Source organism: Eleutherodactylus coqui, chromosome 10, assembly GCF_035609145.1.
Source record: "Eleutherodactylus coqui strain aEleCoq1 chromosome 10, aEleCoq1.hap1, whole genome shotgun sequence".
Lineage (NCBI taxonomy): Eukaryota > Metazoa > Chordata > Amphibia > Anura > Eleutherodactylidae > Eleutherodactylus > Eleutherodactylus coqui.
In genome coordinates this window covers 77,529,288-77,673,466 of record NC_089846.1, presented here as the reverse complement: position 1 = coordinate 77,673,466, position 144,179 = coordinate 77,529,288, and the positions used below count along the sequence as shown (strand labels likewise).

General features: G+C 45.3%; 3 protein-coding genes across 9 annotated transcripts; 1 reads left to right on the top strand and 2 right to left on the bottom strand.

Annotated features, from left to right (window-relative positions):
- Nucleotides 1-14,208: 14,208 nt before the first annotated feature.
- Nucleotides 14,209-19,056, bottom strand: LOC136580645 (uncharacterized). Of its 2 annotated transcripts, none has more exons than XR_010786993.1 (2): nucleotides 18,439-19,056; nucleotides 14,209-15,044 (listed from the first exon to the last, which is right to left on the bottom strand). XR_010786993.1 is itself a non-coding variant. In XM_066581376.1 (2 exons), the coding sequence occupies exons 1-2, from the start codon at nucleotides 19,004-19,006 to the stop codon at nucleotides 15,140-15,142; spliced, it is 1,533 nt and encodes a 510-aa protein (XP_066437473.1). In that variant the 5' UTR covers nucleotides 19,007-19,056; the 3' UTR covers nucleotides 14,209-15,139. The 2 variants fall into 2 exon arrangements, 1 of the variants encoding a protein (XP_066437473.1); XM_066581376.1 differs by having other exon boundaries at nucleotides 14,209-16,104.
- Nucleotides 19,057-68,364: 49,308 nt separating this feature from the next.
- On the bottom strand, nucleotides 68,365-140,848 carry LOC136580643 (class I histocompatibility antigen, F10 alpha chain-like). Of its 6 annotated transcripts, none has more exons than XM_066581371.1 (7): nucleotides 140,723-140,848; nucleotides 139,428-139,486; nucleotides 98,727-98,984; nucleotides 90,579-90,857; nucleotides 76,549-76,821; nucleotides 75,221-75,319; nucleotides 68,365-68,877 (listed from the first exon to the last, which is right to left on the bottom strand). In XM_066581371.1, the coding sequence occupies exons 2-7, from the start codon at nucleotides 139,477-139,479 to the stop codon at nucleotides 68,822-68,824; spliced, it is 1,017 nt and encodes a 338-aa protein (XP_066437468.1). In that variant the 5' UTR covers nucleotides 139,480-139,486; nucleotides 140,723-140,848; the 3' UTR covers nucleotides 68,365-68,821. The 6 variants fall into 6 exon arrangements, with proteins under 6 accessions (XP_066437468.1, XP_066437469.1, XP_066437471.1 ...); XM_066581372.1 differs by lacking the exon at nucleotides 140,723-140,848 and adding an exon at nucleotides 140,507-140,525; XM_066581374.1 differs by lacking the exon at nucleotides 140,723-140,848 and adding an exon at nucleotides 140,328-140,333.
- Nucleotides 109,832-110,665, top strand: LOC136579897 (myosin-9-like). Its single transcript, XM_066579979.1, has 2 exons — nucleotides 109,832-110,311; nucleotides 110,477-110,665. Exons 1-2 carry the CDS (start codon nucleotides 109,832-109,834, stop codon nucleotides 110,663-110,665), a joined length of 669 nt encoding a protein of 222 aa, XP_066436076.1.
- Nucleotides 140,849-144,179: the final 3,331 nt, after the last annotated feature.

Below are 144,179 nucleotides of genomic sequence, written 5' to 3'. Positions count from 1 at the left end.
GAACGCTGTAATTAAATGTGCCGATTATTGGCCTGTGGTTGGAGGCTGACTTTGCTTACGGAACGCACAGCAGAGCCAGGAAAGAATTTTGCGCAAGCCTGCTTTAACACTTAGCTGGCTGCGTATGAATTAGGACAACTACCCCCAGCACAGACCCAGTACACTGAGGACGGTCACAGGCAGCCCAAATAGATTTTTTTCCCAAATGTTTTTGGAAAGGCCCACTGCCTATATACACTGTATATGTCTTCTCTCTCTGCGTCACCACTACTGGCCCAGGAGTATGTAAAATAACTGCAGACTGTTGCACTGTGGACTGGAATACAGCGGTGATGTAACAGCCAACACAGAGCCAGGAAAGAATTTTGCGCAAGCCTGCTGTAACACTTAGCTGGCTGCGTATGAATTAGGACAACTACCCCCAGCACAGACCAAGTACACTGAGGACGGTCACAGGCAGCCCAAATAGATTTTTTTTCCCAAATGTTTTTGGAAAGGCCCACTGCCTATATACACTGTATATGTCTTCTCTCTCTGCGTCACCACTACTGGCCCTGGAGTATGTAAAATAACTGCAGACTGTTGCACTGTGGACTGGAATACAGCGGTGATGTAACAGCCAACACAGAGCCAGAAAAGAATTTTGCGCAAGCCTGCTGTAACACTTAGCTGGCTGCGTATGAATTAGGACAACTACCCCCAGCACAGACCCAGTACACTGAGGACGGTCACAGGCAGCCCAAATAGATTTTTTTTCCCAAATGTTTTTGCAAAGGCCCACTGCCTATATTCAATAAATATATGTCTTCTGTCCCTGCCTCACAATATATGTCTTCTGTCCCTGCCTCACCACCACTACTGGCCCTGGACTATGTATAATTACTGCAGGGCGCAATGCTCTGCACGGCCGATATACCAAAAAAAAAAAAAGTGCAACACTGCAAAAAGCAGCCTCCACACTACTGCACACGGTTAGATGTGGCCCTAAGAAGGGCCGTTGGGGTTCTTGAAGCCTAAAATAACTCCTAACACTCTCCCTATAGCAACTCCAGCAAGACAGCACTTTCCCTGATCTCTGTCAGAACGCATCTGTGGCGAGCCGCGGGAGGGGCCGATTTATATACTCGGGTGACACCTGATCTCGCCAGCCACTCACTGCAGGGGGTGGTATAGGGCTTGAACGTCGCAGGGGGAAGTTGTAATGCCTTCCGTCTTTCTATTGGCCAGAAAAGCGCGCTAACGTCTCAGAGATGAAAGTGAAAGTAACTCGAACATCGCGTGGTGTTCGTTTCGAATAACGAGCATCTCGAACACGCTAATACTTGAACGAGTATCAAGCTCGGACGAGTACGTTCGCTCATCTCTAGTGATAACTTGAAAATCTGGTACTTTACAGCAGCCTCATTGGCCACTCACACAGTGGACAGGAGCTGACCCAGTAACTTGTATGAGACAGTGTGCTATGCATGTTATTGACTGTTATTAGTCTTTGTTGTCAGTGTAAAAAATGCTGGATTTTAGGACTTTTTAAAAACAAAATTACTAAAAAAAAATAAAAAAAAATAAAAAAAACATATATATACATATATATATATATATATATATATATATATATATATATATATACTAGCTGATATACCCGGCTTCGCCCGAGTTAATTTGGTACTGGTGTTTATCTGGTGTTCACATGGAAAATCTTATGAAGTCGAGGTTACTTTAGAGATACAGAGGAAAAACATATGTTCACCATTTTGCATAGTTCTCCGCGTTACCCAGGAAACACCACGTGGAGGTAACCATGCAACGTTTCCTTCATATAAAATGACATCAGGAAGTGAGAGAATTAGATTACGTACATAAAATTTGGACACTAATTCTTTTGCGCTTAGAATTGAATAATGGAGTTGGGACCTATTAACTTTTCATATTTATGACACAATCAATGCTTGTGCCAAATTTCATGTTTCTATGATATTGGGAAGTGAGAGATTTGGATTATGTACGTGAAATTTGGACGCTAATTCTTTTGCGCATAGACTTGAATAATGAAGTTGGGACCCATTAGCTTTTCCTATTTATGACATAATCAATGCTCGTGCCAAATTTCCCGTTTCTATGACACCGGAAAGTGAGAAAGTTACATACCGCACGTAAAATTTGGACGCTAATTCTTTTGCGCATAGAATTGAATAATGGAGTTGGGACCCATTCGCTTTTCCTATTTATGACATAATCAATGCTCGTGCCAAATTTCCCATTTCTATGACACCGAAAAGTGAGAAAATTAGCTTCCGCACGTATAATTTGGACGCTAATTCTTTTATGCATAGAATTGAATAATGGAGTTAGGACCCATTAGCTTTTACTATTTATGACATAATCAATGCTCGTGCCAAATTTCCTGTTTCTATGACACCGGAAAGTGAGAAAATGACATTCCGCACGTAAAATTTCGACGCCAATTCTTTTGCGCTAGAAATGAATAATCGAGTTGGGAACCAATAGCTTTTCGTATTTATGACATAAGCAATGCTCGTGCCAAATTTCCCGTTTCTTTGACACCGGAAAGTGAGAAAATTACATTCCGCACGTAAAATTTGGACGCTAATTCTTTTGCGCATATAATTGAATAATCGAGTTGGGACCCATTAGCTTTTCCTATTTATGACATAATCAATGCTCCTGCCAAATTTCCCGTTTCTATGACACCGGAAAGTGAGAAAATTACATTCCGCACGTAAAATTTGGACGCCAATTCTTTTGCGCACAGAATTGAATAATCGAGTTGGGACCCATTAGCTTTTCCTATTTATGACATAATCAATGTTCGTGCCAAATTTCCCGTTTCTATGACACCAGAATGTGAGAAAATTAGATTCCGTACGTAAAATTTGGACGCCAATTCTTTTGCACATATAATTGAATAATCGAGTTGGGACCCATTAGCTTTTACTATTTATGATATAATCAATGCTCGTGCCAAATTTCCCGTTTCTATGACACCGGAAAGTGAGAAAATTACATTCCGCACGTAAAATTTGGACGCTAATTCTTTTGCGCACAGAATTGAATAATCAAGTTGGGACCCATTAGCTTTTCCTATTTATGACATAATCAATGCTCGTGCCAAATCTCCCGTTTCTATGACACCAGAATGTGAGAAAATTAGATTCCGTACGTAAAATTTGGACGCTAATTCTTTTGCACATATAATTGAATAATCGAGTTGGGACCCATTAGCTTTTACTATTTATGACATAATCAATGCTCGTGCCAAATTTCCTGTTTCTATGACACTGGAAAGTAAAGAAATTACATTCCGCACGTAAAATTTCGACGCCAATTCTTTTGCGCATAGAATTGAATAACGGAGTTGGGACCCATTAGCATTTCCTATTTATGACATAATCCATGCTCGTGCCAATTTTCCCGATTCTATGACACCGGAAAGTGAGAAAATTACATTCCGCACGTAAAATTTGGACGCTAATTCTTTTGCACATAGAATTGAATAATGGAGTTGGGACCCATTAGCGTTTCCTATTTATGACATAATCAATGCTCGTACCAATTTTCCCGTTTCTATGACACCGGAAAGTGAGAAAATGACATTCCGCACGTAAAATTTCGACGCCAATTCTTTTGCGCTAGAAATGAATAATCGAGTTGGGACCCATTAGCTTTTCGTATTTATGACATAATCAATGCTCGTGCCAAATTTCCCGTTTCTATGACACCGGAAAGTGAGAAAATTACATTCCGCACGTTAAATTTGGACGCTAATTCTTTTGCGCATAGAATTGAATAATCGAGTTGGGACCCATTAGCTTTTCCTATTTATGACATAATCAATGCTCGTGCCAAATTTCATGTTTCTATGACACCAGTAAGTGAGAAAATTAGATTCCGTACGTAAAATTTGGACGCTAATTCTTTTGCACATAGAATTGAATAATCAAGTTGGGACCTATTAGCTTTTCCTACTTATGATATAACCAATGCTCGTGCCAAATTTCCCGTTTCTATGACACCGGAAAGTGAGAAAATTACATTCCGCACGTAAAATTTGGACGCTAATTCTTTTGCGCATAGAATTGAATAATGGAGTTGGGACCCATTAGCTTTTCCTATTTATGACATAATCAATGCTCGTGCCAAATTTCCCGTTTCTATGACACCGGAATGTGAGAAAATTAGATTCCGTACGAAAAATTTGGATGCTAATTCTTTTGCGCATATTATTGAATAATCGAGTTGGGACCCATTAGCTTTTACTAGTTATGATATAATCAATGCTTGTGCCAAATTTCCTGTTTCTATGACACTGGAAAGTAATTACATTCCGCACGTAAAATTTTGACGCCAATTCTTTTGCGCATAGAATTGAATAACGGAGTTGGGACCCATTAGCATTTCCTATTTATGACATAATCCATGCTCGTGCCAATTTTCCCGTTTCTATGACACCGGAAAGTGAGAAAATGACATTCCGCACGTAAAATTTGGACGCTAATTCTTTTGCGCATAGAATTGAATAATCGAGTTGGGACCCATTAGCTTTTCCTATTTATGACATAATCAATGCTCGTGCCAAATTTCCTGTTTCTATGACACCGGAATGTGAGAAAATTAGATTCCGTACGTAAAATTTGGACGCCAATTCTTTTGCGCTAGAATTGAATAATGGAGTTGGGACCCATTAGCGTTTCCTATTTATGACATAATCAATACTCGTGCCAATTTTCCCGTTTCTATGACACCGGAAAGTGAGAAAATGACATTCCGCACGTAAAATTTGGACGCTAATTCTTTTGCGCATAGAATTGAATAATCGAGTTGGGACTCATTAGCTTTTACTATTTATGACATAATCAATGCTTGTGCCAAATTTCCTGTTTCTATGACACCGGAAAGTGAAAAAATTACATTCCGCACGTAAAATTTGGACGCCAATTCTTTTGCGCTAGAATTGAATAATGGAGTTGGGACCCATTAGCGTTTCCTACTTATGACATAATCAATGCTCGTGCCAATTTTCCCGTTTCTATGACACTGGGAAGTGAGAAAATTACATTCCGCACGTAAAATTTGGACGCTAATTCTTTTGCGCATAGAATTGAATAATGGAGTTGGGACCCATTAGCGTTTCCTATTTATGACATAATCAATGCTCGTACCAATTTTCCCGTTTCTATGACACCGGAAAGTGAGAAAATGACATTCCGCACGTAAAATTTCGACGCCAATTCTTTTGCGCTAGAAATGAATAATCGAGTTGGGACCCATTAGCTTTTCGTATTTATGACATAATCAATGCTCGTGCCAAATTTCCCGTTTCTATGACACCGGAAAGTGAGAAAATTAGATTCCGTACGTAAAATTTGGATGCTAACTCTTTTGCGCATAGAATTGAATAATGGAGTTGGGACCCATTCGCTTTTCCTATTTATGACATAATCAATGCTCGTGCCAAATTTCTCGTTTCTATGACACCGGAAAGTGAGAAAATTAGATTCCGTACGTAAAATTTGGACGCTAATTGTTTTGCGCATAGAATTGAATAATGGAGTTGGGACCCATTAGCTTTTCCTATTTATGACATAATCAATGCTCGTGCCAAATTTCATGTTTCTATGACACCAGTAAGTGAGAAAATTACATTCCGTACGTAAAATTTGGACGCTAATTCTTTTGCACATAGAATTGAATAATCGAGTTGGGACCCATTAGCTTTTCCTACTTATGATATAACCAATGCTCGTGCCAAATTTCCCGTTTCTATGACACCGGAAAGTGAGAAAATTACATTCCGCACGTAAAATTTGGACGCTAATTCTTTTGCGCATAGAATTGAATAATGGAGTTGGGACCCATTAGCTTTTCCTATTTATGACATAATCAATGCTCGTGCCAAATTTCCCGTTTCTATGACACCGGAATGTGAGAAAATTAGATTCCGTACGAAAAATTTGGATGCTAATTCTTTTGCGCATATTATTGAATAATCGAGTTGGGACCCATTAGCTTTTACTATTTATGATATAATCAATGCTTGTGCCAAATTTCCTGTTTCTATGACACTGGAAAGTAATTACATTCCGCACGTAAAATTTTGACGCCAATTCTTTTGCGCATAGAATTGAATAACGGAGTTGGGACCCATTAGCATTTCCTATTTATGACATAATCCATGCTCGTGCCAATTTTCCCGTTTCTATGACACCGGAAAGTGAGAAAATGACATTCCGCACGTAAAATTTGGACGCTAATTCTTTTGCGCATAGAATTGAATAATCGAGTTGGGACCCATTAGCTTTTCCTATTTATGACATAATCAATGCTCGTGCCAAATTTCCCGTTTCTATGACACCGGAATGTGAGAAAATTACATTCCGCGCGTAAAATTTCGACGCCAATTCTATTGCGCATATAATTGAATAATCGAGTTGGGACCCATTAGCTTTTCCTATTTATGACATAATCAATGCTCGTGCCAAATTTCCTGTTTCTATGACACCGGAATGTGAGAAAATTAGATTCCGTACGTAAAATTTGGACGCCAATTCTTTTGCGCTAGAATTGAATAATGGAGTTGGGACCCATTAGCGTTTCCTATTTATGACATAATCAATACTCGTGCCAATTTTCCCGTTTCTATGACACCGGAAAGTGAGAAAATGACATTCCGCACGTAAAATTTGGACGCTAATTCTTTTGCGCATAGAATTGAATAATCGAGTTGGGACTCATTAGCTTTTACTATTTATGACATAATCAATGCTTGTGCCAAATTTCCTGTTTCTATGACACCGGAAAGTGAAAAAATTACATTCCGCACGTAAAATTTGGACGCCAATTCTTTTGCGCTAGAATTGAATAATGGAGTTGGGACCCATTAGCGTTTCCTACTTATGACATAATCAATGCTCGTGCCAATTTTCCCGTTTCTATGACACTGGGAAGTGAGAAAATTACATTCCGCACGTAAAATTTGGACGCTAATTCTTTTGCGCATAGAATTGAATAATGGAGTTGGGACCCATTAGCGTTTCCTATTTATGACATAATCAATGCTCGTACCAATTTTCCCGTTTCTATGACACCGGAAAGTGAGAAAATGACATTCCGCACGTAAAATTTCGACGCCAATTCTTTTGCGCTAGAAATGAATAATCGAGTTGGGACCCATTAGCTTTTCGTATTTATGACATAATCAATGCTCGTGCCAAATTTCCCGTTTCTATGACACCGGAAAGTGAGAAAATTAGATTCCGTACGTAAAATTTGGATGCTAACTCTTTTGCGCATAGAATTGAATAATGGAGTTGGGACCCATTCGCTTTTCCTATTTATGACATAATCAATGCTCGTGCCAAATTTCTCGTTTCTATGACACCGGAAAGTGAGAAAATTAGATTCCGTACGTAAAATTTGGACGCTAATTGTTTTGCGCATAGAATTGAATAATGGAGTTGGGACCCATTAGCTTTTCCTATTTATGACATAATCAATGCTCCTGCCAAATTTCACGTTTCTATGACACCGGAAAGTGAGAAAATTACATTCCGCACGTAAAATTTGGATGCTAATTCTTTTGCGCATAGAATTGAATAATCGAGTTGGGACCCATTAGCTTTTCCTATTTATGACATAATCAATGCTCGTGCCAAATTTCATGTTTCTATGACACCAGTAAGTGAGAAAATTACATTCCGTACGTAAAATTTGGACGCTAATTCTTTTGCACATAGAATTGAATAATCGAGTTGGGACCCATTAGCTTTTCCTACTTATGATATAACCAATGCTCGTGCCAAATTTCCCGTTTCTATGACACCGGAAAGTGAGAAAATTACATTCCGCACGTAAAATTTGGACGCTAATTCTTTTGCGCATAGAATTGAATAATGGAGTTGGGACCCATTAGCTTTTCCTATTTATGACATAATCAATGCTCGTGCCAAATTTCCCGTTTCTATGACACCGGAATGTGAGAAAATTAGATTCCGTACGAAAAATTTGGATGCTAATTCTTTTGCGCATATTATTGAATAATCGAGTTGGGACCCATTAGCTTTTACTATTTATGATATAATCAATGCTTGTGCCAAATTTCCTGTTTCTATGACACTGGAAAGTAATTACATTCCGCACGTAAAATTTTGACGCCAATTCTTTTGCGCATAGAATTGAATAACGGAGTTGGGACCCATTAGCATTTCCTATTTATGACATAATCCATGCTCGTGCCAATTTTCCCGTTTCTATGACACCGGAAAGTGAGAAAATGACATTCCGCACGTAAAATTTGGACGCTAATTCTTTTGCGCATAGAATTGAATAATCGAGTTGGGACCCATTAGCTTTTCCTATTTATGACATAATCAATGCTCGTGCCAAATTTCCCGTTTCTATGACACCGGAATGTGAGAAAATTACATTCCGCGCGTAAAATTTCGACGCCAATTCTATTGCGCATATAATTGAATAATCGAGTTGGGACCCATTAGCTTTTACTATTTATGATATAATCAATGCTTGTGCCAAATTTCATGTTTCTATGACACCAGTAAGTGAGAAAATTAGATTACATACATAAAATTTGGTCACTAATTCTTTTGCGCTTAGAATTGAATAATCGAGTTGGGACCCATTAACTTTTCATATTTATGACACAATCAATGCTTGTGCCAAATTTCATGTTTCTATGACATTGGGAAGTGAGAGATTTAGATTATGTACGTAAAATTTGGACGCTAATTCTTTTGCGCATAGAATTGAATAATGGAGTTGGGACCCAATAGCTTTTCCTATTTATGACATAATCAATGCTCGTGCCAAAATTCCCGTTTCTATGACACTGGAAAGTGAGAAAATTACATTCCGCACTTAAAATTTGGACGCTAATTCTTTTGCGCATAGAATTGAATAATGGAGTTGGCACCTATTAGCTTTTCCTATTTATGACATAATCAATGTTCATGCCAAATTTCCCGTTTCTATGACACCGGAAAGTGAGGAAATTACATTCCGCACGTAAAATTTGGACGCTAATTCTTTTGCGCATAGAATTGAATAATGGAGTTGGGACCCATTAGCTTTTCCTATTTATGACATAATCAATGCTCGTGCCAAATTTCACGTTTCTATGACACCGGAAAGTGAAAAAATTACATTCCGCACGTAAAATTTCGATGCCAATTCTTTTGCGCTAGAATTGAATAATCGAGTTGGGACCCATTAGCTTTTCCTATTTATGACATAATCAATGCTCGTGCCAAATTTCCCGTATCTATGACACCGGAAAGTGAGAAAATTACATACCGCACGTAAAATTTGGACGCTAATTCTTTTGCGCATAGAATTGAATAATGGAGTTGGGACCCATTAGCTTTTCCTATTTATGACATAATCAATGCTCCTGCCAAATTTCACGTTTCTATGACACCGGAAAGTGAAAAAATTACATTCCGCACGTAAAATTTGGACGCTAATTCTTTTGCGCATAGAATTGAATAATGGAGTTGGGACCCATAAGCTTTTCCTATTTATGACATAATCAATGCTCGTGCCAAATTTCCCGTTTCTATGACACCGGAAAGTGAGAAAATTACATTCCGCACGTAAAATTTGGACGCTAATTCTTTTGCGCATAGAATTGAATAATGGAGTTGGGATCCATAAGCTTTTCCTATTTATGACATAATCAATGCTCGTGCCAAATTTCCCGTTTCTATGACACCGGAAAGTGAGAAAATTACATTCCGCACGTAAAATTTGGACGCTAATTCTTTTGCGCATAGAATTGAATAATGGAGTTGGGACCCATTAACGTTTCCTATTTATGACATAACCAATGCTCCTGCCAAATTTCCCGTTTCTATGACACCGGAAAGTGAGAAAATTACATTCCGCACGTAAAATTTCGACGCCAATTCTTTTGCGCTAGAATTGAATAATCGAGTTGGGACCCATTTGCTTTTCCTATTTATGACATAATCAATGCTCGTGCCAAATTTCACGTTTCTATGACACCGGAAAGTGAGAAAATTACATTCCGCACGTAAAATTTGGACGCTAATCCTTTTGTGCATAGAATTGAATAATCGAGTTGGGACCCATTAGCTTTTCCTTTTTATTACATAATCAATGCTCGTGCCAAATTTCCTGTTTCTATGACATTGGGAAGTGAGTGATTTAGATTATGTACGTTAAATTTCGACGCCAATTCTTTTGCGCTAGAATTGAATAATCGAGTTGGGACCCAACTTCTTTTCCTATTTTGGAGATAATCTATGCTTGCGCCAAATTTCATGTTTCTACGACATCGGGAAGTTGGAGAACTTTTGGCGAGTCAGTCAGTCAGTCAATGACTGAGTGAGTGAGTGAGTCAGTGAGTGAGTCAGTGAGGGCTTTCAGCTTTATATATATACAAGCCCCTGCACTCTTTTCTGCAGGCTATCGTGCTTTAAGCAGGCCCCTCATCACAGACACAGCTTCCCTGAGCTCTGTCAACCTGATGGCATTGGAAGCACCAGTAACTTTCAGAACCTGTTTGAGGGAAGGCATCCTTCTGTGGGCTGTCCGGCAACAGGGAGTGGGGCTTAGCGCTACCACCAGGCCACTTGCATCACTGACTGTGCCACATCCATCTGTAATGGGCAGAGCATCACCTTTATATAGATACTGACTTATATATGAATATTGAGCTCCTAACTGAAGGGTCACTTTAAAGTCATAGATATTGGTGAGGTGACAATAATAAATGGATTTCAGTTAATACACCCAAGTAAATGTAATATTGTGCAGTCCATTAAATATTGTAAACAAATAGTTAAGTATAGTTCCCAACCAGATTCTTCTTTCTAGTGTCTGTACAAAAAAGCAGAATAAGAGAATATATATATATATATATATATTAGTTAAATACTTTAGTCTTTTGTAATAAAAAAATATCTACCATATGTCTCACATTTAGTTTCATAAATTACTAATGAGCGCATGGATATTGTGGTGAATGCTGCACAAATTAAATTAAGAATTATAATCATGTAATCTCAATCCCCCAGAACAAATTAAGACAAAATGCTTCACTTTGGCTTCCTTGGTGAGTCTTTGGAATAATCCTTTGCCTCAGTTTAAATCAGATAACACAAAAGAAACATATGGAAGCTAATTTGTAAGCAATTCATTTTAATATTTATAACTTAACTAGCTGATATACCCGGCTTCGCCCGAGTTAATTTGGTACTGGTGTTTATGTGGTGTTCACATGGAAAATCTTATGAGGAAAAAGATATGTTCACCATTTTGCATAGTTCTCTGCGTTACCCAGAAAACACCACGTGGAGGTAACCATGCAACGCTTCCTTTATATAAAATGACATCAGGAAGTGAGAGAATTAGATTACATACATAAAATTTGGTCACTAATTCTTTTGCGCTTAGAATTGAATAATCGAGTTGGGACCCATTAACTTTTCATATTTATGACATAATCAATGCTCGTGCCAAATTTCCCGTTTCTATGACACCGGAAAGTGAAAAAATTACATACCGCACGTAAAATTTGGACGCTAATTCTTTTGCGCTAGAATTGAATAATCGAGTTGGGACCCATTAGCTTTTCCTATTTATGACATAATCAATGCTCGTGCCAAATTTCCCGTATCTATGACACCGGAAAGTGAGAAAATTACATACCGCACGTAAAATTTGGACGCTAATTCTTTTGCGCATAGAATTGAATAATGGAGTTGGGACCCATAAGCTTTTCCTATTTATGACATAATCAATGCTCGTGCCAAATTTCCCGTTTCTATGACACCGGAAAGTGAGAAAATTACATGTGTGTGTGTGTGTGTGTGTGTGTGTGTGTGTGTGTGTGTGTGTGTGTATCACAAAAGATTAGAATTATTCTAATTCCTTTTCCACGAGTCCATCATGACCGCAAACATGGAGGTTGCCCCACCTGAGCTCGTTGGGACAGGAAGAGGAGGGTTGGAGGGTTCTTAAGGCCACCTCCCACCATCCATCTCCAGTGACTTCAAATCACCACAATGGATATGTGGCCTAGTCTTTTAATGTTGCTGAAAATACCAACACACTGTTATGTTTACATACACAATATATAGTATTTTACATGGATGGGAAATGTACGTGCTGTCATGATGGACTCATGGAAAAGGAATTATCGGTAAGAATAACTCTAGTCCTTCCATAGCGTCCATCCTGACAGCACACATGGAGGTATACCAAATCACCAAGCTTTTGGGGGGGGGGGACTACTGCCCGGAGAACCTTCCACCCAAAAGCCAGCTCCCTATCAGTATGGAGACCCAAGCGATAATGCTTAGACAGTGTGTGGATGTTACATCACGTTGCAGCTTTACGAATGCTCTGTAGCTTCAGTACGTTCAGCCCATGAGGAAGCGAGAGCCTTTGTAGTGTGGGCTCTCAACCCCTCAGGGGAAGGCAGATCTCTGGCTTAAGAAGCTCCCTGAAATGATGTTTTAATCCATTCAGCGAAGATATCTCCAGGCACTGGTTTTCCCTCATTCTGACATTTAAAGAATAAGTTATCTGATTTTTTTTAAAAGGTTTTTGAGACCTGTGAATAGGTCAGGACTGCACCTCTGACATCTAAACTGCACAAGCGCCGCTCTTTGTCATTTTAAAAAACCTGACAGAAGGAAGACAGAATTATTCCCTGCTCCATGTGGAACTTTGACACTAGAGATGAGCGAGTGTACTCGTCCGAGCTTGATACTCCTTCGAGTATTAGGGTGTTCGAGATGCTCGTTACTCGAGACGAGCACCATGCGGCACTCGACTCAATTACATTTCCTTCCCTGAGAAATTTGCGCCCTTTTCTGGCCAATAGAAACACAGGAAAGGCATTACAACTCCCTCCTGTGACTTTCCAGCCCTATCCCAACCCCCTGCAGTGAGTGGTTGGTGGGATCAAGTGACCCCCGAGTATTTAAATCAGCCCCGCCCGCGGCTCGCCACAGACACATGCTAAGAGAGATCAGGGAAAGTGCTGCTGCTGCTATAGGGACAGTGTTAGCGACTTCAAGAACCACAACGGTCCTTCTTAGGGCCACAGCTCACCTAGTGCATTACTGTTTTGGCTGCTGTGAGTAGTTTTGCACTTTTTTTTTTATGTATATCGGGCGTGCAGGCTATAGCGTTCTCTGGCTGCAGGCTGTACTTCAGTATAGGGGCAGTATTGGTCAGGCAGGGACAGTGGTAGTGTAGAATCCTGTATACAAGAACCCCAACGGTTCTTCTTAGGGCAACCTGTGACCGTGTGCATTTAACTCCGTGGTTGCTAGGAGTTGTAGTACTTGTAGTGGCTGCTGTGAGCACTTTTGCACTATTTTTTTTTTATGTATATCGGGCGGGCAGGCTATAGCGTTCTCAGGCTGCAGTCTGTACTTGAGTATAGGGGCAGTATTGGTCAGGCAGGGACAGTGGTAGTGTAGAATCCTGTCTACAAGAACCCCAACGGTTCTTCTTAGGGCAACCTGTGACCGTGTGCATTTAACTCCGTGGTTGCTATGAGTTGTAGTACCTCTGTATTGCACAGCAGAGCCTGCGTGCAGCCTTCATTTAAACATTTTTCTGTCCGCACTTTGCGTTGCGTCAGTTCAGTCTGCCTCCAAGTGTACGCCAAGAAACCACACATTTTCTACAATGCTCTGTGTTATACGTGTGCTGTCTCACAAGTGCACGGTCTGCCCGACGCCCATAGATTGAAAGTGCAATACACACTGCATAGCCTCAGCCTGCATTGCAGAGAAAAATAAGGAGATTTTTAAAAAAAATCTTTTTTACGGCTACCGGTGACCCAGTGCATTTACCTTCGTGGCCTGTGGGACTTCACGTCCATCTAAACTGCATAGTTCACAGCTAGGCCTAAGTGCAGCCTTAATTTAAATATTTTTCTGTCCGCACTTTGCGTTGCCTCAGTTCAGTCTGCCTCTAAGTGTACGCCAAGAAACCACACATTTTTTACAACGCTCTGTGTTATACGTGTGCTGTCTCACAAGTGCATGGTCTGCCCGACGCCCATAGATTGAAAGTGCAATACACACTGCATAGCCTCAGCCTGCATTGCATAGAAAAATAAGACCAGCGACAAATAACCTTAACTCTATGCTCGCTTACTTAACTAACATAACTAAAATAACCATTAGACCTTCTGTTGGGTAAAAATTGTGGGGTAGGCCACAGCTTTTATTAAACCAACGCTTATCAAAACTTTATTCAATTAAGAAAACCTTTTATGAGAAAAAACCTTTTCCATGCCGTAAACGTCCAACTTTGAGTCCACAATAGTCCCGAGGAAATTCGTGAGCCCAGGTCCTTGGCTGCTAACCTTCCTCGACTCTCCTTCTCCAGCATGGAAAAAACTCCAGGCCACGCGGAATGCGTCGTTTACTCCTACGCATGCCGCCCCACCCCACCAACTCGTGCCAAAGCCATCTCCACCCCATCTTGCAAACCCGAAAGAAAAGTGTCCATACCGACATCGCTCAGGTGGACTCCATCATCTCTGAGTGCTCCTCTCTCCTTTTCTTCCAACTCCCAATGTCTGATAGCGATGCCACCCAGTGACTGTACAAACTTTGAAATTTTTAAGTTGATTAATCTCCTGACCCTGTCTATCGCTTCCGGATCGCGTACTCCTCGCCAACTCCTTCTGGCCACTATATCTGACCAAACCAAAATTCCTTCTTGGAAGCAATCCCGGAACCTTAGCAAGTCTTGCTTCATAATAACCAGTAAGTCTCTCATTTTCATCCTTCCTAGGTCATTCCCCCCGGCATGAACCACTAGTACGACTCTTCGGGGGGTCCACCTGCTGATGTCCATAACGATCCGTAACAAACTAGGCCATTGAAGCCCTCGGACTCCGTGCCAATTTACGGCAGCTCCGGTTAAATTCAGACTCCGACCAGCCGGCCGTACGGCTGCTCTCTTTTCAGCCCAGTAAATGTAGGAATGTCCTATGATCCACACCTTCCACGGCTCCGCAGCTGGAAGTAAGCACAGAAAAAACACAAGAAAAACCTCGAAATGGCTAGGAAAAAACCCTAACGAGCAAAAGAAAAATTTCACGGCCGACGAAAATTCATATAACCATCAGATCTGGCCTCACATATGATTTATATGCCTGAGACCTCCATCTTCCCAACCTTTTTACTTCTACTTCGTTCATCCCGCCTAACTCGGCCGTCGTTGCCGCACCTATTCTGAAAGAATGAGTGCCAAACTCCGAAGCCTCTAGGCCTACCTCGCGCAAAGACGCGCGTAACACCGACGAAAATTGGAAGCGAGTAAGCGGAAGACCTGACGCATGAACCAAAAATTGCCCGCTTGTGACTCTTGAAGCCAAATAACGCCTAACCGTGTCCACCGGACACCAACGCGCACCCAGGCTGCCAATTGACAGCCATTCGCCTCTGCCATAGATGTCCGTTTTTGACCGACTGACGCGCACGCGTAACGTATCATTTAAAAGTAGCACGTCGTTAAAAAGGAGGCCTCCCACTTTTTTCTTACTTGCGGGAACTAACTCGCTGATCCTTAATGCTGCGAAAAAGGCTAACATAAATGCCGCTCTAAATAACAACGCCTCCTCTGCATTGACGCACGTGGCTTCCAAAACGTCCAGCAGCTTGCATAATAAATTGTACGTAATGGGCCGGCGGGCATCCACCCGCCGCTTGTCCTTCTTCCACCCGCGCAATATTTGCCGTATGGCAAAGTCCTTTGTCACGTCCTCTATCCCGTGCAACTTCAACAAAAAGGCGACACCTGCCAAATGTTTTTTGGCGACATCAAATGACGCTCGACGAGATCGTAGCGTGGATAACATATCCATTATTGCCCCGCGCGCAGCGGAGCCCCCCGCAACGCGGCCACCTGTGAATGCCAACCATGCAGACCAGACCGTATTGTAACTTCTCCATGTTCCCTTTGAAACCGACGCTTCCACAAGCTTCAACAACTCCTCTCGACTAGGCTCCATAAGAAAAGCGGGCAACGTAACCCCACGGTCTCCGCCCGCGGGTGCCGTTCCCTGAACAACTCCATCTGCAAACGAGAGAGTGCGTCAGCTGCTCCGTTCAAAAACCCCGGCACGTGCTTCGCGCGTAAATATATATTCCATTGCAAACAAATCAGCACGACGTGTCTCAATAAAGCCAACACCGGCTGAGACCCCGAAGACTGTTTGTTGATAATTCGTACAACTGCCGCGTTGTCAGACCAAAAACAAATCTTGCTGTCCTGGAGCTCCGCTCCCCAGAGCTCCAGGGCCACCACCACCGGGAAGAATTCCAGTAACGTAATATTTTTTACCAGCTGATGCTGTATCCACGACCTTGGCCAGGACTCCCTGCACCATTGGTCTTTAAATATCACTCCGAAACCGTCCGATCCGGCCGCATCAGCAAACAGGTTGACGTCGGCCCCGGACCATTCCTCCTTTTGACACAACACTTGCCCGTTGAAAGTCTCCAAAAAAATCCTCCACATATGCAAGTCATCCCTAATCCCGCGCGTGACCCGAATAAAATGGTGGGGCTCACTGACCCCCGCCGTGGCTAAAGACAACCTTCTAGAAAACGCGCGGCCCATGGGGATGACCTTGCATGCAAAATTGAGCAGCCCCATGAGTACCTGAAACTGGCGCAGCGTGGCTTTTTTACACCGTTCCACGTCCGCTACTGCTTGTCGAAGCCGTGCAATTTTTTCCGTTGGTAACCGAAAAACCATTACAGCCGTATCAATTTCAATGCCCAAAAAGGTTAAACAAGTAACGGGGCCCATTGTCTTTTCCGCCGACAACGGGACCCCCAACCGCTGCATGAGATCCTGGAAAGTATTCAACAAAAACCCGCAAACACCGGACGCTTCTGTACCGATAAACAAAAAATCGTCCAAATAATGCGTCACCGACGTGATGCCCGTTTCATACCTGAGGATCCATTCCAGGAAGGAACTAAACAGCTCGAAAAAATAACACGAAATCGAGCAACCCATGGGCAGGCACATGTCATAAAAGAAAAAATTATCGATCATGCAACCCAAAAGGTGAAAACAATCCGGGTGAACCGGCAATAAGCGGAAAGCGGATTCGATATCCGTTTTCGCCAATTGCGCCCGCTTGCCCGCCTTGGTGACCAAACGAACCGCATGATCAAAAGAGGTATAAACCACTGAGGCTTGCTCTTTTGAAATACCATCATTCACCGACTCCCCTTTCGGGAAGGACAAATGATGGATCAGGCGGAACTTGCCCGACTCCTTTTTGGGTACCAAGCCCAGCGGAGATACCCGTAAATTGGGAAAAGGCGGTTCAGGGAAAGGGCCCGCCATGCGCCCCATTTCTACCTCTTTAAACAATTTTTCAATTACGAGCTCTCGATTTTCAACCGCGGACTTTAAATTGCGAGATAACGTGACGGCTGACTGCTCAACAAAAGGAATAACAAAACCAGTAGAAAAACCTTGCTCAAGGATTTTTGCTTCCTGCCTCCTGTGGTATTTGTCTAACCACGGAAGCAGGCGCTTGCTTCTCACCGGTGTTCGTTGTGCCGCTGGCACCCGCCACTGCTGGCGTTCTCTGCTTTCGGAAACAGCGAATCGCCGCGTGTTGCCCTCCGCAGACAGAGCACTCGTGCCTGTACCTGCAGGAGGCATGAAATCTGCAGTGGCCCTCGTTGAAGAGCCAACAAGAACCGTTAGGTCGGGTTGCGGCCGCAGCGGGCTGTTGATTTCCCCCCGCGGCTCCCCCTTGAAAAGGCGCTTTTTGCGGACGCTGCGACAAGATCAACTGGATCCACACGTCAGTCGCTTTTGACGCCCAACTAACATGACTCACACCTGATACACGGCGCCGAAAATCCTCATCATACCGCCACCACGCGGTCCCGCCGTGTAATTTGTAAGCACTGAAAATCGTATTCAAATAAACCATCAATTCAGGGCCTTTTTTCGGCTGATGTTGACAAACAACATAAGCCAACACGGAAAAGGCCTGTAACCAATTACCGAACGTTTTAGCAACCTTTTGTTTCTTTTCCGTGTTGCGTTCGGCTAATCGTTCTTTATCAACAGTAACATGATCCGCGGATAACAACGACCAAATATCAATGTATACACCTTTGCGGATTTTCTCCAACACATCATCCGTTAAACCGACCCCTAATGGGGCAACACCACAGAATAACGAATCCGCATATCTCAAACCTTCCAACGGATCTGTCTCAGAAACCATCTCAACCGCAGCTGGGCCCTCGCCCCCCGCTGCGCTTGAGTCAACCTTGGTCAATAATGACTTTAAAACCGTAACCAGATCATTTTTGTCCGCTGCTCTCGCGGGATCCATCACATTACACCAAGCTTTTTTATAGTCACACTCACCGGCTCGACCGACCTCCGGCATCGCCAAGGGCGTGGTCCCCGCCAGTCGACTCCCGGTCCTGCTGTCCTGTCTGTTTGATGGCTGCCGATCCCTCGAACGTGTAGCCCTCTGCGCCGCTCCTGCTTGTGTAGCTCCGGGATAGCCCCCATATGGCCGCTCCTGCTCGTTCTCGTGCCTCCTGCGGCGTATGTAATCCCCGCTCGGGATGGTTGATGACGCCGCCACCGGCTGACGTTGGCTCTCTTGCTGGTAAAACGCCTGACGCGCCCTACGCCTATCGCCTCTGCGCGCCTCACGCTCTCTAAAAGCTTCCCTACCGCGCTCTGGGCCTACCCTACCTAGCTCGCTGTCACTGTCGCGCGCGAAGCCCTCTCTACCACTCCTTTCCTTCTGCCTGCGCCTAGCATTTTGCCCCTGGCGTCTGTCACTGGTGTGGCTTGCGGGGCTATGGGAAGAGTAACCAGAAGGGTCAGCGGCCGTGAACACATACTTGGGGTTCACATAACAAAATCTATGGGACCTACTGGAGGCGGGCTCACCTCTCGATGGCCGGAGGTCACCTGGCATATGGCGCTGTGAAACCTCGTGGGTACGATCGTGGGATGCTGGCCGTGGGCGGGTTTGCTGCTGGTAAACTGACCCCTCAGAACTAGAGGCATACAAAGGGTTAATTACCCTATGGCCCGATACCTGAACGGGGCTGCGGCGGTACCGCGGGCTCTCACTGCACACCCGCGGGCTGACCCCCCCTCTACGTGCCGCTAACGCGCTGCGTGCTGTGCTGCTTGCGCTGCTACACTCGCTATGCGATGGGCTATTTGGCTCCCTCCCCCCTATGCCCCCCCTGGCAACTAACCCCCTACGCCTTTTCTCCCTCCAAGCTGAGGTGGCCCCTCCCCCTTGCGCTCCTACCTGCTCTGCTCTACACGCGGCGCCGCCATCTTGCCTGAGCCTGCGGCCATACCGCGCGCTCCCCGACGCTTCCTCCGCTCTGCTCCGCTCCTCACCTCCTCCGGTCCGTGTCGTCCTGCGCCCGACAGCGCGCTGCTCATTCGCTCCGGATCCCGCTGCCGCTGACAGACCCATCCTCCGCTCCATGCTCCCGACCGTTGGTGACCGCTGGCTCCTTGCACGCGCTGCTTCCAGTGCACGGTTTGAATTTGGCGCCTTCTTCCTGCCGACCGCTCCAGACTCCTTCGCTCTCTCGTCGCCCCTGCTTGTTCTGTCGCTGCGCCGTTTTGCCGCCGGGCTCGGGCTGAGCCTCGCTGGGGGATTTCTTCGCCTCTTCGGACGGCCACGCTCCTCTTCGCGCTCTTGGGCTGCGCTCCTCTCCGCTTCCTTCTCCGGTGCCTCTGACGCCTCCGGGATTCCAGCCTCCGACTCGGCTCTGCAGGATCGCAGTAAGTCCTCCAGCCATGCTGTGCCGTCTTCCCGCACCGCCTGCTTTATTTGTGTTCTTAGCTCCTCCATCTTCTGTTCTTCTCCCGCTGCCGCTCACGCTGTCTCCGACTCCCGATCTTCTTTTCTTCCTCCACTCGACTGGACTTCTGTCCCCGGTCTCTTCTTCTGCTTGCTTGTAGAAAACCGTCTTCTGTGCTTGTGACAAAATTCTTTCTTCCTTCTTTTCTCAAACTGGCTGCTTGTTCCTTCTGCTTCTCTTCTTAGCTCCTTCTTCCACGCTGTTCACCGCTGCACTGAGCTCCACTTCCTTCTTCTCCCCTTTTCCCTTTCCTGTCCTAGCTCCGCCCACCTTCGCTCGCTTCTCCTTTAACCCGTTCCTATCCCCCTTGTCGCTCGTCCCATGCCGCATCCTTAATTCAGTTCACGGCATCAGAGGAGATTTTAAAAAAAAAATCCTTTTTACAGTTACCGGTGACCCAGTGCATTAGCCTGCGTGGCCTGTGGGACTTCACATCCATCCAAACTGCATAGTTCACAGCTAGGCCTAAGTGCAGCCTTCATTTAAATATTTTTCTGTCCGCACTTTGCGTTCCCTCAGTTCAATCTGCCTCTAAGTGTACGCCAAGAAACCACACATATTCTACAACGCTCTGTTATACGTGTGCTGTCTCAGAAGTTCACGGTCTGCCTGACGCCCATAGATTGAAAGTGCAATACACACTGCATAGCCTCAGCTTGCATTGCATAGAAAAATAAGGTGATTTCAAAAAGGAACCCTTTTTACGGCTACCGGTGACCCAGTGCATTAGCCTGCGTGGCCTGTGGGACTTCACGTCCATCTAAACTGCATAGTTCACAGCTAGGCCTAAGTGCAGCCTTCATTTAAATATTTTTCTGTCCGCACTTTGCGTTGCCTCTGTTCAGTCTGCCTCTAAGTGTACGCCAAGAAACCACACATTTTCTACAATGCTCTGTGTTATACGTGTGCTGTCTCACAAGTTCACGGTCTGCCCGACGCCCATAGATTGAAAGTGCAATACACACTGCATAGCCTCAGCCTGCATTGCATTGAAAAATAAGGAGATTTAAACAAAAAAATCCTTTTTACAGCTACCGGTGACCCAGTGCATTAGCCTGCATGGCCTGTGGGACTTCATATCCATCCAAACTGCATAGTTCACAGCTAGGCCTAAGTGCAGCCTTCATTTAAATATTTTTCTGTCCGCACTTTGCGTTGCGTCAGTTCAGTCTGCCTCTAAGTGTACGCCAAGAAACCACAAATTTTCTACGCCGCTCTGTGTTATACGCGTGCTGTCTCACAAGTGCACGGTCTGCCCGACGCCCATAGATTGAAAGTGCAATACACACTGCATAGCCTCAGCCTGCATTGCATAGAAAAATAAGGAGATTTTTAAAAAAAAATCCTTTTTACAGTTACCGGTGACCCAGTGCATTAGCCTGCGTGGCCTGTGGGACTTCAAGTCCATCCAAACTGCAAAGTTCACAGCTAGGCCTAAGTGCAGCCTTCATTTAAATATTTTTCTGTCCGCACTTTGCGTTGCCTCAGTTCAGTCTGCCTCTAAGTGTACGCCAAGAAACCACACATTTTCTACAACAACTCTGTGTTATACGTGTGCTGTCTCACAAGTGCACGGTCTGCCCGACGCCCATAGATTGAAAGTGCAATACACACTGCATAGCCTCAGCCTGCATTGCATAGAAAAATAAGGTGATTTCAAAAAGGAATCCTTTTTATGGCTACCGGTGACCCAGTGCATTAGCCTGCGTGGCCTGTTGGACTTCACGTCCATCCAAACTGCATAGTTCACAGCAAGGCCTAAGTGCAGCCTTCCTTATAATTTATCTCTGGCTTCATTTTGCGTTATATTACCGCTGGCAGCCACCAACTGCGCTGCAATAATTCACAAACATTTTTACACCGCTCTGTCTCTGCTCGATTCTTAATTCAGCATGCTGAGGGGTAGGGGTAGGGGCAGGGGACGTGGACGCGGTCGAGGACGCGGAGTCCCAAGTGAGGGTGTGGGCATAGGACGAGTACTGGGCATCTGACTATACTGCTACTACTGAAATGTTACAAATACTTTGCTCTCCCTACACTGCTGCCAGGGAAATGTTTATCTGCTGCTTTGCCCATGCTGCTTCAACGTTACTGTTACTGGGGTCTGTCTGCACTGCTGGAACTGAAATGTGACTGGGGCATGTTGCAACTGATACAACTGAAATGTTACTGGGGTTTGTCAATACTGCTGGAACTGAAATGTTACTGGGGTCTGTCTAAACTTATACAACTGAACTGTTACTGGGGTCTGTCTATACAGATACTACTGAAATGTTACTGGGGTCTGTGTATACTGCTGCAAATGAAATGTTAGTGGGGTCTGTCGTCACTGCTGCCAATGAAATGTTACAGGGGTTTGTGCATAATCTTACCACTGAAATGTTACTAATTCTCGGCTCTGCCTATACTGCTGCTACTGCAATGTTACAGGGTAGTGGAAACGGAGGCTTCCCAAAGACATGATGGTGGCGAGGCCGCGCTACTAGGTTCCCCAGGTGCGACAACTTTTCAGGGACACGGTCACTGGGAAGGTGCATATAACCACGGACACGGGGACAGGACACGTACTGCCTCAAAAACTTCCCTGTCCTCCTCCTCCAACAATGAAAACATTCTTGGCAAATGCTTTCGCAGTGGTCCGTCTGGGGGCAGTGCAAGAATTTCACCTTAAATGACACAATAAGAAGCCCCCCACCACGGCCCACTTAATCCTGGCCACATTCCGAAAACCAACAGAATAAAACCGTGCTAATAGGTCCACAGTCGCGACCACTATCCCACCAACGCAGTTACTGGTAAGGTGCATATAACCACGGACACGGGGACAGGTAATGTACTGCCTCAAAAACATCCCCATCCTCCTCCTCCAACAATGAAAACATTCTTGGCCGAAGCCCACCTGTATTTAATCTGACGTTAGCTCTGCTGTCCAGGGCACTGCAATGGGATCTATTTATGTACCGCCGGTGGGTTCCAGGGAGCCACCCATGCTATTGGTCCACACGGACTTCACATTATTTAGTTGTACCTGCCTCTGTCTATGTATTAAAAACCCCGGTCAGACTGGGGCATGCAGTGTGGGCCGAAGCCCACCTGAATTTAATCTGACATTACTTCAGCTGTGCTGGGCAATGCAATGGGATTTATTTATGTACCGCTGGTGGCTTCCTGGGACCCACCCATGCTGTCAGTCCACACGGAGTTGTAACTGCATGTGTCTACTTATAAAGAACCCCAGTCTGACTGGGGCATGCAGTGTGGGCCGAAAACCACCTGCATTTAATCTGACGTTACCTCAACTGTGCTGGGCAATGCAATGGGATTTATTTATGTACCGCCGGTGGCTTCCTGGGACCCACCCATGCTGCGGGACCACACGGACTTCACATTAATGGAGTTGCACCTGCCTGTGTATACTTATAAAAAAAAAACAGTCTGACTGGGGCATGCAGTGTTAGCCGAAGCCCACCTGTATTTCATCTGACGTTAGCTCTACTATCCGGGGCACTGCATTGGGACAAACTACAGGAGCAATACAGCGCTAATGAGACGTGCACAGCTACGCTAGCATTGGAGTCCGCTGTAGGCCCGCGATTGCTGAGGGTTTGTGCAGAGGCCTATGTCCTGGGTGCAGTGAAAGTCCGCTTCCTGCCTAAGATTGCTGAATCTGTGAGCCGAGGGCTATGCCGTGGGCGCGGTGCAAGTCTGCCATGTTTGGCCGCTCAGATCAATTTTTTGTTCATTTCTTGGGTTTTTTAGGACCCACCTATGCTGTTGGTGCAAACTTAATTCCCATCGCGGTGTTTGACCTGTCTGGCACAAAGACACTGACTGACTTGGGTAGGGGGCAGAGCGCAGACGGCTTTCCCCTTGCAGTGTCGATTGAGCTATGCGACACCTTGACAGAATGAATACTGTGTGACACATGGATTCCCCATTGCTATGCCCACGTTTGCAGCTCCTGACGGAGGTGGCACAGGATTGGATTTCTCATTGCTTCTGTACAGCATTGTGGGCTATCGCCCCGCCCCTTTTAAAGAGGGTCGCTGCCTGGCCCTGCCAACCCTCTGCAGTGTGTGCCTCCGGTTCCTCCTCATGGTAGATGCACTTATAAATAGACATGAGGGTGGTGTGGCTATGGGGCCAGCGTGTGGCATGAGGGCAGTTGAAGGCTGCGCAGGGACATTTTGGTGTGCGCTGTGGACACTGGGTCGTGCGGGGGGGGGCAGCATGTAACCCAGGAGAAGAGGCAGCGGTGTGTCCCGCAGGCAGTGCTTGTGCTTAGTTGGAGGTAGTGTGGTGCTTAGCTAAGGTATGGCTTACTAATGAGGGTTTGTCCGAAGTAAAAATTGTTAGGGGGGGGGCCACTCTTGCCGCTATTGTGGCTTAATAGTGGGACCTGGGAACCTCAAATGCAGCCCAGCATGTTGCACCTCGCCTGCCCTATCCGTTTCTGTGTCGTTTCCATCACTTTCTTGGGTTTTGCAGATTTTCACCAATGAAAACCTTAGCGGAGCATGGGTGATATACAAAAATGCTCGAGTCGCCCATTGACTTCAATGGGGTTCGTTACTCGAAACGAACCCTCGAGCATCGCAGAAAGTTCGACTCAAGCAACGAGCACCCGAGCATTTTGGTGCTCGCTCATCTCTAGATCTACGGAATCATTTTGGGGAGGCTCGCACAGGGTCTTCCACAGTACATCAGGGGTTGGGAGAGGGACTGGGCCTTGGAGTTGCAGGACTCTGATTGGGACAGAGCTTTCACGTTTGCACACAAACTATCCTTGGCCTGTGTTGCACAAGAGAAAAAGTTTAACTCTTGTCTAGCTGGTACAGATGCCCAGACCTGATTCACTGCATATTTCCCTCAGTTTCAAATGTATATTGGAGATGTAGGTCCGAGCTAGGTACCATGCTACATATATGGTGAGAATGTTCACTCATTCAATCTTTCTGGGAAAAGAATTATATCAAAGTTAGTCCGCAGCTCTTTTGTGGTCTTTTACATGTCAGACGATTAATCGTTCAAATCCTTAATGCCCATCACTCTAGGAGTCTCTAGCCAAAAGACTCATACATATAGTCCACTATCAATATGCTTGACAAAGACCCCAAGAGGGTCGAAACGTCGCAAATGGAGGAATAAATTATACTTAAATTAGAAGCCTAGCATGCTGTCACTCACTCTATTGATAGTGGTCTTTCTGGGAAAAGGTCTTCGAGCTATATGGGGGGCGTCCCGTAGCACGGTGGAGGTCATACTGCAGCTGACACTGCTTTCGATCATTCTTGGCCCTTACGCCACGATTAAAAAAAGGTCTGCTACACCATTTCTTCACTGTGGCCAGGGCTGTAATCCTATGCCATTGGAGGAGTAGTATCAGCCCTCGATCCTGGAATTCATCCAGGAGCTGAATTAATTAATGTATATGGAGGAGTTAGTTGACCAGGGCTTTGAGGCTGCATGCTCAAGTGGACATGCCTGGGTATTATGGAATGCATTCTGTGACTCACCCAAGATCCAAAATATAAAGGGATGGTAGGGAGATGGGTCTCGAAGGGTTCATGAGGAGGCCTAGATTGGGGTTCTTATCTTGATGACACATATCGAAATTTAAGGAATAAACATATACTTGGCAGCATAAATTGGTGCAAAGCAATGAATCAGGCTTTATTCTCCCATAACAAAGAAAAAACAGACAGCTATGTTTCGACCTCCACGGTCTTTTCAAGCTTGGAAGCGACCTCCAGAGTCATCTGGTCCAACCCCCTGCTCAGTGCAGGATCACTAAATCATCCCAGACAAATAAGAGGACACTCTTAGGCCTAGCCCCAAGGAATGTAGGCCATCACCCTTAGACACTTTGAGGTATATGAGTGTTTTTATATTGCAGTACTAGCAGAAGGACCGTCGCCCACATCAAAACATAAGATTATTACTGGGTGGACACCCTACTTGATCCCTGTTACAAGGCCAAAATGACAAGTCTCATTCTAATGGTGGAGAGGGACCTCAAACAGTATCAGGAAAGACTGTTAAGCAGCTTGAGTAGAGCATTTCCCCATGGCCGCTGGTACGCATCCGCAATTGATCACAGCTCTGCAGATCATGGTGGATGAGCAGGAAGCCACTGGTGCAGCACCACTAACCTTTGGCAAGGGAAGTCTAACAGAGGTGTGGCATAGTTTAAAAAGAAAGCACAGAGTAGGACTCACAGTCACAGGCAGCACTTATCTATATCTATGACTAGCTGATATACCCGGCTTCGCCCGAGTTAATTTGGTACTGGTGTTTATCTGGTGTTCACACGGAAAATCTTATGAAGTCGTGGTTACTTTAGAGATACTGAGGAAAAACATATGTTCACCATTTTGCATAGTTCTCTGCGTTACCCAGGAAACACCACGTGGAGGTAACCATGCGACGTTTCCTTCATATAAAATGACATCAGGAAGTGAGAGAATTAGATTACGTACATAAAATTTGGACACTAATTCTTTTGCGCTTAGAATTGAATAATCGAGTTGGGACCTATTAACTTTTCATATTTATGACACAATCAATGCTTGTGCCAAATTTCATGTTTCTATGACAATGGGAAGTGAGAGATTTGGATTATGTACATAAAATTTGGACGCTAATTCTTTTGCGCTTAGAATTGAATAATGGAGTTGGGACCCATTAGCTTTTACTATTTATGACATAATCAATGCTCGTGCAAAATTTCCTGTTTCTATGACACCGGAAAGTGAAAAAAATTACATTCCGCACGTAAATTTGGACGCCAATTCTTTTGCGCTAGAATTGAATAATGGAATTGGGACCTATTAACTTTTCCTATTTATGACATAATCAATGCTCGTGCCAATTTTCCCGTTTCTATGACACCGGAAAGTGAGAACATTAGATTCCGTACGTAAAATTTGGATGCTACTTCTTTTGCGCATAGAATTGAATAATGGAGTTGGGACCCAATAGCTTTTCCTATTTATGACATAATCAATGCTCGTGCCAAATTTCCCGTTTGTATGACACCAGAAAGTGAGAAAATTACATACCGCACGTAAAATTTGGACGCTAATTCTTTTGCGCATATAATTGAATAATCGAGTTGGGACCCATTAGCTTTTACTATTTATGACATAATCAATGCTCGTGCCAAATTTCCTGTTTCTATGACACCGGAAAGTGAAAAAATTACATTCCGCACGTAAAATTTGGACACTAATTCTTTAGCGCATAGAATTGAATAATCGAGTTGGGACCTATTAGCTTTTCCTATTTATGACATAATCAATGCTCGTGCCAAATTTCCTGTTTCTATGACACCGGAAAGTGAGAAAATTAGATCCAGTACGTAAAATTTGGACGCTAATTCTTTTGCGCATAGAATTGAATAATGGAGTTGGGACCCATTAGCTTTTACTATTTATGACATAATCAATGCTCGTGCAAAATTTCCTGTTTCTATGACACCGGAAAGTGAAAAAATTACATTCCGCACGTAAAATTTCGACGCCAATTCTTTTGCGCTAGAATTGAATAATGGAATTGGGACCTATTAACTTTTCCTATTTATGACATAATCAATGCTCGTGCCAAATTTCCCCTTTCTATGACACCGGAAAGTGAGAAAATGAGATTCCGTACGTAAAATTTGGACGCTAATTCTTTTGCGCATAGAATTGAATAATGGAGTTGGGACCCATTAGCGTTTCCTATTTATGACATAATCAATGCTCGTGCCAATTTTCCCGTTTCTATGACACCGGAAAGTGAGAAAATTACATTCCGCACGTAAAATTTGGACGCTAATTCTTTTGCGCATAGAATTGAATAATCGAGTTGGGACCCATTCGCTTTTCCTATTTATGACATAATCAATGCTCGTGCCAAATTTCCTGTTTCTATGACACCGGAAAGTGAGAAAATTAGATTCCGTACGTAAAATTTGGACGCTAATTCTTTTGCGCATAGAATTGAATAATGGAGTTGGGACCCATTAGCTTTTACTATTTATGACATAATCAATGCTCGTGCAAAATTTCCTGTTTCTATGACACCGGAAAGTGAAAAAATTACATTCCGCACGTAAAATTTCGACGCCAATTCTTTTGCACTAGAATTGAATAATGGAATTGGGACCTATTAACTTTTCCTATTTATGACATAATCAATGCTCGTGCCAAATTTCCCCTTTCTATGAAACCGGAAAGTGAGAAAATTACATTCCGCACGTAAAATTTGGACGCTAATTCTTTTGCGCATAGAATTGAATAATGAAGTTGGGACCCATTAGCGTTTCCTATTTATGACATAATCAATGCTCGTGCCAAATTTCCCGTTTCTATGACACCGGAAAGTGATAAAATTACATTCCGCACGTAAAATTTGGACGCTAATTCTTTTGCGCATAGAATTGAATAATCGAGTTGGGACCCATTAGCTTTTACTATTTATGACATAATCAATGCTTGTGCCAAATTTCCTGTTTCTATGACACCGGAAAGTGAAAAAATTACATTCCGCACGTAAAATTTGGATGCTAATTCTTTTGCGCATAGAATTGAATAATCGAGTTGGGACCAATTAGCTTTTCCTATTTATGACATAATCAATGCTCGTGCCAAATTTCCCGTTTCTATGACACCGGAAAGTGAGAAAATTAGATTCCGTACGTAAAATTTGGACGCTAATTCTTTTGCGCATAGAATTGAATAATGGAGTTGGGACCCATTAGCTTTTCCTATTTATGACATAATCAATGCTCGTGCAAAATTTCCTGTTTCTATGACACCGGAAAGTGAAAAAATTACATTCCGCACGTAAAATTTCGACGCCAATTCTTTTGCGCTAGAATTGAATAATGGAATTGGGACCTATTAACTTTTCCTATTTATGACATAATCAATGCTCGTGCCAATTTTCCCGTTTCTATGACACCGGAAAGTGAGAACATTAGATTCCGTACGTAAAATTTGGATGCTAATTCTTTTGCGCATAGAAATTAATAATGGAGTTGGGACCCATTAGCTTTTTCTATTCATGACATAATCAATGCTCGTGCCAAATTTCCCGTTTCTATGACACCGGAAAGTGAGAAAATTACATACCGCACGTAAAATTTGGACGCTAATTCTTTTGCGCATATAATTGGATAATCGAGTTGGGACCCATTAGCTTTTACTATTTATGACATAATCAATGCTCGTGCCAAATTTCCCGTTTCTATGACACCGGAAAGTGAGAAAATTAGATTCCGTACGTAAAATTTGGACGCTAATTCTTTTGCGCAAAGAATTGAATAATGGAGTTGGGACCCATTAGCTTTTACTATTTATGACATTATCAATGCTCGTGCAAAATTTCCTGTTTCTATGACACCGGAAAGTGAAAAAATTACATTCCGCACGTAAAATTTCGACGCCAATTCTTTTGCGCTAGAATTGAATAATGGAATTGGGACCTATTAACTTTTCCTATTTATGACATAATCAATGCTCGTGCCAATTTTCCCGTTTCTATGACACCGGAAAGTGAGAACATTAGATTCCGTACGTAAAATTTGGACGCCAATTCTTTTGCGCTAGAATTGAATAATGGAATTGGGACCTATTAACTTTTCCTATTTATGACATAATCAATGCTCGTGCCAAATTTCCCGTTTCTATGACACCGGAAAGTGAGAAAATTACATTCCGCACGTAAAATTTGGACGCTAATTCTTTTGCGCATAGAATTGAATAATGGAGTTGGGACCCATTAGCTTTTACAATTTATGACATAATCAATGCTCGTGCCAATTTTCCCGTTTCTATGACACCGGAAAGTGAGAAAATTACATTCCGCACGTAAAATTTGGACGCTAATTCTTTTGCGCATAGAATTGAATAATCGAGTTGGGACCCATTCGCTTTTCCTATTTATGACATAATTAGAGATGAGCGAACGTGTTCGTCCGAGCTTGATATTCGTGCAAATATTAGGGTGTTCGGAATGTTCGTTATTCGTAACGAACACCATGCGGTGTTCGGGTTACTTTCACTTCCTTCCCTGAGACGTTAGCGCTCTTTTCTGGCCAATTGAAAGACAGGGAAGGCATTACAACTTCCCCCTGTGTTGTTCCAGCCCTATACCACCCCCCTGCTGTGAGTGGCTGGGGTGATCAGGTGTCCGCCGAATATAAAAGTCGGCCCCTCCCGCGGCTCGCCTCAGATGCCGTGTGAGTTAGATGAGGGACAGTGCTGTTTGTACCGGAGCTGCTGTAGGGAAAGAATTGGTAGTTAGTGTAGGCTTCAAGACCCCCAAAGGTCCTTATTAGGGCCACTGATAGCTGTGTGTTGGCTGCTGTTAGCAGTGGCAATTATTTTGTTTCTCAAAATCGCCTCTGCAGAGCGTTGCACGCGGCATTAGGGACAGAAGTGCTGCATAGGCAGGGAGAGTGTTAGGAGTGAGTGTAGCCTTCAAGAACCTCAACGGTCCTTTCTAGGGCCATATTTAACCGTGTGCAGTACTGTGCTGGCTGCTGTTAGCTGTGCTGCATTTTTTTTTTCTTCTCAAAATCGCCTCTGCAGAGCATTGCACCCTCCATTGATACTGCAGGGAAAGAATTGTGTAGGCAGGGCCACAACACAGTTATTATTCATTGAATATACGCAGTGCTGCCTTTTGGTGGAAAAAAACTGAAAATAATTCTATTTGTCCTGCCTCTGTCCGTCCTAAGGGCGGTGGACACGTGTCGGCTGCGTGTGCAACGTTTAAAAATCATACGCACCCAGCTACGTTTTACTCCTGGCTTCGCCATTTGCTTTCCTTAATTGGGAAAAAAAATACCTGCTCTGCCAGAGTTAATAACTCTGCTACCCTCACGTTCTGTGACACATTAGCAGGGACACAGCACAGTTATTAAACTTCTCATGTTCATTGAATATACGCAGTGCTGCCTTTTGGTGGAAAAAAACTGAAAATAATTGTATTTGTCCTGCCTCTGTCCGTCCTAAGGGCGGTGGACACGTGTCGGCTGCGCGTGCAACGTTTAAAAATCAGACGCACCCAGCTACGTTTTACTCCTGGCTTCGCCATTTGCTTTCCTTAATTGGGAAAAAAAATACCTGCTCTGCCAGAGTTAATAACTCTGCTACCCTCACGTTCTGTGACACATTAGCAGGGACACAGCACAGTTATTAAACTTCTCATGTTCATTGAATATACGCAGTGCTGCCTTTTGGTGGAAAAAAACTGAAAATAATTGTATTTGTCCTGCCTCTGTCCGTCCTAAGGGCGGTGGACACGTGTCGGCTGCGTGTGCAACGTTTAAAAATCAGACGCACCCAGCTACGTTTTACTCCTGGCTTCGCCATTTGCTTTCCTTAATTGGGAAAAAAAATACCTGCTCTGCCAGAGTTAATAACTCTGCTACCCTCACGTTCTGTGACACATTAGCAGGGACACAGCACAGTTATTAAACTTCTCATGTTCATTGAATATACGCAGTGCTGCCTTTTGGTGGAAAAAAACTGAAAATAATTGTATTTGTCCTGCCTCTGTCCGTCCTAAGGGCGGTGGACACGTGTCGGCTGCGTGTGCAACGTTTAAAAATCAGACGCACCCAGCTACGTTTTACTCCTGGCTTCGCCATTTGCTTTCCTTAATTGGGAAAAAAAATACCTGCTCTGCCAGAGTTAATAACTCTGCTACCCTCACGTTCTGTGACACATTAGCAGGGACACAGCACAGTTATTAAACTTAGATTATTCATTCACTAGAGGCAGTGGGGCCTTTCGTTTTCAAAAAAGGGAAAAAATTATATTTGGCTGCAGTCTTGCGCCAATTTATTTCCTGCCTGTGAAATCAAATCACTGGTAATACAGCATGCTGAGGGGTAGGGGTAGGCCTAGAGGACGTGGACGCGGCCGAGGACGCGGAGGGCCAAGTCAGGGTGTGGGCACAGGCAGAGCTCCTGATCCAGGTGTGTCACAGCCGACTGCTGCGCGATTAGGAGAGAGGCACGTTTCTGGCGTCCCCACATTCATCGCCCAATTAATGGGTCCACGCGGGAGACGGTTATTAGAAAATGAGCAGTGTGAGCAGGTCCTGTCCTGGATGGCAGAAAGTGCTTCGAGCAACCTATCGTCAACACGCAGTTCTGCGCCGTCCACTGCTGCAAATCCGAATCCTCTGTCTGCTGCTCCTATTCCTCCCAGCCTCCTCACTCCACTACAATGACTACTGCTCAGGAGCGGGAACACTTCCAGGAACTGTTCTCGGGCCCCTGCTTAGATTGGGCAGCAGCGGTTCCTCTCCCACCAGAGGAGTTTATCGTCACTGATGCCCAACCATTCGAAAGTTCCTGGGGTCCGGGGGAAGAGGCTGGGGACTTACGCCAACTGTCTCAACAACTTTCTGTGGGTGAGGAGGACGATGACGATCAGACACAGTTGTCTTGCAGTGAGGTAGTAGTAAGGGCAGTAAGTCCGAGGGAGCAGCGCACAGAGGATTCGGAGGAAGAGCAGCAGGACGATGAGGTGACTGACCCCACCTGGTGTGCAACGCTTACTCAGGAGGACAGGTCTTCAGAGGGGGAGTCAAGGGCATCAGCAGGGCAGGTTGCAAGAGGCAGTGCGGTGGCCAGGGGTAGAGGCAGGGCCAGACCGAATAATCCACCAACTGTTTCCCAAAGCGCCCCCTCGCGCCATGCCACCCTGCAGAGGCCGAGGTGCTCTAAGGTCTGGCAGTTTTTCACAGAGACGCCTGACGACCGACGAACAGTGGTGTGCAACCTTTGTCGCGCAAAGCTCAGCCGGGGAGCCAACACCAACAGCCTCACCACCACCACCATGCGCAGACATATGATGGCCAAGCACCCCACAAGGTGGGACAAAGGCCGTTCAGCGCCTCCGGTTTGCACCCCTGCCTCTCCCCCTGTGCCCCAACCTGCCACTGAGATGCAACCCCCCTCTCAGGACACAGGCACTACCGCCTCATGGCCTGCACCCACACCCTCATCTCCGCTGTCCTCGGCCCCATCCAGCAGTGTAGTTCAGCGCACCGTCCAGCCGTCGCTTGCGCAACTGTTGGAGCGCAAGCGCAAGTACGCCGCCACGCACCCGCACGCTCAAACGTTAACCGTCCGCATAGCAAAATTCATCAGCCTTGAGATGCTGCCGTATAGGGTTGTGGAAACGGAGTCCTTCAAAAGTATCATGGAGGCGGCGGCCCCGCGCTACTCAGTTCCCAGTCGCCACTACTTTTCCCGATGTGCCGTCCCAGCCCTGCACGACCACGTCTCCCGCAACATTGTACGCGCCCTCACCAACGCGGTTACTGCCACGGTCCACTTAACAATGGACACGTGGACAAGCACAGGCGGGCAGGGCCACTACATCTCCCTGACGGCACATTGGGTGAATTTAGTGGAGGCTGGGACAGAGTCAGAGCCTGGGACCGCTCACGTCCTACCCACCCCCAGAATTGCGGGCCCCAGCTCGGTGGTGGTATCTGCGGAGGTGTATGCTTCCTCCACTAATGCACCCTCCTCCTCCTCTGTCTCGCAATCAAGATGTGTTAGCAGCAGCACGGAGGCGGGGGAAGACAGTATGCCACTGGATAGTCAGGGCACCCTCCTGTCTATTTCTCAGCGCGTACAGGAGGAGGAGGAGGAGCATGAGGAGGATGAGGAGGAGGGGGAAGAGACAGCTTGGCCCGCTGCTGACGGTACACCGGCTGATTGCCTGTCATCCTTTCAGCGTGTATGGCCTGAGGAGGAGGAGGAGGATCCTGAAAGTGATCTTCCTAGTGAAGACAGCCATGTGTTGCGTACTGGTACCCTGGCACACATGGCTGACTTCATGTTAGGATGCCTTTCTCGTGACCCTCGCGTTGCATGCATTCTGGCCACAACGGATTACTGGGTGTACACACTGCTCGACCCACGCTATAAGGAGAACCTGCCCACTCTCATTCCCGAAGAGGAAAGGGGTTCGAGAGTGTTGCTATACCACAGGACCCTTGCGGACAAGCTGATGGTAAAATTCCCAGCCGACAGCGCTAGTGGCAGAAGGCGCAGTCTCGAGGGCAAGGTAGCAGGGGAGGTGCGGAGATCGAGCAGCATGTACATCCCAGGCAGTGCAACAGTCTTTAAGGGCCTGGACAGCTTTATGGCTCCCCACCAAGACTGTGTCACCGCTCCCCAGTCAAGGCTGAGTCGGCGGGAGCACTGTAAAAGGATGGTGAGGGAGTACGTAGCCGATCGCACGACCATCCTCGGTGACGCCTCTGCCCCCTACAACTACTGGGTGTCGAAGCTGGACACGTGGCCTGAACTAGCGCTGTATGCCCTGGAGGTGCTTGCTTGTCCTGTGGCTAGCGTCTTGTCGGAGAGGGTGTTTAGTGCGGCTGGGGGAATCATCACAGATAAGCGTAGCCGCTTGTCAACCGACAGTGCCGACAGGCTAACACTCATCAAGATGAACAAAGGCTGGATTTCCCCAGACTTCTGTTCTCCACCAGCGGACAGCAGCGATACGTAAGCAATACGTAGGCTGCACCCGCGGATGGAAGCTACGTTCTCTCTCACCATCCAAAACGGGGACATTTCTGCTTCATCAATCTGTGTCTAATATTCCTCCTGCTCCTCCTGCTCCTCCTCCTGAAACCTCACGTAATCACGCTGAACGGGCAATTTTTCTTAGGGCCACAAGGCTCACTCAAATAGTTTTTCTGAACAATTTTTATAAGTTTCAATGCGCTTAAAAGCGTTGGAACTTTAACTTGAACCAATTTTTCGTTACACTGGGCTGCCTCTAGGCCTAGTTACCACTTAAGCCACATTAACCAAAGCGATTCACCTGCCATCTTGGTAGGGCATGGCCAATTTTTACTGAGGTACATTAGTACTGTTGGTACACCAATTTTTTGGGGCCCTCACCTACAGTGTAATCATAGCAATTTGTATGTTCTTCGCCTGCACTCATGGTACAGAAAGGTGTGTGGGGTTGGCCTACACTTTAGCTACATAAATGTAACTTGGGCCTTGGCTATACTAAGGCTACTGAAATGGAACTAAGACTGCGCTCCCACTATACTGCTGCTTCAGAATTGTTACTGGGGCCTGTCTTGAGTGCTACTATTGCTGACATGGAACGAAGACTGCGCTCCCGCTATACTGCTGCTTCGGAATTGTTACTGGGGCCTGTCTTGAGTGCTACTATTGCTGACATGGAACGAAGACTGCGCTCCCGCTATACTGCTGCTTCGGAATTGTTACTGGGGCCTGTCTTAAGTGCTACTATTGCTGACATGGAACGAAGACTGCGCTCCCGCTATACTGCTGCTTCGGAATTGTTACTGGGGCCTGTCTTGAGTGCTACTATTGCTGACATGGAACGAAGACTGCGCTCCTCCTATAATGCTGCTACTGATATGTTAGTGGGGCCTGTCCTAATGCTACAGCTGAAATGTTACGAATTCTGGGCTCTGCCTATACCGCTGCTAATGGTATGTCTCTGGGGTGTGGAAACAGAGGCTTCCCAAATACATGATGGCGGCGAGGACATTTCCCACCAACGCGGTTACTGTTAAGGTGCATATAACCACGGACACGTGGAGAGGACACGTAGTGCCTCAAAAACATCCCCCTCCTCCTCCAACAGGGAAAACATTCTTGGCAAATGCCTTTGCATTGGTTCGTCTGGTGGCAGTCCAAGAATTTCACCTTTACCGACACAACAAGAGAGCCCCCACACCATCCCCCCACCACGGCCCACTTAATCCTGGCCGCATTCCGAAAACCAACAAAATACAACCGTGCTACTAGGTCCGCAGTCACCACCAGACTCCCACCAACGCGGTTACTGTTAAGGTGCATATAACCATGGACACGTGGAGAGGACACGTAGTGCCTCAAAAACATCCCCCTCCTCCTCCAACAGGGAAAACATTCTTGGCAAATGCCTTTGCATTGGTTCGTCTGGTGGCAGTCCAAGAATTTCACCTTTACCGACACAACAAGAGAGCCCCCACACCATCCCCCCGCCACGGCCCACTTAATCCTGGCCGCATTCCGAAAACCAACAAAATACAACCGTGCTACTAGGTCCGCAGTCACCACCACATTACCACCAACGCGGTTACTGTTAAGGTACATATTACCAGTCTGACTGGGGCATGCAGACACCTTGACAGAATGAATAGTGTGTGGCACATAGGTTCCCCATTGCTATGCCCGCGTGTGCAGCTCCTGATGGCGGTGGCACAGGATTATATTTCTCATTGCTTCTGTACAGCATTGTGGGCTATCGCCCCGCCCCTTTTAAAGAGGGTCGCTGCCTAGCCGTGCCAACCCTCTGCAGTGTGTGCCTGCGGTTCCTCCTCATGGCAGACGCACTTCTAAATAGACATGAGTGTGGCGTGGCATGAGGGCAGCTGAAGGCTGCGCAGGGACACTTTGGTGTGCGCTGTGGGGGGGAGGGGGGGCGGTTGGGCAGCATGTAACCCAGGAGAAGTGGAAGCGGAGTGTCATCCAGGCAGTGATTGTGCTTTGTTGTAGCTAGTGTGGTGCTTAGCAAAGGTATACCATGCTAATGAGGGCTTTTCAGAAGTAAAAGTTGTTGGGAGGGGGGGGGGCCCACTCTTGCCGGTATTGTGGCTCAATAGTGGGACCTGTGAACTTGAGATGCAGCCCAACATGTAGCCCCTCGCCTGCCCTATCCGTTTCTGTGTCATTCCCATCACTTTCTTGAATTGCCCAGATTTTCACACATGAAAACCTTAGCGAGCATCGGCGAAATACAAAAATGCTCTGGTCGCCCATTGACTTCAATGGGGTTCGTTATTCGAAACGAACCCTCGAACATCGCGGGAAGTTCGTTTCGAATAACGAACACCCGAACATTTTGGTGTTCACTCATCTCTAGACATAATCAATGCTCATGCCAAATTTCCTGTTTCTATGACACCGGAAAGTGAAAAAATTACATTCCGCACGTAAAATTTCGACGCCAATTCTTTTGCGCTAGAATTGAATAATGGAATTGGGACCTATTAACTTTTCCTATTTATGACATAATCAATGCTCGTGCCAAATTTCCCCATTCTATGAAACCGGAAAGTGAGAAAATTACATTCCGCACGTAAAATTTGGACGCTAATTCTTTTGCGCATAGAATTGAATAATGAAGCTGGGACCCATTAGCGTTTCCTATTTATGACATAATCAATGCTCGTGCCAATTTTCCCGTTTCTATGACACCGGAAAGTGAGAACATTAAATTCCGTACGTAAAATTTGGATGCTAATTCTTTTGCGCATAGAATTGAATAATGGAGTTGGGACCCATTAGCTTTTCCTATTCATGACATAATCAATGCTCGTGCCAAATTTCCCGTTTCTATGACACCGGAAAGTGAGAAAATTACATACCGCACGTAAAATTTGGACGCTAATTCTTTTGCGCATATAATTGGATAATCGAGTTGGGACCCATTAGCTTTTACTATTTATGACATAATCAATGCTCGTGCCAAATTTCCTGTTTCTATGACACCGGAAAGTGAAAAAATTACATTCCGCACGTAAAATTTTGACACCAATTCTTTTGCGCATAGAATTGAATAATCGAGTTGGGACCCATTCGCTTTTCCTATTTATGACATAATCAATGCTCGTGCCAATTTTCCCGTTTCTATGACACCGGAAAGTGAGAACATTAGATTCCGTACGTAAAATTTGGATGCTAATTCTTTTGCGCATAGAATTGAATAATGGAGTTGGGACCCATTAGCTTTTCCTATTTATGACATAATCAATGCTCGTGCCAAATTTCCCGTTTCTATGATACCGGAAAGTGATAAAATTACATACGGCACGTAAAATTTGGACGCTAATTCTTTTGCGCATAGAATTGAATAATCGAGTTGGGACCCATTAGCTTTTCCTATTTATGACATAATCAATGCTCGTGCCAAATTTCCTGTTTCTATGGCACCGGAAAGTGAGAAAATTAGATCCAGTACGTAAAATTTGGACGCTAATTCTTTTGCGCATAGAATTGAATAATGGAGTTGGGACCCATTAGCTTTTACTATTTATGACATAATCAATGCTCGTGCAAAATTTCCTGTTTCTATGACACCGGAAAGTGAAAAAATTACATTCCGCACGTAAAATTTCGACGCCAATTCTTTTGCGCTAGAATTGAATAATGGAATTGGGACCTATTAACTTTTCCTATTTATGACATAATCAATGCTCGTGCCAAATTTCCCCTTTCTATGACACCGGAAAGTGAGAAAATTAGATTCCTTACGTAAAATGTGGACGCTAATTCTTTTGCGCATAGAATTGAATAATGGAGTTGGGACCCATTAGCGTTTCCTATTTATGACATAATCAATGCTTGTGCCAATTTTCCCGTTTCTATGACACCGGAAAGTGAGAAAATTACATTCCGCACGTAAAATTTGGACGCTAATTCTTTTGCGCATAGAATTGAATAATGGAGTTGGGACCCATTAGCGTTTCCTATTTATGACATAATCAATGCTCGTGCCAATTTTCCCGTATCTATGACACCGGAAAGTGATAAAATTATATTCCGCACGTAAAATTTGGACGCTAATTCTTTTGCGCATAGAATTGAATAATCGAGTTGGGAACCATTCGCTTTTCCTATTTATGACATAATCAATGCTCATGCCAAATTTCCTGTTTCTATGAAAGTGAGAAAATTACATACCGCACGTAAAATTTGGACGCTAATTCTTTTGCGCATATAATTGAATAATCGAGTTGGGACTAGAGATGAGCGAGCACCAAAATGCTCCGGTGCTCGTTACTCGGGACGAACTTTTCGCGATGCTCGAGGGTTCGTTTCGAACAACGAACCCCATTGAAGTCAATGGGCGACCAGAGCATTTTTGTATTTCGCCGACGCTCGCTAAGGTTTCCTTGTGTGAAAATCTTGGCAATTCAAGAAAGTGATGGGAACGACACAGCAACGGATAGGGCAGGCGAGGGGCTACATGTTGGGCTGCATCACAAGTTCACAGGTCCCACTATTAAGCCACAATAGCGGCAAGAGTGGGGCCCCCCCCCTCCCAAAAACTTTTACTTCTGAAAAGCCCTCATTAGCATGGCATACCTTAGCTAAGCACCACACTACCTCCAACAAAGCACAATCACTGCCTGCATGACACTCCACTGCCACTTCTCCTGGCTTACATGCTGCCCAACCGCCCCCCCTCCCCCCCACAGCGCACACCAAACTGTCCCTGCGCAGCCTTCAGCTGCCCTCATGCCACACCACCCTCATGTCTATTTAGAAGTGCGTCTGCCATGAGGAGGAACCGCAGGCACACACTGCAGAGGTTGGCATGGCTAGGCAGCGACCCTCTTTAAAAGGGGCGGGGCGATAGCCCACAATGCTGTACAGAAGCAATGAGAAATAGAATCCTGTGCCACCGCCATCAGGAGCTGCACACGTGGGCATAGCAATGGGGAACCTATGTGCCACACACTATTCATTCTGTCAAGGTGTCTCTGCATGCCCCAGTCTGACGGGGCTTTTTAATTCATAGACACAGGCAGGTACAACTCCCTATTGTGAAGTCCCTGTCGACCGACAGCATGGGTGGCTCCCTGGAACCCACCGGCGATACACAAAAATATCCCATTGCATTGCCCAACACAGCTGAGGTAGTAATGTTGTGCTTAATGCAGGTGGGCTTCGGCCCACACTGCATGCCCCAGTCAGACTGGGGTTCTTTACAAGTGGAAACAGATGCATTTATAATTCCCTGTGGACCCACAGCATGGGTGGATGCCAGGAAGCCACCGGCGGTACATAGAAATATCCCATTGCATTGCCCAACACAGCTGAGGTAGTAATGTCGTGCTTAATGCAGGTGGGCTTCGGCCCACACTGCATGCCCCAGTCAGACTGGGGTTCTTTACGAGTGGACACAAGTAGGTTAAACTCCGTGTGCACCTACAGCATGGGTGGCTCCCTGGAACCCACCGGCGGTACATAAAAATATCCCATTGCATTGTCCAACACAGCGGATGTAACGTCAGCTGTAATGCAGGTGGGCTAAAAATTCATTTGATTACACTGTAGGCGAGGGCCCACAAAAATTGCTGTATCAACAGTACTAATGTACATCCAAAAAATTGGCCATGGCCAACCAAGAGGGCAGGTGAAACCCATTAATCGCTTTGGTTAATGTGGCTTAAGTGGTAACTAGGCCTGGAGGCAGCCCAGTTTAACGAAAAATTGGTTCAAGTTAAAGTTTCAACGCTTTTAAGAGCATTGAAACATATAAAAATTGTTTAGAAAAATTATATGAGTGAGCCTTGTGGCCCTAAGAAAAATTGCCCGTTCAGCGTGATTACGTGAGGTTTCAGGAGGAGGAGCAGGAGGAGGAATATTAGACACAGATTGATGAAGCAGAAATGTCCCCGTTTTGGATGGTGAGAGAGAACGTAGCTTCCATCCGCGGGTGCAGCCTACGTATTGCTTACGTATCGCTGCTGTCCGCTGGTGGAGAAGAGAAGTCTGGGGAAATCCAGGCTTTGTTCATCTTGATGAGTGTTAGCCTGTCGGCACTGTCGGTTGACAGGCGGGTACGCTTATCTGTGATGATTCCCCCAGCCGCACTAAACACCCTTTCCGACAAGACGCTAGCCGCAGGACAAGCAAGCACCTCCAGGGCATACAGCGCTAGTTCAGGCCACGTGTCCAGCTTCGACACCCAGTAGTTGTAGGTGGCAGAGGCGTCACGGAGGACGGTCGTGCGATCGGCAACGTACTCCCTCACCATCCTTTTACAGTGCTCCCGCCGACTCAGCCTTGACTGGGGAGCGGTGACACAGTCTTGCTGGGGAGCCATAAAGCTGTCCAGGCCCTTAAAGACTGTTGCACTGCCTGGGTTGTACATGCTGCTCGATCTACGCACCTCCCCTGCTACCTGGCCCTCGGAACTGCGCCTTCTGCCACTACCGCTGTCGGATGGGAATTTTACCATCAGCTTGTCCGCCAGGGTCCTGTGGTATAGCAACACTCTCGAACCCCTTTCCTCTTCGGGAATGAGAGTGGGAAGGTTCTCCTTATAGCGTGGGTCGAGCAGTGTGTACACCCAGTAATCCGTAGTGGCCAGAATGCGTGTAATGCGAGGGTCACGAGAAAGGCATCCTAACATGAAGTCAGCCATGTGTGCCAGGGTACCTGTACGCAACACATGGCTGTCCGCACTAGGAAGATCACTTTCAGGATCCTCCTCCTCCTCCTCCTCCTCCTCCTCCTCAGGCCATACACGCTGAAATGATGACAGGCAAGCAGCATGGGCACCGTCAGCAGTGGGCCAAGCTGTCTCTTCCCCCTCCTCCTCATCCTCCTCATGCTCCTCCTCCTCCTCCTGAACGCGCTGAGATATAGACAGGAGGGTGCTCTGACTATCCAGCGACATACTGTCTTCCCCCGACTCTGTTTCCGAGCGCAAAGCGGCTGCCTTTATGGTTTGCAGGGAACTTCTCAAGATGCATAGCAGAGGAATGGTGACGCTAATGATTGCAGCATCGCCGCTCACCACCTGGGTAGACTGCTCAAAGTTTCGAAGGACCTGGCAGATGTCTGCCAACCAGGCCCACTCTTCTGAAAAGAATTGAGGAGGCTGACTCCCACTGCGCCGCCCATGTTGGAGTTGGTATTCCACTATAGCTCTACGCTGCTCATAGAGCCTAGCCAACGTGTGGAGCGTAGAGTTCCACCGTGTGGGCACGTCGCACAGCAGTCGGTGCACTGGCAGATTAAACCGATGTTGCAGGGTGCGCAGGGTGGCAGCGTCCGTGTGGGACTTGCGGAAATGTGCGCAGAGCCGGCGCACCTTTACGAGCAGGTCTGACAAGCGTGGGTAGCTTTTCAGAAAGCGCTGAACCACCAAATTAAAGACGTGGGCCAGGCATGGCACGTGCGTGAGGCTGCCGAGCTGCAGAGCCGCCACCAGGTTACGGCCGTTGTCACACACGACCATGCCCGGTTGGAGGCTCAGCGGTGCAAGCCAACCGTCGGTCTGCTCTGTCAGACCCTGCAGCAGTTCGTGGGCCGTGTGCCTCCTATCTCCTAAGCTGAGTAGTTTCAGCACGGCCTGCTGACGCTTGCCCACCGCTGTGCTGCCACGCCGCGCGACACCGACTACTGGCGACGTCCTGCTGCTGCTGACACATCTAGATTGCGAGACAGAGGTTGAGGAGGAGGAGGAGGGTGCTTTAGTGGAAGAAGCATACACCGCCGAACATACCACCACCGAGCTGGGGCCCGCAATTCTGGGGGTGGGTAGGACGTGAGCGGTCCCAGGCTCTGACTCTGTCCCAACCTCCACTAAATTCACCCAATGTGCCGTCAGGGAGATGTAGTGGCCCTGCCCGCCTGTGCTTGTCCACGTGTCCGTAGTTAAGTGGACCTTGCCACTAACCGCATTGGTGAGGGCGTGTACAATGTTGCGGGAGACGTGGTCGTGCAGGGCTGGGACGGCACATCGGGAAAAGTAGTGGCGACTGGGAACTGAGTAGCGCGGGGCTGCCGCCGCCATCATAGCTTTGAAAGCCTCCGTTTCCACAACCCTATACGGCAGCATCTCAAGGCTGATAAGTTTGGCTATGTGGACGGTTAACGATTGAGCGTGCGGGTGCGTGGCGGCGTACTTGCGCTTGCGCTCCAACACTTACGCTAGCGACGGCTGGACTGTGCGGTGCGAGACATTGCTGGATGGGGCCGAGGACAGCGGAGGTGAGGGTGTGGGTGCAGGCCATGAGACGGTCGTGCCTGTGTCCTGAGAGGGGGGTTGGATCTCAGTGGCAGGTTGGGGCACAGGGGGAGAGGCAGCGGTGCAAACCGGAGGCGGTGAACGGCCTTCGTCCCACCTTGTGGGGTGCTTGGCCATCATATGTCTGCGCATGCTGGTGGTGGTCAGGCTGTTGGTGGTGGCTCCCCGGCTGATCTTGGCGCGACAAAGGTTGCACACCACTGTTCGTCGGTCGTCAGGCGTCTCGGTGAAAAACTGCCAGACCTTAGAGCACCTCGGCCTCTGCAGGGTGGCATGGCGCGAGGGTGCGCTTTGGGAAACACTTGGTGGATTATTCGGTCTGGCCCTGCCTCTACCCCTGGCCACCGCACTGCCTCTTGCAACCTGCCCTGCTGCTGCCCGTGCCCCCCCCCCTCTGAAGAACTGTCCTGTGTAGGCGTTGCACACCAGGTGGGGTCAGTCACCTCATCGTCCTGCTGCTCTTCCTCCGAATCCTCTGTGCGCTCCTCCCTCGGACTTACTGCCTTTACTACTACCTCACTGCAAGACAACTGTGTCTCATCGTCATCGTCCTCCTCACCCACTGAAAGGTCTTGAGACAGTTGCCGGAAGTCCCCAGCCTCATCCCCCGGACCCCGGAAACTTTCCAATGGTTGTGCATCAGTGACGATAAACTCATCTGGTGGGAGAGGAACCACTGCTGCCCAATCTGAGCAGGGGCCCGAGAACAGTTCCTGGGAGTCTTCCCGCTCCTGAGCATGTGTCATTGTAGTGGAGTGAGGAGGCTGGGAGGAAGGAGGAGCAGCAGACAGAGGATTCGGATTTGCAGCAGTGGACAGCGCAGAACTGTGGCTGGACGATAGGTTGCTCGAAGCACTTTCTGCCATCCAGGACAGGACCTGCTCACACTGCTCATTTTCTAATAAAGGTCTCCCGCATGGACCCATTAATTGGGCGATGAATGTGGGGACGCCAGAAACGTGCCTCTCTCCTAATCGCGCAGCAGTCGGCTGCGACACACCTGGATCAGGAGCACGGCCTGTGCCCACACCCTCACTTGGGCCTACGCGTCCTCGGCCGCGTCCACGTCCTCTAGGCCTACCCCTACCCCTCAGCATGCTGTATTACCAGTGATTTGATTTCACAGGCAGGAAAGAAATTGGCGCAAGCCTGCAGGCCAAATATAATTTTTTAACTTTTTTTAAAAAGGAAAGGCCCACTGCCTCTAGTGAATGAATAATAAGTTTAATAACTGTGTTGCGGCCCTGCAAAAGTGTCACAGAACTTTACTGTTGCAGAGTTATTAACTGTGGCAGAGCAGGTATTTCCCAGGCAGGAAAGAAATTGGCGCAAGGCTGCACTCAACCGTAGCTGGTTGCGTCTGATTTTTTTACGTTCTCCACGCAGCACACACGTACCCAGAGCTCTTAGGACTGACAGAGGCAGGGCAAATATACTTTTTTCCCTTTTGTTTAAAAGGATAGGCCCACTGCGTCTATTCACTGAATAATTTGTTTAATAACTGACACTGTGTTGCGGCCCTGCAAAAGTGTCACAGAACTTTACTGTTGCAGAGTTATTAACTGTGGCAGAGCAGGTATTTCCCAGGCAGGAAAGAAATTGGCGCAAGGCTGCACTCAACCGTAGCTGGTTGCGTCTGATTTTTTTACATTCTCCACGCAGCACACACGTACCCAGAGCCCTTAGGACTGACAGAGGCAGGGCAAATATACTTTTTTCCCTTTTGTTAAAAAAGAAAAGGTCCACTGCGTCTATTCAATGACTAATAACTGTGTTGTGGCCCTGCCTACACAATTCTGTGCCTGTAGTATCAATGGAGGGTGCAATGCTCTGCACCGCCGATTTTGAGAAGAAAAAAAAAAATTAGCAACACAGCTAACAGCAGCCTGCACAGTACTCCACACAGTTAAATGTGGCCCTAGAAAGGACCGTTGAGGTTCTTGAAGGCTACACTCACTCCTAACACTCTCCCTGCCTAAGCACCATTTCTGTCCCTAATACCGGGTGCAATGCTCTGCACTGCCGATTTTGAGAAGAAAAAAAAATTTCTCCACTGCTAACAGCAGCCTGCACACACGTAGATGTGGCCCTAAGAAGGACCGTTGGGGTTCTTGAAGCCTACACTCACTACAAACACTCTCCCTACAGCAACTCCAATAGAACAGCACTGTCCCTCAGCTAACTCACAAGGCATCTGAGGCGAGCCGCGGGAGGGGCCGACTTTAATACTCGGGTGACATCTGATCGCCCCAGCCACTCACAGCAGGGGGGTGGTATAGGGCTTGAACGTCACAGGGGAAGTTGTAATGCCTTCCCTGTCTTTCAATTGGCCAGAAAAGCGCGCTAACGTCTCAGAGAGGAAACTGAAAGTAACCGGAACACAGCGTGGTACTCGTTACGAGTAACGAGCATCCCGAACACCGTAATATTCGCACGAATATCAAGCTCGGACGAGTACGTTCGCTCATCTCTAGTTGGGACCCATTAGCTTTTACTATTTATGACATAATCAATGCTCGTGCCAAATTTCCTGTTTCTATGACACCGGAAAGTGAAAAAATTACATTCCGCACGTAAAATTTGGATGCTAATTCTTTTGCGCATAGAATTGAATAATCGAGTTGGGACCCATTAGCTTTTCCTATTTATGACATAATCAATGCTCGTGCCAAATTTCCCGTTTCTATGACACCGGAAAGTGAGAAAATTAGATTCCGTACGTAAAATTTGGACGCTAATTCTTTTGCGCATAGAATTGAATAATGGAGTTGGGACCCATTAGCTTTTACTATTTATGACATAATCAATGCTCGTGCAAAATTTCCTGTTTCTATGACACCGGAAAGTGAAAAAATTACATTCCGCACGTGAAATTTCGACGCCAATTCTTTTGCGCTAGAATTGAATAATGGAATTGGGACCTATTAACTTTTCCTATTTATGACATAATCAATGCTCGTGCCAAATTTCCCCTTTCTATGACACCGGAAAGTGAGAAAATTACATTCCGCATGTAAAATTTGGACGCTAATTCTTTTGTGCATAGAATTGAATAATGGAGTTGGGACCCATTCGCTTTTCCTATTTATGACATAATCAATGCTCATGCCAAATTTCCCGTTTCTATGACACCGGAAAGTGAGAAAATTACATACCGCACGTAAAATTTGGACGCTAATTCTTTTGCGCATATAATTGAATAATCGAGTTGGGACCCATTCGCTTTTCCTACTTATGACATAATCAATGCTCATGCCAAATTTCCTGTTTCTATGACACCGGAAAGTGAGAAAATTACATTCCGCATGTAAAATTTGGACGCTAATTCTTTTGTGCATAGAATTGAATAATCGATTTGGGACCCATTCGCTTTTCCTATTTATGACATAATCAATGCTCATGCCAAATTTCCCGATTCTATGACACCGGCAAGTGAGAAAATTACATTCCGCATGTAAAATTTGGACGCTAATTCTTTTGCGCATAGAATTGAATAATCGAGTTGGGACCCATTCGCTTTTCCTATTTATGACATAATCAATGCTCGTGCCAAATTTCCTGTTTCTATGACACCGGAAAGTGAGAAAATTAGATTCCGTACGTAAAATTTGGACGCTAATTCTTTTGCGCATAGAATTGAATAATGGAGTTGGGACACATTAGCTTTTACTATTTATGACATAATCAATGCTCGTGCAAAATTTCCTGTTTCTATGACACCGGAAAGTGAAAAAATTACATTCCGCACGTAAAATTTTGACGTCAATTCTTTTGCGCTAGAATAGAATAATGGAATTGGGACCTATTAACTTTTCCTATTTATGACATAATCAATGCTCGTGCCAAATTTCCCCTTTCTATGACACCGGAAAGTGAGAAAATTACATTCCGCACGTAAAATTTGGACGCTAATTCTTTTGCGCATAGAATTGAATAATGGAGTTGGTACCCATTAGCGTTTTCTATTTATAACATAATCAATGCTCGTGCCAATTTTCCCGTTTCTATGACACCGGAAAGTGATAAAATTACATTCCGCACGTAAAATTTGGACGCTAATTCTTTTGCGCATAGAATTGAATAATGGAGTTGGTACCCATTAGCGTTTTCTATTTATAACATAATCAATGCTCGTGCCAATTTTCCCGTTTCTATGACACCGGAAAGTGAGAAAATTACATACCGCACGTAAAATTTGGACGCTAATTCTTTTGCGCATATAATTGAATAATCGAGTTGGGACCCATTAGCTTTTACTATTTATGATATAATCAATGCTCGTGCCAAATTTCCTGTTTCTATGACACCGGAAAGTGAAAAAATTACATTCCGCACGTAAAATTTGGATGCTAATTCTTTTGCGCATAGAATTGAATAATCGAGTTGGGACCCATTAGCTTTTCCTATTTATGACATAATCAATGCTCGTGCCAAATTTCCTGTTTCTATGACACCGGAAAGTGAGAAAATTACATTCCGCACGTAAAATTTGGACGCTAATTCTTTTGCTCATAGAATTGAATAATCGAGTTGGGCCCCATTCGCTTTTCCTATTTATGGCATAATCAATGCTCTTGCCAAATTTCCCGTTTCTATGACACCGGCAAGTGAGAAAATTACATTCCGCATGTAAAATTTGGACGCTAATTCTTTTGCGCATAGAATTGAATAATCGAGTTGGGACCCATTAGCTTTTCCTATTTATGACATAATCAATGCTCGTGCCAAATTTCCCGTTTCTATGACACCGAATGTGAGAATATTAGATTCCGTACGTAAAATTTGGACGCTAATTCTTTTGCGCATAGAATTGAATAATGGAGTTGGGAACCATTAGCTTTTACTATTTATGACATAATCAATGCTTGTGCCAAATTTCCTGTTTCTATGACACTGGAAAGTAAAGAAATTAAATTCCGCACGTAAAATTTCGACGCCAATTCTTTTGCGCTAGAATTGAATAATGGAGTTGGGACCTATTAACTTTTCCTATTTATGACATAATCAATGCTCGTGCCAAACTTCATGTTTCTATGACACCAGAAAGTGAGAAAATTAGATTCCGTACGTAAATTTTGGACGCTAATTCTTTTGCGCATAGAATTGAATAATCGAGTTGGGACGCATTAGCTTTTCCTACTTATGACATAACCAATGCTCGTGCCAAATTTCCTGTTTCTATGACACCGGAAAGTGAGAAAATTACATTCTGCACGTAAAATTTCAACGCCAATTCTTTTGCGCTAGAATTGAATAATCGAGTTGGGACCCATTCGCTTTTCCTATTTATGACATAATCAATGCTTGTGTCAAATTTCACCTTTATATGGCACCGGAAAGTGAGAAAATTACATTCCGCACGTAAAAGTTGGACGCTAATTCTTTTGCGCATAGAATTGAATAATGGCGTTGGGACCCATTAGCTTTTCCTTTTTATGACATAATCAATGCTCCTGCCAAATGTTATGTTTCTATGACATTGGGAAGTGAGTGATTTAGATTATGTACGTTAAATTTCGACGCCAATTATTTTGCGCTAGAATTGAACAATCGAGTTGGGACCCAATTTCGTTTCCTATTTTGGAGATATCTATGCTTGCGCCAAATTTCATGTTTCTACGACATCAGGAAGTTGGAGAACTTTTGGCGAGTCAGTGAGTCAGTCAGTGAGTCAGTCCGTGAGTCAGTGAGGGCTTTCAGCTTTATATATATAGATGGTCCAAGAGCATATCAGCTTCTGTGTGGATGTACTCAGACAGGGCACTGGTCCCTTTGACTTCTGGGTGTCTAAGCTAGACGAGTGGCCAGAGTTTGCACAACATGCTTAAAGGGCCTCTTACATGGATCGATAATCTTTTGGATTCCCGCGATCCAACAAGAATCTGAACAAGTATTGTTCAGTGTACATGTATGTCCCAATTAAATGATGAATGAGAAGTTTGCTTGTCGTTCGTAATTCAGTCTCTGCATGTGTAGTGACCCAGGGGTTAAAAAAGTACAGGCTTCAGTTTAATAGGTCCTAGGGACCTTGCTTTGTGCTCTTAGGGAGACTTAGGATGCACCCTTCAGGAGAAAAACACTGTTTTCCCTGCATAATGGGTTAAATGTGATCTGCCAAGCAACAGTGCCCCTTCTGATTGGCTGCCTGCAGGTAATTTTTTGGTTGGTCTGCCTCCTCTGCTGAGAGAATTTATTTTACTGGAGGAAACTGTCTATGTAAGGCCGCCTGCAGACGAGCGGGTCGGATCCGGCAGCGAGAAATCTCGCCGCGCGATCCGACCCCAGAGCCTGCAGGGACGAGCGCGTACTCACCCGCGCCTGGCGGCCCCGGCTCTTTGATGTGCCGGCTGCCGCGCAGCCGGCGCATGCGCAGACCGGAGCCGGCGGCCAGGTGAGTGCGTGCCCCGCACAAAATTAGAACATGCCGCGGTTTGTTTGCCGCGCGAGATTTCGCGCGGTCAAACCACGGCCGTCTGCATAGGAGTGCGTATTGTAATGCACTCCTATGCAGACTTTCAGCGGCGGAAATCCCGCGGGAAATCCCGCGGCGGGATTTCCGCTCGTCTGCAGGCGGCCTAACTCAGGAGAGAGCGGGAGCTCCGTTGATTAGTGGAGTGGGAGGAGTCAAGTGCAGCCCGAGAAAGTGAGCTAGTGAGGGAAGGGGAATGAGTCAGCAGAAGCAGAGCACGAGGAGGCAGAAGGATACAAAGATGTAGGGAAAGGAGCAATCAAGTGCTGGAGGAGTGCAGGAGCCTGGAGACTTGAACAGATAGAGCTCAGAGTGGAGGAGTCTTTTTCAACCCTGCCAGGATGCACCTGTGCCAGGGCAGATCCTCCTGTAAACTGGAAGGAAACCAAACACCACAACTGTGGGTTTAACTTGTCCCTTCACAGTCAGGAGTTAGTGTGCCAACAAGAGAGCCTCCACAAATAATCTCATAGCTCAGCAATACCTGTACTTAGCCTGACAGCCTCATCCAATTCTTCAGGAGGGGGTCAAGGAATCATGTGATGTCTTTAAGAAATTGCTGTTTGCTACGAGAAGTGTGAACGCTGTACTCAGTCCTCAAGTAAACTATGTGCCTTCAGATTTACTGTTACATCTATGGACTTGTCTCATTACTTCACCACAAAAACGCCTTCATTCTAAGGCACTGGCGCCACGCAGAAGTTACGCTAATTACTATTTGCTTTAGTCAAGAACCCCTTTTCAATCTCACTTGCAGTTCGAGCTATCCACTTGGGCAGCGTAGACACCACAAGGCTAGAGGTGTCGCACCCACTCGAGTTACTCCCTGACTCCCCCAGTGTAAATGCATGCCCTGATTGTACGATGAATGAGAAGTTGTTCACTTGTTGTTCGTTGTTCAGTTTCTGCATGCAGAAAACTGAATGAGGAACCCACTTATGAACGACTGCATGCTTACTGTAAATGGAGTTGGGTAGGCTGGAACGATCCCTGACCAGCTCCGCCTCTATTCACTAGCAATAATCATTCTTGTACAGGGTGGAGCGCGGTAATTTGCTAATTTGGGAGTGAAATAAAAAAAATAATGAACTTGTAAAAACTTTATTTTATATTTTATTTACATTGAACAGTAGTGGAATTTACAAATTATTTGGTTTTAAATATTGTATCTGGCAAATGTTGACCTTCGCTATCCACACACTGCTGCATACGTTGCATTGCAATGATCGAGTGGTTATTTGAAAAATACGCTTCAACACAAAATGAACGCTCCTCACGTGTCCACTGCATGATGGCAACTGAAAAGCAGCTGCAGACAAACTTCCCGTCAGCCACTATAAGCAACGCCCACTCTCCCCTCTTTTCGACCAACAGCGCTGCCACAACCTGCAACTCAAAAAAGCAACACCCTGGAAGACCTAAGGAACAATATTGACGCTGAGATTGCCAGAATACCAGTCGACATGCTTGAAAGAGTGCATGAGAACTTCAGAAAACGTATGCAGCAGTGTGTGGATAGCGAAGGTCAACATTTGCCAGATACAATATTTAAAACCAAATAATTTGTAAATTCCACTACTGTTCAATGTAAATAAAATATAAAATAAAGTTTTTACAAGTTCATTATTTTTTTATTTCACTCCCAAATTAGCAAATTACCGCGCTCCACCCTGTATAAGAGCAAAAGAATGATTATTGTTGGGACGACTTATCGGGCATCTGTGCCTGACAAGCTTGTCCTGTGTAAAAGCACCCTTTGAGGTGCTTGCCTTTCCCGCTGTCTGTGTACTATGACATAAGGTGTTTAGCACAACTGGAAGTGTGATAACTGACAGGCGCATACACCTGTCCACAGACAAAGTAAATTGCCTGACCTTTGTGAAATTGAACCAGGCATGGATTCATTTTCAATGACTTGTGAACCCCTATGGTAGATTCCATTCATTAGCATGTTGGCAATTTTTAATCACATATGATTTATATCGAAGACCACACTGTGTCCTCAAGGTGCTGATGCTGCTGCTACTCCTCTCTTGCTTTTGTAATGTTTCCACCTCCTACTTCCCTTCAAATAAAAAAAATAGGGAAATAGGGAGCTACAGCTCTCGTGTTTCCACAAAGAGCACATTCTGCCACATTCATACTGTTGCTGGTAGTGGTGGTGGAACTGCTGCTGCTCTCCTTCTCCTGCTTTTGCCATGTTTCCCCCTCCTCCTTTTCTCAATATAAACATTTTCTAAAGCACAAGTGCAGCGTCCGAGGAGTGGGCCCACAGGCAAGGAAATAGGGGGGTAGATTGCGGCCTTGTCACGGGGCTCTACCATCTCCTCCCCTGGGAGTAGCATGGGACCTGTCCAAGTTACTGCTGGGGGAGTTCATCGGAGTAATCCAATATATGGTTTACCTGAAAGACCTTTTTGTTACTCGTGACGCCACCGTTCCTTCCTCTGTGGTGAATCCAGAAGATTGAAATAAGAAGTCCACACACAAAGAAACGTTTCAAAAGCAAAGCCGGGAATGATCAGCAGTGCTCCTTTACTTGAAGAAAACTATTTACAGTCCAACAATGGTACACACACGCCAGCAGGAAAAATGGTGCAGAGCACAAAGTGATGTGACAGGGAGAATTCACAGGATGACAGACAAGTCCACAGTCCAAGTTATCAGCAGGGTTCTGTTCCTGGCCAATCTCCTTACTCTCTCCAGCTCTCTACTCACATTTGGAAGACAGGCACTCTACTCTGCATGGTGGCTCCTCTCTCTCTCCCTCTTACTGTGTTTAGGGGTAACACTGGTATCTCCTGGGTCAAGCAGGCCCAGGGCAGGCTGGTGGATACCTTTCAGCCTCTTTTATTCTGGACCACACAGAGCAGATGGTGTCTGTGTGGCTTACTTGCAGAACAACACTCTCCTCTCTTCTCTCTTGCAAGCCCAGAACAGAACTCTCTTGCAGACACCTTGCAAAAACATATATATGAAGCACGATTACATGACATACAACATGATACATTTTCCAGACTTCTCACATACCAGACAGTTAACCCATTCAGTGCTGCAGCTATGCAATACACATCATATTTGTGACTGAATTACAGAAGACACGGACAGCACATAGGCACAAGACAAATGCATGCATACTTATGGAGGGGCCCCGTTAACTCTGGGGCACTACACAAGAAACATCTGTAGTTACAGCTGTTCCTTGGAGAAGGTCAGTGTTTGGCTGTTCTGCTCACTTGGTAGAATTTGTCCTTTGCAACTTTTATGAGATTGCTTTTAAAACAAGCTGCACAACTGCTGTCTTCCTTGGCACAATTTTTGATCTAGGAGACTCCATGTGAGTTTTCTTTTGTTTTCAATGGCACCTGTGTGCTACAATTGACCCCCCCTATACCACTGTACACTATTTTAACCAATTTGTGGAAGGAGCATAGTGCTACTCAGATGTGTTAGTGTATTCCCATGAAATTAGGGAGTGGTGGAGTTTGGCTGCATTGGGGACCTTCTGGAGGGCAAATTAGTGAACCTGATTTTTACTCCACTTGACTTTAACCCCTTAATGACATGGCCTATTTTGTCGTTGAGGACCAAACGATTTTTGGTATTTTTTCATCTCCATTTTTCAACAGCCATAACTTTTTTATTTTTCCGTTGACGCGGTCGTATAAGGGCTTGTTTTTTTGCGTGGCGAATTGTAGTTTTTATTGGTACCATTTTTGGGGACATAGGCTATACTGTAAAACTTTTATTATTTTTTTATGATCGTAGGGAGAGAAAACGCATCAATTCTGCCATAGATTTTGGGGTTTTTTTTCAGAGCGTTAATTATGCAGCATAAATCACACACTACATTTTTTTGCAGGTCGGTACAGTTACAACGATACCAAAATTGTTATTTTTTTTAGGTTTTTCCACTTTTCCACAATAAAAGCCCTTTTTTTTAGAAATTATTTTTTGTTTCTAGACTCACTGCATTTAAAGTCCTGTAACTTTTTTATTTTTCTATGGACAACGCTCTGTGAGGGCTTATTTTTTGCAAGACGAGCTGTAGTTTTTATTGGTACCATTTTGGGGTACATACGTTTTTTTCCCATCACTTTTATTGCATTTTTTGGGATGCAAAATGCTAAAAATTAGCATTTTGCCTCAGCTTTAAAGCGTTTTTTTAACGCTTTTTGCTGTGCAGGATAAAAAGCACGTTCAATGTATTGTACGTGTCGTTACAGACGCATTAATACCAAATATGTGGGCTTTTTTTATGCTAATATAAGAAAAAGCATTAAAAAAAGTTTTTTTTAACTTTTTTTTACATTTTTATTTTTTGATTTTTTTTTTACAACATCTATGTCCCTCTGAGGCACTTTCACCACAGCACTGAAGATCACTGCGATAAGGCATGGCAGGACTTCTCTCCTGCCATACCTTATCGCTTTTTACAGCGATCTTAGGCTATGGCAATACAGGACGCCGGTATCCGGCCTCCAGTTGCCATAGCAACCAGCCGGGCTCTCGCGATGTTATCACGAGAGCCGGCTAGTTGTCACAGAGGGAGCGCGCTCCCTCTGTAAACCCTTTCCCTGCCGCGATCTACTTAGATCGCGGCAGGGAAGGGGTTAACGGCGGGTGGGCGCAACTCTGATGCCCCCCGCTGTTGCAGCGGGACGCCGGCTATCACTGACAGCCGGCTCCCGCTGCGGGATAGCGCGAGATCTGCTATGATCTTGCACTATCCCTATGACGTAAGGGTACGTCATTTTGCGGGCAGTACCCTGCTCTGATGACGTACCCTTACGTCATGGGGCGGGAAGGGGTTAATGAGAGTTAGAATTGACCATTTCCATTCATGTCTATTTATGTGAACTTGGTTTGATACCAATATTTCACTAATCGCTCATCACTACACATGGCCCCCCAAAGTACCAATCAGTGGTGAATAGAGATGAGCGAGCGTACTCGGATAAGCACTACTCGCTCGAGTAATTTGCCTTATCCGAGTATCGCTGTGCTCGGGGCTAAAGATTCGGGTGCCGCTGCGGCTGACAGGTGAGTCGCAGCGGGGAGCAAGGGAGAGCGGGCGGGAGAGAAAGATCTTACCTCCGTTCCTCCCCGCTCTCCCCTGCAGCTCCCCGCTCCGTGCCGGCACCCGAATCTTTAGCCCCGAGCACAGAGATACTCGGATAAAGCACATTACTTATCCGAGTACGCTCGCTCATCTCTAGTGGTGAACTATCTTACCAGAGAATCCCCCTGTACAGCCTAGCACCAACTTCATAGTTGTACCCTAATGGCAAACTGCAACTCAGAAAGACTTTGCTGATGAGCTGGGGAAGAGATGCAGAAATGGCTGGCCAAGCTACAGAAGAGAAGGAGGTTCAAGGATGGCACTTCTCCACAGTACTTTATGAATCAAAAAGTACATGAACAGACAAATCAGACATTACATACAGTATTAAAAGGGTTGTCTGGGACTTTTTGTATTAATGATCTATCGTCAGGATAGGCCATCAATATTTGATTGGTGGGGTCCACTGCTCGGGATCCCTCTCAATCAGCTGATCGTCAGGTGCAAATAGTTCTGTAATTTTGAAGCAACTTGGGTTGGTACTACAGGCTCAAATTCCATTGAATTCAATAGGAGCTGTGCCTGCCATACCAACCTGGGCCGCAGCAGTATGGACTGCACTATCTGTTTCTAGTGCTATCTGCACTGACACCAGTCCTGCAATTAGCTGGTCGAGGGGGATCCCAAATGGCGGTCTCCACCAATCAACAATTGATGACCTGCTCTGAGAAGCAATGATCAATAGAAAACTCCCAGACAACCCCTTGAAACTGATACTATTTAAACAATTGGGGTGAAGGTCCTGTTCTTAAGCGCTTACAGTCTATAAGGAAATAGCGGGACACAAGAAGTAGCAATGCATGTTCTGTACAGTGGTCTGACATCATTTTAATAAATAGAGTAGTATACATAAAGCTATATAAAATCGTCTCCCACCACTATCTGTATATATGCAGATATGAGGTGTATTAGTGTATGTGGGTGATACAGCGGGAAAGAGAGGCCCAAGTTCTGAGGGAGAATGTAGAGGACTGGTAAATAGAGGAGAGTTACATTAGGAAATGTGATAGGCCTTGCTAAAAAGATGTGTTTTAGGGCAGCCTTCAAACTGTGAATATTGGTGATTAACATGATTGTCTGGGATAGTGCATTCCAGAAAACCAGTGCAGCAATGTGGACAGCTTTATGGATACGAATGATGAGTATAAATTATATTCTATAGTGGACAAGCAACAAATGCAGTGACTGGCACAGGGTGGAGGCATAGGTGTAGTGACTGGCACAGGGCAGAGGCATCAGTGTAGTGACTAGCACAGGGTGGAAGCATTGCTGTAGTGACTAGCACAGGGTAGAGGCATCAGTGTTGTGACTGGTACAAGGTGGAGACATCAGTGTAGGACAGATGGATGACTGGCTCTTGTGGTAAAGGTAGTGTAGCATTCAAGCACTGGATTGGAGCCATAGATGTGGTTGCTGCAGGTCTAGAGAGTAGCCCAGGAAAGCCAGAGGTCGGTATCTGTAGGTTTCAGTTCAGTGTACAAATGGAGGAGGCAAGTAGTGTTTTTGGGAAGATAAGCCAGAGGTCGGTATCTGTAGGTCTCTGTTTGCAGTACAAATGTAGGAGCGGGGTAGTGTTGTCAGGAAGGCAAGCCAGAGGTGGGTTTCTGCAGGTCTTCGTTTGCAGTACAAATGGAGCAGGCGGGTAGCATTGTCGGAAAGGAAAGCTAGTGGTCGGTATCTGTGGTCTGTAGATCCTTAGTTTGTTAGCAGAGGAGCAGGCAAAAGTGGAGCTTGATCAAGGCTGTGGAGCACAATAATCATGCACTGGAGGAGAGATTGGGTGAGGTTTATATGATGTCACTAATTAGGAGCAGGGTGGAGCCAAGACAGGGGAATAGAGGGTGGAGCCAGTCAGAGAAACACATGAGCATGGCTACATATTCAGCAGAGACACTCTCCAAGTCCTGGATGGCTTAGTGGAGAGAGCTGCCGACTGGAGTGCAGGAGGTTCTGGGTTCAAGTCCTGACAGGTAGATTGGAGAGGGGAGAGTTTAGAGAAGAAAGGACCGCGTGGTAGTGAATTACAGTAGTGAAGACTAGAATGAATCAGGGCAACAGTAAGAGTTTTTACTGTTTCCACAATAAGGATAAAAAAGGTTTCTGGAGATGTTTTTGAGGGGCTGGTGACATGAATGAGCAAGTGATTGAGTACGGGGAGTGAAGGAGAGATCAGAATCAAATATGACCCCAAGGCAGTGGGAGTGCTGTCTAGGAGTTATGACCGCACCAAACACTGAGCTGAAAATATCTAGCTATAAGCCAATGAATAGTAGACTTTTGCCTGACCCCCGATGGCTCTTTCTTTTACTTCCATAGACATGGAAGGAGTAGCTGTATCCATGCATATTCACATGGAAAACCACTTTAAGGCCAAAACTCGCCCCTAAAAGCATAAAAAGGCTTCACATTGTGATCTGTCTGTAGACCTGCTCTCATATCCTCTATTGCAAAAAATTAGTTTTGAAATATAGACAGATTATTCAGAAGACGTTACTTTTCTTCTTTCTCTCACTTCTTGTAACTTTGTGGTTAGTTTTCAGCACATGCAAGAAGTATCAGCACTTGGTGGATACCACCAACCTACCATACATCTTAGAAAACACCTGTAAAATGGGACAATTCCTAACCTCATAGTGAGCCTGAAGAATGCCCTCTAATCACATTATTGTCCACCTGGACTTTCCTATATGGTGTCTTTATGCCCTAAAAGAAAATATGAATGGGCAAGGTCCGATTGCATAGTGAACAGGAGCTACACTCCTTGCATACATGGGAGCTTCTTCAAGACTTTTGTAAAAGCATCCAAGGAAACTACCTCAGTAAGTTGGTTAAAAGAATGCCAAGAGAGTGCAAAGATTGTATTAAGACAAACAGTGGCTGAGATAAAAAATCAGAATGATCAGATACTTTTTCTTGTTGTCTTCTCACTGCAGGACTATTTTTATGTTATTCTGGAGGTTTGGGAAAATAAAGGAATGTCCTGATGTCCCACCTGTAGACTGGTAGTATACAACATGGCGCAGAATCGCAGAGGGGTGCAGTAGAATAATCCTTTAATGTAATAATCTCAGAGAAATGTATGATAACTGCAATTTAAGACTTAACTGATTATGACCTTTACAATTTAGAAAAACATACGAGGAAGAGTCAATATTTATCTGCAGTGCAGTTACATTTGTGTTTCTGTTGGCAGCCCTGTGGTTTTTGTGTGCATTGCTGGGGTGGTTTCAATCTTATCCCTGTATAGGTTTGAAGTTGCGAAGTCAGTTTCATTGTCGCAGCTGTGACATTAACCATAGCTTTCTGTTTGCACCTGCATTAAGTTAGACCACTGCAGATCAATGATAATGGGAAGAGCAGCGGGGAATAAGATGGTAGTTAACAGTGGCTCTGCTGCTCCCCTAAAATGTGCAATATTATGATCGAAGCAGGTCTGCCACATGCAGTGGTAAAAACTAGTAAATAAAATAAACAATAAATAATATAGGCAGTTGTTGAAGCCTGCTACCTGCAGAGTCAGTTAGGGTAAGATGTTAGTTGTTGTGACGCCAATCCGTATATGGGTAGGGACTAGAGATGAGCGAACGTACTCGGTAAGGCCGATTTCGCAATCGAGCACCGCGATTTTGGAGTACTTCACTACTCCGGTGAAAAGATTCGGGGGTCGCCGGGGGCGTGGCGTGGTGGAGCGGGGGGTAGCAGCACGGAACAGGGGGGAGCTCTCTCTCTCCCTCTCCCCCCCACTCCCCTCTGCAGCCCCCCGCTCACCCACGGCGCCCCTCAAATCTTTTCACCCGAGTAGTGAAGTACTCGAAAATCGCGGTGCTCGATTGCGAAATCGGCCTTACCGAGTACGTTCGCTCATCTCTAGTAGGGACCCATTCCGGACAAAAATAATAACTATAAAAATTGGAGAAATGAAGAATTATGGGGGTAGTAGTCCTAGCACTCCTGTAGTGTTGTGTGGTGGCCCAATGCAGTATGTCGTTTATGGTAAGAGGCTCCAGGAAACAGGCTTTAGATTATGAAAAACCATTCAGATTTTTTATTGCAGGGAGAGAATACTTGATGTTGCAGTAGTTACATCACTTGCATGGTATTCACTGGACGTGAAATGTCAACTTTCATTACATTTAAAGACATGACATGTTTCTGACAGTTTTCTCAGGGGACTGCTATTCCTTTCCAGCTTCTCTTCCCTGGCTGTGACTATTCCATTGATCCCTCAGTTACTAAACAGATTTTTTTGCCTTTCTCTGTATCTTTTCCTTTCTCCCTCTCCTTGTTCTCTCCTCTGCTAATTTTCCAGTATGAAATTGGCTTGTAAGTACTCATGCTTGCTGTTTCCTTCTCACTGCACTGACTGTTAGTAAAGATGGTCTCCTTCAGACTCTGCTGAGCTGGCTAAACTTCCTCCATGACTAGGTTCCAGGGCTAGACTACTGCTCATGAGTGGTAAGATCTTCTCTTTGTTCCTCCCCGGTCTCTATTACAGGCTTCTTTAGACTGAATTACCTAACCTTGCCTACTCTCTACCTTTAATACCTCCCTAGCCTACCAATCCTGAGCTAGGGGAATACTTTCTATCCAACCCATGCTATCTAGGGGTGACTAACAGGTATGAGAGCAGGTTAGGGTATACCATGCACATTCATGCAGCGATAGGTAGTAGGAATACCAAAAAGTAACTCAATATTGATCAATTAAAGTGGTACACACATAATTTCACACAATTAATGTTATGTATATACACTTTACATGAGGTAGTGATAGTAATGCTGTGGGACCCCAACTCTGGGGTACTACACATTAAAGAGGAGCAGTGTTCAGGTTTTGTGGTCGGAAGACTTTCAGCACCATACGGAAACAGTGTTTTGCCATAACAGGGTGTCTACGGATGGATTGAAAAATATGAGAATGGTTGCACAACTGCTACACATGAAGAAGGAATCGGACGCCCATCCATGAACACATTTTATGACAGCATTGAGCATGTATGTGACATGTATGGTTCTGTTAGACAGATAACTGATTATATTGGTGAAGTGGCAAATTGTCTTTAAATTAGGCATGGTTCTTCATATGGAATCGTCCATGATAGACTTATAAAGTTTCTGCAAGATGGGTCCCAAAACAACTTACAATGTTGTATAAGCAAGCATTCGTGGACATATACTAACACTATATGGATTGCTATGATAACAAAGGTGACACTTTTTGGACAGAATCATCTCTGATGACAAAACAGGGGTCCATCATTATGTGCCAGAGAGTAAATGGCAGAGTATGGTATTGAAACATTCACAATCGTCTATTAGCAAAAAGTTCAAAAGCCAACCATCAGCATGGAAGTTGATGCTTACAGTTTTTTGGGACTCGCAAGGGGGGTCAACAATAAACAGTGAGATGTTATTGACAGACTGAAACCTGCAACTCAAAGCAAATGCGGAGGACAACTGCTGAAAGCCATTGTGTTGGTGCTTAACAATATTCATCCGCATACTATTGCCCATACTACTGAAACCCTCCAGAAACTCAAGTTTGAGATATTGGCTCACCCTCTGTATAGTCCCAATCTTGCCGCTTCAGACTATCACCTGTTTGGTCCACTCAAGGAGACATTAAGGTGCCATCGATTCACCTTGGATGAAGAATTGAAGGGAGCTGTGTATGTGTAGCTCGCTGCCAAAAATGTGTTTTTCTGAGGGCGTAAAGCAGTTTGTGCAGCGATGGAAGAAGTGCGTTGACAAGCAAGAGGACTATGTTGAAAAATTCTTACTATAAGTTTTCCATTTTTATTGAAATAAAGTTTTTAGAGCTGTTTTGCTATACCTTAGCTAACAGCTGCACGACTAATTAACCTTAACTAGTCAGAACCGGAGAAATTAACCCTAGCTAGTCAGGATAGAACCAACTGTAGTAAAGGTGTGCTGGCAGAGATGTGACAGGGAACCTGTCATGTCCTATACACACCATAAACTAAGTTCTGGTGCTTATAGGACGGAGAATATGGAGTCTGAGGATGTACAGTACTGAGTAAAAGTGTTAGGCATGTGTGGAAACAATGCTGCAAAGTAAGATTTTTTTTCTGAAATAGAAGGGATCTGATTGACTCCAAATTTATTCTGCAGCAGGACAACAACCCTAAACATCCAACCAATGTTATTAAGAACTATTTTCAGTGTAAAGAAGAACAAGAAGTCCTGGAAGTGATTGTATGGCCTCCACAGAGTCCGGATCTCACATCATCCAGTCTGTCTGGGATTACATAACGAGACAGAAGGATTGGAGCGAGCCAACATCCGCAGAAGATCTGGGTTAAGTTCTCCAAGATGTCTGGAACAACCTCCCTGCCGAGTTCATTCAACAACTGCGTACAAGTGTACCTAGAAGAACTGATACTGTTGTGAAGACAAAGGGCGTCAAACCAAATACTGATGGAATTGTATTTCTCTTTTCTTTTTTTTTTTTTTTTTTTTTTTTCATTAAGTTTTTTATTGTAATAGTTCTTATACAATGAGAAGGTTACAGCCTTAACGAGAGAACATTTGTAACAAAGTTGAAAATATAGTACCATACAAGATTGAGAGTCTCTTGGAGAAGGATGATTTCGTTGGAATCTTGTTCTCTATGGATTCTCCTTGCTGGTTTCCTAGTAAAGAACCTAAAGTTTTTTTTGTTTTTTTTTTTGAAAGGAGAAAAAGGGGGGGGGGTCTGGAGGAAAGGAGGGGATGGATGGGAGGGATGAGGGAGGGAGATGTGGAGAGAAACTGAGGGAAATAGGTATAACAGTAACAGCAATAAACCAGGTCTACAAAGGATATCGTTTACTTCCGAATTGGATATAGAATAAGCCATGGATTCCAGGTGTTCTCAAATTTGGGTAAGCTATTATTGCGGAGAGCTAAAATGTATTCATATATGCTATGTTCAGAAATAAGTTGGATTAAGTCATTCTCATTTGGTGAGATCTCCGATCTCCACTTCCTAGCTATTAAAAGCTTTGCACATAGGAGGATATGTCCTATTAATAGTTTGCTAAAAGGTGGGATGTTCCCGGGATCTAGGAGTAGAAGTGCAGTTTTTGGAGTGAATGGGACCTTCAAACCCGTCACTTTAAATATAAGGTTAAAGGTGGATTTCCAGAAAGGAAGGATATGGGGGCAAGCCCAGAAGATATGGATCAGGGAGCCTTGTTGCTCGCATTTCCTCCAACAATGGTTATTGTTGGTCAAACCTCTTCTGGCCAAGATAGTTGGGGTGAGATACCAACGTGTTATCAGTTTTTGGTGAGTTTCAATAAGGTTTGCGCTCTGAGAAGCTTGACCTGACCATTTGAAGGCCTTAAGCCAGGTGGCAATAGGGATTTTTTGCCGGAGGTCCTTTTCCCAGCTTAATAAGTGGGTCTTTCCCGATGGCCTTAATGCTCCAGTTAGATTGTCATAAAAGATACGCGTTTGCATTTTGGGAAGCCTAGAGAAGAGTACATTATAAATGATCTCGGGTACCTTAAGCTCTCGTAGCTGATGGTTATGGAGGATAGAGCAAACTTGTGAGTATCTAAAATGGTCTGAGTTATCCAGAAGGAATTTGGTTTGTAATGTTTGGAATGGCAGAGGACCCTGTGGGGAGATAAAGTCTGATATAAAGTGCATTCCTTTTTTGACCCAGGAGTTAAGTTGAAGGTTGGGAATAAAGTATTCTAGGATTCTAATAGGAATGTTCCTTAGACTTCTAGTATTGTTTTTTTCTGATTTGTGGAAGAGGTTTTTCCACGCTTCTATTGAAGTTAGCATAGGAGGTGACACGTTCTGAGTAGTGAAACATGTTAGCGTTTTTGGAAAGGACCAGGCGGCTAGTAAGGCTATCAGCAAGCATTTTAATGGTCTTTGATGGTTGTTTTCTGTTTCAATTGTGACCCAGCTAACTTTTTGTGGTTGACGAGTCCAGGATAATGTTTGGCTTAGTATTGTGGCTGTGTGGTAGGAGTTTAGATTAGGTAATCCTAGTCCACCCTGGTGTCTGTTAAGGGAAAGAATGGAGTGGGCTATTCTAGGCTTTTTATCGAGCCAGACAAATTTAGTTAGTTGTCTCTGAAAGCTCTCAATGGTTTGTTTTGGAATTAGAATTGGGAGGGTCCTAAAATAGTGTAATATTTTTGGCAGGATAAGCATTTTATAGATATTTATGCGTCCCAGCCAGGAGATCGGACGTGAGCGGTATGAGTCTAATTCTTTTTGGAGGGCTGCGAGAAGGGGTGGATAATTGACTGTAATTAAATCGGTAGTAGGGGAGCATAGGTTAATACCTAGGTATGGGATGCTTTTAGTTTGCCACTGGAATGGGAATTCCCTCTCTATATCTAGTTTGAGGTCTCTTCCAACATTGATGCCTAGGATTTGGGATTTAGTGATGTTAAGTTTGTAATAAGAAATGGATGCGAATTCGGACAAGGTATTTTGGACTGTTCTCAAGGAGAGGGACGGGTTTGTGAGTGTAAGTAAAATATCATCAGCAAATAGGCTGATCTTAAGTTGGCGGAGGCCTGCAGTAATTCCTTGAATGTCCGGATGAGTTCTTATGTGTTCCGCCAAGGGTTCCATTACTAGTGTGAATATTAGGGGTGATAAAGGGCAACCTTGGCGTGTTCCATTAGATATAGAGAAGGGGTTGGATAAAAGGCCATCTACTAAGATTTTGGCTGATGGGAAGGAGTATAGGGCTTTAATGGCCTTGAAAATGTATCCTGAGAAGCCAAATTTGTTTAATGTAGAAAAGGCATATCCCCAATGTAGCCTATCAAATGCCTTTTCGGCATCAAGGGCAACTAGGATAGAGGGGACTTTTGTAGATTCCGATTTATATATGAGATTTAAGATTCTTCTAGTCCCATCCAAGGCCTGTCTCCCCCTTGTAAAGCCCACCTGGTCGGAATGGATTATGTCAGGTAGGATATTGAGTAGTCTATCCGCCAGTACCTTAGCAAAAATTTTTATGTCGCAATTCAAGAGGGAGATAGGCCTAAAGTTGGCGGGTGATGTGGGGGACTTTCCTGGTTTTGGAATTGTTATGACAGTGGCTTCCAACATTTCTTTGGGGAAAGAGCTTTGTTCTATGCCTTGGTTGAAGGCTTGAGATAAATGTGGGGCCAGGAGAATGGAGAAGAGCTTGTAGTACTCATTTGAGAAGCCGTCAGGTCCCGGGGCTTTATGGGATTTTAGGGTTTTAATCGTGTTTGCTATTTCTGTGGGGAGTATTTGGGTGTTAAGGGAGGAGAGTTGAGATGGCGAAAGTGTTGGGAGTTTTATTTCCTTTAGAAAATTTTCAATAGATTGAGTAGAAGGTTGGGGTGTGTCTTTGTCATCTTTTAAATTGTATAGTTTAGAATAATATTGGCGGAAGGCTTCTGTGATTTGTGTTGGGTGGAAGATTTTTGTTGAGGAGTTTTGGGGGTCTGTAATGTATGGTATCTTAGATTTACCTGTTTTTTTTTTTACAAGGTTGGCCAGCATGCGAGTAGGTTTGTTTTTTGAGGCATATAGGGTTGATCGTGAAGCTGTCATTTCTCTTTCATAGTTGTCCATTAAGATGGATCTAAGGTTTTGTCTGAGAGTAAATAGTTGTTTGTGAAGGGAGACTGAGGGATTTTTGCTTATTTGGTTTTCTATAGAAGAGAGTTGGTCTAAAGTCATATCTAGCTGACGGGATTTTTCCCTTTTATGTTGGGCACCAATTTTAATAAGCACTCCTCTAATAAAGGCCTTGTGGGCGTTCCAGATGGTCAAGGGTGAGACGTCTGGAGTGGTATTAGTGGTGAAATATTCATCTAACGCTAGTTTAATTTTGGACTGATTTTTTGGAAGTTTTAATAGGAAAGTGTTGTTCCGCCATGGTTTGGGACTTTCTTTTAATGTATCAAGGGATATGTTGATTGATACGGGGGAGTGATCCGACCAAGTGGCGGATCCGATCTGGGCTTTTTTTATTAAAGGAAGAGTAGTCCTGTTTACCAAGATCAAATCAATTCTTGAGGAAGACTTATGTCTAGCTGAGTAAAAGGAGTACTCTTTAGATGAAGCGTTCAAGCATCTAAACGTGTCAAAAAGAGATTCAGTTTGAAGCCATGGGAGCAGGGAGGTCGTCGTCCTTAAAGAGCCTCTTGAGGAGTCTAGGATTCTATCAGGGACTGCATTAAAGTCACCACATATGAATAGGTGACCCACCTCGCGTCTTCTAGCTTTTTTTATTGTTTTATTTAAGAAGCGAATTTGGGCTTGGTTTGGAGCATATAAGTTCACTAAGGTGAATGGTTTATTGTTTAGAGAGCCAGATATAATGATATATCTGCCTTTGGGATCTATATCTTGCGAAGTGACTTCCAGCTGTAGCGATTCTCTGAAAATAATCAGGACTCCTGCTTGTTTTCTGGGGGAGCAGGCTAAATAAATTTTTGGGAATTTTTTATGAGAAAATTTTGGGCAGGCGGAAGCTGCGAAGTGGGTCTCCTGCACACAGATAATGTCAGCGTTAGAGGAGAGAGCCTCTTTCCAAAGCATAGATCTCTTAAATGGAGAATTCAACCCATTTGCATTGATTGACAAAATCTTAATTGACATAATGGAGACTTAAGAATCCGTTGAGCCGGAGAGTTAATACATCTTGAGCAGTAGACCAAAAGTGGGAGGTAATAAAGAAAAAGCATGCAACAGAGCATGGAAAACAGAACAGAGTAGACAATGCCCTTATCATCTTATATAAGATGATATTTCCGTATGTGGAAAGTAATGTGGGCAGAAACAGAGTAGTACACTTAAAGAATTCAGCGTAAGATGGAAAAATTACGCTTAAAGCTATTACAGGCTAGAGGGCCTGAACAGCGGTAATGGGGAGCGAGAAAAGTTCGTCTGGCGAGGGACCTTCCGGGTTCGCCTGAGTAAAAAAGCTGGTCGCCTTCAGTTGATATTGTGAACTTGAGCAGGATTTTGAGCCTTTTTGGAGGAAGGATGTTGGTTGGCCGAGGGTGGAATGTCAATCTTCCAGGAATTAAGGAGATGGATTGCATCTTCTGGTTTTTGGCAGGTGTGGGTGGTGTCTTCTCTACGAATCAGGAGTTTTACGGGAAAACCCCATCTATATGGGATTCTTGCTTGTCGTAGGGCTTCGGTGATTGTGGAAAATTTTTTCCTATTCAGCATGGTGGTCTGTGAGAGATCCGTAAATAGGCGTATCTTTTCATACGGAGCTGGGAGAGGGGTCAAATTGCGAGCAGCGGACATAGCAGCTTCCTTTATATGGTAAAAATGAATGCGTGCTAAAATGTCTCTTGGGACAGAGTCGGCAATGAATCTAGGCTTAGGTAGCCTATGAGCTCTGTCAATAGTTAGGTCTAAGTTGTTCGCTTCAGGGAGCAGCGTGGCCATAAGTTGTTTCAGGTAATTTGTGATTTCAGAGGAAGAGACAGATTCAGGAATTCCGCGGAATTTAATATTATTGCGTCTATTCCTGTCTTCAATATCTGCCATTTTTGTTTTGAGCTGCTCAACTTCTTCCACTAACTCGTAGTGCGCATCGATTAGGGCATTATGTGACTGGGAAAATTCGCCCATTTTATTCTCCGTATGGGATACGCGGTCTCCAATCTCATCTATGGTATTTTTAAGAGAGGTGTTTAGAGATTTGAAGCTTGATTGAATAGAGTCACTTAAGGCGACCACCATGTCTTTTATAAAAGATTCAGATGCTGGTTGTGAGGAAGATGACATGGACGCAGCAAACTCTCTCAGGGAGGGTATTTGTGAAGTTGAAGGATCTGATATGTCAGTCCTGGGTTTTTGTTTTTGGGGACTCTCAGATGCAGAGGAGGACTGTGACATGTGTGGGGAGGATGTCAGCGCCATTTTAGGTGATTGCTGTGAACGGGGGAAGTGTCTCTTTCCTCCTGATAGTGGTTGTAGTGAGGGCGATGTGTTTGCACTCACCGGTTCCTGCTGGCGGGGTCTCGACGGCGGGCTGTCATCAGGGTGAAGCGGAGCCGTTCCCTCTTCACTCCGAGCCTCGGGCTCCGATATGAGCGGAGCGGCTTCCGTCAGAGCGCGCCGGGTTGTTGTGGCTGAGAAGAACTCATCAAGGCGCTTAGGCTGAGCGCGGGAGTCCCTACGGCGAGGCATCGCTGTGGTAGCCGGTATCTCCGACACCGTGGGAGAAAGGTAGGCAGCCGTGTGATGCTGTGAAGTAGCTTTCAGGCTAGGTCCGGAACGGAGCACAAGGATTAAGCAGCCATCTTCTTGCGCTGCCAGGCCACGCCCCGTATTTCTCTTTTCTTCATTCAATTTAAATTTTGTTTTTGGGCAAAAAAGTTATCAACACTTCTATTTTTAGAAGTATTCTTACTTTGCAGCATTTTTTAACACCTGCCTAAAATGTTTGAGGAGTACTGCACTTTTTATACTCACCCGCTACCCTGTCCCAACATTATCCCTTCTGGAAGTTGGCACTTCATCTGTGAGCGTGACTCTATCTTCAGCCAGTGCACACTTCCATAGGAAACACTGTGAACACGCACACTGACTGACGAAACGAGTCCCCCTCACAGATCAAGCGCCAACTTCCAGGAGCGATAACGTGGGGATAGGGAGCCAGGAAGTGTGAGAAGGACACCCCTCAACTCCACATCCTCTTTCCTATAAGCACATAATTTAGTTCATGGTGTTTATAGGATTGACAGGTTTCCTATAAAGTAAGAGACACTTTCTGTCATACAACTTGGTACTTAACCCATTAAGGACCAAGTGTGGTAAATACAGCGCTTGGTCCCAGGCTTAAAGCCCAGCTGATAGTAAGGTTATAGCAGGGATTAAAGCCTCCTGCTTCTGCAATCAATCAAAAGCAGGATGGGTTATCAATAGAGATGAGCGAGCGTACTTGGATAAGCACTACTCGCTCGAGTAATTGGCTTTATCCGAGTATCGCTGTGCTCAGGTCTAAAGATTCGGGTGCCGCTGCGGCTGACAGGTGAGTCGCAGCGGGGAGCAGGGGAGAGCGGGCGGGAGAGAGGGAGAGAAAGATCTTACCTCCGTTCCTCCCCGCTCTCCCCTGCAGCTCCCCGCTCCGTGCCGGCACCCGAATCTTTAGACCCGAGCACAGCGATACTCGGATAAAGCCAATTACTCGAGCGAGTAGTGCTTATCCGAGTACGCTCGCTCATCTCTAGTTATCAACTGTAAGTCACAGCTGACAACCTAGAGGAGGAGGGAGATGTGCGTTTTAACCCTTTCTGCCTCCACCTTTCTTTAGTACACATCGCTTAATGAGCACTATGTACTAAAAAGGGAAAGTGTTTCTTCCACTACGTGAGCCCGGGGGTCAGGTGATCGATAGGATTCTCTGCTACAGCAGAGTTGCAGGGTCATAGTAGACCCTGATCAGTTCTGCCAGTGACTATTGTCACTACAGGGGATGTTTTCCCTGTAAATGCGGCTTCTATGGATGCGGCTCCTATGGATGTCCCAGCTACAGTGGAAAAATGTCAAATAAAAAAAAATAATTACATACATAAATAAATAAAAAAATTCAGAATAAAACAACAGTATATACATAAGAAAGAAAATAACCCAAAGCCGACGCCAACCAAAACCGTCACTATAAGCGCACTTTAACCCAAAACCATACATATTATATATCAAAACGACCGAATAAAACTGAGGAACTTACTCATTTTTATTTTAGCGTAAAAATACTAATGTAAATTAGCTTTTTACCCCCAATAAAACTAAAAAAAACGGGGAAAAAAAGTCCGGGAAAAATATATTTAAAAAAAATCGACCTATATGTCACGGGAAAAAAAACGTAGCAAAAATACTTTTGGTAGCTAAAGGGAAAGAAAATAGGGCAGTAAAACTTTCCCGCCCCTTCCTTGTTTGTCCGTCTCCAACCCTCCTGGCAGTTTTCCCCTCCATTGTATATAGTTTAGTAATTTGTTTTATGTCATTTATTCCAAATGTCTGGGAACAAAAATAAGTTCACATGAAAATGATCGTCTTTTGCTTTTGGACTTTATTTTCATTACATTCTTTAACATTGTACAATATAAAAAACAGGCATTCTGCTTATAACAAGACCCATAAACTGTACGATGCAAAGATCAGTAAGGGTGGTTTCATACGGGCGAGAAAATTTTGATGTGAGAGTCAGTCAAAGAGCAGTTCCTTGCTCAGGGGGCCTGTCATAGCTCAGCAGCTAACGAACTGATTTACGACGGTGACTAAACAACCTTAACTCTTTAATTTCCTGACTCCCTCTTTTTATTATATGAAGTCCAGCATAATTACTGTTTGTTAAATGAACTGGTAGTTAGAACAGTTGCTCTTAACTTGCAGGTAAAGTACTTCTATCCTGTAGGGCCAGTCCAGGTCACTACAGATTGATTTAGAGAAGAATATGGCACATGATGCAGTGTCGGTCCACAGCACTCTACGGATGCCTCATTATGGAGCTACAGAGCGCATACAGAATACTCACTGCCAGCCGCTGTGTAATTGTCCTTCTTTCCTGAAATAAGCAGAGGAGATGGAATTAGTCATGGAAAACCTTCTCAACTGAAGGAGTTTAGGAGGTCAATATCACAGAAGAATAATGGGCTTTTTTCTGATGAGATAATAGTGCAAAATTCTAATATCTCCTGCATAGAATTCTCTGGGCCCATCCTGCACCACCGGTGCCTATTATGAATATAATTCGGCCCTGGAGGACTCTTGCCATCTGCATGGCCATCATACTACAGTTCCCATGCAGTAGATGTTGCAGGAAAATGTCTGGCTGGCTGGGGCTACCCCAAGCAAAAAGAGACCCGCTGCAATATAAGGGCTCAATCCCACGGGCGTATCCGGGCACCGATGCGCCCGTGTTATTGCAGGATAAAACCGCTGCACTGCAGGTGCGGACGACTCTCCGCCTTGCCAGAAGAAAGAACACATGACCAACAATGGACCCAGTCATGTGTTCTTTCTTTCATAGTGCGGCCATCCTCTTCGTGCAGTAACACAGGTGCATCGGCACCCAGATGTGCCCGTGCGACTGAGCCCTAACAGTTTACACTGTGAGGTGAATGTTCGTCCTTCAACACCATTTTAATTTTTTTTATATACTTTCAAAATTCTGTACCGATTCATTTCTTATTATATCTTTATATCAGTTAGAGCCTCGTTTTTTTTTTTTTAATGCAGATCTCCAAAACCCGTGAAAGTGAAAGTCTAATGTTTAGTACCAGATCAAATGAAACTGTATAATGATTTATTTCTTGATATCTTTTTATAAGTATAAAGGATTAAACCATTTGGTGTGCCTATCTGTACATAGTTAGGGCTTATTCACACAAGAATATATCGGTGCCGGTTTCACAGCCGGACGATATACGCTACCATCTGATGTATTGGCACTTTTATGCCAGGCAGGAAAGACAGGGCTACAGTCCTAGCTGGTGTGGATGGGGGAAGTTCTTTAATGGCAGCCGGACTGGTGAAAGGGGGAAGTAGCTGCCTCCAGAGAAACAGGTGCTCTCTAGCACTGAAATATATTCATATCCCTGGGTCCTCAATATCCTTTAGGAAGGAATGCAACTCCGGGAGTATTAAAGCATGTGCCAGCTGGTTATCCCAAAGGACCACCTTCCAGGGGAGAGGCGACTCCTCTCCTCCTAATGGCAGCAGCCGCAGCACCTGCCTTGGCCACATGATGTCCACAGATGGGACCGCAGAAAGCATTGCACATCCCCTCACCTGGTCGTCAGTTCTTCGGGGGCTGGCCGGCCGGAGAGGTCCCATGAAGAATCACATTTTTCTCACTGGCTGCGACAGGACAACTCTCTCCATTTTCTCTTGGCGTTCCCTCTCTTCATCCCAGTTAAATTGAGGCCTGGGGGTGGATAGCCAGCGGGTACTCCACGGATCACCTGGCTGCCGGAATTGGCCAGAGGAATCTTGTTCTCCAGACAGCTAGTAGCATTCTGGCCCAAGGAGTCTGCAGCTGCAGAAAACTCCTCCCCCTTCGGGTTTTTGCAAGTCAATCCAGTAGGGGTGTTCCTTCCCCCTACGTGGCGCCTGGCCAAGGTGTAGTCCACTTGGCACCACAATTTGGCAGAATTCCTTTTGGCGGGAGTGAGCCAGAGAGGAGCATTGTGAATGGGGCGCTATCTTGGGTAGCCCCAACAAAAATGTGCATCAAAAACATACACAGTCCATTACTATGTGGCACAGAGGTATTAATCCTGTTCTTAGTGACGCCAAAACTTGGGGTCCTGCAGCATCCCGTAGGGAGACCCCGGACACCTGACATATGTGGGGAGCTGGGAGGGTAAAGTGTTGGCTTGTCAAGGTGGCACTTACCAGGCTCCTTCCCGAAGGGACACACGCAGACAAGGGCAGAGTAGCACCGTAGGCCAGTATGGACACCTCTAGGTTATAGAATGCCGACTAAACAGGAAAACTGGGATTTAATTGTCACGGGTGACGCCACCATTCCTACACACACCAGTATGACCCTTGGCGGAAAATAAATTCAGCCACAGATAGTTCTTGAGTACCACGGGTCCCTGGGTCACTACACATCCGACAAGAAAAGGTTTTTCTGGGACCAGGGGAGGTTATATTGGGAAACCGCCCCAGGTAATCCCGGGCAGAAATGGCTGAGAGAACAGCAGCTGGTAGTGCCTACCTATCTAGAGAGGAGCTGCTATGGGTGGCTCATGAGATTCTGCTGGCTGGACACTTAGGGGTTGGTAAGATCAAAGTCCAGCTAGCCCACCATTTCTACTGCCCTAAGATACGTACTGATGTAGCCAATTACTGTCGGTCTTGCGTGACCTGCCAAAGGATGGGGAAGTCTGGGCCTGGCCCAAAGGCTCGCCCAGTTCCTTTGCCAGTCATTGAGGAGCCTTTCCAGAGAGTTGTTGTGGACTTGATCGGGCCCCCGGGAAATTCCCAGCATCTGCAGAAAATGCTACAATTTGACTGTAGTTGACTACACCACCCTGAGGCCATGGCCGGGTCCTCCACGTGGGCCAAGAAGAGGGCTAATGCCCCATTTTTTCCCGTGTAGGATTTCCTAGGGAGATGCTTAACAATCGGGGGACCTAGTTTATGTCCAGTCTCATGCAGTGCCTTTGTGAAAAGATGCAGGTGCAACATCTGGCAGCCAGCCCATATCACCAACAGACTAATGGTCTCTGTTATCGGTTCAATAGCACCCTAAAACAGATGCTTAGGATGTTGGTTGAGTCCCACGGACACGACTGGGAATGGTACCCACACCTGTTATTTGCTTACAGAGGTGCCTCAGGCCTCAATGGGGTTCTTCCCCTTTGAGCTTCTGTACGGGAGGCGGGTAAGAGGACCCCTGGCATTGGTAAGAGGAACCTGTGAAGGAGAACTGTCCACCTCTGAAATGTCGATCATCAAGTATGTCATGCGGCTCTGTGACAAGATGCAGGTATTGACACAGCTGGTGCATGGAATATGGAGCAGGCCAAAGCCAGCCAGAACCAATGGTACAACTGAAACATGAGAGGAAGCAGATTTCAATTTGCAGCTGTCTCGGAACTAGTGGTTCCAGTTGCAGGAGGTTCTGCTTCTCTTTCTACCTACCTCACTGGGAAACCTGGGAGGGCACACTTGACAGTTCACCAGGTGAATGCTGGGAGACACCTCCCCGTTAGGCAGTCCTCTTACCGAGTCTCCCTAGAAGTGAAGGCAGATATGCAGCGGGAGATTGAGGACATATTGCATCTGGGAGTCATCCAAAAGTCCCAGAGTGTATGGGCTTCCCCAATAGTCCTCGTGCCCAAGAAAGACTGGACAACCTGGTTCTGTGTAGACTAAAGGAGGTTAACTGCCATCACGGTATCTGATGCTTATCCGATACCTCGCATCGATGAGCTTTTAGACCGGCTAGCCAGTGCCCAGTGCATCACTTTTATGGACCTGAGTCAGGGGTATTGGCGGATACCGCTAACCAAGGAGGCACAGGAGAGGTCTGCTTTCATCACCCCCTTCAGGCTCTACAAGTCCAGGGTGATGCCCTTCGGCATGAAAAATGCTCCGGCCACCTTCCAGCGCTTCGTGGATCAGTTACTTGAGGGGCTTGGAGAGTGTGCAGTAGCATACTTGGATGACATTGCCATCTTCAGTTCCACTTGATAGGAACACTTGATAGGAACACCTGAAGTCTCTAACCGCAGGTGCTCAGGTGGATCTAGGCTACAGGCCTGACCATTAAGCCTGGGAAGTGCCAAATAAGCATGCAGCATGTTAAAGCCAGGCCTGGCCCACCCACAAAACCAAGAAGCAGGTGTGTTGTCCTTGGGTACCGCCAGGTTCTACTGTAAGTTTGTACCCAACTACAGTGCCCTAGTGAAACCCCCTCACTGACCTGACCAAGAAGAAGTTTCCTCAGTTAGTGGACTGGACTTCCCGATTAGGAACAGTCCTTCATGACCCTTAAGACTGTGCTCTCCAGTACCCCGATTCTGCAGGCCACAGACTTCATGCAGAGTTTTTTGGGGCAGACTGATGCCAGTACATATGGCCTGGGTGCTATTCTCAGCCAAGTGCATTTGGGTGGAAAAGAGCACCCGTGCTATATCTCCGTCACAAGTTCCTACCCAAGGAGGTGGTCTACACCACCATAGAGAAGGAATGCATAGCCATAGTGTGGGCCGTGCAGAAGCTGCCACCATATCTCTATGTGCGCAGCTTCACCATTGTGACAGACCACAATGCCCTCAGCTAGATACATCAGGTTGTGGGGCAAAATGGCAAACTCCTCCGATTAAAAAAGGAGGAGGTGTGATATAGAGACTGGTGGGACATCAGGCATTTTGGCAGTATGTGTCAGGCCTACTGTCATCCATTTTGCAAAGTCTCTCAGTTTCCCCTACCTATTGAATATTTCCATTTAGAAGGGGAATTGTCTGGCCTTACCCTGGACCAGCGTGAATAAGCCTCTTCCATTCTTCTTGCCCTCCTGCCTCCATTTGTCTGTTTAGTTTAGAATTAGCATGAGGATACCAAATTGTGTGACCATTTACTTGCTAATGAACTCTAAGGACAATCATTCACCTAGGAGCTGGTTTCTCACAGACACTCTAGATCCAAGGTTCAAATTAGGGAAAACTCCCTAATAAGAATTATTGGTCGTGTGAAGGCCCTAGCCCGATATGAATTATGTTTTATGGATCGGGCAGGCCAACTGAATAAAACGCATCCAAACTTATTGAAGTAAGAGCCCCAGAAAACTCTGAAATGGCGTATACGTGTACCATGTTCAATTTACTCCACCCTTCTCTGAATAACCTCAAAAGGGGCAGGCGGAGGTGTGTTCTGGGGTTACTTTAAAATCTGGGGTTTAGGGAGACCGGGTGTCAGACCTTTGGGGATATGCTACGGCATAAGGACTTTTTTCCTTTCCAGTAACTCTGCACAATCAAAACCTTGGGCCGAACATCCCAAATCTGGCATCTTTCTTTATTTCCTTGTTTTATTTTTTAAGTACTGACTGTTGTGTTGAACTGCAAATCTTATCTCCACTGTAACATCTTTTTCTGTATATTTTTGTATATATAAATATTTAACACTGCTAGTCTTTTTTTTAGAATAAATCTGCAATTTATTAGTTAAACCTTGTCCATTTTAAAATTAACCATAACTCCGAAGATTGTGTTAATTCAGAAGTGCGGGTCCAGTTTACCTGGGAAACAAAAGCTGGTGGTGGCAGTGAATGTGTCTGGGTATTGTAGAGTGTGGGAATCACTAGACTGAATCAGGGGGATATTTGAGTTTTCGATCTTCATGCGTGCAGAAGCCTGGAAAGCTGGGTACAAATCTGCCTGCATTCTAGCGACTCCATGCTTGCAATCCTGCTAGAGTAAATGATCAAGGCTCTGCCACGACAAGTGTTCACAGCGGTGAGAACGCTAAGATTAGTTGATCCGTAACAAATCAGTGATATTGACGGGATCCATTGGGGTCTCCCCATCTCTCCCCTCTCTCACTATGACAGGGTGTTCTGGGGTATACAGGGTGGGGTTTCGGAACAGGGCTGCTCTTATCAGGGGGTTTACCTGGTCTGGGTGCAGGGCATTATAAGTGATTAATCGGGTTGAGAATAGGGCTACATTGTTTTGTACGGTTATTTTGCATGAGACATACAGTTGTCTGAAGTGGTCACATGTAATACTTTTGGCATTATAGCTTCCATTGCTAAGCAGTGAGGCCAGTAGTAGGGCACATGACCCCTGCATCGACTCTTTGGCTACAGCACTCACATACTGCCCGCTTAAATAAAGAGCAGGAGGACCACGGGAGAGCTAGTGCTGGATCTCTGGGGGAAACGATTGGTGATTGTTTTTTTGTTGTTTTTTTTAGAAATGGCAGCTAATTTTATATATTTAATTTTTTGCAAAGGTAGAAAACCCCTTTAAAGAGAACCCATTACAGGATAAAGTCAGTGATGCAGCCGTGTTGATGCTGACTCTTTCACCATTTTTTATTTTTTACCACACTGCCCTCCATTTACCTGGATGGACTCTTCTTAGGACCGACTCCCAGCGCTATCAATATGTCAAGTGGGCTGTCTTCGCTGCTCACTCTCAATAGGTGACATTAGTTATGGGTTGACAAATTGACAGCACTGGGAGCCAGATATAAGAAGAAACCATCATGGCAAAAGGAGGTGAGTATGGAAAACAAACAAGGGTAAAGTCAGCAGGGAAGTGGCTGTAGAAACACGCACCCAGCCCCAATGACTTTATCCAGTGATAGGTCTTCTTTACCTCAGCAGTGGGTTTTCATCGGTACGTCACTATACAGGTGGCACCGAGCTCTTTGTTCCTGACACTTACTTCTGTATATAATGACTTCAACAACAGCAGCCATGAGAACAAAAACACTGATGACCCCCACACTGATGATCACGGACCATGGGACGTCCTGTTCTGGGTCTTAAAAGGTAAAATGTGGAGATTATGAGCGATGATTACACTGAGAGATTCATATATTCAGGATACACATGAGAATAACATAAGAGGTGACACATAATAACTGACACATAATAACAGCTGTTCTGAAGTCTTCACCTTGCTATCAAGCCAGACCAAGGTTTAGCAGTGTCTCTACCCTTCCTGGGGCTGAGGGGCATGATGTCAGGTGATGTGATGTCAGTCCTCATCTGTCTTTAAGTGGCCCTGCCCTATTTAATCTGTGCTAGTATTGACCTCAGTGCTGGTCAATTTTCAGTGCTTCCTGGATTGCTGCTGAGGAGCACAGCCTGCCACTGGAGCTCCACTTCATTGCTGCTTCAGCTAAGTACCCCTGCGGGTTTCCGTTTACTGTTTTCTTTGGTATCAGGGCTCCCTGGTAGGGATTTATTAGTGGCCCAGGTTCGAGTGTGGGTCCACACCTGTAGGAAGCGATCAGCCCGCCGAGTAGGCAGGGCTCCCTCCCGGGGTAGGTGTTTGCAGGAAAAGGATTTCACTTAGTTTTGTATTTACGTTGCACGGCCGTGTTCATTTGTTATTTTATGCACTGTAGTGCTTATTCTTTTGTTTATGTATGCCGCACGTCCAGTAAGGACGCAACAATAACCCATCATTTCTGTTTAGTAACAGACTGGATGCAGAGATCTGTGAGAGCTCCTCAGGGTGATATCAGCCATCTACAAGGCTGAGTGTCTCCTCAACAGGGAATGTTTCCTCCTAATATCGGTATAAGGGACTTGTAATTGTAAATTGTTCGACCCATAAAAAGGGAAAAAGGAAAGTGAAATACAGTGGAATTACAGAGACTGTCTGACTCTTCCCAGAATCTGCTCATGAGGAAACGGGACAGTTTGGATTTTTCCTATCTCTTCTATATCTCCAGAAACAAGTGACAACTGAAAGCGAAAACTACTCTTCTCTTCCCCAGTTGATACATAGAGAAGATGGAGCCCTTTAGCATAATTAGGCTTCATTCATGTCTTTCCTCATAGTATTACATGCCTCCCATTTGGTGTCTAGAGCACCCAGTGCTTGTTGAAAAGCCTGTGAGGAGGGACGTCCCTGGGAAACTCCTCTATCAGGGAAAAGCCGTACCCTGAGGATGGATGAGTTTTATCAAGAACTCCAATGAAGACACAGAGAAGTTTTCCCAGTCTTCCTTTAGTTACATTCTTAGTTTAGATCACACTCACCCCAGTCCACAAAGAGCGGCTTCTCCAGGCTGCTGTGATCCACATAACAGGAGTAACTATCGCCCTCTTGTGGTATTACTTCTGCAGTGACCCTGATCTGATAGGTGCCGTCAGGATTGGGGAGGACATGGGTGGTTTGATATGTAGGAACCTCGTCTGTCCTGTTCTTTATCCACTTCACATCCACCGCTCGGGGGTAAAATCCATACACCAGGCAGTGAAGCTTTGTGATCTCCCCTGATTCCCATCCCATGACCTTCACTCCTGGCTGGACTAAAAAGAAAAAAATAACATATTATAAAAATAAACATATATACAGCTGGATAGCACTAAAAATTGTTTATCAGTTATAAAGGATAAAGAATTAGAGATGAGCGAACGTACTCGTTTCGAGTACTTACGCACCCGAGTACCGCCATTTTCGAGTACTTCAGTACTCGGGCGCAAAGATTCGGGGGGCGCCGTGGCGGCACGGGGGGTAGCAGTGGGGAGTGGGGGGGAGAGGGAGAGAGAGAGGGCTCCCCCCTGTTCCCCGCTGCTACCCCCCGCACCGCCACGCCTCTCCCCGCCCCCCGGCGCCCCCCGAATCTTTGCGCCCGAGTACTGAAGTACTCGAAAATGGCGGTACTCGGGTGCGTAAGTACTCGAAACGAGTACGTTCACTCATCTCTAATAAAGATCCAATCCTTCTCTACATCTCAGTTTTGCAATGTTCCTATACCAAGTAGCCCCTACACTAACAAATTCTATTAAGCAAATATTTTCAGCCTGCCCACTTTCTGCCAACCCATGGGGATTCAGCTTGAGAGTAAGTAAAAGCACGTGGGTGGGGAGCAGAACACTTCTAGTCGATAAATGATCAGACAAGGAAATCCAGGACTCGCAGAACTTCAGGCGTGCTCTAAAAACACACCTCTTCAGGGAGGCATACCGCATTCCCTAAACAAACCCCTCTGTACTCCGCCTGATAACATGCTCTCTGTCCTAGTGACTGCAATCACTGCTAGCCATCATAAACTGCCCCTGCAGTCATACCGTTTCTGCCGTCACACGGCCAAATGTCTGACCATTGTCTATGTGTATAGCATCACTCTCTGCCTCGCCATACCGTGCACTTCTCCGCCATACCGTGTACATCTCCAGCCCTTTACCTTCTGTATCACCCTATTACTTGTGGTATCTAAGCTCGTTGGAGCAGGACCCGCACCCCTATTGTTTCCATCAACTGATTACTATGTAACCGTGGTTCTGTAATTTTTGTATTTTGTCTTTCTGTATTCCCCCTGTCTATGTAAGTGCTGCGGAATATGTTGGCGCCATACAAATAAAGATTATTATTCTCTTCCTTATTAAAAGTTAAAACAGCCAGTCCAACACATTTGAGGGATGTAGCCCCTTCTTCAGAAACAGCTATGAAAGTGCTAAATACATTAAAAGTGAAGAATGAGCTGGAAAATAGAAAATGAGTAGAAAAAAATAGACTTTATTGCAGCATTTGTTGTGCATAATAAATTTTCATTAGTTGTATTGTGCTTTTTTGTATGTTTTGGAACAGAGTTTATATTTATATTTTTGACATTTTCTGCATTATTCATCATTTTGATTTTGTTCCAGTATTTAGAATAAATCACAGAATTGAACAAAAGGAAAAAATTCCCTAAAATGTACCTTTTATTAGTATTATTAAAATTAAGGCACTTGAAACAAAATAGTCAATAGATAGCTGGAATGTGAGGCTACATGGCCATGCAATATCTCACAGTGTGGACCAGCTACTATGACAGATATTCCACTTTCAGCTCTAGACAAAACAAAAATAGAAAAGAATTTGTTTTCTTGATTGCGCTCTGTAATCCAAAACTATACATATTATATATCAAAACATCCAAAACAAAATGAGGAACCCGTTCCCATATTTTATTTTAGCGTAAATATACTAATTAAAAATAAATAACTATAAATCTGTTTAAAAAAAACTTTTTTTAAAGCTTTTTACACCCAGCCAGTGAAAAAGATATTTGAAAATAGCCCTATTTATCATGGGGAAAAAATGCAGCACAAATAATTTTGGTAGTGGAAGGAAAAAAATAGGGTAGTTAAACCACCACAAGAGTAAAATCCCTAAAAAGTGTCTGGTCCTTAAGGGGTTAATGCATCTCCAAATATCAATCAGCCTGTCGGCGTAAACATTTTTTGCAATTATTTAATCGATTTAGTCCAATCTTAACAGGAAAAGTAGGAGAATAAGGAATTCTATGGACAAACTTGAACCATGTAATCATATAATTATGATCTGTGGACAATAAGGCAATCTGTCTATCAATATAGTAACATAGTATGTTAGGCAATTTTTCCCTTGGGGGAAAAAATTCCTTCCCGACTCCATAATGGCAGTCGGAATAATCCCTGGATCAATGTTTGAAAGTTCCTACCTGACTCCAAAACCCAAATCAACAACCACACTTGTCAAATTATGTCTATATTCTGTAATATCATAGTGCTCTAGAAAGACATCTAGTTCCCTCTTCAACTCCTCTATCAATTCTGCCATCACCACGTCCTCAGGCAGAGAGTTCCAGAGTCTCAAGGCTCTTACAGTAAAGAACCCTCTTCTGTGTTGGTGATGAAACCTGCTTTCCTCTAGACATAGCGGATGCCCTCTTGTTACCGTCGCAGTGTTGGGTATAAACAGATCATGGGAGAGATACTTGTATTGTCCCCTCATGTATTTGTACATAGTTATTTGGTCGCCACTTAGCCGTCTTTTTTCTAGCGTGAATAATCCCAGTTCTGATAGCCTCTCTGAGTATTCTAGTCCTCCCATTCCATTTATTAATTTAGTTGTCTGTTATCGGACCACACCGGTACCGATCTGATGACCTCGTTGCTAGGTGCCAAATTGGTAGATATGGAAGCCTGTGATGAGGAGATTTTGCTAGCAAATATCTATTAATAGCATGAAATTACTCCATGTTATGTCAAGACACGTCTCCAATGAGAATCTCAATAAAAATTCTACTTTATTATCAACATTACCAACTCTTATACAGAAAGACGAGGGCGTATCCAAATGTTGCTTGGTACAAAGATTAGTGTTATGTAGTTTACTGTTACAAAGGTGAAAATACTTACTGATGATAAGACTTATTGACATCTACCAAATATTCTCAAAGCTCTTAAGGCCCGTCTCAGACATAGAAATTACCTAAGTCAGGATATTGCTGTTGCATTAGACAATAGTTCTGCAATAGTTGTGTGTCTTCTCTGTTAACATAGCTCAGCCTTATTTAATTTGTCTATTGACTTCTTATCTTAAAATCCTAGTTCCTGACACTACAAAGCATAGGTTTTAGTCTTCTATTTGAGGGACAATAGTCCAAAACAAGATTAGAAACATACACTTATTGCATTCTGAAACTTAACACTTTATATTTAGAGATGAGCGAACGTACTAGGTAAGGGCGATTTCGCAATCGAGCACCGCGATTTTCGAGTACTTCACTACTCGGGTGAACACAGCGCACCCGAGTACTTTTCACCCGAGTAGTGAAGTACTCGAAAATCGCGGTGCTCGATTGCGAAATCGCCCTTACCGAGTACATTCGCTCATCTCTATTTATATTCCATGACATGTCCTTCTTTGAACGCACTCAAGCACTACTAAATCTTTCCTGAGCGCCGGTGTCCAGAACTGTACACTGTATTCCATGTGAGGCCTGACAAGTGCCTTATATAGTGGGAGAATAATGTTCTCATCCCTCACCTCTATGCCTCTTTTAATGCACCCCGAGACTTTATTTGCTTTTGCAGCAGCTGACTGGCATTGATTGCTCCAGTTAAGTCTACAGTCCACTAGTACCCCCAGGTATTTTTCCATATCCCTTTTCCCTAGCAGTACCCCATTTAGTGAATATTGGTGACATCCGTTTCTCCTGCCCATGTGCAGAACCTTACATTTATCAATATTGAACTTTGCCACTTTTCTCCCCGAGCCCCCAACTTATCTAGGCCCGTTTATAGCCACATATTGTCCTCCTTTGTAATAATTATCTTGTATAATTTTATATTGTTTGCAAATATTGATATTTTACTGTGCAGTCCCTCTATCAGGTCATTGATAAATATATTGAAAGGAATGGGGCCTAGTACTGAGCCATGTGGCACCGCACTAGCGACGGTGGCCCAATCAGAGTACAAACCATTTATTACCACCCTCTGCTTTCTATCTCTGAGCCAGTTCTTTACCCAAATACACACGTTTTTGCTCAGTCCGAGCTGCCTCATTTTATAGATCAGCCTATTATGCGGCACAATGTCAAATGCTTTAGAGAAATCCAGATATACGAGATCAATAGACTCTCCCAGGTCCAGCCAGGATTTTACTTCCTTGTAGAAGCGGATCATGATCGACCCCTCATGAACCCATGTTGATCAGGGGTTATACTGTTTTCCTTGAGGTATTCTAGGATGGCATCTCTCATAAATCCCTCAAATATTCTTCCAATTATTAAAGAGAGACTTACCAGCCTGTAGTTAGTTACCAGGCTCCCTTCTTGACCCATTTTTGTATATTGGAATCAAATTGGCAATACGCTTTTCCAGTGGTACAACCCCGTCTCGATAGTATCCCTAATAGAGATGAGCGAACCTACTCGTTTCGAGTAATTACTCGATCGAGCACCGCGATTTTCGAGTACTTCAGTACTGGGGTGAAAAGATTCAGGGGGGGTTGGGGGTGCCGGGGGGTGGGGGAGGCGTGGCGGCGCGGGGGGTAGCAGCGGGGAACAGTGGGGAGCCCTCTCTCTCTCCCTCCCACTCCCCGCTGCAACCCCCCACTCACCCACGGCAAAAATATATATATATATATTTTTTTTTTTTTTTGGAGACACCATCCCAATTAATGTTACCGATAGTAGTTCTGAGCTGAAAAAATTTTGCTTTACTAAAGTTTTGGTTTTTTTGTCGCTCCCTGATAAGGCTTCCTATTGAATGACAGTTGGAGATAAATTATATCGTGGTCACTATTTCCGAAGTGTCCCTCCACCTGCACCCCTGTGATTGTCTGGTTTGTTAGTTAATAATAGGTCCAGAGTGGCCCTCCCTCTAGTTCGCTCCCACACAAGTTGGGTAAGGTAGTTTTTTTAAATTGTTCTAAAGAACGTATCACCTTTGTGAGATTCGCAGGTTTCATCCTCCCATATTATATCTGGATAATTAAAGTCCCCTATAATAATTACTTCATTGCAGTTTGACACCGCTTCTATTTGCTTTATTAATAAGTTTTCCTTTTCTTCTGTTATTTTTGGTGGGCTATAGAAAACCCCTATCAAGATTTTGTTATTTTATTCTCCCTGTGTTTCAACCCACAGAGATTCCACGTGTTCATCTCCTACACCTATATCCTCCCGTAGCTTCGGTATTAAGTAGGATTTAATGTACAGACAAACCCCTCCCCCTTTTTGGTTCCTACAGTCTCCTCTGAAGAGATGGTAACCCTGTAAATTTACTGCCCAATTGCACTTATCATCAAGCCATGTTTAAGTTATTCCTACTATATTGTAATTTACTTCAGCCATTCTTGCTTCAAGCTCACCTACTTTACTGATCAGACTTCTTGCATTCATTGCCATACAATTTATATGGTTATTATTTTTTGTATTCATTATGCTACTTATGGTCCTATTAGCTGTTCCATCAGTTCTAACTGTACTAACCCCTCCCCCCCACTCGACCCCCATTCCCAATACTTGGTTGCAGGTCTCTGTCCCCCCTATTACTCTTTTTGCCCTCCACACACCCCCAGTCCCTAGTTTAAGCACTCTTCTAGCCTTTTAACAATCTTCTCCCACAGCACAGCTGCACCCTCCCCATTGAAATGCTGCTCATTCCAAAGCAATATCCAAGTGTTTCTCCCATTTTTTCGAGATGTAAAGTATGGAGACCCCATGTTATAGTCCAGGAGAATGTATAGAACTTAGAAATCACCCCTTGTGCAATGGAAGATTCTATAGAGAGCCTCTGAAATCAATTATTACATAACGGGCTCTGTTTACAACTTGTTTTTTGGCTATGTCAGAAGTATAGGTACATGAAGTCTATGAAGGGCTACAAATCATCACCAAGCAGTGGATCGTAGCAGGTACTGGTCAAGGACGTGTTTTGGTTGGACCAGTGGACACAACCCATGCCATGAGAACACTTCACACCAGTATGGAGCTACCTCCTTCCTGCAGAGTGTCTTGTTGACAACTGGGGACCATGGCTTTATTGGGTCTGCACCACACAAGAACCGTACCATTAGCCTGGAACATTTGGTACCATAACTTAGACAATGACACATGTTGCCAGTCCACTAGGTCTACTTATGAACCTCGAGGTGCTGTACTCGGTGTCATGGTGTTCACAGAGACGCTCCGGTGGATCTTCTGCTCCCATATATCATGGAAGGTAAAGAACGCTGTGCTGACCTGCAGATGTGTGTGTGGGTCTCGTGTACTGAATGTGGATGGGATTCCTGTTGGAATCGCTTGTCTGTTTACATAGATAATTCTAGCCGAACAGCATCAGTTGTAATCATTAAGTACTGTGGACTTTTGGCTCGTTGGTGTATAAGCTTCTCATCTTCTTTGACTTATCCAATATCAGCAACAAGTAAGGAGATTTAGCCCTTATGATGTTAGTTGCAGAGAGGCAGTGTGAGAGTTAAATTGGGCTTGTTGCTGCAACAAGCAAAGGTCAGTGTTGGGCGCTTTTACACACTGGAATTGGTATATTTTGGTGCAAATTTTTCTGCACACTTGAATATTCTGCAACATCTTGGAATATTCCAGTACATATAAGAGCACCCGTTGGCTTCCTTCAATTTACTTATTTTTTGGGTGTTTGGGTCAGGTAAAAATAAAATTGCCAGAAAAACAATGTTTTTTACTGTTGCTTTTTGGTGGCATTTTTACTTATAAATGTATTTTTGCTGTGATGGTTTTTTTTTTCCTATAGAGAAGCCTAGGGAAAAATGCCAGAAAAAAGCCATAACCAGAGCATGCTGTAGTTTGCAGAAAATGCAGCAACAACTTAAAAATGCTAAATTTTGTAGAATATTTTATTATGGACCTACATCTGGGCATTTCAGGGTTTTTTTCTAAAAAAAAACACCACTGGCATCACAAAACCATAAAAAGTGACTTTTTTCAAAAACAAAATTGTGTGAAAAAACCATAAGGAGACATTGGAGTAGTCGGAGAGGCGCTGAATACCCCACAGAGCTGGGGGCTGAAGAGGACTACTGTTATATCTTTATCCCTTGAGGACCCACTGGGAGCACAACATGATATTCCGGCTCAGCGTTATCCATTGACTGTTCTGAAGATGATACTGCAGTCCGGTCTATTCTTTGACTTCTGCCCCGCTGCTCTAGAGATTACCAGTAATTACTAGAGATGAGCGAACGTACTCGTCCGAGCTTGATACTCGTTCGAGTATTAGCGTGTTCGGGATGCTCGTTACTCGTAACGAGTACCACGCGATGTTCGGGTTACTTTCACTTTCATCTCTGAGACGTTAGCGCGCTTTTCTGGCCAATTGAAAGACAGGGAAGGCATTACAACTTCCCCCTGCGACGTTCAAGCCCTATACCACCCCCCTGCAGTGAGTGGCTGGGGAGATCAGGTGTCACCCGAGTATAAAAATCGGCCCCTCCCGCGGCTCGCCTCAGATGCGTTGTGAGATAGCTGAGGGACAGTGGTATCGTGTTGGAGCTGCTGTAGGGAGAGTGTTAGGAGTTAGTGTAGGCTTCAAGAACCCCAACGGTCCTTCTTAGGGCCACATCTAACCGTGTGCAGTAGTGTGGAGGCTGCTTTTAGCAGTGTTGCACATTTTTTTTTTTTTGGTATATCGGCCGTGCAGAGCATTGCGCCCTGCAGTAATAGTCCAGGGACAGAAGTGTGGAGGCAGGGAGAGCATTAGGAGTTATTGTAGGCTTCAAGAACCCCAACGGTCCTTCTTAGGGCCACATCTAACTGTGTGCAGTAGTGTGGAGGCTGCTTTTTGCAGTGTTGCACATTTTTTTTTTTTTTGGTATATCGGCCGTGCAGAGCATTGCGCCCTGCAGTAATACTCCAGGGACAGAATTGTGTAGGCAGGGCCAGAAGACATATATTATAGATTGAATATACGCAGTGGTCCTTTTCAAAAAAATATTGGAAAAAAATCTATTTGGCCTGCCTGTTACTGTGCTCAGTGTTCTGGGTCTGTGTCTGCCGGGGGTATTAGTTCTCCAAATAAATACGCAGCCAGCTAAGTGTTACAGCAGGCTTGCGCCAAATTATTTCCTGGCTCTGAAATCACCGCTCTGTTGCAGTTAATAACAGTGCAACACTGCGGTTCCGTCACACAGTCCAGGGACAGAATTGTGTAGGCAGGGCCAGAAGACATATATTATAGATTGAATATACGCAGTGGTCCTTTTCAAAAAAATATTGGCAAAAAATCTATTTGGCCTGCCTGCCACTGTGCTCAGTGTTCTGGGTCCGTGTCTGCTGGGGGTAGTAGTTCTCCAAATAAATACGCAGCCAGCTAAGTGTTACAGCAGGCGTGCGCCAAATTATTTCCTGGGGTTCCGTAAACGAAGTCAGCCTCCAACCACAGGCCAATAAGCGGCACATTTAATTACAGCGTTCTGTTTCTGCACTACTGCTAATACACCATGCTGAGGGGTAGGGGTAGGCCTATAGGACATGGACGCGGGCGAGGACGCGGAGGCCCAAGTCAGGGTGTGGGCACAGGCCGAGCCAGTGCGGTGGCCAGGGGTAGAGGCAGGGCCAGACCGAATAATCCACCAACTGGTTCCCAGAGCGCCCCCTCGCGCCATGCCACCCTGCAGAGGTCAAGGTGTGGCAGTTTTTCACAGAGACGCCTGACGACCGACGAACAGTGGTGTGCAACCTTTGTCGCGCCAAGATCAGCTGGGGAGGCACCACCACCAGCATGCGCAGGCATATGATGGCCAAGCACCCCACAAGGTGGGACGATGCCCGTTCACCGCCTCTGGTTTGCACCACTGCCTCTCCCCCTGTGCCCCAACCTGCCACTGAGATCCAACCCCCCTCTGAGGACACAGGCAGTACCGTCTCCTGGCCTGCACCCACACCCTCACCTCCGCTGTCCTCGGCCCCATCCAGCAATGTCTCTCAGCGTAGCGTCCAGACATCGCTAGCGCCACTGTTTGAGCGCAAGCGCAAGTACGACGCCACGCACCCGCACGCTCAAGCGTTAAACGTGCACATTGCAAAATTGATCAGCCTAGAGATGCTGCCGTATAGGCTTGTGAAAACGGAGGCTTTCAAAAGCATGATGGCGGCGGCGGCCCCGCGCTACTCGGTTCCCAGTCGCCACTACTTTTCCCAATGTGCCGTCCCAGGCCTGCACGACCACGTCTCCCGCAACATTGTACGCGCCCTCACCAACGCGGTTACTGCCAAGGTCCACTTAACAACAGACACATGGACAAGCACAGGCGGGCAGGGCCACTATATCTCCCTGACGGCACATTGGGTGAATTTAGTGGAGGCTGGGACAGAGTCCGAGCCTGGGACCGCTCACGTCCTACCCACCCCCCGAATTGCGTGCCCCAGCTCGGTGGTGGTATCTGCGGGGGTGTATGCTTCCTCCACTAAACCACCCTCCTCCTCCTCCTACACAACCTCTGTCTCGCAATCAAGATGTGTCAGCAGCAGCACGTCGCCAGCAGTCGGTGTCACGCGGCGTGGCAGCACAGCGGTGGGCAAGCGTCAGCAGGCCGTGCTGAAACTACTCAGCTTAGGAGAGAAGAGCCACACGGCCCACGAACTGCTGCAGGGTCTGACAGAGCAGACCGACCGCTGGCTTGCGCAGCTGAGCCTCCAACCGGGCATGGTCGTGTGTGACAACGGCTGTAACCTGGTGGCGGCTCTGCAGCTCGGCAGCCTCACGCACGTGCCATGCCTGGCCCATGTCTTTAATTTGGTGGTTCAGCGCTTTCTGAAAAGCTACCCCCACTTGTCATACCTGCTCGGAAAGGTGCGCCAGCTCTGCGCACATTTCCGCAAATCCCACACGCACGCTGCCACCCTGCGGACACTGCAACATCGGTTTAATCTGCCAGTGCACCAACTGCTGTGCGACGTGCCCACACAGTGGAACTCTACACTCCACATGTTGGCCAGACTCTATGAGCAGCGTAGAGCTATAGTGGAATACCAACTCCAACTTGCGCGGCGCAGTGGGAGTCAGCCTCCTCAATTATTTACAGAAGAGTGAGCCTGGTTGGCAGCCATCTGCCAGGTCCTTGGAAAATTTGAGGAGTCTACCCAGATGGTGAGCGGGGATGCTGCAATCATTAGCGTCACCATTCCTCTGCTATGCCTCTTGAGAAGTTCCCTGCAAAGCATAAAGGCAGACGCTTTGGAATCAGAAACAGAGGCGGGGGAAGACAGTATGTCGCTGGATAGTCAGAGCAACCTCATGTCTATATCTCAGCACGTTGAGAAGGAGGGGGAGGAGCATGAGGAGGAGGGGGAAGAGACAGCTTGGCCCACTGCTGAGGGGACAGATGCTGCTTGCCTGTCATCCTTTCAGCGTCTATGGCCAGAGGAGGAGGAGGAGGAGGATCCTGAAAGTGATCTTCCGAGTGAGGACAGCCATGTGTTGCGTACAGGTATCCTGGCACACATGGCTGACTTCATGTTAGGATGCCTTTCTCGTGACCCTCGCGTTACACGCATTCTGCCACTACGGATTACTGGGTGTACACACTGCTCGATCCACGGTATAAGGAGAGCCTTTCCACTCTCATTCCCGAAGAGGAAAGGGCTTCGAGAATGATGCTATACCACAGGGCGCTGGTGGACAAACTGATGGTAAACTTCCCATCCGACAGCGCTAGTGGCCGAAGGCGCATTTCCGCGGCCCAGGTAGCAGGGGAGGCGCAGAGATCAGGCAGCATGTACAGCGCAGGCAGGGGAACACTCTCTAAGGCCTTTGACAGCTTTATGGCTCCCCAGCAAGACTGTGTCACCGGTCCCCAGTCAAGGCTGAGTTGGCGGGAGCACTGTAAAAGGATGGTGAGGGAGTGCGTAGCCGATTGCACGACCGTCCTCGTTGACGCCTCTGCCCCCTACAACTACTGGGTGCTGAAGCTGGACACGTGGCCTGAACTCGCGCTGTATGCCCTGGAAGTGCTTGCTTGTCCTGCGGCTAGCGTCTTGTCAGAGAGTGTGTTTAGTGTGGCTGGGGGAATCATCACGGATAAGCGTACCCACCTGTCAACCGACAGTGCCGACAGGCTTACACTCATCAAGATGAACAAAGCCTGGATTTCCCCAGACTTCTCTTCTCCACCAGCGGACAGCAGCGATACCTAAGCAATACGTAGGCTGCACCCGCGGATGGAAGCATCGTTCTGTATCCCCATCAAAAACGGGGACCTTTTCGCTTCATCAATCTGTGTATAATATTCCTCCTCCTCCTCCTGCTCCTCCTCCTGAAACCTGACGTAATCACGCCGAACGTGCAATTTTTCTTAGGCCCACAAGGCTCAGTCATATAATTTTTCTAAACAATTTTTATTTTAACTGGGCTGCCTCCAGGCCTAGTTACCAATTAAGCCACATTAACCAAAGCCATTAATGGGTTTCACCTGCCCTCTCGGTTGGGCATGGGCAATTTTTCTCAGGTACATTAGTACTGTTGGTACACCAATTTTTGTGGGCCCTCGCCTACAGTGTAATCCAATTAATTTTTTGCCCACCTGCATTACAGCTGACATAACATCAGCTGTGATGGGCAATGCAATGGGATATATTTATGTACCGCCGGTGGCTTCCTGGCACCCACCCATGCTGTGGGTCCACAGGGAGTTGTAACTACATGTGTCCACTTCTAAAGAACCCCAGTCTGACTGGGGCATGCAGTGTGGGCCGAAGCCCACCTGCATTAAACATGACATTATTACCTCAGCTGTGATGGGCAATGCAATGGGATATTTTTATGTACCGCCGGTGGGTTCCAGGGAGCCACCCATGCTGTGGGTGCACACGGAATTCCCATTGCGGAGTTGTACCTGCCTGTGACTATTTATAAAAAAACGCGGTCTGACTGGGGCATGCAGACACCTTGACAGAATGAATAGTGTGTGGAACATGGGTTCCCCATTGCTATGCCCACGTGTGCAGCTCCAGATGGAGGTGGCACAGGATTATATTTCTCATTGCTTCTGTACAGCATTGTGGGCTATCGCCCCGCCCCTTTTAAAGAGGGTCGCTGCCTAGCCGTGCCAACCCTCTGCAGTGTGTGCCTGCGGTTCCTCTGGCAGACGCACTTATAAATAGACATGAGGGTGGCGTGGCATGAGGGCAGCTGAAGGCTGCGCAGGGACAATTTGGTGTGCGCTGTGGACACTGGGTCGTGGGGGGGGGGGGGTTGGGCAGCATGTAACCCAGGAGAAGTGGCAACGGAGTGTCATGCAGGCAGTGATTGTGCTTTGTTGGAGGTAGTGTGGTGCTTAGCTAAGGTATGCATTGCTAATGAGGGCTTTTCAGAAGTAAAAGTTGTTGGGGGGGGGCACTCTTGCCGCTATTGTGGCTTAATAGTGGGACCTGTGAACTTGAGATGCAGCCCAACATGTAGCCTCTCGCCTGCCCTATCCGTTGCTGTGTCGTTTCCATCACTTTCTTGGGTTTTGCAGATTTTCACAAATGAAAACCTTAGCGAGCATCGGCGATATACAAAAATGCTCGGGTCGCCTATTGACTTCAATGGGGTTCGTTATTCGAAACGAGCCCTCGAGCATCGCGAAAAGTTCGTCTCGAGTAACGACCACCCGAGCATTTTGGTGCTCGCTCATCTCTAGTAATTACCATTAGGGGTCATATAGGTGATATGACCCAACCAATTGTGTTTATACTCAGGACTGTGGCGGTAACAAAAGAACATCCTTTACGTTTAGAGTAAAGAAGGTTTCAATAGAAGGTGCTTCTTTACTGTAAGAGCAGTGAGACTGTGGAACTCTCTGCCTGAGGATGTGATGATGGCAAAATCCATAGAGGAATTTAAGAGGGACTAGATGCCTTTCTAGAGCGCTTTGATATTACAGGATATAGACATTAGGTGACCAGCGGGTTTTTGACCCGGGTCTTGGAGTCAGGTAGAAGCTATCAAACATTGATCCAGGGATTATTCTGACTGCCATTATGAAGTTGGGAAAGAATTTTTTTCACCCAAAATGGGCTAAATTGGCTTCTGCCTCATTGGGTTTTTTTGCTTTTCTCTGCATTAACAAGGGGGTGCAAACAGGCAAAACTAGATAGACATTGTCTTCTTTTAGCCTAACATACTAATGTTTTTCCTCAAAAATAAGCCCTACCTCAGTAATAAGCCTTACCCCTATTTTCGAGGAAGGAGGGCTTGAAACATAAGCCCTCTCCAAAAATAAGCCCTAGCAAATTGAAAAAAAACAAAACATCAATACTCGCCTAACTGGCTGTGTCTGAGTCTCTTGCGCTGGTTTCCAGGGCTGCAGCAGGCTGCCGTGTCCTCTGCACTGACACAGAACTCTCCTTCTGGTGATGGGGCTTTGAATACCCCACCTCCAGCAAGCGAGTGCTGCGATTGGTTCAAGCGCCAGCCAATCATTTATATAGCACATACATATTCTGAAGAGATCCACACAGACTAATCACTTGCACTGGACCCCACAATCTATATTCCCTTATTAGTATGTTTTTGGAGTGTAGGAGGGAACAAGAGTGCCAGGAACAAACCACACAAGCACATGGAGAACACAAAATCTCTATGCAGATGTTACCCTTGGTTTGAATTTGAGCCCTGAAGCCCAGTACAGCAAGGCAACAGTGCTAACCACTGAGCCACTGTTCTGCCCTGATGGCAGCCTTGTGTCTATATAGTAGATGAAATACTAATTAAGTAGAAAAAAACACTGTGTAGATATTGCAAAAAGGAAGAGTTGGTAGATACTGTTTAATAGACTATGACATCACCTCTTCGCTCCAGATCTTGTCTTCCGGACTCCATGTATCCCTTTAGATTTGGAATACAGACCTTCTCCAGATAATACTTGGTCCCTTCCCACATTCTTACATCTGGACTGTTCCATCTCTCAGTGGTGATCTGAGCCTCAGCCATGGTGGGAATGTATGTTGCTGCCTGTACATCCAAGTACATATACTCTCTCCCGTCATATCTGAACTGCTCATATCCTGTAGTACTGCCATCATCTCTCAGCTCACACCCAGTGATAACCTGCACAAAATGCAAACCTGCATACAGAACAGAAGCAGGTTATACAGAATATATCTACATTACATACAGTATGTAACATATAAGCAGAGCATATCGTGTATGTGTGATGTGTTCCTGTCCAAATTAGTTAACCCTTGGGCTCACTTACAGTATAAAAAGCAGTGCAGACAGGTGGAGACAGTTGTCCAAGCTAACCATAAATTGGTAGATTTGGAAGGTACCTCCAAGGTCATCTGGTCCAACCCCGGCTAAGTGCAGGATTACTAAATCGTCCCAGACAGATGTCGGTCCAGCCTCTGTTTGAAGACTTCCATTAAAAGACAACTCACCGCCTCCCATGGCAACTTGTGCCACCTATTGTGTGCCCTCACTGTACTACCCCCTGTGGTACCCCACTAGTAACGATGACCGTTCTAATACCACCCCTTGTGGTAACCAATTAGCAATGGTAACCATTCAAATACTGCCCTTGTGGCAGCCCACTAGTAACGGTGACCATATCAGAGTATGTACCATTAACAACCACCATCTGCTTTCTATCACTGAGTCAGTTACTTACCCACTTACACACATTCTCACCCAGACCAAGCATTCTCATTTTATGTACCAGCCTTCAAGGCGGCACAGTATCAAACGCTTGGAAAGTCCAAATATACAAGATCCAATAACTCTCCCTAATCCAATTTAAAACTTACCACCTCATAGAAGCTAATCAGATTTGTTTGACAGTAGTGACCCCTCAAACCCATGCGGATATGGTTCACTTTTTAACCACTTTTTGAATATTGGTACTAGAATGGCTACACACCAATCCAAGAAACTGTCTGCCTATCACATTACTGAATTCCCTTAGAACTGAGGGAATATATGCCATCGGGACTCAGTGATTTGTCTATTTTAATCTTTTTAAGATTACTCTGCACTGCTTCCTGGGTTAGACTGGTGATACTTGGTGTAGAATTTACTTTATCACTCTCCATTTCACCTGACATTTCATTTTCCTCTGTGAATACACTTGAGACAAAAATATTTAACTGGATTTGCTTTCTCCTCATCACCATCTACAATTTTTACTACATTATTTATTAAAGGGCCAACACTTTTAGTATTAATATTTTTTACTATTTATATAATTGAAGAAAAGTTTAGGGTTAGTTTTACGCTCTCTGGCAATTAGTCTCTCTGTCTACACCTTTGCTGCTTTTATTTGCTTTTTACATTATTTATTTTTTCCTTATAGGTTTTTAGTGCTTCTTCGCTGCCTTTGTCATGGATCTGGTACAGTACTGGAATCTCGTGTTGTAGTCACTACTGGAGGGTAGCATGGACAAGGAGTAGACTTGGTCTAGTACACAAAATGGCAGTGCAGCATATTGAGTTCAGGCAGAAGAGTAGTGAGGAGGTAGCCGACATCTGGTAATACAGGAGGATGATCAGTTGATAGAGAGGCGGGTATGTAGAGAGGAAGCTTGATTACAGGCACAAAGCACAATAAACATGCAAAAAGGAAGTGGCAGGGCCAGGCTTTTATAAGGAGACTAATTAGGAAAGGTACAAGACATGGGGTGGATGAGACAGGAAAAACACAGAGCCAAGAACATGGAACAGAAGACAAGAACAAGGAAGCATGCTGAAAAAGCTAAATAGGTAGTGCTACTGCTCTGAGTTTGACTAGTGACAGTAGCCTCTTTTCAGGACTGCCTCTGGGTGTCCCAGGGCCTAGCTTTCCCAGGTACCTTTGATGAAATTCCTCGGTGAACCCTGGAGCATGAACATTTTGAGCCAGCTCCCAAGAATTCTCAGCCGGCCCATACCCCTTTCAGTGTACGAGGTACTGTAACCCCACTCTCCACATTTCAAAATGTTCTCCACTTCATACTCCTCCTCTCTTCTGACCTCTACTGGTGGAGGAGGTGGTTGAAAAGGGTTTTTCTTTAAGTGGCTTTAGGAGAGTTACGTGGAACACTGGGTGGATCTTCAGATTGCTCGGCAAATCTAGATGAAATTATTTCCATGATTGGAAAAGGCCCCAGAAGTTTTGGCCCGAGCGTGGGGGAAAGGGACATGGGTCTTTTGGTTCCTGGTAGATAGCCATACCTTGTCCCCTATCTGAAGGACCGGGGAGGCCCTGTGATGGCAATCCGGAGCTTGCTTGTAGCTTGTCTGCACCTCCTATAGAACTTCCTTTAACTTTTCTTGCATTTCCTGTAATGTTGCACTTTTGTTGACAGTGTGAATAGGGGTCTCTATAGGGTGGCCTGGAATGAAAAACAGGATGAAACCCAGAATTTGCAAAAAATGGGCTTTGCGAGGTAGAACAATGTTTGACATTGTCATACGTAAACTCTGCAGTCGACCCAATCTACCCAATCATCCTGGAGATGGGAGATGAAACAACAGAGATACTCTTATAGCGTCTGGTTTGTTCTTCTGGTCTGACCGTTGGACTAGGGGTAGAATGCAGATGATAGATTCACAGGGATGCTTATGCCCAAAAGTTCTTCTAGAAATTTTCATCCTCACAGATACCATGAAGTCTGAATATATCTCTGGCTACCTGTTCCACTGTATACTCCGCTGTAGAAACCCCTATGGTGTGGATAAAACGAGCCATCTTAGTAAGCTGGTCTACCACAGCAAGAAAAGGTAGTCATCCCTTTTGACGGGGGAAGGTCCATAAAATCCATAGCTATGGATCCCTAAGGTCTGGAAGGAACTGGGAATAGCTGTAGAAGACTCAGAGGACAGGCTTGAGGTATCATATTTTATGCCCATGTATCAAAAGGAATACACGTACTTTCTCACATCCTCTTTGCAATTGGGCAACCAGAAAAAAATGAAGCAGGAGCTCCAAAGTCTTTGAGATCCTGGAATGGCCAGCCAGTTTGGAGTCATGGATGTGCTTTAGGACTTCAAGTTGACCTGTGTCTGGAATGTACAGTCTGTTTTTCTGCATCCAGAACCCTTTCTTGTATGAAAGATTTACTTCCCCGAAAAGTTGTCTGAGGAAAGGGTCACTTTCATACCCTTATGTAACCCTTGTTAGTAAAACTTTAGGATTAAGAATTCACAAAAAATTTTGGGGACAAGAATTGTACTTTCCATCTCAGCCTCCTCCCCTGATTCAACCTGAATCCTCGACATGGCATTGGCTTGGAACCAGGCCAGTAGGAGATAATAAAGTTAAACTTGGAAAAGAACAGGGCCCATCTTGCTTGTCTCGCTGATAATCTCTTGAGTGTACAAAGAAATTCTAAATTCCTATGGTCTGTGATAACAGTCACCGGATGATGAGCTCCCTCCAACAGATGTCTCTATGCATAGAAGGCTACCTTGATAGTTAAAAGTTCCTTGTTCCTTAAAGTTCCCAATGTCATAGTTTCTTTTTTGCAGACGTCATTGAACAGCTGGTATTGTGGTGGCAACTTCTCATTTTCTAGAGTGTAGAGGAGTACTCTCGCGGTCTTGCCCCTAACTGGAAGTGGGCAACTTGGGTCAGCAATTCTCCTTACAATGCTCTGAGGGGAAGGTGATAGTTTTTGATTCCCAGTTGGTGGCCAGGTTGTGAGTAGAGACCCAAGGGATCCCTAAGATGACTGGAAATTTTGGAGAAGAGATGAGATGAAAACTGATCATCTCATGATGATCTGGCTCAATGTGAATATCCAGTTCACTTTCCTCCTGAGTGACAGGCCCAGAAACCAGGGAAAGCCCATCCACCGTTTCCATGTCAACGGGTTCACTTTTAGATCTGGTTGCAATACGGTTATCAAGCACATAACGGCAGTCCAAGAATTTCCCTCCTGCTCCTGAATCTATTATGGCAGTGCCTAAGATTTTGTGGCTTCCCATCATGATCTTGATAGGGATAATAAAAAAGGAGGGATGAGTGATACCTCTCCTTGTCTTCTTGGGTGACAGATGGAATGGCTGGTAGAGCAGTATCCAGCTCTTTCAGAATGGTAGAGTTAATTATGGTCTTAGCATGTATGAGGGCGATGGTCCTCTGGAACGTATTAGGACAGTTTGTAGCATAATGATCGTACCCCCAGCAGTACAGGCATAAATTCTCAAAGCGGCGCCTCTCTTTTTCTGCCATGGAGAGGGGTTTGTAGATGACGTTGATCTGCATTGGTTCAGGTGAAGAGTCCATCCTTAGTTGAGGATTTAGGGTGGATTGACTGAACGAATAGGATGGGTGATTTCCATACAACCATAACCTCTCCTTTTGCCATTCTGTAAGCCTCTGACCTATGCGGATTGCGGATACTTAGTTGAATAAAGTCTTCCAAATCATCCAGGGTCTCCACTCTGGCCAGCTCATCTTTAACTCCTGAAAGTCCTCATCCGAACTGACTTAGCTGCGCAGTGGTGTTCCACACGGGTCATTGGCCCAATAATGAAATTTCGCTGTATACTCGGCAACCAAACGCCGATGCTGTCAGAGATAATGACATCTCCTTTCGGCTGCTGCACACCAGTTGGGGGTCATCGAACACTTGATCAATAGACACAATGAAGGTGAGGAGGTTGTCAAGAAGAGTGCTGTCATTTTCCACATAAGGCAAGGCCCAAGCAAGCACCTCACCGTCCACCAGATTAATAATAAACATCACCTGCTTTCAGTCATTGGTAAATGTAGCGGGTCTCATCTGGAAATAGATGTGGTATTAGTTCAGAAATCCTTTGTATTGGCGGTGACCTCTGAATTGTGTGACTCATGTAGTTATCACTGTAACATATCTACTTCTTTTTTTAAGGTAGAGACTTTCTCCTGGTACGTAGCATAGAACTATTGTAATTCCGCAACTTGTTTCCGTAACCTGGCTACAATGGAGTCCATTTTGGGCGTTGTTTTTTCTGTCATGGATCTGGCACATGACAAGAATCTCGTGTTGTAGCCACTACTAGAGGGTAGCATGGTCAAAGAGTAGCCAGGATATGGTACACAAGATGACGGTGCAGTACAGCGGCTTCAGGCAGAAGAGTAGTCAGCAGGTAGTTGAGGTCTGGTAAGACGGGAGAACAATCAGTTGGTAGAGAGGCAGATGTGCAGAGAGGAAGTTTGATTACAGGCACAAAGCGCAATAAAACACGCAAGGAGGGAGTGATAGGGCCGGGCTTTTATAGGGAGACTAATTGGGGAAGGTATAAGACACGGGGTGGACTAGACAGGAAAAACACGGAGCCAAGAACATGGAACAGGAGACAAGGACAGCAATCACGGGACTAGGACTAGTCAATAGGTAGGACTACTGCTCGGAGTGCAGGAGGTTGTAGGTTCAAATCCTGACAACATTGTTTTAGCAGTTTAAATGCTTTCTTTTTAAATTACACTATATGGACAAAAGTATTTGGACACTGCATGTTTTTCATCAAATATGCAAATACTGAGTTTGCCACATGGTATGCTGGGAAGGGCATGGATAAAATAAAAAGCTGCTCCTTTTGTAATAACTATTCATTCATCCGATCAAGCACTTGTGGGACAGACTGCAGCGACAGGTCCAACGCCGCCACCCACCCTCATCCTCACAACCATCTCTTCTCACAGCCTGGCGGGAGGAATGGTGAGCTATTCCTGCCCAGACCTACAGAGAACTTGTGGAAAGTCTGCTTCGACGTGCTGTCGCTGCAATACAAGCAAAAGGAGGGCCAACACCTTACTAAATAGAAGAATAAAGCAATTTTTTCTGAAAAGCGTGCAGTGTTCAAATACTTTTGTCCATATAGTGTTTATTGCCCCCTACACATCTATAATTGAGTCACATTAAGCCACACTGGTTTTCTCCCATTCTAACCCCTTTATTCCTGTAAGGTATGAACCTCTCATAGTATTTAAGATGTTTTTAAACATTTCCCATTTATTGTCTGTACTCTTATTTTTGAGGACATTATCCCAGTCAATAAGGTTGAGGCCATCCCTGAGCTGTTCATTAATATAAATAAGCTGACAGTAAATACAAAAAAAAGCTCATAATAAGTGAATTTTTGAAATTCTTCCTTACCCCGCACAAATGTGACGGCCCAGTGTTTTGAGTTACAGATAGTGGAAAATTGTAATTGGTCACAGTTACTACTAAAGGAGTATTTGGGAATACTATAAATACTGATAAGGCACAATTGTTACTATGGGGGCACGTGGGGTACTATTACTATTAAGGGGGGACTTGGTACTATTACTACCAAGTAGGCACAGTTACTACTAATGGAACAATTGATATAAAGAGCGGCACTATTACTTGGTAAGGGTCACAGCTGTGGTAATCATTAAAGGGGTTCTGACATCAAAAAAAAAAAAATTGTACTCACCTTGCCTGGCCTGGCCCGATCGCCAGGCATGTCCCCTCCAGCCGGCATCTTCTTCTGTGCCTTTAAAGCAAAGCAGGAGCGGTCAAAAAGACCGCTTCCTGCTCTGGTCCGTCCGTCAGGCACTTCCGAGGTCAACGGACGGACCGCCACAGCAAGCACGTCACAAGCAGTGCTTGCTGTGGGCGGCCCGTCCGTCCGGCTGAACTCCGGAGTGCTGCGCATGCGCAGTGGAGACGCAGCCCGTCCTGACTCCTGTCAGAGGGCACCTCTCCACTGCGCATGCGCGCGATCCCGGAGCGGCGCGGCTCATGCAGACAGAAGAGGAGGAGCAGCGCCTGCCGGGAGATGACCCCCCGATGTCAACAACAACAGAAGAACAGGTAAGTATTATCTTTTTATGCTTTAGCAGCCATTAAACCATGGGTTCCCTGGGTCCATTAGGCAGACCAGGGAACAATGGCTGCTAAAGCATAAAAACATTATTCATGTCAGAACCCCTTTAATATGTGGGGACACAAAAGGGGTATTATTTCTGTGTGAGAGCACAAAGCAAAAGGAATATTACTGTGTGCGGCACTAAAAGGAGTACTATTACCGATTTGCAGCACAAATGATGGCACTTTTACAATGTGGTGCACTATTACCTTCTGTGGGACAAGATGGGGCACTATCGGTTTGGCATTCTTTGCAGATGCTATGCCACACTGATGTGCAGTAATCGTGCAGATAGGGCAGCAATAGGCATATAACTGAGTTAGCAGCAGAGTTCATGTACTGTAAATTGGAAAAGGGTTAGTGGTATGCTGGAAAAGTACCAAATATATCTCTGTTGCATACTTTACATGACTGGAAGAAATCTTTATGGAGGTCTGGGCCAGATGGAAAACATTGGAAAAGTGACCAACTCCAGAGAGGGCGTCACCTCTGAGTCAATAAATATAACTGTACTGTAATCACTAATACAGTCTGTGGAGCTCCAGTGTAGAACTGATACGTATCACTATATGATCACAGTATGTTGATAATATCAGTCTGTGTATAGCCACTGTGACTAGGATATATATTTATGATGCAGTGTGTTGAGCCCAGTAGACCCATGGTTAATCCGGGACACAGTAATGCACCCGTAATACACTTGTATGAAACTAGCTATTTAGTGAAGGAATATAATTATTGTTTCTGCTGCTGTATTTATGTTATGAGTTGGGTTCTGGTATTTTTTCCATGATATAAGCTTGGTTCTGGTGCTGTATATATAATGGGGTTAGTTCTGGTGTGATATTTATGTTGCACAGATAAACAGATTAATGGGTAGAAGCACACAGCTGCTTGCTGTACATGACCAAATCCCGCCCACCCATGGTGGCCATTGACCACAAAATGTGGCAGTAATTAGTGCAACCGTTAGCCGCACTCAGCAGGCATGGTTTGACTTTGTGCAGCCATGGGCCTGTACTATGTGCTTGCCCCCATGCTAAAATTTACCAGCCAGTCCCTACGTTTTATATTAAGGTAAGCCCAGATAACAGTTTTGGATCTATTTGATTGGATATTTAGGATATTGCGTGTCTCACCTTCAGTATGGTTGAACCGGTTCATAAATATCTTTATTTCATATTTGAATAAAGTCTCTTCTCCTTTAGAAATTTTGCTCTCAGCCTCCCAGTACTCAGGAACCTCCTTCATCCATGGAGCCACAGGCACAGCTCTTCCAGTATCACTGCTGTATACCCATGTCTGCCTATCATCCACATATCCAACTTTGAAGAACTCAGGGATTCCAGTTCCTGGAGCCCAGACTCCCATGTAACAGTAGCGCAAAGAGTGGCTGTCTGAGAGAGACATACAGAACGTTACATATCACAGAGACAGTTATGACAGCGAGGGTTGTGTGATGCTCTATTTGGTGGGAATGAAGCTACATTGTAACTATCATATTTTGTTGTCATGAAGGTCTGGGGTGAATGGTTCCTATAGACTGCATCCAGAAAGTATCTTTTTCTTATTCTGTTCCTTTGTGGGCCTTCTAGAAACACCAAACCATTCATCATGCATATAGCCTGATACCTTAACCGTTACCCATAAAATAAAGACCAGGGGAAGCTGTGATGAGTTGACAGGCAGTCAGATACAGCATTTATTACGTATTTTGGAGAACAATTACAATTTACAATCAGGGATGTCCGTCCACATGAAGCGCGTGTGGTGGCGGTGACAGATAGAGGTGGAGGAAAGTACGTGATACTTAAACAATGCTTAATAGAGAATGGAGTTTGCATTAGGACAAACATACTGGAACCATCATACGGCATAACCGTCAAATCAAGATTGAGCATTTGGGCATATTGTGAATCCAGGCTGCAGCAATTCACCTGCTCACCGGATGTCAGCCATTACCAACCTCATTACATGTAGCTTAGACCTTATCCTGGCCTGGAGCCGTGTCTCAGCACCAACATTGTAGACCTCACCTAAACCATACATCTAGGTCAATCCTCAGCTATGTCATGTTTTCTCTCAGCACTACAGTTGTTCTGCTGCACCCTTATATTACATACGTCATATGTACATGGAATAATAATAACTCCCATATTCTATCAAAACATCACACTCAAATTGGAAATAAATTTCCCATGAACCCACTAAAGCATCCCCATAGTCAGCCACGACTTTACCCCTATCAGCAGGCCTGTTAGTAACTTAAAGTCACATGCTGTGTGTTACGTTCGTGTGAGCAAACAAACACCGGGCGCACACGAACATGACCAGGACTAGGGATGAGCGAGTATACTCACTAAAGCACTACTCGTTCGAGTAATGTGCCTTAGCCGAGTATCTCCTTGCTCGTCCCTGAAGATTCGGGAGCCGCCGCAGCTGACAGGTGAGTTGCGGCGGGGAGCAGGGGAGAGCGGGCGGGAGAGAGAGATCTCCCCTCCGTTCCTCCCCGCTCTCCCTCGCAGCTCCCCGCTCCGCAGCGGTCCCCGAATCTTCAGGGACGAGCAGGGAGATACTCGTCTAAAGCACATTACTCGAGCGAGTAGTGCCTTAGCGAGTATACTCGCTCATCCCTAACCAGGACACAAACAGGAACCGACTGACGACACACTCACCATGCATAACCAGATGTAATAGCTAACAAAGTATGAGGTATTGGTTCATATATTGGCCAAAATACTTAGGCCTGCAAGCCGCGATCAAGGCTCCTCGTTGTCTTGCGGTTCCCTACACTAGCAAGACAACTAACCCCAAGCTGCAGGGAGAATGGCAGGGCCCTACCTAATAAGCAAGGCGGCCCCATGCTGGAACCTCGGTCCTGACTATCCCTCAAGGGTTAATACATGGAACTAGAACAGACAGGCACACAGAACACAATTCACACAGCAACACATAAGGGTTAGCATGCCAGACACACAACCACAGAGAACAGGACAGTTCACTACTCATGTCTAGCCACCTGCACAGACATACAGAACATGGCGCTGTTCACACCATATACATAGAACAGGGCCATCCACACCTAAGGTCTGTCCACCTGCAGAAACACTGGACTAGCCCCAGTTCAAACGCATAACACATGTACAGGCATGCAAACCAACCAACCCTAGAGTGAAAGGAAACCAGCTTCCTCTTGCAGAGGGAGGATATTTAACTGCAACAGGCCAGTGGTGATTGGCTAGCAGGAGAACACCACACCCAGTCAGCTCAAGAATACCACACCTGTGGGGCTGTGCTGCTAGGAACCTATGTGGTACAATAGATCCCAGGCAGCACAACCCTAACTGTACCTCCCCTGAAAAAGGGGGCCTCTGGACCTCTAAGGCATAAAAAAAATGTATGCAACTCCTCCAAACCGCCCATGTGTACAGGATTTATTTTAAAAAGGTCCTGACTAGAGATGAGTGAGCATGCTCGTCCGAGCTTGATGCTCGTTCGAGCATTAGCATACTCGAGAGTACTCGTTACTCGAGTGAGCACCACGAGAAAATGTCAACCTCTCCTCCCCACATGTTTAGCTTTTTTTAGCCAATAAACATGCAGGGAAGGCTTTGGCACCTCCTGCTATGACATGCAACCCTGTGCACATCTATAGCAATGACTGGCTGGCCGGAGCAGGTGACCTACGAGCATAAAAACTCAGGTCAGCTGATGCTTGCCTCTCACACAAGCTGGATTAGCTGAGGGACAGAGCTGCTGTCAATCAGGGAGAGTGGTAGTGTAGTTTAGAAGGAGCGTGTAGGGATCCATATTGCAAGAACCCAACAGTTCTTTTTAGGACTACTACAACTGTACTTTTGTGCATCAGCAGTTTGGCTGGCTGGGAGCAGTAGTGCGCACCAACCATTCACAAGCATCCCAGCTGTATACTGCATACTGTTACCAGTTTTATGCAGTATACTGCTAGTGGTGTACACAGAGTAGATATGAAGTAACAAAACTCCTCTCATTTTTCATTTAGTATTTTTGGGGGGCTTAAAGCATACGCTATATAGCCCTGTGTGCATCCTGTCGATGGATACTATGTAACTTGACTGTATGCAGTTTACAGTGTATATTTTGGCCTTAAAGTGTACGCTACATACCCCTGTGTGCGTCCTGTCGATGCATACTATCTAACTTGACTGTACGCAGTTTACAGTTTTTGGGGGGGGGGGCGCTTAAAGCGTATGCTATATACCCCTGTGTGCGTCCTGTCAAAAAACACTATCTAACAAGACTATACGCAGTTTACTTTTTTTTTGGGGGGGGGGGGGGGGCTTAAAGCATACACTATATACCCCTGTGTGCGTCCTGTCAAAAAACACTATCTAACAAGACTATACACAGTTTACAGTGTGTATTTTGGGCTTAAGGCAAACACTATATACACCTGTGTGCGTCCTATCGATGCATACTATCTAACTTGACTGACTGTACGCGGTGTAGTAGTGCAGTACACAGAAGGGCCTGTAGAGGGCCAGAGACAGGACTTCTGGTGCAAGGGTTAACCAAGGAACCAGATAAAAGCCAGTTCCTGCCAAAAAGCAGAGGGAGAGGGAGAGGGAGAGGGAGAGGGAGAGGGAGAGGGAGAGGGAGAGGGAGAGGGAGAGGGAGAGGGAGAGGGAGAGGGAGAGGGAGAGAGAGAGAGAGAGAGAGAGAGAAGCATAGGGAGGTGCTGCAGGCTGGTGGCCTAAAAAGGCAAGAGTCCGACAGGGATGACTCGCCTGGACTCCCACCCAAGTTGGGGTGCTTATGGACATTGATGTGGTTTGCTGTGCTGTAACGTGCTGTGAAATAGATGCTGGCAGGAGCCAGACAAAGACATACGATATTCCTGAGCCGTGTTTAGTCGTGTGGTGCGCCATTTCTGGCATGAGAGGTCAGCGATCCTGAGGCAAGAGTACCCCCCGTTTGCTACATATGGGGGGTACATATGGAGGATGCGGGCATTGTCTAGAGTGACGCATAAAGCTGCAGGAGGTCGAGTGTGCGATACCTGCTGTATGCAGAGTTTAAAGCGCCAGGAGGCCGAGTGTGCGATACCTGCTGTATGCAGTGTTCAAAGGGCCAGGAGGCCGAAGCTGCGGTTAAAGGGCCAGGAGGCTGAAGCTGCGGTTGCCTTGCAGGGCAACAGAGGACCTCACAGAACAGCTACAAGGCAAGTTGGTGAACTGATTGCTTTATTTTGTTCAGTGTGGACTGAGTAGTTAAGATGGCGATGGTTGAGGAAAGCCACCTAAAAAAACCCTGATGTGGTTTCAGGCGGCATGGACTGCAAAGAACCTGACAGCAAAGGATTGACATTTCTGCATGACATAATGTTTTCTGTGCATGATGATACCGGGAAAGCCGCAAAGTGTGAACGGACATTTAAAGAAGATTTGTCTGAGAACTGTGTTGCTGACCGGGTGGTGCAAGAAAAGACAATTAACCCTGAAATGTCATCTGTGGGGGATGGTGGGATTTATTCTGTGCCGAATATGTGTAAATATGTTTCCCAAATGAAGTCAGGATGTGAACAGGGTGCAATGAGTGCAGCCAACGCCCATGTGGGTGCCTGTGCAAGTATACCTCTTGTGAGAGAGGGAAGAAATAATGGAGATGGGGTGTGTAGTACTAGAATTGCTGAAGTGAGTAGTACTGTGCCTTCAGAGAGAGAAAAGTTCCCAATGAGGTGAATCCTACAGAGGAAGGAGAGCAGTTGAGTTTTCTGTAACACATCGGCGCCGTGCACTGACAGAGCAGCCCTATAAAAAGCTGATCACACAGTCACAGATGGCAGACCCATGACGATCAGCTATTGATGACCTCTTAAAGGGGGGCCAGTAACAGTTCAGATACGGAAAGCCCCTTGAAAGCCTATGTCATCCATCTCTCACATAGGGTCAATCTGAGCCTTGTAACAAGCCGCAAGCTTACTGGACCTTCACAGAGGTTGTATACAGGATGACTGATGATACATATGGGTCCCATACAGTCAGCTTGTTGACCACTAGACGCAGAGTAGAGATTTCACCCCCTTGTACTAATTCTGCAAAAAAGAAGGAAAATGCTGCTGTTAGTGAGACAAGTGAGGTTGTCAGTGCAGATCCTGAAGTTCAGGGTGAGACAGCAAGAGAATGCTTGGTTAAAATTTAGGAGGGATTTGCACCAATGCAAGCTTATATAAAGTTTCTGGAAGAAGCATGTCAAACTGCTAATGAAAGACTTGCCACACAGTTTGAGAAAGAAAGGACTATGTTGTGTCTGCTTGGAGAAGAGGCCAAGAGGCAAAGGCTCTTAACAGAGGAGCAGACAGATAAATTCCTAAAACAAAAGGAAAGTATTCTTCAAGAAGTTGAGCAGCTGAAAGTAAAGAGTGCAGCTCTCTTAAAGGAGAATGAGCATCTTGAGAGATTGGCTAAGGAGGAAGCTGATCACCGAGTGTTGCTGGAACAGAAGAATATTCAGTGTGAACAGAGCTTAGAAGAAATGAGAAGTGAGAAAGAAAATTTTGAGGCATATCTTTCAACAGCCTATGAAAAGATACAAGACCTCAGAGATGTAGCCAGCGATGAGGCTGATCGCAGAGTATGTCTGGAGGCACAATTTGTGCAGTATGAACAGGACTGTAAGAAACTGCAAATGAAAACCCAAGAGTTGGAGATGACGTGTTGCAAGTTAGAAAGAGCTTCTACAGATGCACGTAATCAAACTACAGGTTTGCAGAATCAGGTTGCGGAGTTGAAAATGCTGTTAGCAAAGAAAAATGGTGACTTTGAGTGCCAAATAAGTCAGCTCAAGGAAGAGCTGGAAGTAGAGAAAGCTGCTTGCAGTCAGGCAGAGAAGCAAGCAGAGATCTTGAAAGACTTACTAGATTACAAAGAAAACCAGGAAGCACTGCATGAGAGGCTTGTGTCCCAGCTACAGATGAGCTTGGAGAAGAAAGATGAAGTACATGGAACCCAAATCCAGGAGCTGGAACGGAGTCATGCTGTAGTTTTTGGGAAACTGTCCAAGCAGTTGAAGCAAATTGAAAAAGTGAAAGAAACATTGAAAAGTGAGTGTCTTGAGCTGACCCAAAAGGTGAAGGGGTTGTTGGAAGACAAGTGTAAAGATAAAGACAAGATAAAGGCGGCGCAATTGTACTTATGGATACTTCCTATTATCAGGAAGAAATTATGTCACAGTTGAACGACCGTGAGGTGTATGAGGCTTTGACCTGTGATCCTACTGACCAATCACGGAGTGAACTGAGGATCACATTGGAGGAGGCACTATTTTCTGGCATTATTGACAAGCATTTATTTGATTTCTTGCTTCCGACCCATCCATTAATGCCTCATTTTTACACGTTACCAAAGATTCATAAAAATCTTGACCGCCCTCCAGGTCGCCCGATTGTTTCGGGCAGAGGTTCCCTCTACAATAATGTTTCCCACTTTCTTGATAAAATCTTGAATCAGTTTGCTACAGCAGCAAACTCATACATCAAAGATTCCTCAGATTTTTTGGTCAAACTTCAACAGCTTGTCATTGAAGATAATGTGATTCTTGGTTCCTTCGATGTGTCTTCTCTGTACACTATTATCCCACATGGTCGGGGTCTGATGGCGGTTAGACACTTTTTACTTGAATCCCAATGAACTAACAGCGGTATTGAGTTTGTGCTCGCTCTTCTTTCCCTCATCCTCTCCAACAATTTTTTTATGTACAGGCACCAATTTTTTCGGCAAAAGCGCGGAACGGCGATGGGTTCCAACATGGCCCCTTCGTACGCCAATATTTTTATGCGCTACGTAGAGGAGACGCTTCTATGTACTTCCCCGTCCTGGACCAAGGTCCAGGTTTGGTGGAGGTACATAGACGATGTCTTCATTGTTTGGAGAGGGACCTCGGAGGAATTGACTGCATTTCACGGTGAATTGAATGGCGTCTTACTCAAATTTACGCTGGTGGCTTCAGATGTTACGGTGCAGTTCCTGGACATCATGGTCATTAGACAGGGGAATGGGTTTACTACCGATTTATACACTAAACCCACGGACAAAAATAATTTGCTTAGTTATACCAGCTGTCATCCACCGGCGATGATACATTCTTTGCCATGGAGCAAAATGCTCCGAATCCGACGAGTAACAGATGATGCCTTCTTTGATGCTCGTTTGGATGCCATGTGCAAGAAATTTATGCATAGGGGGTATCCATCTACTCTAATTACTCGGCACAAACAATGGGCGCAAACATTGGCACATGAGCAGACTTTAATTCCACCTCGAAAGTCCCGCATTGACGATCGCATTCCGTTTGTGTCCACCTACGGCCCCTATAGTAATCGCATCAAGCATATCATGCATAAACATTGGCATATGTTATCTACCTGCCATCCGGATATTAGTGATTTTTCCAATCCGCCGTTAACGTCGTACGGGCAGGGGCGGAATTTCAAGGTTCATTTAGTACAGACAGTTGATCAGGTGACTTACATTAGCACACAACAAACCTTAATGCCCTTGAAAAATGGAAATTTCCCCTGCCTTGGGTGTGCAACGTGCAACAATCTGGTAAAGGGAAGCAGCTTCACCCATCCACGAACTGGTAAACAATATCCCATTAAGGGATGGTTTAGCTGCTGGTCCGCTTTCGTGATATACATTATCACGTGTCCTTGCAGACTTGTATACATAGGGGAGACTACCAATGAGATACGCAAGCGTATAACAAACTATAAAAGCACGAATAGAACGCGCAAAACAGATCTTCCAATTCCGAGACATTTTTTAGATTCGGGTCATGCGATAAACAAGCTGCGTTACAGAGTCATAGATACAGTTAGAGCAAGTAGTAAAGGTGGTGACAGAGAACGACAGCTAAAACTCCTTGAGGCCAGGTGGATTCATGAGCTCGACTCATTGACTCCGTATGAGCTAAACATTGAGTACAATCCCCTTTTATATGTTATATAAAGTGGTGATATGTAATTTCAGGTTCATGAATTTCTGGTAGCTCCAGATACATTTTCGGTGTGAATTTTTTCATGTTTTTTAATATATATTTTGGACGGATTGTGGATTCGGGTGTTGGTCACTACCTTCACGTCTATCATTTGGGGCTATCAAGCATACTTTTTACGTCTCTTTTCTATACAGAAGGAGAGTAACTATGTGATGGGAATTGCATTGTTTACACTGTTTGATTGTAATAAAACATCACTTCATATGTTGATTTGTACATTCTCTTTACAGAGGGTTTGAATTTACATATTTGAACTGGTCTCAGCCATTTGGAGAGTAATGTCCCATTGTCTTATGCTGTGATAGGCAGTTTGATTGCATATAAATAGATAAACTGGATTCTTTGCTTGATAAAGCACCACTCTCTTTTCTTTTTCTTTCTTTTTCTTTCCTTCCCTTCCTTTTCTTCCCCTTCTTTTCCCTTTCCTATCACAAAACTCCCCCCCCCCCTCCCTTGTCCCTTCCTGCTCTGCTCTAGTAAGGAGGTAGCTGATTGCCGATAGTGGTTCTTTATGTTGTGGCTATTTTGCCCATTTATTGAGGGTGGATGTTATTAGTCCTCCCTGATGGAGTCAAAATGAGAGGTCCGGGCTCTTGGTGTACCATTGCCCGACGGGACTATATACACTGATGCCGTCTTTCGGTTACTTGCCAGAGTGATTTTACACTATAGGGACACACGGACGCACCTGCCGTGAGGCGGATGTGCCCCGATGTGACTATACACATACATGCCGGCATCAGACAGTTACTATGGAGATTCCACGCTGGTGTGATGTAAGGACGCACCCACCGTGCATGCGCGGTGGATGCGAGACGGTAATACCAGTTTTCCTCTCCACTCTGCCTCCGGAAATATCGCGAGAGTAGGGGTGAGTCCCGCGCCTGCGCAGTACCCATACAGGGACGCAGTTCCTAGAAGGCATACATTAGTTTATCCTGCCAGAAGATGTGAGAGGCGGTACATGCACCAGAAACCCCATCCCGGTCCATCCAATCACCAGGTGTGTTCCATGCTTTTAGATGAATGTATTCAATTATATGTTTTTAAGGTATATGTTTATTGGGTGAAGGGTGTGTCTTGTTAGTATATTAGTTGTGTATGTGCATTGTGTCAGTTAACTTGACAAAGACCACAGATTCCTAGTGGTTGAAACGTTGTTATTAGAGATGAGCGAGCACCAAAATGCTCAAGTGCTCGTTACTCGAGTCGAACTTTCAGTGATGCTCGAGAGTTCGTTTCGAGTAACGAACCCCATTGAAGTCAATGGGCGACTCGAGCATTTTTGTATATGACTGGTGCTCCGCTAAGGTTTTCATTTGTGAAAATCTTAGCAAATCACCAAAGTCATGTAAAAAACACAGAAATGGATAGGGCAGGCGAGGAGCAACATGCAGGGCTGCATTTCGGGCTCCGAGGTCTCACTATTAAGCCACAATAGTGGCAAGAGTGAGACCCCCCCCCCCCCCCCCACTGTCAGCATAATGATCGTTCTCCTCTGCCACAGCTGTAACAGCTGTGGCAGAGAAGAACGATGTTAGCCCATTGAATTCAATGGAGCCGGCAATACAGCCGGCTCCATTGAAAGCAATGGGCTGCCGGCGAGCGCGGGATGAATTTTCGGGAAGGGCTTAAAAATATAAGCCCTTACCTGAAAATCATCCTAAAATGTGTAAAAATGTTTAAAAAAATTATGTCAGCATAACGATCGTTCTCCTCTGCCACAGCTGTAACAGCTGTGGCAGAGAAGAATGATCTTAGCCCATTGAATTCAATGGAGCCGGCAATACCGCCGGCTCCATTGAAAGCAATGGGCTGCCGGCGAGCGCGGGATGAATTTTCGGGAAGGGCTTAAAAATATAAGCCCTTACCTGAAAATCATCCTAAAATGTGTAAAAATGTTTAAAAAAATTATGTCAGCATAACGATCGTTCTCCTCTGCCACAGCTGTAACAGCTGTGGCAGAGAAGAACGATCTTAGCCCATTGAATTCAATGGAGCCGGCAATACAGCCGGCTCCATTGAAAGCAATGGGCTGCCGGCGAGCGCGGGATGAATTTTCGGAAAGGGCTTAAAAATATAAGCCCTTACCTGAAAAAGAAAGATTTTAGTGTAAAAAAGAATAAAAATGCAGGTATTCTCTTCAATGGAGCCGCTGCTGCTGCCGGCGACTCCATTGAAGACAATGGTCCGCTGGCACACCTGAATTCTTTTTCAGGGAAGGGCTTTACATATAAGCCATTCCCTGGAAATGAATTAAAAGTGATTTAAAAAACAAAAAAATAGATACTCACCTCCCTTCAGCTGCCGGGGCACAGCCGCGTCTTCTCCTGCTGTCCCCTAAACTGTGGTGCTGAACTGCTGTCATTCAGCTGAGAGCTGCGCTGAGCCAATCAGAGGCAGCACTCACTCACCCATTTATGAATTCATGAATGGGTGTGAGTGAGATCTGCCTCTGATTGGTCAGGCTGTGACCAATCAGAGGCAACTCATTCAGCAGGCGGGGATTTTAAATCCCGACTGCTGAATACTTCAGAGAGCAGTTCGGGAGAACTGCCAGCTGGCCGCAGCTGAACTCCGTCTGCCGGGACCAGGTGAGTGTGTGTGTGTGTGTGTATATATATAAATAATTTTTTTTTTTTTTTTTTTTTTTTTTTTACACATTTCTGGATGAATTGCAGGGAAGGGCTTATATATTTAAGCCCTTCCCGAAAATTCATTGTGCGATCGCCGGCAGCCCATTGCTTTCAATGGAGTCGGCTGTATTGCCGGCTCCATTGAATTCAATGGGCTAACATCGTTCTGCCGGGACAAGGTGAGTATATTTTTTTTTTTTACTTTTTACACATTTCAGGATGATTTTCAGGTAAGGGCTTATATTTTTAAGCCCTTCCCGAAAATTCATCCCGCGCTGGCCGGCAGCCCATTGCTTTCAATGGAGCCGGCTGTATTGCCAGCTCCATTGAATTCAATGGTCAGTGCTCGTTTAATCGAGACGAGCACCGCGTGGTGCTCGTCTCGAGTAACGAGCATCTCGAGCACCCTAATACTCGAACGAGCATCAAGCTCGGACAAGTATGCTCGCTCATCTCTAGTTGTTATATGTGCTGGGTGGAATAAAGGCTTTCTTTGGAAATTATCTCCCTGGATGCTGCTTCACATTTTGATCTACAAGTGTGCATATGAATGCAAGAGAAATACAGTAGAGATGCATCTTCAAGAGCTACAAATAAAAATAACTGAAGGTGACAGTGTGCATACAGCGTTGTCTGAGCAGGTAAAGAGACTGCAGGTGAAGCTGGAAGCTCAGGCTGAAGAGTTTCAGAGGCTGGTGCTAGAAGAGACGCAGCAGAGGCTTGGTCTTAGTGCACACCTGAAGATAATGCAAGATGAGAGAGATGTGTTCCTCAAGCAGTTAGAGGAAGATGCAGAAGCTAAGAGAAACCTGTCAAAGCAGATTGCAACACTTCAGGCTGAGGTATCTGACCTAAAATATAGAGTGGAGAAGAGTGCTGTGTGCTTGGATTCTGTGGAAGAGCAAAAAAGAGAAATACAAGAGGAGTTAGAAGCTACAAGGCAGCAGTATGAAGAGAAGATAGCTGCCTGTGATAAGCTTGAGAAGGTTAAAGTACATCTTCAGCAAGAGATAGAAGATGCTTCTGTGAAGCTTGGTCTCCAAAAGGAGCTTGTGTCCAAACTAAGAATGATGCAGCAAATATGTGAACAGCAGCTTACAGAGGAGAAAAATCAGGTCTGCAAGATATGTCACTGAATGTGAATGTGCTGAAGAAAAGGTCTGTATGAAAAGGACCAAAGTGTTTAACTTTAACACACATCCTGAAAATGATGTCAGAGATGGAAGAGAAACTGTATGAGAACCCTCCATGCTGGGTCACGGTTGAAGAGCAAGACTGAAAGCCTAAAAGAGGTGGAAGCGATAAATCAACCATTTTGTCTTCAAACTGATGTCTATGATGAACTTGAGAAGTTTACAGTGAGTCTTCAGCAGGAAGTAGAAGACATTAGTGTGGAGCTTGGTTAAGCTTATCCACACTCCTGTCCTGGATAAGGAAGTTGTGCAAATGAATGGAAGTGTCTCTGTGGTAGAAGGGACACAGATGGAAATAAGTGCACATGCTGCTACTGAAGGGCAGACTGAAGAAATGCCACCTGCAGCAGTTGAACAGATGAGTGATGTACTTTAAGTATTCAACATGGAAGTTGAGCTTCAGAAAGTGCCAGTTAGGGCAAGAGACCACAAGCCTTTCCACACTGAAATGGAGGACTTGGTTAGCTCCAACGATGATGGTGAAAAGACCGTACATGAACTAGAAAAGTCTACTAAAGCCTTGAAGAATTGAAGGTTCAGGTAGAGAATCCTGACGATAACTTACAAGCCACAGAGAATACAAAGTCGCACTTGGAAGTCAACTTGCAAGCTGTGAGAGCACGGCCTGACAGAGATCGGCATGGTTGTGAAGAGCCGAGTGAAGACAAGAAGAGAGAACTTGTCAGACAAGTAAAACTAGAAAGAGACCCCCGAGCCTGGAGCTTTGACCCTGGAGGGTCAAGAAGAAAAGGTGATACGGCCTACGGCCTATATCAAAGGGGGGGGGGGGGGGATATGTAGTAGTGCAGTACACAGAAGGGCCTGTAGAGGGCCAGAGACAGGACTTCTAGTGCAAGGGTTAACCAAGGGGTGGAGCAGGAACCAGATAAAAGCCAGTTCCTGCCAAAAAGCAGAGGAGAGAGAGAGAGGGAGAGAGAGGGCCAGCGCAGCATAGGGAGGTGCTGCAGGCTTGTGGCCTAAAAAGGCAAGAGTCTGACAGGGATGTCACCCCTGGACTCACCCAAGCAGAGCAGAGGCTGGTGGCCTGGAAAGGCAAGAGTCCGACAGGGATGACGCCCCTGGACTCCCACCCAAGTTGGGGTACTTATGGACATTGATGTGGTTTGCTGTGCTGTAACGTGCTGTAAAATAAACACTAGCAGGAGCCAGACAAAGACATACGCTATTCCTGAGCCGTGTTTACTCATGTGGTGCGCCATTTCTGGTATGAGAAGTCAGCGATCCCGAGGCAAGAGTATTTTTCCCGGCTTAAAGCATACACTATATACCCGTGTGCATCTTGTCAAAATACACTATCTAAAAAGACTATTCGCAGTCTATTTTAGTTTTTTGGGGGCTTAAAACGTACGCTATATACCCGTGTGCGTCCTGTCAAAAACACTATCTAACAAGACTATACGCAGTTTACAGTGTGTATTTTGGGCTTAAAGCAAACGCTATATACCCCTGTGTGCGTCCTGATGATGCATACTATCTAACTTGACTATACGCAGTTTACTTTAGTTTTTGGGGGGCTTAAAGCATATGCTATATACCCCTGTGTGCGTCCTGTCAATCCACACTATCTAACAAGACTATGCGCAGTTTACTTTTGGGGGGGGGCTTAAAGAGTACACTATATACCCCTGTGTGTGTCCTGTCAGAAAACACTATCTAACAAGACTATACACAGTTTACAGTGTGTATTTTGGGTTTAAAGCGAACACTGTATACCCCTGTGTGAGTCCTGTCGATGCATACTATCTGACTTGACTGTACAGAGTTTACAGGGGTTTTTTTTGGTTTAAAGCGTATGCTATATACCCCTGCGTGCATCCTGTCAATCCACACTATCTAACAACACTATACGCAGTTTACAGTGTCTATTTTGGGTTTAAAGCGTACGCAAAATACCTCGCAGTTTGCGTAGAATTTTGACGGAGTGCATTATACAAGATGATAAAGGCTAGGGGTAAGGGTCGAGGATGTAGATGTTGGCGTCCGAATGAGGGTGTGGGCGGAGGCCGAGGTCAACACTACATACCCATGTGTGGATGCTGTCAATCCATGCTATCTAACAACAGTATACAGTGTTTAAAATTTTTTGGGGGGGGCTCAAAGCGAACGCTACATACCCGTGTGTGGGTGCTGTCAATCCACACTATCTAACAACACTATACTTAGTTATTTTGTGTATGCTTATAGGCCATATAAGCGTACACAAAATAACTCGCAGTTTGCATAGCATTTTGACAAAGTGCATTATCCAACATGATGAAGACTTGGGGTAAGGGTCGAAGTCGAGGACATGGACATGGACGTGGGCGTCCGAATGAGGGTGCGGGCAGAGGCCGAGGTCCTAGGTGGGGTGAAACAGTGCTTGCTGCTGAGGGAGAAGTAGAACGCTGTGTATATACGCTCCCCAGTTTGCATAGCATTTTGATGCAGTGCATTATACAACATGATCAAGACTGGGGGCAAGGGTCGAGGACGTGTATGTGGGCGCCCGAATGAGGGTATGGGCAGAGGCCTAGGTCCTGGGTGGGGTGAAACAGTGCTTGGTTTGGCCACTCTAATTTCTTCATAGTACATGCTGTCTTTCGCTGGGGCACTGCTCAAAAAGCCCCTCGGGGACAAGCAGGGGCTGGGACAGGCGGTAGCTTGGCTGTTGGTGGACCGCCACCTGGATCTCATTAGGCAAGTACGAGCTCTATGTTAAAAAAAGGATTTCAGGGGTTTACCTGCACTCTGGGTAAGCAAATCTTTCAGGGGTACACCTATACTCTTGGTAAATACATTTTTCAGGGGTTCGCCTATACTCTTGGTAAAGCAATTGTTTCAGGGCTTCGCCTATACTCTTGATGAACAAATCTTTCAGGGGTTCACCTATACTCTTGGTTCAAAGATTCTCTGGCTCAAAGAATCTTTCAGGTTCTCACCTGCAATCTTGGTTAAAAAAAAATTCTTCTTTTTAAAATGGGTTGTTTTCTTCATTAAAAATGTAGAAGTCGACTGAGCTATTCGTTGGGTTCTCAGGTGCTCTGTCCGAGCTCAGGATATAGCTGAGTGTCACTCCCGATTTAGTCAAGTAAAGCATGATTCCCTAGTTCTGCATTTTTAGACATCGATGTGACGCTTCATAATATATTGATACCTGGGTATATCTTACTAAGTATTGTATGTCGATTATATGTTACCCCTATATACTGTCTGTTTATTACAAAATGTCAATAAAAATTGGATTTAAAAAAAAAAAAAAATGTAGAAGTACTGGCCTCTGAGTCCCTCCTATGCTGGCGTTTGTGGCTAATGAAATGCTATGACAGAGGTGGCATGGGATGGCACTTACAATCATACATTAATTTGACTGAGATTTGTCAGCTATGAAGCACAATTTTAAAAGGGTCACACGGTGCACAGAAAGGTATCCCAAAGCGGTGTCTATCTTTCGACGCTAATTTCTTTACAGTTCATGCAGTCTTTCCCTGGGGCACTGGTTATCAAGCCCCTCAGGGAGAGGCAGGGGCTGGGACAGGCAGTAGCTTGCCTGTCAGTGGACCGCCACCTAGATCCCATTAAGCAAGTACAAGCTGTTGCTGAAAAAATCTTTCAGGTTTTTACCTACACTAAACACATCTTTCAAGGGTGCACCTATACTCTTGGTAAACAAGTCATTCAGGGTTTTACCAGCACTCTTAATAAACAGATCTTTCAAGGGTTCACCTATACTCTTAGTAAACAAATGTTTCAGGGGTTCACCTGCACTCTGGGTAAAAAAAATCTCTTGTTTTAGAATGGGTTGTTGAATTGTGGAGATATGTAGAAGTACTGGCATCTGAGTCCCCTTTATGCCCACGGTTGTGGCTCATGAAATTTTGTGACGGAGGTGGCATGGGATTGGCATTATGATCGTACGTTAATTTATCAGCAATTCTAATCAGCATTGTGGGCTATCGACCACAATTTCAAATAGGGTCGCTGTCAGGCCCTGCCAACCCTCTGCAGTGTGTGTCTCCTGTTATTCCTCATCCAATACGCACTTATAAATAGACATGAGGGTGGTGTGGCTATCAAGCGACCATGTGGTATGAGGACAGCTGAACGCTGCGCTGGGAAAAATTTCAGTACGCTGTGGACTACTGCGTAGGCGAAGAGGTGCGGCTTTCCCCGTGTGGGATGGGGACAGCTGAACGCTGCGCTGCGAAAAATTTCAGTAAGCTGTGGACTACTGAGTAATGAATGCCCGAGCATTTTGGTGCTCGCTCATCTCTAGTCCTGACACCAAAGCAAAGATGGCAAAATGGTAGAGAGTAACAAATACTGCACCTAAAAACAGGACCACAGCGCCTTACACGACCCGTCTCAGTCACAGTAGCCTGCCAGGAAAAGTGCACTAGTCCAGAGGGGAAAACACGGCAACCCTCCCTGCTAACATAGCATGCACAGAACTTATCCGTACAGGCTTGGTGCGGACGTCAGCTAGGAAAAGGGTATACACACAGGTACATACCACAGCAGTCTGGTGCAAAACAGTAGTAGGCTGGTCCTTATGTTACGTCTGCTGGGCGCACCTCGCCACACATAAGCCATGACATTATGCATAACACCACATACCAACATAATATATGAACACCACTCAAAAGTCATGCATGCTACCAATACAACCACAAGCTGTATGGAGCCGCCACAGCCACCGTACAAGCGGAAGGGACACCAGGTATCACCCATCTGGCATACAAGGAACACCGTGGTCGGCATCACCAGCCCACACCACGCACAAGAACATCCAATGCTCAGAGGCCGCACCTGCCAAGGGAAAAGGAGAAATCTGCGAATGAAATACACTTGTGCAGTCACCGTACCACACACTACTGGATGCACCACCCCGGACTGCCAGGAAGGGGTAGGGGGGACAGCAGGTGTCCAAACCATCTTCCGGGAATACGGGGAAACTTGCTCCAAACTGCATGCAACTACAGCACAATCTGAGCACTACCAGAAACAAATGCATACCAACATAATGCACCCCTTTTTGTAACTGGGGGGCATTGTTGCGTTCGTGTGGGCAAACAAACACCGGGCCCACATGAACGTGACCAGGACACAAACAGGAAGAATGGCAGGATCCTACCTAATAAGCAAGGTGATCGCCTTGATAAACAGAACACAAATCGCACACCAAAACACTAGGGCTAACATGCAAGACAAAACAACCACATAGAATAGGACAGTTCACTACTCATGTTTGGCCACCTGCACAGACATAAGAACATGCCGCTGTTTATACCATATACACAAAACAAGGCTATCCACACCAAGGCATGCAAAACCAACAAACCCTAGAGTGAAGGGAAACCAGCTTCCTCTTGCAGAAGGAGGATATTTATCTGCAACAGACCGGTGGTGATTGTCTAGCAGGAGAACACCACACCCAGCCAGCTCAATCCTATCACACCTGTGGGGCTGTACTGCTGGAAACCTATGTCGTACAACAGATCCAAGCCAGCACAACCCTAACACTGTGCAGACCTTACTGAGGCCAAGCTTCATTTACGTTCTGCTGACACTGATCGGGGATACCAACCATCATGTCATATGGTCCATAAGAACTCCAGGCAAGTGGCTCTTTTCAACTCTACCTAGGGTTGGGTTTAGCAGAAGTCCTGCCACTTAAAAATAGCAATACGATTTTGAAAACCTGGGACATATATGGTCTTAAAGACAATATTACATTGAAGGCAACAGAGAACCAGATGCCAGAGCTATGCTAAGAGGGATGAAGATTTATTTATTTTACTCATATATAGGTTATGTTATTAGGTTTAGTAGTTAATGACCGTCGGCGACCCTAAAGGCTCCCTCCCTCCATGTTTTTCAGTTTTGCACTGCTTCTTTCAGTTGTGTGATATCCATGCCAGTATCAGCTCTAACAGTATCAGTCATCGTGTTCTTTGGCGGATGGGTCTTCTTCTGCCACTGATCTGTCCAAGCATTATAGATTTTACTAGCGACGCTGCTCACAATACACGGCCAAAATCTGTGAACCTGAGTCCGGTCATCTTGGCCTCCAGTGATATATCGGGTCTTATGATTCAGGACTTCTCCGTTTGTTACTCTCGCTGTCCAGGGCATACGCAGCAGCTTTCGGCAGCACCACAGTTCTAACACATCAATCCTCCTTCAATCCGCTTTCCTCGATATCCAGCTACACGTCCATACATGGCTCTGGGAAAAAGATGGTTTGCACTATCCTGCGTTCAGTTGCTATGCCGATGTCCCTACTTTTCCAGATTTTGTCCATGTTTAGCATCGTGCTTCGTCCCACTGCTGTCCTATGTTTTATCTCTTCATAGATTCTCCATCCTGGTCAATTTTTGAACCAGGGAAGTTGAAACCCTGAACGAATTCTATGACCTCGTCAATTTTGATTCAAATTTGGCCTTTTTTGCAGTTGTCATGATTTTTGTCTTTAACCCCTTAGTGACCAAGCCTGTTTGTGCCTTAATGACCAGGCCAAATTTTGCAAATCTGACGTGTCACCAGAAAGGTTTTGCATATCCAAGCGATTCTGACATTGCTTTTTCGCCACGTTTTACTTTATTTAAGTGGAAAAAATAGACCGATAGAATTTGTGTTTATTTATTAAAAGCGCCAAAATTGGGAAAATTTTGAAAAAAATCGTCATTTTTTCACATTTCCAACCTCAATATCTTAAATATGTACAAACATAATATAGAAATTTTTGCTAAGATATATATTTCCACCCATTTACTTTATTTTGGGCGCACATTGGAAAAACTCATTTTTTTTTAACCATTTAGGAGACGTACAAATTTAACATTACTTTTTAGCATTTTGAGGAACACTTTGTTTTCCTACACCAAGCCAAGATTGGAAAGGCTCATGAGTGTTAGAATAATAGATACCCCCACAAATGACCCCATTTTAAAAACTACACCCCTTAGTGTATTCACTGAGGGGTGTCATGCATATTTTGACCCCACAGTTTTTTTTCAGGAAATAATTCAATTTAGAGGAGAAAAAGTAAAATTTCATATTTTTGCAAATCTGTCATTTTAAAGACATATTTTGTTTCCTATAGTTTGCATGAAAATAAGGATTTACACCCCAAAATGGATACCCCTGTTTCTCCCGTGTTCAGAAATATACCCATTGTGGCCCTAATGTTATATCTGAGTCCACAACGGGGCCAAAATGAAAGGATTAGTCAGTGTCTTTCAAAACAGAAATTTTGCTTGAAGTCCTTTTAGGCCCCCATAGCACACATGTAGAGTTTTTGAGCGCCCCAAACCATAGAAAACCCCCACAAATGACCCCATTTTTAAAAATTAGACCCCTTAAGGAATTTATCTAGGGGTGTACTGCATACTTTGACCCCACAGTTTTGAATGAATTCAAGCCAAGCAAAAGGAAAAAATTGTGATTTTCGTTTTTTTGTCAATTCTGTCATTTTAAAAACAGCTTTTTTGTACAGCACACATATGAATGAAGACCCCCGTTTGTCCCATGTTCAGAGACATACCCATTGTGGCCCTAATCTTATGTCTGGATGCACAACAGGGCCCAAAATGAAAGGAGTAGTCAGTGGCTTTCAGAACATAGATTTTGCTTGAAGTCCTTTTTGGCCCCATTGCCCACTTGTAGAGTTCTTGAACACTCAAAACCATATAGAACCCCCAAAAATGACCCCATTTTGAAAACTAGACTCCTGAACAAATTTATCTAGGGCTGTACTGTGTATTTTGACCCCACAGTTTTTGAATAATGTCAAGCAAAGCAAAAGGAAAAAATTAGGATTTTCGTTTTTTTGGCAATTCTGTCATTTTAAAAACAGCTTTTTCTGTACAGCACACATATGAAGGAAGACTTGCACCCCAAAATAGATACCCCTGTTTGTGTTGTTTTCAGAAATATACCCATTGTGGCCCTAATCTTATGTCCGCATGCACAACGGGGCCCAAAATGAAAGGAGTAATCGTGGCTTTCAGAACATAGATTTTGCTTGAAGTCCTTTTAGGCCCCATTGCCCACTTGTAGAGTTCTTGAGCGCCCCAAACCATAGAGAACCCCCACAAATGACCCCATTTTGAAAACTAGACCCCTTAGCGAATTTATCTAGGGGTGTACTGTGTATTTTAACCCTACAATTTTTGAATAGATCTAAGCAAAGCAGTAAGAAAAAATTACAATTTTCATTTTTTGGGCTATTGCGTCAATTTAAAAACAGTTTTTTTGTACAGCACATGTATAAATGAAGACTTTCACCCCAAAATGAATACCCCTGTTTGTCCCGTGTTCAGAAACATACCCATTGTGGCCCTAATAGACTTACAGGACACATGGCAAGGGCTACAATGAAAGGAATACCCGTTGGATTTCAGGGTACATTGCCCACTTATAGAGCCATTGAGCGGCCAAAACTATAAAGAACCCCCTCAAATGACCCAATTTTGAAAACTAGACCCCTTAACGAATTCATCTAGGGGTGTACTGTGTATTTTGACCTCACAGTATTTGAATGAATCTAAGCAAAGCAGAAGGAAAAAGTTATGATTTTCAATTTTTTTGGCAGTTTTTTTAATTTAAAAACAGTTTTTTTGTACAGGGTACATAGGAATGAAGACATTCACCCCCAAATGGATACCCCCGTTTGTCCCGTGTTCAGAAACATACCCATTGTGGCCCTAATTTACTTACAGGACCCATGGCAAGGCCTATAATGGAGGGAACACCTGTTGGATTTCAGGGCACAACTGAATAAATTCCAGGCCCCCATTGCTTATTTGTACGGAATAAAAATTGACTCCCCAAAAATTCCCCCCCCCCCCCCCCCCCCACACACACACACACACTCCGCACCCTTTTCGGCGTTTGCAAATCTTAGATAAAAGTTATAATGTGAACTGTGTGGTATTTCCGAAGACAGGGGTAATTACGGAGGCTGGTTGGAATGGGGCAATAAAACCGTGTATCCCCCCTCCTCTCATGCTTTTTGGGGGTCATTTCTTGACCTCAGTGGGGTGTAAAAAGTGGCGCTCTGTGAGTCTCCATAAGCTTGCTGAGGTGCGGCGGGGGTCACACAGAAGACGCTTAACAAGCTGCTCCTGGAACTGCAGGAAGGCAAGCGTTCCCTGGGCTTCTTGTAAAATAAGTATTACTGGTAGCGGTCTGAATAACGCCGGGCTCATGCAGCCGTAGGTGGAATCCGCTTGCGGAGGCCCGCAGCGGATCCCATCTGTGAGCCCGGCTGTGACCCTGCGTACGGCCACGTAATGGACTGCACATAACTGCCTACTCACACAGGCGGTCATGCGCAGTACTTTTATTTATTTTTTTGTTTGTATTTCCCGCACCGTCGTTTAGCGATGACACGGGTACCCGCAGCCCGTATACAAGGTAGTTGCGTATGGGCTGCGGGTATATCCGTGACCATGGAGCACAATAGGCTCTATACTGCAGATAGCCGCGGTAAAATAGAACCTGCTGCGTTCTCTTTTCTGCGAGTGTATTACGCAGTTCCAACCCCACTAATGTGAGCGGAATTATGTAATCCAATGCGATTGATCTGCGTAATACCGCGGATCAGACGCATGCGGAATCCGTAATTCCTATCCGGTCATGTGAGACTGACCTAAGGTAGATCGCTACTTTTTTATTACATGACCGGGGACCGCTCAACGAGGCCACCTGTCACTGCTCCAGGCTCTCGGTGACCGTTGGTCGCTGAGAGCAAGGAGATTTTATATTTCCTGGGCTCCCCGACTCCTGCGCATGTGTCCGGTATTTTGCCGGCGGTCACATGTGCAGAATCCGGGTAAGTTCACGGATGAGGATCGCGTCGGGGTGCAAATACGGAGGCCTCCGGTAAAAAGTTTCATCTCCTCTCACCGATCGCATCAGTGAGGGGAGATGAAACTAACTTTTTTTAAAAACTTTTACGTGATCGCCATTATCCATTAGATAACGGCGAACATGTGATCAGGAACCGCTCACCGCGGCCCCCCATGAAATTTCCAGGCTCTTGGCTAAGTTTTGTAGCCAAGAGCAGGGAGATTTTAAGTTATCCTGACAATCCACGGCTTTTGCGCATGCGTCTGCCGCTTTGGCGACGGCCGCGTGCGCAGAAGCTGTGGTAAGGTCCGCGGATAAATCCGGGGGCCTTAGGTACGTAATTTCATCCACTCTCACGGATATGATCTGTGAGGGGAGATGAAGTGTAAGCGTTTTAAACTTTTTTTAAAACTTTTTTACACTTTTTTTAAATTACTTTTTACACTTTTTTTTACTTTAAATGATCACTGCTATCCATTGGATAACAGTGATCATCTCTGCAGGGACATCCCTCTGCTCCTGGCTACACATGGCAGCCAGGAGCAGAGGGATTTTAAATTTCCCGGGTCCTGAGCCCCTCTGTGCACGCGCCCGATGTCACCGCTGAGGACCGGGGGTGAGTATTTTCACCTCCCCTCATAGATCTTTATTTTTACTTTTTTTAAACTTTTTCGCAACAGCGATAACAGCGATCGTGGGTCTGGGGACCGCTCGCCGCGGTCCCAGGGGACATCTCCTGGTTCCCGGCTACCTTCAGGAGCCGGGAACCAGGAGATTTTAAACTCCCCGGGGTTCCCATTCTTCTGTGCATTCGTCTGGCGCGCATGCGCAGAAGAGCCGTGCCAAGTCCTGGAGGACACATTCTCCGTGGCAGACATCAGGGAAGCTGGGTGAGTATTTTCAGCTGCCCTGATGGATCCGATCCATCAGGGCAGCTGGATCTTTAACTTTTTAAACTTTTTTTTCCACTTTATTGCGATCGGCGCTATCCATCGGATAGCGCCGATCACAATGCCGGGGGGGACTGCCCGCAGCCCAGGATGACAGCTCCATGCTGTCGGCTACCTGCTATCACGTTCAGAGCCCACGGGGCTTTATTCTCTGCAGGACGCATGTTTTTACGTCCTCAGAGAATAAAGCCCACTTGGGCAGGACGTAAAAAGACTACGGGCTGGTCGTTAAGGGGTTAAATTTAGTAGAGGCACAGTTTTTCACTTTCAGTTTTAATCTTATATATCAGCAGCTTCAGACCTGCTTCTGTTTGTGCAGGAATGTATCACAGAAAGGAAAATACAAAATCAAACGATCACAGAGTGTATACTCCTGCACAGAGTAGATACAAAGTGCCAGACCTTCTGATACATGTGGTGCACCCTGCAGACTAGCAACCTATTAATGAAGTCATAATAGTTCGGCAGGCTGCTCTGCACCTCAAAAAGTGGAACGCATTGGTACTGTCACCCTGGGCTTCCCCGGTGTTTAAAAGCCACACTGCATGTGAATAATATGTAATAAATACGAGGTATTAGCTGGATTTTCACCAAAAACCTTAGCTCACAAGCCGATCATCACGGCTGGCATTCTGTATCAACTCTGTGCAGGAGTATACACCAAGCAGCCACCCCATCTATATTAAGAGGCTGTGTGACTGGCTGTTTCATCAGTGTCCCTCACAGGTGTAATTAGCTCCCTCATTTGGCAGTTTAGCCACCTGCATGTTGAGGGGATGCAGCTATCAGCCCTCTTGTATAATTATGTATCCGTTTTCAGTGATTGTTTCTGCAGGAAGAGTTTTGTAATCTGCATAACAGAGATTGTTGATGTTTCAGCCACCTATTTGCACCCCGGTTTCCAATTCATCTAGATCCATTTTCCGCATGATCACTTTCGCATATAAGTTAAACAAGAAGAGTGAGAGAATGCAGCCCTGTCGGACGACTTTGCTGATCCCAAACCAGTTTGTTTTCCCATACTGTGTTCTCACACTGGCTTCTTGATTAGTATAAAGTGATTTTATTAGCTTGACTAGATGTGCCAATACGCCAGAGCCAGAATACACAGCATACAGCAGCCACAATGCAAACCCTAATAGCAGATGATAAGCTGAATATAAATGCGAGGTGTTAGTTCATACATTGGCCAATGAACTTAAAGGGGTTGTCCCGAGGCAGCAAGTGGGTCTATACACTTCTGTATGGCCATATTAATGCACTTTGTAATGTACATTGTGCATTAATTATGAGCCATACAGAAGTTATAAAAAGTTTTTTACTTACCTGCTCCGTTGCTAGCGTCCTCGTTCCCATGGAGCCGACTAATTTTTGGCCTCCGATGGCCAAATTAGCCGCGCTTGCGCAGTCCGGGTCTTCAGCAGTCTTCTATGGAGCCGCTCGTGCCAGAGAGCGGCTCCGTGTAGCTCCGCCCCGTCACGTGCCGATTCCAGCCAATCAGGAGGCTGGAATCGGCAGTGGACCGCACAGAAGAGCTGCGGTCCACGAAGACGGAGGATCCCGGCGGCCATCTTCAGCGGTAAGTATTGAAGTCACCGGACCGCCGGGATTCAGGTAAGCGCTGTGCGGGTGGTTTTTTTAACCCCTGCATCGGGGTTGTCTCGCGCCGAACGGGGGGGGGGGTTTAAAAAAAAAAAAACCCGTTTCGGCGCGGGACATCTCCTTTAAGCTGCAAGCCCCGGCAAGGCCCCTCGTATCTTGCAGTCCCTACACTAGCAAGACACATCTACTAGAGGGCCCTAGAGGCCAACATAGCGCAGACATAGCAAACAAACTCAGCAGACCAAACTGACACAAAATAAACGTACAGACGGACATGAACCACAAGGCACAGACCACACAGCAAGCTTGCAACAGGAACAGGACAGATATATTCAAACAGTACAAGACCAGCTTCAGACTGACAAGAGCTGAGTTTATATGTGCTGAAGGCTAAAGGGAATTGGCTGCTGGAGATTACCACACCCAGCCAGCTCAATTAACCCTCAACCACCTGTAGCTGTGCTGCTGGAAGCACAGTAGTACAACATGTCTAAGCAGCAATGTAACAAGACCACATTGGAGTTATCATACTAAAACAGGATGACCTGGTTGGTTATGCATTTCAACAACAATTCAAGGGTCAGTAGTACCAGAATAGATCTAACATAGGCAAGTTCTGAAAGCAATACTTTTCCCAATCTGTCAGCCAGGTGCCGGCACACCATGAGGATCTGAACACTATTTCCAAACCACCTGAGCTATTGGCAAAGGTGTAACATACCGGTAGGCCTGTCGATCTCATCTGGCCATCAACAAGTGTGTCAATTGCATGACTCTAAGAAAGACCTCCACATGCACAGGTCAGCCTTAATGGGCTGAGTCACGCAGATTTTATAATGGGGTTGAGCAACATCAGTCATTGTTATAGACAACCTCCTATGAAACAATTGAATCTGTCTCAGGGTCACCTTTCGTGAGCATAAAAAGGATCAATAATATGCCCACATATAATGTGTATTGCTATATAAATAAAGGTGATTATTATGAAGAACATACAATTTCCATACAGATGATGTTAGATTTGAACCTAGAGCTCCAGCACTTCAAGGCTGCAGTACTAATCGCTGAGCTACAGGAAGAGAATGACCACTACTGCCAAGTGGTCTGGTTGGGATGAACTGTCCAAGTTTTGGTTCACTCCAAACCAAACTTTTAGCAGAATTGGACCCAAAACCGGCTTCAACAGGTATAGTTCACTCAATACTAGCAGGAGCCTGCTTAAAGGGGTCCACACAACTTCGTTGCAGAGGGGTCCCTGTAGTGGCATTGCTTTGATTGCCTATGGTGACACAAGGTGGAAAGTCTGTCTCTGCACTTGCTGCCATTCATATTGAGATGGTGGGTGCTTTTGTATGGCTTGTGCTGGGCATGGATGTTAGGGTGGCTACTGTAAGGTTTGGGATGGGGGCTAGCCCGAGGCAAATACTTAATACATAGGTCTTCTGGTTGACTTATGTCTGCAGCATATGGCAGAGACAGGCTATTTTCACTGCCCTCCAATATAAGACCTTGAGTATTAGGGTTACTAGAGTGCCCAATGACCATCTGGTTTGGAGTGGGAGATTGTATCTGGTTGATGCTCCTACTGCTCATCTGCATGGGAGGTGAGATCAGGCCTGGAAGCCAAGTAGCACCTGCAGGCAGTGTCTGCTATTTGAGTGCCTACTACTTGGGGCATATAGCCTGCAGGAACTGCTATCTGCACTGGGAAAACAAGCATGTCCAAGAGGATCAGTTTCTGCTTATGTGAAAAGTTACTACTACCATCTGAAACCACCACCAATACAAAAGGGAATGGGGCCACTGGAGTAATGAGCTCTAGAAAAGAGGAGCACTGGCAGACATTGGGGTATGATATCCTGTCGGGAGCTTGGTCACTGCATTATGGGGCAGTGGGGGCAGTAATAGTATGCGTGCTCAGGGTTTCGGACAAGTCCAAATCAAGACTAGAAGTGAGGGTGGGAAGGTTTGGCCGGCTGGAGCACGCTGTTCTTGACCCCCAGTATACCGGGATTGATCTGCTGCAGGGAAGCACATAGATAAAGCACAGATGTCCAAAGGGACCAGCAGTATATTACTGTAACAATATACACTGTCCGGTCCTGACTGTTACCATGTGAGTCAATAGGAACAGGAAAGTCATACTGAACTAGATGAGCCACTCACACTCCAGCAGTGGTCAGCACAGAAGAACTATTGTATTACTTCAGGACTGAAGTCCTTTTTGTTACTACGCTGTAACATTATTTCATATTTCTTGGTCACAGGAGGCAGAAGGAATGCAGAGATAAAAAAAGGAAAGAAAATATTATGCCCTACAAACATCAGTTACTGAAAAAGCTCAACAAAAACCACATGCTGGCAGCGGGTATCACGCACAAGTCATAGCAACAGAGAACAAAGCGTAAAAAAACACACAGAAACCAGGGCTGACAGGGACATAAAACTACAGTAATTGTTATTTGTAAATGGGCCATTAGTAAAACATAACAGAATACATCACCGATCACCCATAATCTTCTCTACAGCCTAACCAACACATCAGACAGTTGAAGCTTTTGATTTCCATCAAGGCAAGAATGATGTTTCCATCAAGATAGAAGTCCCAGGCAGCTCTTCGGGTCCGCAGTGAAACTTCTGCCTATGTACTCTTGAGCCCATTATATTTACAAAAAGTGTCTACATGCCTGCTTGCAACTTCTATTGTTCTGTTGTGCTGACTCATCTTAAGTTTTGCCCCTGTGTTGTCCCATTCCCAAATGTTGGGCAGATAACTGGAGAAGTCACAAATCAGCCAAGCAAACATTAAGAACTGTTGTTCTAGATCAGGCGTGTCAAACTCATTTTCACCGAGGGCCACATCAGGCTTATGGTGACCTTCAAAGGGCCGATTGTAAGGCCGCCTGCAGACGGCCGGGTCGGATTCCGCTGTGAGAATTCTCGCAGCGGGGCCCAACCCGAGCCCCTGCAGGAACCAGCGCGGCACTCCTTTCTCCCGCGGCTCCGGCTCTGTGATGTGCCAGCTGCCCCGCACAGTAATAGAGCATGTCGCGATTTTTTTCCTGTGCGAGATTTCGCGCAGACAAATCGCAGCCGTCTGCATAGGATTGCGTTTCTAAAGCAATCCTATGGCAGCTTCCATAGGCAGAAATTCTGCGGGAAATCCCGCCGCGGAAATTCCGCCCGTGTGCAGTAAGGCCTCGTTCACACAAGCGTATTTGCGTACATAATATGCAGTGAATAGAAGCCATTGATTTCAATGAGTTCATTCACATGATGTAAATTTTGTTGCGTCCTACGCACTTCGATAGGCCATTAAAGTGAATGGGCCGCGCAAATACATGGTGAATGTGCAGGAAACCTGTGTATTCACTGCATATTTGCGCACTATTTCAGTGGGCCCATCTGCGTTCATTTTTGCGTATGCAAATATACAGGCATAAGCGATTTTCGATTGCGCAGCGTATTTGTGCGACCGAAATACAATTACACCCATGTGAACGAGCCCTAATCGTGACCCTGATAGTGGCCCCAGGAAAAATAACGACCCCCACAGTGGCCCAATTAGTAATATTAACCCCAATAGCAATGTTATAATTATAAGCCCCCACCTCAGTAATAATAATAAGCCCCCTCAGTAATAAGCCTCCCCTCAGTAATAATAATAAGCCCCCTCAGTAATAAGCCCCCACCTCAGTAATAATAATAAGCCCCCACCTCCCCAGTAATAAGATGCCTCCCCCCCAGTAATAAGAAGCCCCCCACCCAATAATACCCCCTCCCCAGTAATAAGCAGCTCCCCACCCAATAATACCCCTTCCCCAGTAATAAGCAGCCCCCACACAGTAATAAGCAGCCCCCCCCCAGTAATAAGCAGCCCCCACACGATAATTCCCCCTCCCCAGTAATAAACAGCCCCCCACAGTAATAAGCAGCCACCCCACAGTAATAAGCAGCCGCCCACCCAATAATACCCCCTCCCCAGTAATAAGCAGCCCCCCACCCAATAATACCCCCTCCCCAGTAATAAGCAGCCGCCTCCCAGTAATAAGAAGCCCTCCCACAGTAATAAGCAGCCCCCCACCCAATAATACCCCTTCCCCAGTAATAAACAGCCCCCCCTGTAATAAGCAGCCCCCCATAATAAGCAGCCCCCCCATAATAAGTAGCCCCCCTGTAATAAGCAGCCCCCCACCCAATAATACCCCCTTCCCAGTAATAAGCAGCCCCTCCCCAGTAATAAGCAGCCCCCCTCCCCCGTAATAAGCAGCCACCCCCCCAACCCATATACTTACCTCTTCCTTCCTGTCAGCGACGCTCCCTCTCTTCTCGCACTGATCCCTGGGTGCACACTGACGTCAGTGTGTAGCCCGGAACGCTTCCTCCCCAAGTCCTCTCCTGCGGAACTGAAGAGCAGGGGACTCAGGGGAGAAGGATCCTGGTTGCACACTGACGTCAGTGTGCACCAGGATCAGCGCTAGCAGCATGATTACCAGCGGGAAGCTGCGGCACCCCAGCTGGTAATCGCTTCAGTGGTGAGCAGCGCCGGCAGGCCGCGGGCCACATAACACAAGGCAGCGGGCCGGATTCGGCCCGCGGGCCTTGTGTTTGACACGTGTTCTAGATGGACCCTATCTTAAATACACTGTCAATAGACTTAGGGCCCTTTTACAGGGGGCAATTGTTGGTGTTACAGAATATATTTATGGAACGTTGTCAGACTGATACTTTATATACCTCTTTGAGGCTGTGGGGGGTCCCCCTGATGGCTGGCCAAAGGAGACACTTCTGTTGTGTTATCTCGGGTCCAAAGAACCAGAAAGGAAAGTTATATCTTGTTGTAGCAAATAGATTCAAAGGAAAAAGTGAAGCTGGTTTATAGTGAAAAAGAGATTTGTCTTGCCTTTATCTAAAGTGTGCCATTAGAAACCGCTAAAACCAAGTAGGACGCATTTCGGTTCCTGCAAGAACCTTGATCACCTGGCATGGGAAGCGAGGTGGTGAACAATAAACTCCTTTTCTTTTGTTCTTATCATGTTGTGCACCTGGTATGGATGTATGGATGTATGTGCAAAAGGTGACCTATGGCTCTGAAAGTTGCTCTGGTATGCATATTGTATATGTAAGTGATGATTGCATATGCAATGACTAGATTGTCTGTGTAAAGGCCCATTTACACGTAACCATTTTCAGTTAAAATTCGTTCAATTGACCGAAAATAAGTGATAATCGTTACATGTAAACGTGTGCATTGTGCAGTTTTCACCAGAACGATGATATTAAGGTGAACTTAGAAAGCCATCATTCAGCTACTGAGAAATAAGGTATCTCTCAATAAACTGCATGCTGTTATCTCCACGGGAGGCGGCAGATAACATTGTAATCTTCCGGCAGCCGAGTAGAGAACAATGCAGCTGTTTGCACAGTGTGGCATGCGATTAGTCACATGGTGGGCTCTCCAAACAGCTCCTGGGATGCCCTTTTACATGCAAATGAAGATAATAAAGTGTTAATGGTCATTAACACTTTATGCAAATAGGCAGCACAATATTTCAGTTTTTTGAAAGATTATCTTTGCGTGTAAATGGGCCTTTGAAAGACTCATTTTGACTAAGAGGATTAAATATTTTAAGCTGTAAAATAGACTGACGGCACATAGGAAATGCCTGCAGACTGTATAACAAACAGCACATGAATTAAAGCACATGAATTAAAGGACATTGGGCCTAACTTGACCGTTATATGTCCTATAGTTTAACATACAGTCAGTCAAATTTGTTATTTTGCAGAAAAGATCGAGACATAGCTATTTAAATAATTTATTTGTGGTTCATTGTTGTTTGTCACGGCAAGTTGCAAAGTAAAAGTAACTTAGCCACCATCTGACGTAGAAGATAACATTCATTTTGGTAGACTGCCAATTTTCTTCTTTAGACTACGATATATTTTTAACCTCTTAATGACTTGGCCTATTTTGGGCTTAAGGACACAACGACTTTTGACGGTTTTTTATCTCCATTTTTCAAAAGCCATAACTTTTCATTTTTCTGTCGATGCGGACGTATAAGGGCTTGTTTTTTACGTGGCGAACTGTAGTTTTTATCAGTGCCATTTTTGGGTACATAAACAATATTGTAAAACTTTTAGAATTTTTTTTATGACAACAGGGAGAGAAAATGCATCAATTCTGCCATAGATTTTTTTTTTAAAGCGTTAATCATGCAGTATGTGCGTCTGTACAATAACAACGATACCAAAATTCTTATTTTCTTTTAGGTTTTTCCACTTTTCTGCAATAAAACCCCTTTTTTTGGAAATCTTTTCCTTTTTCTTAATCGCTGCATTTAAAGTCCTATAACTTTTTGATTTTTCCATGGACGGAGTTCTGTGAGGGCTTATTTTTTGCAAGACAAGCTGTAGTTCTTATTGGTACCATCTTGGGGTATATACAGCTTTTTTTATCACTTTTTTTTTGCATTTTTGGGGAGGCAAAGTTTTTTAGCATTTTTTTTTACGCTTTTTGCCGTGCAGGATAAAAAGTGTGTTCAACGTATTGTACGTGTTGTTATGGACATGCCGATACCAAATACGTGGGATTTTTTGTAATGCTAATATGAGAAAAAGCTCCCCAAAAGTTTTTTTTTTACATTTTTATTTTTTGTACATTTTTCTTTTTTTACACCATTTGTGTCCCTTTGAGGGACTTGCACCAGACCAGCTCTGATCGCTAAAATAAGGCATTGCAGGACTTCTGTCCTGCAATGCCTTATCGCTTATTACAGCGATCGTAGGCAATGGCAATACAGGACACCGGTATCTGGCGTCCTGTTGCCATGGTAGCCAGCCAGACTCTCTGGGATTATATTGTGAGAGCACGGCAATGTTACAGAGGGAGCGCGCTCCCTCTGTAAACCCTTCCCATGCCGCAACCTACATAGATCACGTCAGGGAAGGAGTTAACAGCGGGGGTGCTGCACTCCTGCTGTTGCAGCAGAAGGCCGGCTATCAGTGCCAGCCAGCTCCCGCTGCTGGATAGCGCGAGATCTCTTATGATCTTGCGCTATCCCTATGACATGAGGGTACGTCCAGTTGTGCGAAGTACCCTGCCTTCAGGACGTACCCTTACGTCATATGGAGGGAAGGAGTTAATATAAATAAGAATGCAGAGAAAGTTTATTGCCATCATCACAAAACAGGGATAATTACATATAATTTAATAATAATTTAAAAATGGAATAAACTTGAAAATTGAATTCCTAGTGGGCTAAATAATAGTAATGTATAAGACTAAAAAAAGGCTGTCCCTAACTTATTTCACAAGGTCAGAGATGGTGAAATAAATTAGGGACAGACGAACTTATTTCACCTGTCTTACTGCTAAGCTTGTATCACCCTCATGTCGCTAATAAAATTGCATGAATAGCAGTAGTAGTTGCCCCCATTTTGCATAAGTGAATAACTAATGCCGACTAAAAATTTTATTTAATGTCTCTGAAGGTGAGGAGAGGAATTCTTCTAGTAAGTAATATCTTTCTCCTGTATATTCCAGTATAAGATCAGATTCAGGAATATGTCAGGATACTGGGTTCTGTCATGGGTGCCTTGGGTGGCGGGGGCCCCACCTAGCAGGCTATAGCAGATGGAACGGAGTTGTAGTGGCCCAGTTCATACTTTCCTAGCCTCCTCCATAATGACATACATGTCATGTCTTATTTTGGTGCACTGTGTAAATCTGTCTAGTCATTCCGTTATATGTATTGCACAGCTGCAGCGTGTGATGGGTTAAGTGTTTGCAAAAGCCTGGAGATTGTCTATGAATGTATCAATTTATGTCCTGTCACGTGGTGTGAGTAAGAATATAAATTGGAGTGTGTGTGAGCAGGAAGGTTGTTGTTGTTGTTGGAGATTCTTTTGAGTTTGGAGTTCTGAGAGTCAATTCTTCAGAGTGCCAGCCACTTGGGGGTACCTTCAACCCTCATGTGGTGAAGGATGGAAGAGGCAAAGAGGTTCCCTAGTGTGCATGTATCTGTGATGAGAAGAGAGTGAGCCCCAAGGGAGAGAGAGCATGAGCCAGAAGTAAGTGCAATTTCCAAGGCCTAGTGCAGAGGTACTTTCTGACTTCTTTTTCTACGCGGCCGTCCGGAGTTATTGGATCGCCATTTGAGGTACTCTTCTTCATTTGTCACACCCGGCCGTACTGAAGTCTGGCATCACCGGGTGGAGGTAATCCTAAGTATATTGTTCACTCACGGCCATCCTGAAGTCTGGGATCACCGTGTGGAGGTACTATTACTCAAGTCTGTTTAATACCTGCACTTCAAGTACTGTCAATTGTGCCTTGTGTTATTCTGATGTTATTCAAGTGAAGTTTTTCCAGGCCCTGACCATTCCCAGGGACCTGAGGTACACCAATTCCGTCTGCAGCTCCATTTATTTACCATGGAGGGTCATACCGGTGGGTAACGGAACAGTGGCGTCACCCGTGACAACCCCTATCCCTTTTCTCCAGTTTATTTGGCATCTCTCTCTGAGGGATGTCCAGAAGAGGCCCAGGGCTGCCCTGGTTGAGGCTACATGCGTTCGTCCGGGAGGGAGCGTGGTATGTGCCGCCGTGACAAGCCAGCTTGTCACCCTCCCTGCTCTTCAACGAATGTCCTGTGTCCAGGATCACCCTACAGGATGCTGCAGAGTGAGCCCTTAAAAGAAAACCATCAGTACTACAAATAAGACCTGTGTCTTCAGCCCCAAAAGTGCAAGACAGACGGAGGGAGATTTTGAACTAGTGACCCATCTTGAGAGCCTTCAAGTGTTATCAGCCACAAAAGGCACGAGACAGATGAAGGGGGGGTTCTCAACACCTATGCGATGACATTTGTAGGTGACTTTACGGAATCCATCTGACAATCAGTGATAGCTAGGTGGATTATGCGATGCTCACAGGGAAAAGAGGGAGGAGAAGCATGTGTCCAAATACCCACTAGGCAGATGATCCAAGAGATAGAAAGCTCTCCTGTCAGATGTGTTGATGGCGATGGACTAACTTTTATGAGATTAGAGTTAGAAATTACACTTTTGGTAATTTTGGTATTGTTGTTTATAACTTACATAGTATGGATAATGTGGAAAATTGACGCTGAGCAAAAGACCCACGTAAGACTGCTTTGCAGTTGGTGGAAATCTCTGAAACCACGATACGAGGGGCCCTACCAAGTACTGTTGACAACAACCACTGCAGTGAAACTTAAAAGGAAAACAAACTGGGTACATGCTAGTCAGTGCAAGAGAGTGACTAGGGCAGAATAGTAATCATGTGTCATTATATCTAAGTTGTCCAGACATCCCGATTTAGGTGGGACAATCCCGCTTTGGGAACCTGTTTCCCGCTTTCCTCCGGGTCCCCTGCGGGACAGCCATTTGTCCCGCTTTTGGGATATTTCTCCTGCATTCGGGATGTCTGGCTCCCTGGCTGCTAATCACTCTGCTGCGCTGCTGCCGGATGCACACACTGATTGCAGTGTGTGCACTGAGGATCTTCCTCCCCTACTTCCTTGACCTCTTCTCCCTAGTTCCACAGGAGAAGAGGAGAGGCGGAGTAGGGGCTGTTGCAGGCGTACACACTTCTGCACTCAGCAGCACTGAGAAGAGGTAAAGCGGCACTCTGAAGACCAGGAAGAAAGGGTAGAATCATATAATCATAGAATGGTAGAGTTGGAAGGGACCTCCAGGGTCATCTGGTCTAACCCCTTGTACAGTGCAGGATTCACTAAATCATCCCAGACAGATATTTGTCCAGCCTTTGTTTGAACACTTGCCCTACAATTTCCACAGACTGCATTATATTCTTCTTTATATATCCGCCCCTCTTTCCATTTGATCAACATATTTTTCTTCCTTTTTAACATGTGTGCAAGTTCTGTATTCATCCATCCTGGTCTCTTTAAATGCTTCCCATTCTTACTTCTTTTAGGGATTGTTAACAATTGCGCTTTGAGAATCTCATTTTTCAATATTTCCCAAGCTTCTTAGGACATTCCTATCCTCTTTCCAAGTTCATTAAAATCTGCCTTTCTGAAATCCAACCTTGAGGTCTGAGTTTTCTTAGGTCTTCCTCGCCATATTACGGGGATGATATATTGAGACATGGATGAATGTCTCTGCCGTTGCTAGACACAGACGAAACTGGATTCCCGTGCCTGAGAGAAATGAAAACTGAATCTGTTTCTAGCACTAAAAACCCTGAGTCTTCTAAAATTCGTGGACAAGATCCCTCCAACCCTCTGAGCCTTAGAGAGGAAAAGGACAAGGTCGTGGGTCTTCTGAGCTTTAGAGAGGAAAAGAACAAGGTTGTGGGTCCTTGGAGCCCTAACAGAAATGGAAGGACAAGGTTTGGCCGCCTGCAAGATGCAGAGAACAAGTAAGGAGACTTTATTCAAATATGTATCCCAGATGCGTTACCGCCTGGAGAAAAATTGTGTGATGTTACTTGATAAAATGGAACTACCAGATCTGCATGTTATAGCAGAAAATATGGAGGACTGTATGGATGTTCAAGATGGTGCCCCGCCTTCTTTTTCTTCAGTTGGATAAGAGCCCGCAAAACTTTCCCACCACAAAGTTCCTGCTGTGGCTGTGGGAAAAGTAGGGGGGGGGGGACATCCCCACTGTGGAGCAGAGTGAGGAGAGTGCTCAGAACCACCCAGGGGAGGAGTCAGATACTCTGGTGAGTGAGCCTTCAGAAACCTCCCAGCAGACCAGCAAGAGCACCCCTGAAAGAGACATGGCTACAAAAGTAGTGAGAGCAGCCCCTGCCATATACCCGCCACCAAGGCTGCAATTTTATTGGGGAGATGAGCAAGACCTTCTAGATTTACTGCCTCTAATTTCTCCAGACCCTCCCAATACTGAGGAGAGAGTTGAGGAGTCAGTGAACCCCGATGTCCATATGGAAACAGAGGAAGTGGCTGGGTCCACCAAAGTTTTTGCGACTGTTGCTGCCCCCGGGGAGAGAAACAAAAAATTGTGTCAAGTCTTCACAACTCCTACCAGATTTGTTGTTACTCCATACCCGCCCTGAATCTTCATACACCGGGACAATTTGGAAGTTAAGCACACATTACCCCAGCATCTTCTGCCCTATGTCAAAGAATATGGCAATGAGAATTTTTCGTTTGTTTTTATGGATAGCCTGGTTGATCAACAAAAAGGATCTCCGTACTACACTGTTCCTGCTGTGAAGTCTGATGAGCAAGTGTTGAATTTGCCAGAGATTTTCTTGACAAAGCACAACACTTTTCCCTGCTACAGATCCCAAAAGGAGGGTATCCTCGCCCCATGGATTTGCTCCAATCATGGCTGCAGTCAGTTGACTGTTTTGAGCTGACCTGTAGAGAAGAGGACAGCACTTCTGAAGACTCTGAGGTGAAAGCCTTTACCCGAGCAAGTCCTACCCTATGCTCGGCAATAGGAATACGGTTTTGGGGAAGCAACCCGACACCAACTGTAAGGGTTGTGCTGGCTGGGATCTGTTGTACCACATAGGTTTCTAGCAGCACAGCCTCACAGGTGTGAAATGATTGTGCTAGCTGGGTGTAGTTATGTTCTGCTAGCCAATCCCCTGGGTCTTTGCTTACATATATACCCAGCTCCTGGCAGTGTCTGTTTGGTGACCAGGGTAAGCAGTCATGTTGTCTGTGCTGTTGCAGATTGTGGTGTAACTTGTGTCCTGTTGTCTGTGTGGTTGCAGCTTTCTGTGTGAACTGTGTCTGGTGCTGCTGGATCATGTGTCTTGTTAGAATAGGGACCACAAGACACGAGGACCCTTGATCACTGGGCTTGCGGCTTAAGTGAGTTAGCCAACTCACAAACTAATCCCTCTTATTTATATAACAGCAATTCCATCTGCTTTAATGTGCGGGGATGTTTGATGAGTTTGTTGGTTGTTTGTCCTATGTTATGGCTGTCTGTGAGTCCAGTCCGCAGTATGCAGTTCCCTGTCTAGTTGGTGTTTCCGTTTGCATGTGCAGTCTGAATTCTGTCTTAGGTCTACGTTTTTGTGGTATCCTCACCTTTATGGACATTTTCGTGTGGGCCTTCTGCTTATTTGCCCACACAAACGTAACTGGGGGGGCATTATGTTGGTATGCATTATTATGTTGTGTGTGAACAGTGTCAGGCCCAATGTCTGTGCAGGTGGCCAGACATCAGGTGTGAATAGTCCTGTTCTAAGTTTGTAGTTGTGCATTATGTGGTTATGCATTATGTTCTACGTTGGTATGCTGTATACTTTCCGTTTACCACCTTTTCAGGGGTTGTCAGGTCGGAGGTTCCAGTGCGAGGCTGCCTTTATCGAGGCGATCGTTCTGCCTATAGGTAGGGCCTTGCCATTCTGCCTGCAGCCTAGGGTCAGTTTACTCTTTCATGTTCTTTGGATCACGTTCATATGGGCCCGGTGCTTGTTTGCCCACATGAACGTAACACCGACAAGGTTTAGTATTGAGTACGAGACATAAGGGCTTACCTGACCCGTTAAGGTTATGTGGTGCTAAGAACTCTGTGTACATGTCTGATAAAGAGACATTTTGAAAATGTTCCCCTTTTTCTTTTTCATTTGCCCCAAGAGACTGCAAAGTTATTGTTTTATCCCCTATTGTCTATATGCTTGAAAGTTATGCAATGTTGAGTTATAATGCTCATGTGCAGGAGGGAGTATATGCAGACGTTTATTTAAAGTTATATGCTAAAATATTGTGTGAGAATAAATGTTTGCACTGAATGGTATGTCTGAGTGAATTTAGTCAGGAGGTCTAGAGACTTCAGCCTATAAAATCCAATTAGTTCAGTGTCCGCCAGGTGTCTTATCTGTTTCGGTAGACATAGTCTCATTATCATATAGTCAGCTTGGTTGGGGGTATTGACTTAAGCTACCACCCTTCACGAGTGGGAGAAGAAGTGATGTTCATGCCACTCTCCTCATTTCAAAAAAATCTGCCAGTCACCTTTTTCCTATCCATGTGTGAATTTTCAGTGATTTATCTCTGCTTCAGGCTTTGGGGAGAAGAATTATGGAGGGCCCCATAGCAATGCTAGTGAATCCTGGGTTCCGTCCAGCCTAGCAGTAATTTGTTCTAGTGACTGGCCAGTCCATTTCTCTACATGCCGTCATGTATTACAATTGTACCCTGGAAGTGAGATCTCAGGTAGTCTACAAAACACCAAGATGGGTTTAACTCTGAGTAGTAACCAAAAGGGGAATTATGTGCAACAGTTCTGCCTTGCACTATCCAAGACTGAGACAGATAGTTCTAAAATGATAATGAGTAGAACATTGAGAAAATACCAATCCCGGAATATGACTCTGTTTTAAGGAGATGCTGGGTTCAGCTTTTCTTAAGTAGGGGGGAACTGTAGTGGCCCAAAGCTAGGAGTCCCCTCCAGCACCTCAGAATACATGGTATGTATTTGTCTCATGCATTGTCTTGAATGTAGAGTGAGCCAGATTTATGTGTATTGGGTGTTTGCAAGAATGAATGGGTTAATGTCTGGTCATATCTGGGGATGTCTGGAAAATGTATCATTTCGTCTTGTGTGTGGTATAAATGAAGGGTCACATGTCTATGTGAGAGGTAGAATCTAGACAGATCAGAAAGAGAATCTACATAGATCTGAGAGAGTCTAGACAGACAGTGAGAGTGTAGACATGGAGGAAGCAGAGAGGTGGTCTGCCGGCTGTTCCCGCCAGGGCCTAGCCATGCAGAGAGACTACCTATGGCCTCCATGTCTAGAGAGAGGGAAAGCCCGGACATAATGGAAATATGTGGGTGTACAGCGCAGGTACTGCATGAATTTGGAGAAATGGAAAACCACTGCTGAGAGAAACGTGAGTGTATGACAGGAGAGAGAGAGTTTGCTGGGAGAGAAACCTTACAGATAACTTAGACTGTGAATTATACAAGTGCCCCGAGAATTCTCCCTGCTTCACCACTACAATTTGTTTCTGTACAAAGACTGGTTTATTTAGTTATAATTTCAAGAGTTTAAGTAAACGGACAGAATCTACCATTCCCAATTCTTATTCAGAAAATTCTCTGTGTGTGAACTTTTTTATTACATCTGAGGGATCCGCCGCAGAGGCCGGAACACTGGCATCACAAGTGACAAACAGGACTGCAGGTAACCACAGTTACCCATTTCATGATCTCCCCCTGTGATAATGGGGTCAGGTCCCGAGCTACCTTTAGGGGAGAAGATGGTAGAGCCCTGTGACAAGGCCTTTGTCTACCCCGCTGTCTCCTTGGCTGAGGGCCTGCTTCTCGGATGCTGCACCACTAGAGCAAAATGTGATTGTTCCCAGCAAGAGAAACCAAGTAATCTTGTAGATATGATACCTTTTAATGGCTAACAAAAATAAATGATGTTATAGCGAGCTTTCAAACCTACTCAGGGTCCTTTCTGAGGCTAATGGAGTAGATCTGAAGAAACATACATACATATGAATGGGCACAGATCTGGTATGATTAATTTGCATTTAAATCAATGCCATAATACGATAGAAAAGCACAGACATGAAGTGATTAATTTGCACTTACAAGATGGGTAGAGGAGTAAATATGTTCATAGTTCACTGACAGGGGGTGTGAAAGTTTTATAATCTCTAAATTGCTGGTAAGGGGTCACCAGCGTGTTATCTCTATTACAGATTTTTCATATTCTCCATTGGTGTAGATAGCGCCCTCCGATTTTCATTCCGTTCTGCAGAATGTCAATGGTAGTAATAAATTTGTACTCCCAAATTCTCCTGTGACTTTGAGATTTGAAATGGCCTTTTATTATGGTAACTTTCATTGGTTCTATGTTTTGTCCGTGACTTGAGAAATTCTCAGCCACTAGTATTTCTGTCTTTCTCTTTTTAATTGTGGGGTGATGAGACCTCATCCTCACTTTCAGTTTTTGCTCTGTTTCTCCAACATAAAACCCCCCAACAGGACATTTACTGCACCTGATCAGGTACACAACATCAGACATGGAACATGTGAATGTCCCGGGATCTTATAGTCCGGCTGTGTGTTGGGGATCTAGATCCTTTTTGCAGTCCGTACATGTAAGCAGGTCTTACAGCTCCTTACATTACAGGGATAAGTTTCTATTTGTTTGTCAGACTTCAAAGATAAAAAAGATCTTTCCGCGCTACTACTGGAGCTCCTCTTTGAAAAAGAATATATATAAACTGTCGTGGCAGACAGTGATTAAATATATAAATCGTAGGTTTAATTCCAAAATGAAAGTACAAGGATTGCATGCAAGTGAAGATCTTGCAGCAATAGTGTTACAACGCGTTTCAGCGTTCTATTTATTGATAAAGGCGTTTATAGAACGCTGAAACGCGTTGTAACACTATTGCTGCAAGATCTTCACTTGCATGCAATCCTTGTACTTTCATTTTGGAATTAAACCTACGATTTATATATTTAATCACTGTCTGCCACGACAGTTTATATATATTCTTTTTCAAAGAGGAGCTCCAGTAGGAGCACGGAAAGATCTTTTTTATCTTTGAAGTTTGTTTATTTTACCCATTGAGGGGAATTTCTCCATTTGGGTTTGCTTCTTTCCTGGCGACTCTCCTTCCCCACCGAAGGATACCTGAAGTCTCTTCGTTTGTTACGGGCATACCTGGATCACAGGTGCCGGCGGGTGGCTCCCGTAGGATCGTACGGTCTATGGGAACCCCGCTGGGCACCAGGTGAGTCATTTTTATTATTTATTCCATGGTGGCGCGGATCATCACTTTGAATTATTTGTTTGTCAGAGGACAATGCACTCCTAATTATAAAGTTCCTCAAATTTGGGGGTTGCCTGTAACACAGAAGGGGAGGGTCTGGGTCTGGTGGGTTGTATATGAGCCATGTCTTTTGCAACACTCTGTAAGTATATATATAAATGGGCCTTATTGGCACCCACATTTACGATGTTTGTAGAAATCGGTCCACAATATGTGTGCATGGTAACAAATAACATGAACACCACAGAGATGTACAATTTAACCCTCCCCTTTTCCAGGTGTCTTTAGAATGAACCTCTTTTACACTGGTAGCTTTGCACCGGCACCCAGATGTATTGCAACTGTCTCACATCTAATTATTATTAAATTATATCACAAGATTGATGAAGGATCCAAAACACTGTGAATTGTTTTTTTTCTTTTTTCATTTTACTCCACTTAGAAGGTTTTAAAAGTTTTTCAGTACATTATATGGTACATTAAATAGTTCCATTGAAAAATACAACTCGTCCCGCAAAAAATAACAAGCAGCACTCAGACAGCTATGTCAATGGATAAATAGAAGTGTTACAATTTTTTTAAAAGGGGGAAAGAAAAAACAAAAATGTGGGGAAAAAAGGGTCACCTACTTAAGGGGTTAAGCATAAAACTCAGTGAACACAATCATGAAGCACAAAAAGCCTCCACAGAAACCTGTGATTGCACAATGCGACTGTGACAGAAGGCTATGTAACATGTAATATATTAAAGATATAATGGATAATAATACACCGCACACATCTTACATACTCACCACCATACACTGCCGTCACGGTCAGAAGTATCAGTGTGGGAACGCCCGTCATCTCCTTCCTGTGAGTGATATACAAGGCAAACAACATGAAAACTCACTGAGGACAACATACTAAACATGTGTGGGATATACCAGATCAGCATTAAAAAAAACTCCCACCCAAAGGCCACGAGGAGAGCGCTGCACTCTGATTGGACAGCAGTGAGATTTACTCCAATAGGAAAATTCCTCTGCAGGTGTCAACAGTTACCGGGCAGACTGGGGGTGGAAAAGTGAAAAAATGAAAGTAAAATGTGAGATGATCTAAAAAAAACAAGTTCCATTTAGGGCTTATCCACATATATACAGGGTCAGATTATGAGATGGAAGAAAAAATCCCAAACCATCCAAACACTGAACTTTATCAAAGCAGTTTATTAACTTACAATGTAAAGATGTCAGAGTCGTAGCTGAAGTCGCAGACCGATCCGTTGACTTACCCTGAGACCGATACCTGCACCGCTTGGGTCAGATTAGTTTCCTCCTTCCCTGTGACTGAGTGTAATAGGCCAGCAAAGTCATATATTTATGGCTACCACCATTCCCCCCAAAATACCAGCCTGGTTAATATGAGCAAAACAAGGGCATGGTATGGGTCATAGCTTCACAGAGGTAATGTTACTTTCCTACTTTATACTACCGCAGTTACATCAGGGAGAAACAACAAAATGTATCCCATATACATAGGCCACGCCCCAAATACCACTAACCCAATGCATTTACAAGTAATACATGTGACTCCTATATCACACCCCAAAATGGTGTCAGACACCAGAATTTGATACAAAAGTATATTCAAACTCGAACCCCAGAATAGATAGAGACCCCAAAACAAAGGCAGACCTCAGGATAGATACACACACCAAAATCTTGTTACCAACATCTGTGTTCTGTGCGATATTGCTGCGTTTTCTAGCAGCAATATCGCAATTTTGTGGAGTTCTTTTCCCAGGATTTTCGGTGGGAGCTTGAAACATAAGCCCTACCCTGAAAATAAGCCCTGGCTGCATTAAAAAAAAAAAGCTTAGCAAACTACTAACGATCACATGTCTGTAAGTATGTGAGTGAGTGATTCTTATGCTTCTACTTCCAGGTGACGCCATAGCCCAGCCCTGGCGACATCATAGCCCTGCCCATGGAGGTATCATACCTCCGCCCTCTGGTGACATCATAGCTCCACCTCCTGGCACCGTAATAGCAGGTCCTAACATACTGAGAATACAACTAAGCCATCCTGACAGGAGACACCAACCTACCTCCACCAGAGAGCGGGCTGAAGGACTGTGGTGACATCACTGCTGTGGGAGGAGCCATTCTGAAGTTTGGTAGTACTGTATGCATATTTAGGATTTCAGCCACAGTTCAGCAGCGCTGCTGATTAGAGCCACCTGATTGGCTCTTCGGCACCACGTGACTACACTGCGTGCACGCGGATTGCCTTCAGCAGCCGTGCACTACACACTACAGTTAAGCAGACGTGTACTACACACTACATTTAAGCAGCACGGGGTTAGGTTTAGGGTTAGGTTTAGGGTTACATAAACTTAACCCTAAACCCTAAACCTAAGCCCTAAACCTAACCCTAAACCTAACCCTAACCCCGTGCTGCTTAAGTGTAGTGTGTAGTGCACGGCTGCTTAACTGTAGTGTGTTATAGACTGGGGACATTAACTTACTTACCAGCTCACTTACCTAATAAATAAACGAATGTCTACCACTTCTTGCTGTATAAACGTGGGGTAGGCCACAGCTTTATTAATTAAAACAACATTGATAATAACTTTTAACGATCAAGACCTATCCATGCTGTCCGCAGATTAACTTTATCAGTCCGTAAACCGTCCTCCGAGGACGTTTGTAAGCCCCGGTCCTTCGGCTTGCAAACCTTTCTCTATTCCCTAACCAGCATGGACAAATTCCGGGCCAAACACAAGCTGTGACAACTTCCAACAACTGCCATTTGCTACAGTCCTTTCTCCTCCCCTACCCAGACCTTCCGGGCGGGTGGGTGGGTGTCTTCTCATTTCCTATCTTCCTTCTTCTCCTCCTGTGTCTCTTCTCTGGTCTACTTCCGCTCCCCTCCCTCTTCGCTTCCTGTCCTAGCTCCACCCCCTCTAAGCTCGCTTTTCTTAACCCTTCCTATGCCTGTCCCCAGTCACATGCCGTTTTCTTAACTCAGTTCACGGCATACGAGACTGGGGACATTAACTTACTTACCAGCTCACTTACCTAATAAATAAACGAATGTCTACACCTTCTTGCTGTATAAAACTTGGGGTAGGCCACAGCTTTATTAATTAAAACAACATTGATAATAACTTTTAACGATCAAGACCTATCCATGCTGTCCACAGATTAACTTTATCAGTCCATAAACCGCCCTCCGAGGACGTTCGTAAGCCCCGGTCCTTCGGCTTGCAAACCTTTCTCTATTCCCTAACCAGCATGGACAAATTCCGGGCCACACGGGATGTGCCGCGTTACTGCGGCTTATTCTGTCCCACTCCACCGACTCTAGATAGAGCTGCCTCTACCCTGTCCTGCAAGCCGGATTAAAAAAAAAAAAAAAAGTATCCAACCCTACATCATTGAGGTGGACCCCGTCCTCCCTCAATGCCCCTCTCTCCCTATCTTCTAGCTCCCAGTGACGAACCCCCACCCCCCAATGGACTGAACGAACCGAGACATCTTCCTCTGTACTCCGCCTGATAACATGCTCCCTGACCTACTGACTGCAATCCCTGCTAGCCATCATAAACCGCTCCTGCAGTCATACTGTTTCTGCCATCACACGGCTAAATGTCTGACCATTGTCTATGTGTATAACATCGCTCACTCTCCACCTCGCCATACCGTGCACATCTCCAGCCCCTTTACCTTCTGTATCACCCCATTACTTGCAGTATGTAAGCTCGTTGGAGCAGGACCCGCACCCCTATTGTTTCCATCAATTGATTACTATGTAACCGTGGTTCTGTAATGTTTGTACTTTTGTCTTTCTGTATCCCCTATCTATGTAAGCGCTGCGGAATATGATGGCGCTATACAAATAAAGATTATTATTATTATTAACTAACCTCCTTGCTCTATCTATTGCTTCCAAATTTCTCGCCCCTCTCCAGTGTCTCTGCGTGACTATGTCTGACCAAACGATAATAAATCCTTGAAAGCATTCGCGGAAACGCAAAATGTCCTGCTGCATAATAACCAACAGGTCACGCGTCTTCATCTTCCCCAAATCGTTCCCGCCAGCGTGCACGACCAAAACCACTCTCCGGGGGTTACGCCTGGCTATGTCTGTTACGAGTTTCCACATGTCGCGCCGTATTAGCCCCCGTACTCCATGCCAGGTTACGGATGTTACGGTCAGGCCTAAGTCCACTCCCAATGGGCGCACCGCTGCCCTCTTATGTGCCCCATAAACGTAAGAGTGACCCACGATGCACACCTTCCATGGCTCCGCGGCTAAGAAAAAACAAAAAGGGGAATACCAGGGCAAAAAAACCGAACTAGCACAAACATAACAACAACAACAAAAAAAACACTGAGGAAACTACTGACTAACATCCCCCCACTATCAGGTCGGGTCTCACGTACATTTTATATGCTTGGGATTTCCATCTACCCAGTCTTTTTAAACCTTCTTCATGCATACCGACCGCATCCGCCGATGTGGCAGCCCCAATTCTAAAGGAGTGAGTCCCGAATTCCGCCGGTTCCGAACCCGCTGACCTTAACGCCGCTCTTAACACTGCCGAAAATTGAAAAAGGGGTGAGAGGGAGGCCCGAAGAATGGACCAAAAATTGCTCACCGGGGGTCCTTGTAGCCATGTAATGTACCACCATATCGACTGGGCACCACTGTGAGCCCGGCCGGCTGATAGTCACCCACTCCAAGTACACATCGGTCTTCGATTTCCTTATCCTCACGCGTAACGACCTTTCGACCACGATCACATGATTCCAAAGTAGCCCGCCCACCTTAAACTTACTGGCGGGAACAAGCTCTCCAATCCTCAAGGCCGCAAAAAACGCGTGCAAAAAGGCCGACCTAAACAACAAAGTTTCCGAACCGTTCAAACACGTGTTTTCTAACGTATCTAACCACTTGCTCAGCACTGGATAGGTGATCGGGCGTCGATCGTCCGCCCGGACCTTCTCTTTTTTCCAACCCCGCACGATCTGGCGAAAAACTAATTCTTTTGTAATATCCTCGAAACCATGCAATTTCAATAAAAATGCAAAGCTTAACAAACCCATCAGGACCTGGACCTGGCGCAGCCTAGCCTTCTTACAACTCGCAACCTCTTTTACCGTTTGTCGCAGGCGAGCTATTTTATCTGCCGGCAACCTGAATACCATTTCCTCGGTGTCGATCTCAATCCCCAGAAATGTCAGCCTGCTTATAGGTCCCCTAGTCTACTCTTCAGACAATGGGACCCCTGCTTTTTTCGTCAGTGTCCGGGAAGTGTGCAACAAAAAATCCGCACGCGCCCGATGACTCCGTTCCCATGAACAGAAAAATCATCCAGATAATGCGTAACTGCTGTGAAGCCCGTCTCGTACTTGCGCATCCATTCCAGGAAGGAGCTTAACAGCTCCAAGTAATAACATAAAATAGAACAACCCATCGGTAGGCACATATCGAAGAAAAATTGGTTGTCTATTTTGCACCCCAGCAGATGAAAACACTCAGGGTGAATTGGAAGCAGC

Excerpts from the sequence above, each read along its gene's own strand:
- LOC136580645 (XM_066581376.1), bottom strand. The coding sequence starts at position 19,006 with ATGCCAGGTGACCTCCGGCCATCGAGAGGTGAGCCCGCCTCCAGTAGG. Across the intron at positions 16,105-18,438 it reads GCCGGAGGTCGGTCGAGCCG|ATGGAGTTGTTCAGGGAACG; the intron begins GTGAGTGTGACT and ends TCTCGTTTGCAG.
- LOC136579897 (XM_066579979.1), top strand. The coding sequence starts at position 109,832 with ATGCATCTTCAAGAGCTACAAATAAAAATAACTGAAGGTGACAGTGTG. Across the intron at positions 110,312-110,476 it reads TTGGTCTCCAAAAGGAGCTT|AGATGGAAGAGAAACTGTAT; the intron begins GTGTCCAAACTA and ends AAATGATGTCAG.
- LOC136580643 (XM_066581370.1), bottom strand. The coding sequence starts at position 139,515 with ATGTTGTTTGCCTTGTATATCACTCACAGGAAGGAGATGACGGGCGTT. Across the intron at positions 90,858-98,726 it reads CCGGTTCAACCATACTGAAG|GTTTGCATTTTGTGCAGGTT; the intron begins GTGAGACACGCA and ends TTCTGTATGCAG. Across the intron at positions 68,878-75,220 it reads TGAAGTCATTATATACAGAA|GAAAGAAGGACAATTACACA; the intron begins GTAAGTGTCAGG and ends TGCTTATTTCAG.